At 42.0% G+C, this 144,179-nt stretch overlaps 8 protein-coding genes and 1 pseudogene across 10 annotated transcripts in view; 1 reads left to right on the forward strand and 8 right to left on the reverse strand.

Annotated features, from left to right (window-relative positions):
• The first annotated feature begins 16,129 nt into the window (after window positions 1-16,129).
• LOC129824221 (peroxiredoxin-1-like) lies at window positions 16,130-23,859 on the forward strand (annotated as a pseudogene).
• A 2,519-nt stretch (window positions 23,860-26,378) lies between these two features.
• On the reverse strand, window positions 26,379-32,026 carry LOC129824220 (zinc finger protein 263-like). The gene is made up of 2 exons (XM_055883695.1): window positions 31,588-32,026; window positions 26,379-27,798 (listed from the first exon to the last, which is right to left on the reverse strand). Exons 1-2 carry the CDS (start codon window positions 31,862-31,864, stop codon window positions 26,750-26,752), a joined length of 1,326 nt encoding a protein of 441 aa, XP_055739670.1. The 5' UTR covers window positions 31,865-32,026; the 3' UTR covers window positions 26,379-26,749.
• A 163-nt stretch (window positions 32,027-32,189) lies between these two features.
• LOC129824222 (rho GTPase-activating protein 30-like) lies at window positions 32,190-42,849 on the reverse strand. Of its 2 annotated transcripts, XM_055883697.1 has the most exons (14): window positions 42,190-42,849; window positions 41,280-41,651; window positions 41,059-41,161; window positions 40,789-40,933; window positions 40,234-40,316; window positions 39,365-39,472; window positions 39,141-39,259; window positions 37,212-37,371; window positions 36,902-36,999; window positions 36,704-36,775; window positions 35,823-36,518; window positions 35,430-35,614; window positions 34,631-35,352; window positions 32,190-34,514 (listed from the first exon to the last, which is right to left on the reverse strand). In XM_055883697.1, exons 2-14 carry the CDS (start codon window positions 41,365-41,367, stop codon window positions 32,945-32,947), a joined length of 4,149 nt encoding a protein of 1,382 aa, XP_055739672.1. In that variant the 5' UTR covers window positions 41,368-41,651; window positions 42,190-42,849; the 3' UTR covers window positions 32,190-32,944. The 2 variants fall into 2 exon arrangements, with proteins under 2 accessions (XP_055739672.1, XP_055739671.1); XM_055883696.1 differs by having other exon boundaries at window positions 41,280-42,849.
• A 1,769-nt stretch (window positions 42,850-44,618) lies between these two features.
• LOC129824225 (zinc finger protein 263-like) lies at window positions 44,619-49,306 on the reverse strand. Its single transcript, XM_055883701.1, has 4 exons — window positions 48,887-49,306; window positions 48,701-48,801; window positions 48,428-48,542; window positions 44,619-45,948 (listed from the first exon to the last, which is right to left on the reverse strand). The coding sequence occupies exons 1-4, from the start codon at window positions 49,092-49,094 to the stop codon at window positions 44,816-44,818; spliced, it is 1,557 nt and encodes a 518-aa protein (XP_055739676.1). The 5' UTR covers window positions 49,095-49,306; the 3' UTR covers window positions 44,619-44,815.
• Window positions 49,307-59,171: 9,865 nt separating this feature from the next.
• Window positions 59,172-73,840, reverse strand: LOC129824229 (zinc finger protein 629-like). The gene is made up of 4 exons (XM_055883706.1): window positions 73,471-73,840; window positions 62,354-62,475; window positions 62,081-62,195; window positions 59,172-61,879 (listed from the first exon to the last, which is right to left on the reverse strand). The coding sequence occupies exons 1-4, from the start codon at window positions 73,664-73,666 to the stop codon at window positions 60,825-60,827; spliced, it is 1,488 nt and encodes a 495-aa protein (XP_055739681.1). The 5' UTR covers window positions 73,667-73,840; the 3' UTR covers window positions 59,172-60,824.
• Window positions 73,841-74,647: 807 nt separating this feature from the next.
• Window positions 74,648-92,131, reverse strand: LOC129824227 (zinc finger protein 271-like). The gene is made up of 5 exons (XM_055883703.1): window positions 91,840-92,131; window positions 90,168-91,709; window positions 89,964-90,064; window positions 85,219-85,333; window positions 74,648-81,847 (listed from the first exon to the last, which is right to left on the reverse strand). Exons 2-5 carry the CDS (start codon window positions 90,373-90,375, stop codon window positions 80,718-80,720), a joined length of 1,554 nt encoding a protein of 517 aa, XP_055739678.1. The 5' UTR covers window positions 90,376-91,709; window positions 91,840-92,131; the 3' UTR covers window positions 74,648-80,717.
• A 15,257-nt stretch (window positions 92,132-107,388) lies between these two features.
• On the reverse strand, window positions 107,389-112,669 carry LOC129824228 (histone-lysine N-methyltransferase PRDM9-like). 2 transcript variants are annotated; one of them, XM_055883704.1, is made up of 4 exons: window positions 112,329-112,669; window positions 112,108-112,229; window positions 109,359-109,473; window positions 107,389-109,145 (listed from the first exon to the last, which is right to left on the reverse strand). In XM_055883704.1, the coding sequence occupies exons 1-4, from the start codon at window positions 112,540-112,542 to the stop codon at window positions 108,100-108,102; spliced, it is 1,497 nt and encodes a 498-aa protein (XP_055739679.1). In that variant the 5' UTR covers window positions 112,543-112,669; the 3' UTR covers window positions 107,389-108,099. The 2 variants fall into 2 exon arrangements, with proteins under 2 accessions (XP_055739679.1, XP_055739680.1); XM_055883705.1 differs by lacking the exon at window positions 112,329-112,669 and adding an exon at window positions 111,362-111,532 and having other exon boundaries at window positions 112,108-112,195.
• Window positions 112,670-128,909: 16,240 nt separating this feature from the next.
• Window positions 128,910-132,590, reverse strand: LOC129824230 (zinc finger protein 263-like). The gene is made up of 4 exons (XM_055883707.1): window positions 130,844-132,590; window positions 130,648-130,754; window positions 130,376-130,490; window positions 128,910-130,192 (listed from the first exon to the last, which is right to left on the reverse strand). Exons 1-4 carry the CDS (start codon window positions 131,049-131,051, stop codon window positions 129,135-129,137), a joined length of 1,488 nt encoding a protein of 495 aa, XP_055739682.1. The 5' UTR covers window positions 131,052-132,590; the 3' UTR covers window positions 128,910-129,134.
• An 11,079-nt stretch (window positions 132,591-143,669) lies between these two features.
• LOC129824226 (zinc finger protein with KRAB and SCAN domains 1-like) overlaps window positions 143,670-144,179 on the reverse strand; it is a 10,937-nt gene continuing 10,427 nt past the window's right edge. Inside the window, exon 4 of the mRNA XM_055883702.1 lies at window positions 143,670-144,179. This exon is cut by the window's right edge and continues 1,102 nt beyond it. Within this exon, the coding sequence (XP_055739677.1) occupies window positions 144,155-144,179 (25 nt within the window). The 3' untranslated portion in view covers window positions 143,670-144,154.

Here is a 144,179-nt window from a genome sequence, read left to right on the forward strand (position 1 = left end):
GTTGTCACCATTACACCATGAGTTGTTAATCATGAAACATACACCCCTGCCCTTCTTCTTACCGGAGAGATGTTTATTCCTGTCTGCGCGATGTACTGAAAATCCCGGCTGTATGGCTGTATGGACTCCGACAGCATGTCCCCAGCTAGCCATGTTTCTGTGAAACAGAGTATGGATATCTCTTTGGAAAGCAACTCTTGCCCAGATTTCGTTGGCATTGTTAACTAGGGACTGGATATTAGCGAGTAATATACTCGGGAGCGGTGGGTGGTGTGCGCGCATCCGAAGCCTCAATAGAAGACCGCTCCGGCACCCTCTCCTCTGACGGTGTTGTTTTGGAATCAGTTCAAATGCCCTGGGAGGTGCAGACAAAGGATCCGCTTTGGGAAAGTCATATTCCTGGTCGTAGTGCTGGTTGTGCTGGTAAGTTGATGTCTCTCTGATATCCAATAGTTCTTCCCAGTTGTATGTAATAACACTTACGGTTTTCTGAGCTAACAATGTAATAAATAATACATAAAAAAAACAAATACTGCACAGTTTCCTAAGGACTTGAAGCGAAACTGCTATCTCTATTGGCGCCATCTTGTTATCACGGTCGATCAGTGGCTAAACCTGTTTTTAATTCTAATTTTCTTTATGGGCGCGTATTTGTTAACGATACCAAGCTAAGGATGTTGATATAAGTCATGATATTAAGAAAAGTGTTTATTTCCATCAAGTGTATTTGATAGGTTTAGTTTATGTAGCTAGCTTGGCTGGATAGCCACTTTGGAAACTACTGGCTGGCTAGCTAGCTGAAACTGAAGAGATGAGAGAACGTTTTTCTGATTGAAGCACACATCTGACGGTGACAGTGCCCCCCTGTGGACTGAATTGGAACTTTACTACAACATTAACCTATGACTGTGATGGTAATTGAATAACCATGTAATTGAAGATTATGCATGAAAACCGCTATGAAAATAGTGTAACGACCCTGGGTTTATAAGCGGGATATCGACTCTGCTGCTTGAGCATGCTTTTGGGGCACAGTCGATAACGCGCTGGACTTCGGGCTAGAAGGTCGAGGGTTCGAGGCCTGCTCCCTGCTGTTTCATTATTATTATTATTGTATTTCTGAGACATAAACCTAAATTGTTAAGAAAAAAACGTTTTGCATCTTAATGAAAACAAACATCCATTACATTATTAATAATTATTGAAAAATAGGGGTAGGGTGAGGGTTGTAGAGAATCGAAGGACCATGATAGCGACCACATTAGATTGTCTGGTCAGATCAAGGATGAGGCAGATGTCCAGGTTAATGGGAGTTTAATGGAAGAAGATGTCCACATTTACACACAAATCACACACACACACCTGACCACTCAGAATCATGTCCAGTGAGAACTGACATTGACTATGTGGTCCTGAAAGGAAAGCGGGGAAAGATAACTTAGGCTATAGCACTGCTATAATATGAATGACTTGGCTGTATAAGCTAACACAGGTCAGTATATAACAGCAAGGGTTATACACTACAGCAGGCATAAGGCCTAGTCACATGGCAATATACTAAACAGCCTATTGGACTTCTACACATGAAACTCAGGCAAATGTGCTCAAATAAACATGAAAATAATGTTGAAATGTATACATAATATAATTACAACGAGCATGAGTGATATATATAGACTAGAAAATATCCTAGCAACTCTAACTCTAACAAACCGCTAATCGCCATGCTAAAATACTCATGCATTCCAATGCAAAATGCTAACGGTAGTGCTAACACTGGAGGGAGTTTGAGGTCGCTAACAAGCTCAACACATTGTAATTGTACACAATAAACCACAAAACTTAGCTCCACATAACATGACACAGATCTCAATGCACTTAGGTTTAGATGCACTCACATTCAAACACAGACATTCAGTCCACAGGAGGGAAAGTTCAGCAGTAGGGAAAATTGTGGAAGTGCTCATCAAGATGGGGAAAGCATATTTCTGACCACACAGCATGCTTGGTTCATAGACCAACTGAAACTGAAGTCCCTGGAATCAAGGCTGGTGATAGGCTGAACGAGATGTGGTGATAAGTAATTGGCGTGACCTTGACCAATAAGCCACTAACAAAAGTGGGGGTCCTCTGAATAGGAGACTAAGCTGCCCGACTAAAACTCAACAAAGGGCAGCAAGGGCTAACAGTCACTGAGAGGAATGACGTGAATACGTGTGGTCATCCAGAGAGGCAGAAATGTAGACCAGATGGGTGGTTGGTCCAACAGAAGGCCTGTCTTTAAGTGCACCTGGCCACCCCATCACAAAGGTGCTTGAGGGCACCAGACTGTGGGGGGCAGTGCAGGTTGTGAAGCAGTTCTGGAATAGGAAAGCCAACAAGATGCGGTGGTGAATCAGATGGCGGCTGCCCCAATCGGCCCAGAAACAGGCAACAGGAGTACCTCAATGGTGAGGGCTTGTAAGACCCCCAGGGGAGGAGCAGGAGTCTTATTGACCCCTGGCAGGGTGTCAGCTGAGAACATCAGGATTGGAGACCGCAGGGCGACAGCGGCAGAGCTCGAAGAGAATCTCAGGACTGGAGATCGCAGGGCTGCAGCAGCAGAGATTGACCCTGGGACCTGAACCTAGGACCTGATACTTAGGCTGCAGGAGCCACAAGCAGCAACGGGCAGTGGCAATCGGACAGGCTGGACCCAGTCAGAGGTGGAGTGCTGCAGAGATGGATGTCCTTCTGGAAGGTTCTCCCAGAGGAACTCTGTAGCTCTGTCAGAGTGACCATTGGGTTCTTGGTCACCTCCCTGACCAAGGCCCTTCTCCCTCGATTGCTCAGTTTGGCTGGGCGGCCAGCTCTAGGAAGAGTCTTTCATAGTTTTGATATCTTTACTATTATTCTACTCTGTAAAAAAATGTAAAAATAAAGAAAAACTCTTGAATGAGTAGCTGGTATTGTATGTAAATATGATTTTCAGTTTTTAATTCTTAATAAATTAGTAACATTTGTTTTTTTACTTTTCGCTTTGTCATTATGGGGTAGTGTGTAGATTGATGAGGGGAAAAATCTATTTCATCCATTTTAGAATAAGGCTGCAACATAACAAAATGTGGAAAAAGTCAAGCGGTCTGAATACTTTCCGAATGCACTTTCCGAATGGGATCATCAGATCATGATATTTTGCTCTTTCACACCTAGGCTTTGTGATTATCGAGGCAGAGAGTGTTGGAAAGTTCTTCAGCATTTGAAAAATCTATCATTCGCAATGGATTTTTTTTAAACTTTGTTGACTTGTGTGTACGTGGTGTTGTGGTGTACGTAGTGAGTTAAGACAATCAGAAATAAGACATTGCCATATGGCACTTTCCTACATATACATGCATTTTGGACATGTGCCATATCTCACCACACAGCCCTACCTTTCTTATTGATGCAACATTGGAAATTATACTCAATACATATTATCTTCAAGAGCAGCAGTAAATAACAATAGCGGGGCTATATACAGGAATACCGGTACAGAGTCAATGTGCGTGGGCACCAGTGTCGAGGTAATTATGGTAATATGTACATGTAGGTAGAGTTATTAAAGTGACTATGCATAGATAATAACAGAGAGCAGCAGCAGCGTAGATGATTTTCACTGACAGCCGCAACTCAATCAGTTAGACCTATTGCCATGCATGCGCACTACCCAAATTGTGGGCTTCCCAAACACACTTGCGATTTGAAACAATCCACAGCAAAAAAAATTAAAGAAGCCAATCATTCTCTGTGGCTAAGTAATGCCCTCTGGTGAAGTATTTTGAATGATTGTATTTAGACAGGAGTAATTATATCATTTTGACGAAACATCAATTTACTTTAGGGCAATAAAGCATCCTAACAGCGCACTGTCACACCCGCCAAATTTCCTTTCCAATTCGCAAGAGGCAGACACCAGAGATCTTTATATAATGACGAGATGCTCATGTTTCCGCCCTAACAATTGGAGTCTTTGTCCCAAAGGTAGACAAGTTTATGTCTGCATATTATTCCCATAGAAACGCATTGGATTTATACTGGACAGATTTAGGCGAAAGTGACCCATCTCGCTTCCCCTTTTCCTCTCTGCTGAAACTATATCACCGGAGAAAGCATCGAGGGAGGGAAACAGCGCCCCTCTATATGTAGCCCATGTATCTGATGCTGTCTGGACAGGAATAGCATGACATGCCATACTCTTTTGATCCAGACAGCGTCAAATACATGGTCTACACATACTGAGACAGAGGGACGCTGCTTCGCTTGCTTGGATGCTTTAACTGAGGTTGATGTGTATTTCTATCGGCGCTCGTCTAGGTCAAATAAATTATACATATTTCAATATTTTATTTAGACGGGTAAGGAAGTACGGTAAGGCGGGCAGGCAGGCCGCGCCCATAACACCGCCCCTCAAGTGTTCCATAGAGTATAGGGTGTTCCAGAGTAGAGAGACCCACAGTAGCAACTGTAATTGAGTACTGGCTGTGTCTGCTGTGACAGGTGGGAAGGTGCAAATTACCTGAAAAATATATAATCTCTCAATGTTAATCTCAAAGTGCACCAAATTCATTCATTTAACTGTTAAAATTACTTAATTTTTTGCTGAGAGAGAATGCCCACGGACACCTCTACTGGCTTTGCATACGCACGATGCCAAGGGGTGGAATATGGAAACTGCTTGTCAAGCATAGAATGTGGAAAATATACACTATGTTTCAAATGTGTAAAATTGAGAGAGTAATAGTGTAATAATTGTTCGATTTCATTGCATTTCCATTGATAATTCATGCAGCATATCTTGACAGGCTATGTCATGTAATTTGACCACATCAGTGCATTTATTACGATAATAATCCATATAAAGTATAGTAATTTGTTAAATTAGAGGCATGTGTGAAAGGGAAACCATTGCTGAAACACTATAAAAGACAGATAATGGGAAATTGAATAAGCGATGGCTGACCTTGCTCTGTTGGAAATTTGGCACACGCTGCATTTTGCATGGCGCGTTTTTAGAGACAGGTGGGACTTTTTTGCAGAAAGTACAGAATTGTTTTCGGAAACGATATCTGATGAGCCAATCTTGTAGGATTTTTGCGAGGTTTTAGAACCTACTTTAGAAAGGCAAACATGCCATTCCGGTGCACATCCACGTGCTATCCATGCACCATCAGGTTTTTGGCAACGGCGCTTTTCAGCGGGAGCTTGAGGATTGGCATCTCACAGCCCTCGATGAGCAAATGTTTTGGTTGCAATCATCAAAACGAACAGTAACATACGATTTCCATACACCATCACACAGCAGGTTGAAGTCAAGAGGGGTTTCTTTGCCATTAATGGGTTCCCCACATTGCCATAAAAGCACCATCCCAAAACGAGTTCAACTATGTGAACAGAAAAGGCTTCCACTCTTAATGCGCAGGTGATAGGTTGTAAATGCTCAAAAGACGCTACTGAATGTATTGGCTAAGTGGAACGCACGACTTGTTCCTTCTGCAGAACAGCAATGTTGGCCTATACTCCTACAGAAGGGCGCTGTTGAGGATGGATGGCTTATTGGTGAGTGTTGCCTACTTATTTGAAGTATATTTGCCTTAATTTGGGAGGACGGGCTCGTGGTAATGGCTGGAGCTGAATCAGTGATTTAATGCCACTCCATCCCGCGCTGTTCCAGCAGCCTCCACTGATTTCATAGTACAGCATTATATATTCCTCACAGGATTTAAAGTAATGATTTTAAAAACATGGTTAATTAGGGGTGTTTCGAAATGCAAATAGCCAAGGTCATGCACAAGCACTGATAACAATTGGTATTTATCAATGTTATCTCCTACCAGTGTGCTTATGACTCTCACAGGGTTGTTTAATAAATCACACTTATTCTATGTGAACAAACATTCAAAATTCTGTCCGTAAGTAGTATTTTAGAATAGTTACTAAGCAATATTGATAAATGAAGCCCCTGGTTGTTGCGGAAAATATCTCACTACTACTGTTTACTTCGTGCATTTCGCTGAGTTTACATTTAAACCTAACCTAAGCTATGACTTGACCTATCACCTTATGCATTACTGCCCCAGTGGCAAGAAGTGACATCCCCAAAAACTGTACAACACATAGAGATGAAGTTGGAGTCATTAAAACTCGTCTTTCAACCACTCTACAAATTTCTTGTTAACAAACTATAGTTTTGGCAGTTGGTTAGGACATCTACTTTGTGCATGACACAAGTACTTTTTCCAACAATTGTTTACGGACAGATTATTTGACTTATAATACACTGGTGTCACAATTCCAGTGGGTCAGAAGTTTACATACACTAAGTTGACTGTGCCTTCAAACAGCTTGGAAAATTCCAGAAAATGATGTCATGGCGTTAGAAGCTTCTGATAGGCAAATTTACATAATAATAGTCAAATGGAGGTATACCAAAGCCTACCTTCATACTCATACTTCATTCTTTGCTTGACATCATGGGAAAATCAAAAGAAATCAACCAAGACCTCAGAAAAAAATTGTAGACCTCCACAAGTCTGGTTCATTCATGGGAACAAATTCCAAACACCTGAAGGTACCACGTTCATGTGTACAAACAATAGTACACAAGTATAAACACCATGGGACCACGCAGCCGTCATACCGCTCAGGAAGGAGACGCGTTCTGTCTCCTAGAGATGAACGTACTTTGGTGCGAAAAGTGCAAATCAATCCCAGAACAACCGCAAAGGACCTTGTGAAGATGCTGGAGGAAACGGGTACAAAAGTATCTATATCCACAGTAAAACGAGTCCTATATCGACATAACCTGAAAGGCCACTCAGCATGAAGAAGCCACTACTCCAAAACCGCCATAAAAAAGCCAGACTACGGTTTGCAACTGCACATGGGGACAAATATTGAACTTTTTGGAGAAATGTCCTCTGGTCTGATGACCAGAGGATAGAACTTTGGCCATAATGACCATTGTTATGTTTGGAGGAAAAAGCGGGAGGCTTGCAAGCCCAAGAACACCATCCCAACCGTGAAGCACGGGGGTGGCAGCATCATGTTGTGGGGGTGCTTTGCTGCAGGAGGGACTGGTGCACTTCACAAAGTAGATGGCATCATGAGGAAGGAATATTATGTGGATATATTGAAGAAACATCTCAAGACATCAGTCAGGAAGTTAAAGCTTGGTCGCAAATGGGTCTTCCAAATGGACAATGACCCCAAGCATACATCCAAAGCTGTGGCAAAATGGCTTAAGGACAACAAAGTCAAGGTATTGGAATGGCCATCACAAAGCCCTGACCTCATTCCTAGAGAAAAGTTGTGGGCAGAACTGAAAATCATGTGCGAGCAAGGAGGCCTACAAACCTGACTCAGTTACACCAGCTCTGTCAGGAGGAATGGCCCCAAAATTCACCCAACTTATTAACTCTGAGCTCATCCCTGGTCTTCTCTGTGATAAATTGAGATGCGTGTAAGAATCAAAAGATGGGTAAATGTGACTACTACATTTAAGTTATTTTGCAGATGCTCTTGTCCAGAGCAAGTAGGGTTAAGTGCCTTGATCAAGGGCACATCAACAGATTTTTCACATAGTCTGCTCAGGGATTTGACCCAGTTACTGGCACAAAGCTTTTAACCGCTAGGCGACCTGCTGCCCTATAAACAGCATTATCTGATCTACGGCATTATATGATCTACAGCATTATCTTCATTATCAGAGAGATCAGCACAACCACTAGGCCAAATTTTATAATTAGGCAAGCGTCAACTACTTGTGAGGTTTAACAATTTAGAATGCTTACCGTCAACATTGTCTGCTCTTTTGATGTTGGAGTCTATCGGCTTCTCTTTCCCTCCTCCTCCTCATCTTCTTCAGGAACCCTCATCAGAGCATTCCCTAAGATGCCGTTCTCCATCCTGGCTCACAAAGACAAAATGACATATTCATTTTGTTAGCTACAACTGTAATGGAGGTGGTTTGGTGAGACCCGAAGATGTAATTTATAATAATAATAATAATTTATATCACTTAAAATAGTGCGAAAGACAATGAAAACCTACCTGGCCAGCTCCAGGAAAGGTTTACCACACATGAAGAAAGCCTCTCCTCACTGATCTGCTGCTGTAACCATACTTTTTGGCTTTGGAAAGATAAATAGGGCAAAGTTATTGATTAGGACATTAATTAGAAATTGGAAATTATTTTACAGACAGATTGCTTCAAGTGTGTGTGTGTGTGTGTGTGTGTGTGTGTGTGTGTGTGTGTGTGTGTGTGTGTGTGTGTGTGTGTGTGTGTGTGTGTGTGTGTGTGTGTGTGTGTGTCTTCCAGCCCTACTCACAGCATCCCTCAGGCTTCTTGGAGGACGTTGACTGCTGACACCACATCCCCCATGATGAGATGTCTTTTCTCTGTGCCAATGAGTTTATTTGCCTCCTCCATGAGCATTGTGTAGAACTGAGAAAAAACATTGATAAACAAATCATTTTTGCTGTCTGTTTATTGCCACTAACAAGGTGTCTAGTTAGCCAACTAACTTTAGCTAGCTAGTTTACGTTAAACATTGGCAAACAATATTCAGCGTTCAAAAGTAACATGAAATCCATTGACAATAGTTTATTCACTATGCGGTGCAACACTGCTAGCTTCTCAATCTCAGTAGTGCATTTCTGTGAGCGCTGTTCAGTTATCTTGACCATCACAAATTAAACTAAATTAATGGTAAACATTTTTATACAGTGAATGTGCGTATAATAGTTGATCAGAGACAGGCACATCACTCTTGCCAATCTTGCAGATAATTTCCGGTCAACTTCAGCTTGGGGAAACAGCAGGAGAAAAATGAAAGGTGGTGTGACACATTTTTACATCTGTCGAATGATGGCAAATAATGATGCCATATTCATATTTTCTTGACAATATCACAACAAATAATGGAGAAATAGCTCAACAAAGATTGTGGTCAGATGATTAGCAACATGTAAAATAGCACTTATTTTAAAACTTAAATCGGGAGAAAGTGTGGCAACAAGAGTAGTAGCACAGGAAAATAGTTAGGGTGGCAGGTAGCCTAGTGGTTAGAGTGCTGGGCCACTAACCAACAGGTTGCTGGATTGAATCCCTGAGCTCACATGGTCAAAATCTGTTGCTCTGAACAAGGCAGTTTAACCCACTGTTCCCCGGTAGGCTGTCATTGTAAATAATAATTTGTTCTTAACTGACTTGCCTAAATACATATAACATTAGTGCAATAAGGAAATCTGCACTACTTTGCCTACAGGTGGGGCTTTAGAAATCTATCCAGCTCACATCAGTCCCTATCAAAAGAACACTCATTGAGACTGAGCTCTTTGAGCCCTTCACTATGGCACCTGCCATGCAATCATTTGATTGAACTCCAGTATACATGAGATGCGAGCCTTTAGTCTACAGGTAAGCTATCTATCGGGAAGGAGACATCAGAGAGGATGAGAGTTGAAAACAACTCAGAGGGCTTCTGTTACCACACACCACACATTTCTCTCAAGAGGCTTTTTGTCAGGCCTGCCGGTAATACTAATTTGCCTAAGCCCTAAGGGAACCAATAACATTAAATTGAATTAAATCAGAGACATTAGCTCTGTCGGACCTGTATGCTGCTAGCCAAGATCCATCCAGAGAGAACAGAAAGACATGTGCAAAGGAGGAACCTGTTGCTCTTGCTCTGTCCAGGGAGCTGAGAGAGCGAGCAGCCCTGCTGTCAGTGCCTTCTGTGAGGGGTGCTCTAAGCACCAACCCTCCCCTGAAGAACCCCCGCTGGCTCCCCTGTTTACAGCCCTGTCAGGGCAGGCCTGGACCTGACAACCCATCACAGGGCAGGCCTGGACATGACAGACCCAATCAGGCTCACACTGAGACCCTTCACACCAATTTGGTCTATATGTCTTCACCAACACAGTACTTCTATTCTAACACCCTGTGTTCTATGAATTGTATAATGCCAATGTGTATTGTGAATTGTAAAGGTAATTTAAATGTGAATTGTGTGTGTAATATGTAAAATAGGTCTTAGAATGCTGACGATTTCACTCTATTGTGGTGAATGGTAAAAAGGCATCATAACCATCTTCATTCACTAGAGGGGCTGTCGTTGTGAGGGAAATGGTCAGCTGATGGCCTCAATTATATAGGTCTGGATGGCATAGCGCGTAATATCCTGTCTACATGTACACAGTCAGTTTATAAGGAGCTTCGTTCTTTCCATAATATAATATACAGTGCCTTTAGAAAGTATTCAGACCTCTTCCCTTTTTCCAAATTTTGTTATGTTCCAGCCTTATTCTAAAATGTATTAAATCATTTTTCCCCTCATCAATCTACACACAATACCCCATAATGACAAAGCGAAAACAGGTTTTTAGAAAATGTTCGCAAATGTATTAAAAATAAAAAACTGAAAAAACATATTTACATAAGTATTCAGCTCCTTTGCTATAAGACTCGAAATTGAGCTCAGGTGTCTCCTGTTTCCATTGATCATCCTTGAGATGTTTCTACAACTTGATTGGAGTCCATCTGTGGTAAATTCAATTGATTGGACATGATTTGAAAAGGCACACACTTGTCTATACAAGGTCCCACAGTTGACAGTGCATGTCAGAGCAAAAACCAAGCCATGAAGTCGAAGGAATTGTCTGTAGATGTCCGAGACAGGATTGTGTCGAAGCACAGATCTGGGGAAGGTTACCAAAACATTTCTGCAGCACTGAAGGTCCCCAAAAACACAGAGGCCTCCATCATTCTTAAAGGGAAGAAGTTTGGAACCATCAAGACTCTTCCTAGAGCTGGCCGGACCAACCAGAGCAATCGTTGGAGTAGGGCCTTGGTAAGAAAGGTGACCAAGAAACCGATGGTCATTCTGACTGAGCTCTAGAGTTCCTCTGTGGAGATGGGAGAACCTTCCAGAAGGACAACCATCTCTGCAGCACTCCACCAATCAGGCCTTTATGGTAGAGTTGCCAGACAGAAGCCACTCCTCAGTAAAATGTTTGCCAAAAGGCACCTAAAGACTCTCAGACCATGAGAAATAAGATTATCTTGTCTGATGAAACCAAGATTGAACTCTTTGGCCTGAATGCCAAGCATCACGTCTGGAGGAAACCTGGCACCATCCCTATGGTGAAGCATGGTGGTGGCATCATCATGCTGTTTTTCAGCCGCAGGGACTGAGAGACTAGTCAGGATCGAGGGAAAGATGAATGGAGCAAAGTACAGAGAGATCCTTGATGAAACCCTGCTCCAGGGCACTCAGGACCTCAGACTGAGGCAAAGGTTCACCTTCCAACAGGACAACGACCCTAAGCACACCACCAAGACAACGCAGGAGTGGTTTGGGACAAGTCTCTGAATGTCCTTGAGTGGCCCAGCCAGATCCCGGACTTGGACCCGATCTAAAATCTCTGGAGAAACCTGAAAATAGTTGTGCAGCGACACTCCCCATCCAACTTGACAGAGCTTGAGAAGATCTGCAGAGAAGAATTGGAGAAACTTCCCAAATACAGGTGTGTCAAGATTGTAGCGTCATACCCAAGAAGAGTAACGGGTCTGAATACTTACAGTTGAAGTCGGAAGTTTACATACACCTTAGCCAAATACATTAAACTCAGTATTTCACAATTCCTGACATTTAATCCTAGTAAAAATTACCTGTCAGTTAGGATCACCACTTTATTTTAAGAATGTGAAATGTCCGAATAATAGTAGAGAGAATGATTTATGTCAGCTTTTATTTGTTCCATCACATTCCCAGTGGGTCAGAAGTTTACATACACTCAATTTGTCACGATCGTCAACGGGACTGAGAGAGGACCAAGGCGCAGCGCGTGGAAAGTACATCTTCTTTTATTTTAAAGAAGGAAAAAACAAAACAACAAACGACCGTGAAGCTATACAAACATCAGTGCTGACACAAAACACTTCGACATAGACAATTCCCCACAAACAGCTAAAGCCTATGGTTGCCTTAAATATGGCTCCCAATCAGAGACAACAATAACCAGCTGTCTCTAATTGAGACCCAATTCAGGCAACCATAGACTTTCCTAGAAGCTACACTCAACCATAGACACAGCTAGACACATTCACTCAACACAAACCCATACACTACACCCAACACCCCCTTTACCATATAATCACCCTAGACACTACAAAAAACACATACATTCCCCATGTCACACCCTGACCTAACTAAAAATAATTAAGAAAACAAAGAATACTAAGGCCAGGGCGTGACACAGTTAGTATTTGGTAGCATTGCCTTTAAATTGTTTAACTTGGGTCAAACATTTCGGGGTAGCCTTCCACAAGCTTCCCACAATACGTTGGGTGAATTGTAAATAAGGTATTTCTTTAAAAAAAAAAAATGTGTATACTTGTAAGTCCATTTTAGAATAAGGCTGTAACGCAACAAAATGTGGAGAAAGGCAAGGGGTCTGAATACTTTCTGAAATACCATATGTCATATATTGTCATAAAGAAAGTAATTATAATGATAATATTCACCTGGTGAAGGCCAATGTACTGGAAATTAACGAATTCGACAACCATGTCTCTGCCACTAACAAAAACAGTCATGGGTGGTAACTCTACAATTCACTCGAAAAGGCAAGGCACACTGGGAAATTATATTGGAGGCATCGTGGAGGAGTCACTTAAAATGTTCAAGATGATACTAATCAAACAGTGTCACAGTGACTATCGGTTTGAATAATGACTACGAAATCACTTTAAGTAACGGTGCTCAGAGTTAGGAAGTGCAACGGATTTCCTCAAAAGTTTTGAGTAATGACAGCACATTGGGGATTACAGTGCACAGTGGTCATGTAGCCTGGTCCCAGATATGCTTGTGCTGCCAGCTCCTAAGGCCATTGTCATGCCAATGGGTCCAGGCGAGTCATTTTCTGCCCTCAGATGAAAAGATGCTACAGAGATTGTTGGGTGCACACTGAAGGGCCCAGTGCCTCTCCTCATCTCTCCTCCACCTCATCCTGCTGCTGCTGTAACTGGGGTGATGTCTTTGCATGTTGTTGCCATGGACACCACATGAAGGGCCAGATAAGAGGGGACCAACACAATAAGCCCTTATTAAACTCGCAGGCAGCGTGCGGTGGGATACAGATCAAACAGAGGCCTACAGCCCAATGTTCAGCTTTCAAAAACACAATAATATGGACATAAATAATACCTGAATAATCACAAAAACACTAATTACATCGTAGTTTGTTGTTTGCAGAGCACTAGACCTTCCTCTCTGTTTTCATATACCGACTGGAAATGCAAATGTATTCCTTCTCCTGTTTCTAAGGACCTACAGTGCATTTGGAAAGTATTCAGATCCCTTGACTTTTTCCACATTTTGTTACGTTACAGCCTCATTCTAAAAATGATTAAATCGTTTCCCCCCTCATCAATCTACACACAATACCCCATAATGACAAAGCTAAAACAGGTTCTTAGAAATGTTTGCAAATATTTATATAAAAATAAATGAATTAAATATCACATTTAAATACAATTGAAGTCAGAAGATTACATACACTTAGGTTGGAGTCATAAAAACTATTTTTTCAACCACTCCACAAATTTCTTGTTAACAAACTATAGTTTTGACAAGTCGGTTAGGACATCTACTTTGTGCATGATACAAGTAATTGTTCCAACAATTGTTTACAGACAGATTATTTCACTTATAGTTCACTGTATCACAATTCCAGTGGATCAGAAGTTAACATACACTAAGTTGACTGTGCCTTTAAACAGCTTGGAAAATTCCAGAAGATTATGTCGTGGCTTTAGACGCTTCTGATAGGCTACTTGCCATCATTTGAGTCAATTGGAGGTGTACCTGTGGATGTATTTGAAGGCCTACCTTCAAACTCAGTGCCTCTTTGCTTGACATCATGGGAAAATCAAAAGAAATCAGCCAAGACCTCAGAGAAAAAATTGTAGACATCCACAAGTCTGGTTCATCCTTTTTCAAATGCCTGAAGGTACCACGTTCATCTGTACAAACAATAGTACGCAAGTATAAACACCATGGGACCACGCAGCCGTCATACCGCTCAGGAAGGAGACGCGTTCTGTTTCCTAGAGATGAACGTACTTTGGTGCAAAAAGTGCAAATCAATCCCAGAACAACAGCAAAGGACCTTGTGAAGATGCTGGGGGAAACGGGTACAAAAGTATCTACTGTATATCCACAGTAAAACGAGTCCTATATCGACATAACCTGAAAGGTCGCTCAGCAAGGAAGAAGCTCAAAAACCGGCATAAAAAAAGCCAGACTGCGGTTTGCAACTGCACATGGAGACAAAGATTGTACTTTTTGGAGAAATGTCCTCTGGTCTGATGAAACAAAAATAGAACTGTTTGGCCATAATGACCATCGTTATGTTTGGAGGAAAAAATGCTTGCAAGCTGAAGAACACCATCCTAACCGTGAAGCACGGGGGTGGCAGCATCATGTTGTGGGGGTGCTTTGCTGCAGGAGGGACTGGTGTACTTCACAAAATAGATGGCATCACGAGGAGGGAAAATTATGTGGATATATTAACACAACATCTCAAGACATCAGTCAGGAATTTAAAGCTTGGTCGCAAATGGATCTTCCAAATGGAAAATGACCCCCAAGCATACATCCAAAGTTGTGGCAAAATGGTTTAAGGACATCAAAGTCAAGGTATTGTAGTGGCCATCATAAAGCCCTGACCTCATTCCTATAGAAAATGCGTGGGCAGAACTGAAAAAGCTTTTGCGAGCAAGGAGGTCTACAAACCTGACTCAGTTACACCAGCTCTGTCAGGAGGAAAGGGCCAAAATTCACCCAACTTATTGTGGAAAGCTTGTGGAAGGCTACCCGAAACGTTTGACCCAAATTTAACAGTTTAAAGGCAACGCTACCAAATACTAATTGAGTGTATGTAAACTTCTGACCCACTGGGAATGTGATGAAAGAAATAAAAGCTCAAATAAATCATTCACTCTACTATTATTCTGATATTTCACATTCTTAAAATAAAGTGGTGACCCTAACTGATCTTAAACAGGGAATTTTGAAAAACTGAGTTTAAATGTATTTGGCTTAGGTGTATGTAAACTTCTGACTTCAACTGTAAATGCAGAGGTTTTTTTACTTAGTTATAAGGATTTCTTATCACTTTACATGTCCCTGTAACACCTAAAGAGTTTGAAATAGGTTTAGATGCCATTCCCTCAGGTGTTGCTTTATTATTCAGGAACATGTCAAGACCTGACCCTCAGAGTCTACCTTCCATTAACCCTGTTGACTCAACAGTAGGAAAGATTTGTTTCTCTTTTGGTCCATTCAACAACAGAGCGATACGAACCTTGTTTCAGCAAAATATTGTATGCCTTATTGGAATGGATTTATTGATAATATCTGTTGAAAAAAGTTTGGATGTTGCCACACTCATACCTACTTGTTCACAAAATTAAGGAAGTTTCCTTTAAAATGATTCATAAATATTATCCTGCCAACCAGTATATGAAGAAGTTTAAGAAAAACATAAACTCAAATTGTACCTTTTGTAATGACCACCCAGAAACAGGTTTGTATCTTTTTTGGCATTGTATTCATGTAAGGAAACTGTGGCAAGACATCAGTAGATTTATGATTGAACACATTTATGAAGATTTTACGCTATTGTGGAGAGACGTACTGCTTGGATATTTTACCTACAATAGAAATAAATTGAAACAATTTCATGTAATTAATTTCATTATTCTTTTGGCCAAATTTCATATTCACAAATGCAAATTTACAAACAAAACACCACATTTTCGTTCCTTACAAAAATACATTTAACTATATTTTAAGACCATTAAATCCTCTGCTAACAAAAAAGCTGTTACACATAATTCTATGCATGTCCCTTTTAAGGTCCTTGTGTAATGTGATATTGTAACCCCTAGCCCAATTGTCCTTTGTATATTATGTATATATACTTGTGTTCCCCCATGTACTTTCAGTATTGAATTGTTGTTAAAGAAAATAATAATACAAATAAATAAATAAAGAATGGGCTGTGGCCACTGGCAGTGTTCTAACATCGCGAGAGTTGAGCTGCTGTATATAGTTCCATGCGATTAATCTCGTTCTTCGCACTACTCATCTCAAGCGGCTGCTGTAGGACCAAGGCAGAGGTATGTGTTTTGTAGGGCTACACTTTCAATCTATCATGAAATATATAGGCTAAAGCATGTTTTCGGTTATTCCAAAAAAAGAAAGTGAAAACTTAGCCATACTATGACTAATAGTTTTTGACTTTTATTTCCTTATCATTTCATTTGTGTGCAATCTTACCAGCATTAAACTTGTAGCCTACATTTCCATTGACGGCAGAATACATGCGTTTGTTTAGCTTTACAATAGTTTTGGGGGGGGATTATGTCCAAGTGGCCTACATCAATTATTTGTTCAATGGAATATTGGAATAAAAAAATCAGGTGAGGGGAAAAATAAATGTCGAGAAAAAAACGAATGCAGGTTTACGAAATAGGACTGACTGCGTGTGCAATATAGTAAAAGGTTTTGCCACTTGCCAGGCAAGAACAGCCTGTTGAACTATGTGATTAATGCTTAAAATAAAGCCATAAATGGCCATTTAGGAAACACCTGTGGTTTAGGTGTTGCTCATGAAAGAAGTGAAATCTTCCATAGAATCAATTTCCTATTCCTGCCTGTATTGTTTTCAGTTCTTTTCACATTATAGCTTCAATGCCGAAAATGTATAGAAAGAGGATGGAGAGAGTATCCCAGTTCATCTTTCATGTCCAGTTATCTTAGTGTTTTTTGTGTACTACCATGAGTGGTTATTGCTGTATAACGTATATTGACAGCATACATAAAACAGTTAAGGCCTATTTGTTCAATTTATCTTCCTCCACCTCCAGTGAAACTGAAGATGGCTGCAGGTAAAGCGCGCATCGGGCATCTGGCCCCTGACTTCAAGGCCACAGCAGTCATGCCAGATGGACAGTTTAAAGACCTCAGCATTTCCAACTACAGAGGTAGACCTACTACTACGTTTCATAGTATTCTGCACTGTCCTTTGTTGATTGATTTTAAAGTTTGATAATACAGTAATGACCTATAAGCCTGTTGGATAAGATTTTAGTTACATTGAATGTGTGCTTCCAGGCTCCGCAACTTGATAGGTTTGTCTAATGGTGTGTCTTGTGCTGCTTACCTGCAGGGAAGTATGTGGTGTTCTTCTTCTACCCACTGGACTTCACCTTTGTGTGCCCTACTGAGATCATCGCCTTCAGTGACGCTGCCGAGGAGTTCAGGAAGATCGACTGCGAGGTCATTGGTGCCTCTGTTGACTCCCACTTCTGCCATCTTGCCTGGTACGAGTCTTTTGCACAATTATTTTGCCTTATGAAGATTTCATCCTAGGTGACGCAGGATAAGTTACAGTGCAGCGATCTTTTTATTACATTTTTCATATATATTTGTATTCAAGTTTTACAAAATGTACATCAATGTAAGTACAAAGATTTTACCATATCCCAACCAACCTTCCTTCCTTCCTCCACATAACACATTCATTGGAAACCCTAAGAGAATACTTAATGTTCTCAAGCTTTAGGAAGAACATTACATCGTTGAGCCATTGAGAAATAAGTGGGGGTTGAGCAGACTTCCACTGGAAAATAATTCCACGTCGAGCTAATAAGGATGTAAAAGCAACAACATCGGCATGTTTGGGGTCCAAGGAGAACGCGTATTCTGGAATACCAAAAACAGCTATCAAGGGACATGGCTGCAGGTTCATTTCAAGCACCTCAGATCATTTTTTTAAAGAGAATCCCAGTAATTTTTGTAGTTTAGAGCATTGACTGAACAGAAACATGACATCTATCACACTCATCATTTACATTTGGATATATTTCAGACAATCTGGATTTGGAAAAATGCACTCTTTGAAAAACCTTAAATTGTATGTGACCAAGATGAGCACAAGATGTAGTGGAGCGTACTCTATCAATCGCCTCCTCCCACCACTCCTGTGTGAATTCAACACCCATTTCCCGTTCCCAAGCAGATGTAGTTTTGTTGGTGGAATGGGAATAAGTGAATCTTATCAATAGGACCCATAGTAGAATTTAAAATGCACTCGAAACTGGTACCAAATCTTAAGTGTGGAAGGAACTACAGGATTGCCAGTATAGCAATAGGGGGATGCTGGGAGAGAAGAGCGGAGTAGAGCAGGAAGAGAAGCAGAAATACAAGAATGTGCCTCTAGGTAGCATCATGGGGTATCTGGAGCATGTAACCAGAATAGCAATTACTGAAAGTTGGCTGCCCAGTAATAGTATACAAAGTTGGATAGTGTATGGCCTCCACTAAACTTGCATCTCTGAAGTAGAGATCTACTGACTCTGGGTACCTTTCCTCGCCAGATCAATGTGGTAACAGCCTGATTGATTGACAAAAACAAAAGAAAGTTGGTAAAAACAATGGGATAGATTGAAATGGATAGTTATTTGGGTAAACTGTTCATTTTTACAGCATTAATCCTTCCTATAAGTGATAGTGGTAAGCTACCCCATCTCTGAAAATCAGATTTCATTTGCGTAAGGAGGGGAGCAAAGTTTGCAGAAAAAAGAGCATGTAATGAACAAGTAACGTTCACTTCAAGGTATTTGAAACCAGAGCGGCTAAGCTGAAAAGGCAAGTCTGTCTGCTGGAACTGTAGCGCTGCTGGATTGAGTGGGAAGTACTCACTTCTCTGGAGTTTCAGCTTGTAACCGGAGAAGGAGCCAAAGTTCTCCAGAATAGAAAGGATAGAAGGTAAACAGGTTACAGGGTTATTTACATAGAGTAACAAATCATCTGCATATAATGATAACCTATGTTCAACTCCTTCCTGTGTTACACCTTGGAAAGAGGAGGATGCCCGTAAAGCTACTGAAAGAGGCTCAATGGCGACGGCAAATAGTAAAGGGGACATTGGGCAGCCTGTCCCACGTTCCAGGGCAAAATAGTCAGAACGGTTGACATTGGTACAGACACTGGCCTGGGGAGATGTATACAAGAGACGGTTCTTTGAGCTAAATTTGTCCCCAAGTCAAAAAAAATGTAAGAACAGCAAATAGGTACTCCCATTCAATTCTGTCAAATGCCTTCTCTGCATCTAGGGAGATTACCACCTCAGGGGAGTTGGAGAATTGTTTAGAATAAATCATGTTAAACCGCATCTGAATATAAAAAGAAAATCTGTCCTTTTATAAAGCCGGTTTGTTCCTGTGATACGAGTCCTGGTAAGACTACTTCCAGACACCTTGCTATCACCTTCGCCAGCATCTTTACATCCACATTAAGGAGACTTAGGGCCCTAAATGAAGAACAGGAAGTGGGGTCTTTCCCCTTCTTAAGGTGAAGCGCTATTGAAGCCTGTGTTAGGGTAGGTGGCAGCGAGCCACGTTCAAGTGATTAATTATACATAGGTAAAAGTAAAGGGGCTAACTTGGTATGGAGTTTCTTAAAGAACTCAGTTGGAAACCCATCAGGCCCTGGAGGTTTGCTGCTCTGCATTGACTTGATAGACTGAATACCTTCTTCAAGGCTGAGAGGAGATCATCTACAGTTTCAGCCTCAACTGTGGGAGTCTCCAGTTCACCCAAAAATGTTGTCATATTGGCAGTATCTGATGGAAATTCAGACGTATACAGGGAGGAATTGAACGATTTGAAGGTGTCATTGATCCCCGTAGGGTCAGAAATCAAGCTATGAGAGGAATCTTTCATTTGGGGAATCAGACGGGTAGCAGCACTGCGTTTTAATTGGTGTGCGAGCAGACGACTTGCCCTGTCGCCATGTTCATAGTAGGTCCACGTGAATGCAATAGTAACCGTTCTGCATCTGTAGTGGACAAGAGATTGAATTCAGATTGTAAGTTCAAGCGTTGCTTATATAGCTCTGGAGATGGCGTCAAGGCATATTGGTGGTCAAGGATGGCTTTAGTGAGTTCTTCTAGTTTAACTTTCCGAGTTTTGTTAATATGAGAAAAATAAGAAAGGCCTGAAGTGATTCCCATAAGAGAGAATGAGAGGTTGAGCTTGTCTGATTTGAAAAATATATATTATCAATAGAAGTGGAGATAATGTTACAGAAGTCTGAATCAGACAGGAGAAAAGAATTGAATCTCCAACAGAGAGGAGTACGAGTTTGTCCTGATAGGACTATGTCGAGGGCTAAAGGTCCATGGTCAGAAATGACAGTGGGTAAATATTCAGAAGAGGTGACATTTGGAAGTAACTTGTGATCAATAAAGAAATAGTCAATACAAGAAAAAGAATGGTGTACATGTGAAAAAAAGAACACTGCCTGGGGATTCTGAAATCTCCAGGGATCTGTACACCCATTCTGAATCATAAAATCTGAGAAGGACTGACATAGCAGAAGGAGACTTAGTTCTGGGGTTGGAGTGGTCTAAAGCCGGGCTAATAAAACAATTCAGATCCACGCCAAATATCAAAAGATGGGTGTTCAGAGAAGGGATTTTCCCCAGCAACCAATTTGGCAAATTCAACATCAAAATTGGGAGCATATACATTGACCAATACTACAGGTGTGTGCCAGTTATGATTAAAAATGTCTCGTTACTGTCTGAAATAATATTAGTAGTAGAGAAATGTATTTTTTTACTAACCAAAATTGCAACCCCTCTGGCTTTGGAGTTAAAGTCAGAATGTGAAAACCTGACTGAGCCTGGAGTTTTGTAGCCATTGATTGATCTTTAATGCGTAAATCTGCTTTTAGCTTTTCAAATGGGAGAAGATCTTAGACCTCTTGACAGGATTAATCATTGTTTTAGTATTCCAAGATAAAACTTTATAGGATTAAGCCTACATATTACAATTATTCGTTTTGTTAGCCATCTAAAATATTGAAAGGAAAAAGGTGTGAAAACAGACATTTGCAAAGACAGAACTGATGAAAAAAGCAAGGAAAAATAAATACATTTGAACAAAAAAGGTCACCCCTCCTCTCCCACCCAAACCCAAAGTCTCCTTCCCCAGCAAATGGAGACAGCAGGTTGACGTTAGCGCAGCTTCGGTGCATATAAACCAAGAACCTTTCTATCCTAACGCGGAGAGGCTCCATCGCACGAGTAGTGAAATCCATTTGAAAAGGCATTCACAAAATAGTAAAGTAAGTCAACAAATACCGCACGTTTGCACAGTCCAAATTATAATTTGGTGTATCATTTTACTGCAGTACTATTATATTAGGCTACATGTGAGTGTTATAGGCCTACAGTCAGTGTACATATTTCAGTTACTAGAGTAGGCTAAAACTTCAGTGTCCAAATATATTTTTTTAATTATTCAGAGGACCGGCACACAGAAACCTGTTTACTACTATCCGTGTCCGTCTGTATACCACAGCTGTCAGGGACGCTTGGTCTCAGACACACAAAAAAGACTAAATTCAGTCTCGTTGTGTGTTCTTACAGGACCAACACACCTCGTAAGCAGGGCGGTCTGGGTCCAATGAAGATCCCTCTGGTAGCCGACACACTGCGTTCCATCTCCACGGACTACGGGGTGCTGAAGGAGGACGAGGGCATCGCCTACAGGTGGGTTCACAACAGACAAGTTCAAGGGTCAAAGTTCAATGTTTCTATGACCGACTGGGTCAAAACCTGGGTAATGTGCCCAACAAGACTAACACAAACCTAAATGACTCAATCTATACCATATTTGTTTTTTCAGGGGCCTATTCATTATTGACGCCAAGGGCCTCTTGAGGCAGATCACCATCAACGACCTTCCAGTGGGACGGTCCATCGACGAGACCCTGCGTCTGGTGCAGGCCTTTCAGTTCACTGACAAACACGGAGAAGGCACATAACTAACCCTGCTTTCTTTTTGTTTTCTAAAAGACGATGCCTCCTTATCCTACACAGAATCAGGCTAACCTTTTGCAGTGCCATATTTGACCATGTACCGTCAGAAGACACATACACTATGTCAGGGGTCATCAACTAGATTCAGCCGCGGGACCATTTCTTTTCTTGATGGTCGGGGGACTGGGACAGATGGTCGGGGGACTGGAACATAATTATAAATCATTTGTACGAAAGAAGCCCAAACAGATAATGTATTTGACAAAAACATAATTTCAAACCTTGATTACATTGGTACACAATCACATGTCTCTCTATTTATGAGTGGAAATACTTAGTTACAGATTTCCTAAATTAAAATCATTTTGAGGTGAATTCCTATTGATTTTAGTGTTACATGTCCAAAAATATTTTTGGGGCTCAAAACTTTGGGGGGGGCCAAGGGCCGCCAGTTGACGATACCTGCACTATGTGAACAGCATTTAGAGCACTATTACCACTCTCTCTTTTAAGGTAACATTCCATGTTTGTAACAGCTGAGAATGTTAGGCTGATAGTAGATGTCAGAATGTATAAAAATGACAAGCTCCAGTTCAAAGTGTTTTGTTTATCATACTGCACTGTCCTGACACACACACTTCTTCTCTGGTGTTTCCTCAGTCTGTCCCGCCGGCTGGAAACCAGGAAGTGACACCATCAAGCCCGACACCCAGAAGAGCAAAGACTTCTTCTCCAAGCAGCACTAAGATGATGAGTGTCTGCAGCCTGCTGTAGGACAACTACAGTTACAGTACATTTCAATAGAACAATAGGCTACTGCTCTTCACCATCTATGTGCCTGGGAACTGTAGAACAATGTCATCAGCATTCCATTATCTGTCATGTGTTTAGATAGAAATGATGACCAAAGAATCAAGATTAGATTGTGTTGGAGGTGTTTTAGTGTCATTAACCAGGTTCCATCCAACCTTTTTATGCGAGTAAAGTACATGTCGGATGAAAAATGTCACGACAGATCTGATGGAAACAGTGAATTTGCCGGTAAACTTTCCAAATGACAACAAAACAAAATACGCTAGACAAGGTGGGATCGTTTTGTCTGTAAAATGTATTATGAGAGAAATGGCAGTGGAAAGGCTTTTATGCGCAAATATTGATATAATATATTTTTAAATTATTGTCACCATCCTATCAAAGTAAACTTGGGAGTCATGTGATGACATGTGTGCACTACGACTCGGGAAAGCATGCAGTTTATTAGGCTACAGATGAAATAAGTTATGATGAACTTCACAGGGTGGTGAATGTACCAGTTGATGAGCTTGATACTCCTTTCCAATAAATATCGAGGGTCTTATTCTGGTGACATGATGATTGATGTTTGGCTGCCATTTGACAAATTCAAATAATCTTGCTCTTTTGTCCATAATAACCTCATGTGTAGGCTATACCTGCACTGTATCTGCAAGCTGTTGGCTAGAGCACACATTCGCTATATAAGGCAACATTCTTTGTTACAAAACCATCAGTAGAGTTGGAAATGCGATGGAAACACATTTAACTTATTTTTTATTTGGTACATGGTAATTTAACTTCTAAAGTAAATGTTATGTGCACTACGTCATCATGCACAGATTTTTATCCGCTACAAGTCAATTTGATGGAAACACAACTCTGGTGAGAAAAGGTGCAGATTTTAGAATATTCACATGAAACTGTCGCCAGTTAGATGGAAGCCTAGCTAATGATGGTTCGGGATTTTGTTTTCTGTTGTATCATTTTGGTAACATAGTTTTTGTCTTTAGGCCACAGTCTGTGAAATGAGGAAAAGCAGCTTTACTGGGGGGAAAAAGTGAGAAGAAAACTTAGTTTTTTTACAGTGAAAAACAAACTACTCAACTGTCCTTTCATCTTCTAAATAAAAACTTTTACAAAGCAGTTATTTTTTTCCCTTGACAGATTATCAGAAAAACAAACTTAACATGTTTGTTAGTTACTTTTTGTATGACTTACGATGAAATTGAAATCTGGGTTAATTTAACAGTTTAGTTTGCAATTCTGTTTTGTTTTTTGGTGAATTTAGCTACAATGTAGCTAGACGTGATACACTACATTACCAAAAGTATGTGGACACCTGCTCGTCGATCATCTCATTCCAAAATCATGGGCATTAATATGTAGTTGGTCCTCCCTTTGCTGCTATAACAGCCTCCACTCTTCTGGGAAGGGTTTCCACTAGATGTTGGAATATTGCTGCGGGGACTTGCTGCCATTCAGCCACGAGCATTAGTGAAGTTGGGCGATTAGGCCTGGCTCACAGTCAGCGTTCCAATTCATCCCAAAGGTGTTTGATGGGGTTGAGGTCAGGTCTCTATGCAGGCCAGTCAAGTTCTTCCACACCAATCTCGACAAACCATTTCTGTATGGACCTCGCTTTGTGCACGAGGGCATTGTCATGCTGAAAAAGGCAAGGGCCTTCCCCAAACTGTTGCCACAGTTGGAAGCACAGAATCTTCTAGAATGCCATTGCATGCTGTAGCGTTAAAGACTTCCCTTCACTGGAACTAAGGGGCCTATCCCGAACCATAAATATCAGCCCAAGACCATTATTCCTCCTCCTCCTCCAAACTTTACAGCTGGCACTATGCATTCGGGCAGGTAGCGTTCTTCTGGCATCCGCCAAACCCAGTTTTGTTCATTGGACTGCCAGATAGTGAAGCTCGATTCATCACTCCAAGAGAATTTGTTCCAGAGTCCAATGGCGGCGAGCTTTACACCACTCCAGCCGACACTTGGCATTGCGCATGGTGATCTTATGCTTGTGTGCGGCGGCTCGGCCATGGAAACCCATTTCATGACGCTCTCGACGAACAGTTCTTCTGCTGACATTGCTTCCAGAGGCAGTCTGGAACTCGGTAGTGAGTGTTGCAACCAAGGACAGACAATTTTTACACTCTTCAGCACTCATCGGTCACGTTCTGTGAGCTTGTTTGGCCTACCACTTTGCGGCTGAGGCGTTGCTGCTCCTAGACATTTCCGCTTCACAATAATAGCACTTACAGTTGACCGGGGCAGCTCTAGCAGGGCAGAAATTTGATACACTGACTTGTTGGAAAGGTGGCATCCTATGACGGTGCCATGTTGAAAGTCACTGAGCTCTTCAGTAAGGCCATTCTACTGCCAATGTTTGTCTGTGGAGACACATTTTCATTTTTATACACGCAGCAATGGGTGTGGCTGAAATAGACAAATCCACTAATTTGAAGAGGTGTCCACATACTTTTGTATATACAGTATATGTAGCTAGGACTTAAAAAACTGGATCATTGAGTGAAGCTGGACTATCAATCCAAATAGGGTTGAACAATAGAGTAACATCATCTTAGGCTCCCTCTTAAACCAGCTTAAATGAAATGAATGCCAAAACTTTGCAACTGCAAAAAAAGGCAGCCAAGCAAAGGACAAGGTAACATAACTAAAAATTGCAGGCAAAGATGGAAGCATTTCATCGCAATCACGCGATCATTGAAAACATGTTTCACAAAAGAAAATTGGGGGGCATTCATATATATATTTTTTGCATTCATTTACAATTAATTTGTTCTTGCCTTTCAATATTATTTATGTTGCTCTCAATAGTATTGGGTTAATGTTTTGCTTTCAAAAACATAATTTTTTGTGTAATACTAAGAATTTTGTTCTCGAATTCAAAAGGGTTGCTTGAAATTAAAGGCACAAAAGTCATTCCAAAGAACCCTCTCGCTTCGCCTCTTCCTCTCTGTTTTTTGCAACAAAATCAATTGATGTGCATTTCTTATGGCCTGCAGAGTACCGCCAGCTACTGTTCAATTGTTGATTAATGAGCGAGGTTAATTGACTGCAGATGGTTGTAGAATTTTTACTCAACTTAATTTTTTATGTAGTGAGAATATGGTTGTTATCATATAGTCTACCCCACAAGAGGTTGGTGGTACCTTAATTGGGAGGAAGGGCTTGTGGTAATGGCTGGAGCGGAATCAGTGGAACGGTGTCAAATAAATCAAAAACATGGTTTAACGCCATTCCATTTGCTCCGTTCCAGCCATTATTATGAGCCTCCACTGGTCTACCCATATTGGATGCGAAGTCAATATATTCCTTGCAGAAGAGACCAAGTGCTACTGATCTAATTCCACGCACACGTCTGTTTATGTCGCTGGTGTAGCAGGTAAAGTCACAGCGCTGACGTCCTTATCACGGTTTGCGCATGTGTAATCCTGGTGCAGCTCCTCTGTAATTGTCAGCAAAATGATTGACTGAATTAACAAGAGAACAATCTGCTGGTGCACAAGCACATTTCTAAATAGCACCTGGTGTATTTTACTATTCTACTATTCTTACTCTCAATAGTAACTAAGTTGAGACCCCCCCCCCCCCCCCAGGGGCCCTGATTGCACTATATACAACCTGAAAATCCATTCAATTCAATGTCATTTAATATTCATGGTATGACACACAAAATGACAATTATTTGTTCAAATTTGACATCCTCATTTAACAATGCTTACCTTCCTATAAAGCCCTTGAAGCATATCAAGTCATTTATGTCATATTGTTGAGATTAGTAAAAATGCTAGGCAAATTGCAATCTAATATGGCATTCCCTTTTTTGAGCTCAGTCATTTCCTAAAAAACATCAAGATGAAAAAAACGAAACAATTGGAATTTCTTTTTTGAGTTGTAAGTAGTAGGGTTTTAAAGCTGAAATAATTGTTAAACGTGTTTTTCAAGAAGACACAGTTAGGGTTAACTGTACAACACTGAGGAAAACACTGAACAACATGCAATCTTACATTCTGACATTGGCAAATTTACATTGATGTTTTTGATGTATTTTGAGGTTACCGAGAACCGTGAAACTTTTACCACACTGCACACAACTAAATGGCTTTTGTCCACTGTGAAATCGCTCATGTCTTTGGCAGTTGTCCTGCCTTGCAAACATCTTGCCACAGAGTCTGCAACTGAAAGGTCTCTCACCCGTGTGAACACTCTGATGGGACTTAAGTCTGGTTTTCTGCGTAAAACATTTCCCACACTCAAGACATCTGTATGGTTTGACTCCAGCGTGAGAGTGCTGGTGTGCTTCAAGTTGACAATGGCGGTGGAAGCTCTTTCCACACAATGAGCATATAAACACTTTTTGGTTTGGTACAGCTCTCCAAACATTGACCATTCTTTTTGTTTTCAATCTGTTCTTATTAAGAATATGCTCATTGCTGTGTGAGTTTGACTCAGATGTGTTCCCAGTTGCTCTCATGAGCCCTTGTGAAGAAGGTCCTGGCTGCTGCAGTCTAGGCTGTAAAATCAAGCCCTCCATCACAACAGGGTGCATATTATCTCTGTACTGCCCCTGGTCAGCTTGAAAGGACTCAGACATGGCATCGCCATGATAAAGAGGATGCCACTCGGGCTCCACTTTCACTGGGACAGTGCTGAAAATGTCATTAAGTGGTTTCTCTGCAGAAGACAAAGAGTTGCAGGAAGCAGGATGGGATGGGATGGGAGTGGGATATTGATCTGCCTGAGAGGAAAACATCTGTAAGCATCTCTCTGTAGTGTAAGACCCATCTGGGTGAGTGGAATCATTCCCACTTAGTCCTTGTGTAACAGAGAACCACAGCTGACTATCTCTCTCATCCATTCTAAAGTCCAAACTGCCTGTGATTCCTGGGTCTTGTACAGTTCCCTGGGCTACATGTTTTTCCACCTGCTCTGCTTTCACCAACAACTCCAGTCCACCCCTCGCCTCCACAAGGTGTCCTGAGCTCTGCAGCTCATTGAACTTCTCCGGGTCCTCTACAGGCGTGGCTTGGGATTTCTGGTCCTCTTCATTACCTGGAAGTAGAGTAGACAGTTTATGTAATTGTTAGAAATATGTCAAATAAGCGATAAAGCAAAACCCTGTACAGTGCAAATAACCTGACTTGATGGCAGGGCCGTAACTACATATGAGGACACCGGGGTCTGGACTTCGGTAACTTTTTCTAATTTGAAAAATAACAAAAGTATATAAACTCAGCAAAAAAAAGAAACGTCCTCTCACTGTCAACTGTTTATTTTCAGCAAACTTAACATGTGTAAATATTTGTATGAACATAAGGTTCAACAACAGACATAAACTGAACAAGTTCCACAGACATGTGACTAACAGGCTTACCACACCACTCGCGTCGCGTGCACGTTGCAAAAAACATTTTGAAATCTATGTTATTCAATTATTGCACCCACACTGCTCGCTCGCTCGCCAACAAGCATCTGCGTTGCCAAGGGCTAAAACAGAAGTCATTCCTATTTCTGACGCAGATCGCGCTGCAAGTCGTGCCTCTCCCATCACCTCATTGGTTTATAGAAGCAGATACCCAAGTGCCATCTCCTCATTGGTTATACCTACGTGGGTGGGTGACTGAAAGACGAACGAGGTCAGTGGCAGTAATGCACCTAATTTATGAAGGTTGCCAATCGCAAAATAAAGTCAAGAGAAGAAAAAGCCTGGAAGGAAGAGAGCTGGACTAGAAACGATTCGGTTGACCGTTTTATGTGTGGATTAATTGGCGGAGTAGAGGACCTTGTGCATTTCAGGTAAAATAACTCAATGTTTATATCCCAGGACAAATTAGCTAGCAACAGCAAGCTAGCTAAATAGGACAAATTAGCTAGCAAGTGCAAGCTAACTAGCTAAATTGCCATAAATGTTTAATGCTTTTCGACCTCTCCCCAAATTAATATAATTGGTTCAGAGTTTGTTTTGATATTTTCACCTGTGTGTCGTGATCGCGTTTGATGTGGGGGGACAAAATACATGTATGCACGATGGCCGGTTTGGGTTCTGTGTAAACAGAAATGGAATAATGTGTCCCTGAACAAAGAGGGGGTCAAAATCAAAAGTATTAAGTAGTGCAGTGCACCAGATTTGCCAGTTCTTGCTGTGAGATGTTACCCCACTCTTCCACCAAGGCACCTGCAAGTTCCTGGAAATTTCTGGGGGGAATGGCCCTAGCCCTCCGATCCAACAGGTGACCAGACGTGCTCAATGGGATTGAGATCCGGGCTCTTCGCTGGCCATGGCAGAACACTGACATTCCTGTCTTCCAGGAAATCACGCACAGAACGAACAGTATGGCTGGTGACATTGTCATGCTGGATGGTCATGTCAGGATGAGCCTGCAGGAAGGGTACCACATGAGGGAGGAGGATGTCTTCCCTGTAACACACAGCGTTGAGATTGCCTACAATGACAACAAGCTCAGTCTGATGATGCTGTGAAACACCGTCCCAGACAATTACGGATCCTCCACCTCCAAATCGATCCCGCTCCAGAGTACAGGCCTCGGTGTAACGCTCATTCCTTCGACGATAAACGCGAATCCGACAACCACCCCTGGTGAGACAAAAAATGTGACTCATCAGTGAAGAGCACTTTTTGCCAGTCCTGTCTGGTCCAGCGACGATGGGTTTGTGCCCATTGGCGACGTTGTTGCCGGTGATGTCTGGTGAGGACCTGCCTTACAACAGGCCTACAAGCCCTCAGTTCAGCCTCTCTCAGCCTATTGCGGAGTCTGAGCACTGATGGAGGGATTGTGCGTTCCTGGTGTAACTCGGGCAGTTGTTGTTGCCATCCTGTACCTGTTCCGCAGGTGTGATGTTCGGACGTACCGATCCTGTGTAGGTGTTGTTACACGTGGTCTGCCACTGCGAGGACGATCAGCTGTCCGTCCTGTCTCCCTGTAGCGCTGTCTTAGGCGTCTCACAGTACAGACATTGCAATTTATTTCCCTGGCCACATCTGCAGTCCTCATGCCTCTTTGCAGCATGTCTAAGGCACGTTCACGCTGATGAGCAGGGACCCTAGGCATCTTTCTTTTAGTGTTTTCAGAGTCAGTAGAAAGGCCTCTTTAGTGTCCTAAGTTTTCATAACTGTGACCTTAATTGCCTACCGTCTCTAAGCTGTTAGTGTCTTAACGACCATTCCACAGGTGCATGTTCATTAAACGTTTATGGATCATTGAACAAGCATGGGAAAGTGTTAAACCCTTTACAATGAAGATCTGTGAAGTTATTTTGATTTTTTGAATTATCTTTGAAAGACAGCGTCCTGAAAAAGGGATGTTTATTTTTTTGCTTAGTTTATTTTGAACACAACAAAGTAAATCAATTATGGGTCAACATCTAAATATTGCTCCCAGCGTTGATCAAAGCTCCGTGCGCTTATATTCTTGATCTGATTGAGTTCTAATCGCTCCAGCCTCTTTGCGAACGAACAGTGAACAGTGGTTTGTTTATGCCTTTTTAGCAGCAACCACTCTCTCAAAGGGCTAACCCCGCTGTCTCGCGGCACGGGCCTGAGACGTAAAACGTTATGGCAGGAGTCACTTTTACTTTCTTCTCCAACACTTTTTTTGCATTATTTAAACCAAATTGAACATGTTTCATTATTTATTTGAGACTAAATTGATTTTATTTATGTATTATATTAAGTTAAAATAAAAGTGTTCATTCAGTATTGTTGTAATTGTCAGTATTACAAATATATATATTTAAAATCGGCATCGGCTTTTTTTGGTCCCGCAATAATTGGTATCGGCGTTGAAAAATCATAATCGGTCAACCTCTAGTTGTTAGTCCCGTCTCGATAGCCCACTGGAGTCTATAGTTTACCCATTACCAACCTTTTTCTTACCCCTACATCACTGATATTAATACAGAACCGTAAGTAATATTCAAATAATTAATGTGAATGTGATAGTACAATCATCTGTCTGCTCCAATGATGTCTGTTTATGCGGAGCTTGACTGTTAGTCGTTCCAGATAAAAGTGTCTGCTAAATGGCATATATTAGCAGGGGGAAAGTAAGGTGGTACGGTGTTCCGGCCCAAAAATTGTAGGAGTATGCTTTACCGATAAAACATTAGCCTATCACAATAATTAAAACAAATGACTGGTTGTGTTTATGCCACAATCAAAGGTAATACATTTTAAAAGTTAAATTACAAATCTTAATGGCTAGGCCCACAGAGATCCTATTGAATTAATAGGGATTCTGTATGTAGTTCTATGATTAGGCCCATAAAACATTTGAGCTCCTGCACCATGAATAAATAAATTCTACTTTCACTCCTGTATGTTAGTAATGCCTAGGACTACAAATGCAAAAACTATGTAATTTGAGAAAAGAGATATCCATGTAAATAAATGATGATTTTATGCAATTCATCATTACAACTGACTGAACAATAACGTTACCTGATGCTACGTGTTAGCGTGAATCAGTTCTCATATTTCCTCCCTTTTATGGGTATAACATTACAATTGTATAGCTAATAGTCTGTTTGCAGATGACTGAGGTGAATTAACCTACAGCAGCAACGGTGATAATGACTGGGGTAATTTTTGCTGTTCTCCAAATAGCATTTTAATAGCGGTCGCGCGCCTTCCGGTCCTCATTACAACTCAAATCCTGGTTACACAACTGAGGTACATTGCCCGATGTATAAGAAGCTAAGTTAATCGTTAAAACTATAGGTATATGGTACGATAGGATCCTATGGGTCTAACGATGAACGTAGCCTTAAGATGCTTTAAACCGCGCTCTGCTTGACAGCACTAAACTAAGGGTGAGCTCTCACCTTTTTGTGAGGTCCCACTCCCAAGCTGAATTCCCTCAGCACGTTGCCTGTCATTTGTTCCTCGTGCTGCTGCTTCCCTTTGAGCTTTCCTCAGTTCTCTTTCCATCAGCTGTAAACTATTTTTAAGGCCTTCTATCTCATTTTCTTTCCGACACATTTCCAGCCGTAGCACGACAGTACCCTCGTCTACAAATTTGGTTATTTCTGCAACAGCTGCCTTTGCTAGCACATCCATGATTGCACCTATTTGTGTACTAAAAGAAACAGTGTTAGACATTGCTCATCAAATAAAATCACCGTTGTTACACAGAAACAAATATGCAGTGCGAGTGCCTCTGTAAAATGTTTATAACATAATCGTTTCTTCTATTGTACAGCTTCTCGAAGCTAGCAAACAGCAACGTTTGTGGAAGGGGGGAACTTCTTCCGGAAAGATGGATAACGGAAATGACGACAGAAAGTACCAAACACTTTCAAATAAATGCACTTATATGGGGATATTTATTTGAAATCAGTAATAAACGCATAGCTACCTGGTTTTATTGTCTGCTAGCTACTAGTGAAATTATTTTTGAAAATACAAATACGACGACCACTTTTCTTTGCAGAAGAAGTTTATTTACAAAAACAAATAAAACAGAAAATGCATTGTTTTATGGAATTGACACAAATGATGACACATTGCCCTTAAAAACATCTCTAGACAATCATTAAGCAATCATTAACTCCTAAGAAGTTATTACATTTGCCTTCTCACCATTTGCTTGCTCACTCTTAACAACACCCATTGTGCTTATGCATGAGATGTGATACCTGAGATTTCCATACTTGGTGTACATTGACAACTCTTTGCAGACTGATTAAAACCAAGCAGTTAAAATGGTAAGTTACATTAATAGGTTAAAAGCAGCAACAAAAAGGGGGACATTTACAGAGGGAGAGAGAGAGAGTGCGGAGGATCAGTTTTCTGAGTTGCCCTGAATCTGAGTGGGCCGGTTCTAGACCCAGGCTGAATTATAGTATAATAAAAATTAAATGTTTAATGTATTTATATATTGTATATAAATGATCAGTTGTATACTAACCGTCCAGACAGAGTCGATGACTAGAACATTTACTGGCGTCTTTGTCCACATCTTTCTCTTTATTGTACTTTATATCCTCAATCTTTCTGTTTCTCCCTCTCACTGCTGCCCTCTTCCTCGCTCCCTCTCTTGATTTCCATTTCAACAGCTTCATCAAAACACATACTTATTTGACTGTTCTTTATCATGTCTCTCACATCTCTCATCCTCTCCCCTCCCCACTGTGCCTGCCACTCCCTTTTGCCTCTGTCCTCATCTTCCCCTTTCTCATTTCACTGTTGTTCTGTCTCGCAGACTTTGTCATGCTCTGGCTTCCCTTCCATCTTTCTCTCTTTGTCCTTATCTTGCTGTCCCAAAGCCCTGTGTACCTTTCCCTCCCCCCTGGCTCTGTCTGCCTCTCTCCTCTCCCTCTGCTGCTCTTGTCTGAGGTTCAGTGAAGTTATTCGGCAGTGATGTGGCTTGGGTGGTACCATTGGCACTGATCTTGATTGACACACTTTAGGGGGTGTTTGTTGTTTAGACCTGACCAGCACTCTCCCCACCCCTTTTTCAGAACCCACTTTACTACCTCTCCCTTCCTTCTGTCCCTTATTAAATTCTTTGATGTAAATCTGGACCTCTTTCAGTTCTTCCTCACTTTCCTCTATTATTGTTGGTATCTGTAGTTGGTCTTTTGTCTCTCCTTCATTCTCCCTCTCGTGGTTCTCCTTATCTGGCCCTGTTGATTCATGTTCCTCTGTCTCCTGTTGGACCACATGTATACTATCTCCTTCTTCGTCCCTGATTACACCTCCCACTTCCATCTCTTTATCTCCCTCCTCATCTCCCTCTCCCGCAACATCCTTCATCAGATCTATAGCTTTTTCTCCTCTCTCTAAAACATGCTGTGCCTCTAGGTCCTGTTTATGCTCCTCATTATCAATCAACATATTTTCCATCCCCTCTTCAGCTGCCTCTTCCTCAGTCTCTCCCATGGTATCCACTCCTTCCACCTCTCGCTTCGTCTCTTCTTTTGCACTCATCTCTTCACTTGTCTTACCCTCTCCTCCCTTATCTATCTCTTTCTGCTGTACTCTAATACTCTCTCCCTCTTTGGTTTCTATCACCTCCTCCATAACTTTACTTTCCTCAGTCTCCCCTTCCCTATCCTTCCTCTCTCCACTTTCCATCATGTCATCCCTGGCTAATATGCTCTTTATCTCATAAATGTCTTCTTCTCCTACTTCCCCTTCCTCACCTGCAATCCTTTCCTCTTCTTCAATCATTCCTCTTTGCTCCCTCGCCCCAAAGTCCTCCCCTTCTGTTTCTTCCAACTCCTTTAATACCTCTCTCTTCTCAGTCTCAGTTCTTGTTACCTCTCCTTCTTGTTTGTTAAATTCTCCCTTATTTCTATCTTCTCTTTCCTCCATCTCTTCCTCTACATCTTCCTCCTTTCCCTCGCTATCCCTCACAGCACTATTTTCAGGCTGCTCCATTGCGCCCCCAGCTGAAACTACCTCCGATCGCTCATTGAGTATGTTCTTTGGCTCTTCAGCACAGGAAACTATATGACAGGCAGTGAGTAAATGCTCTTGTGAATCTGCTTTCTCGGCTTCGCTCACGCTATCGCCATTGTAATCCTCTGAAATCACACCTTCACCACAGTGACTCTTCAGGTCCTCCTCGTCTCTGAGCTGCAGGTGAACTCCAGTGTCCTCTTCCTCTGCAGTGGTCTGCAGTGAGGCCTCCTCACAGTCAGTTGATGAGGATGCTGAAGCGAGGCCCCTCTCAATGTCACCTGGTGTTTCCTCTTCCTTCGTTATGCTCGTTTCAACCGAGTGACAACATTCTTGTATCTCAGTGCTGTAAAGTGAAGAGTAAGACATCAGCTCTATGATGACAGGTAACATTTATCATGTACATTTATCCTGATATACTGTTCTTCACTTTGAGTCACTTCCTAACCCACCTTGGCTTACCTTTCTGTGCATGTATTCGTCAGTGTGTCTGCCTGGTCTTTCTCCTGGTTGTCTGGATCCTGCACTGCATCCTCCCCCCCCAACAGGTCTATCGCTTCCAGTCTATTCTCTTCTTCAGCCTTGCTATGCCTCAAGACCTCTTCTGATGGGTTACAGCAATCAGGGGAATCAATGTCCAAGTGCTCAGGAGGCATTCTGGCCTCAGAACTCTGTGATAGACCAATTCCTATGGAGCTGTCATCAGAAGCACTGTCCAATTGTTGTGAGGGCTTAGCAGGGAGGGACAAAGCGCTCTCCACGTCAGTCTGAGGCCCACTCCATGTCAGTCTGTTGAACACCAAACTAGATGGTAGACTTTTACAGAACATGTCATCATCATCCTCATCTTCTCTGTCGTAATCAGCATCTTTGTCGTCATTATCCTCTTCTTCAGAGGAAGAGCACCGAGCAGGCAGGAAGGGCCTGGACATGTAAGGTAGACTCATTGACTTGTCGGCTCGTACATATTGATCAAAGCTTAGAGGTCTGTGTGTGGGCGTTTGTGTCTGCCTCAGTGTGTGTGTCTCTGTTTGGCAGCCTGTCTGTATTTGTGTCTGTGTGTCTACAGGTGGCTGTGTGACAGAGTCTGGTTTGTCATGTGAGAGTTCAGGGGATCTCTGCTCCACCTCGTCCTCATACTCATCTTCCCCATGATGAGGCTCCACTGAGAACGCCTGGAACATCTGGGAGGAGAGAGGATGGAGAAGAGAGGTTAGGATCATGACTAAATTATGAAACACATGTGCACACGCACACACACCTTGGTGGAGGCACTGCTGTCCATGAGGTCCAGGAATCCAAAAGTATCCTGAAAGTCTAGTGGACAGTCCTGGACTTGTGCATCGTCCTCCTCCATCGTCGTAGGGTACGGCACATCTGTGGCAACTGCGTCATTTCTGACACCATTTGGAGAATCCAGGGCAGTCTGTGCAGAGCCTTTGATTTCTGACAATTAAATGTAGATTTTACAGATTAACACAAAAGGCCTATCCAACTTAGATTGTATATTACCAATTGTCAATAATTCCATTTTCAAAAAAGTCTAGAAAACTCACTACAAACAGGATCAATAATCCTACTACAATCACGGTTTCATTTCCCTTATTGCGCAAATGTGTTATGATCGTTAAAATATATGAATGATCAGACATACCCATGTGTTCTCCCTCTTCATCCTCCTCTTCATCGTTTTCATGGTTTACTGTATCCGCTCCTCCACCCTCACTCTCTTCACCCTTCTCCTCTGATGGCTTAGATACAAAGTCCCCATTCAGTTCCTCCTCGTTTCTTCTGTCTTCTTTTCCTTCAACTTTATCATCCTCTGCCTCATCTCTCCTCTCCTCCGATACCTCTTGATCTCTTCTCTTGACTCCGTCAGTCTCGTCCTCCACCACAACTTCCACTCGGATGTGCCTTTCCCCTTCCTCCTGTCTCTCACCCTCCCCCTTATCTCCGCTATGATTGCCCCTTTCTGCTCCACCCCCCTGCAGCACCCCAAAGGCCAGGCCTGATGTGATGTGAAGGGGGACGGTGACTGAGAAAGGTCCGGAGATGTGTATCCCTGCCCGCCGGTCCGCTTTGCTGGAGAGTCCTGGGGATCTGGATGGGGGTTGCAGAGCCTCAGTGCTGTTGCCCCCACTACAGTGACTGTTCACTCGACTGTATTTGCCCTTTGTTCCCCCGCTCACTACACTCACACTAGCCCCCTGACCCCTCCGGAAGGTCACAGCATATCCGCTGCCCACATCACTACCATTAGTGGATGCCCCTCTATCAGCACCACCTTGGGGACAGGGAGAGGGCTGAGCCAGGGGGGACATGACAGTGGAAGGGGCTCGTTGTCTGGAACCTGTGAGGTATGGTAAACAGTCACATTAGTCTACAGATGAAACTGTCATAAGTGTAAGCCTATAGTACTACTGAACACAGAAATGTACGTATGCTTTAGCAGCATGCTTGGATTACTCTACAAACATGTTCACCAATATCTATACATTATAGATAAGGAGTCGGTAAACAAGGAAGGATGTGTACCTTCATGCAAATAGGGCATTGAGCTCAGGGAATCCATGCTCTTGGCTGGCCTTAAGACAGTTCTCTCTTTTTCTACAGAGAAATGGAGAGATGATTATACAACTCAAAATAATCATTATTACCATTGCAAAGCTATGCATTGTATTGAAAGATAACAACATCAGTGTGGCACTGATTCTTATGGGAGAGGGTGCATACCTTTGGTTGAGTTCTTGTTCCTTCGTCTCGGGTCTTGGAGTCTGCCTCCTAAATTGAAGATGGACTTCCACTTCCTGCTCTTGAGAGATCCCTTCCTCCTGTAGAGAATGTTACTACTGTTACTGGGGCCCGGAGTTTTTCTTCACCACGTGAACTGTTCATGGAAGAAGAACTATACCCTCTAGTACTAGTCTACCTTTTACGATTGCGACCACTAAATCTCTACCTATCTCAACCACTATACTGTTACTCCCTACTACTACATTGTCATAAATTGGAAATGTTTTGGTTCTTTGGTTAATTTGCTTACTTGTCTGTGCCGTTGATGATGGCGTGATATGAGCGCATGGCCGGGGGGCCGTCCCCTGGGCTGATATTGCCTAACTGGAATGGAATGGCCCGGAATAAAGGTTTCTCTGGATTGTGTATAGAGGGAGATGGGAATGACTTAAGACACTCCAGACCAATACCTTTATAAGGAGATGAACAAGAAAGAGAGGAGATATGAGAGATTATGAGTGAGTGTACAGTGCATTCGGAAAGTGTTCAGTGACCCATTGACTTTTTCCACATTTTGTTACGTTACAGCCTTATTCTAAAATGGATAAAACTGTTTTTTTCGCTCATCAATCTACACATCCCATAATGACAAAACAAAAACACGTTTTTTGATTATTTTACAAAATTATAAAAAATAAGAAACTTAAATATCATATTTACGTAAGTATTCAGAGCCTTTACTCAGTACTTTGTTGAAGCAGCTTTGGCAGCGATTACAGCCTCAAGCTTTATTGGGTATGATGGTACAAGCTTGGTACACTTGTATTTGGGGAGTTTCTCCCATTCTTCTCTGCAGATCCTCTCAAGCTCTGTCAGGTTGGATGGGGAGTGTAGCCGCACGGCTATTTTCAGGTCTCTCCAGAGATGTTTGATCGGGTTCAAGTCTGGGCTCTGGCTGGGCCACTCAAGGGCAATCAGAGACTTGTCCTGAAGCCACTCCTGAGTTGTCTTGGCTGTGTGCTTAGGGTCATTGTCCTGTTTGAAGGCAAACCTTTGCCCCAGTTTAAGGTTCTGAGCGCTCTGGAGCAGATTTACATCAAAGATCTCTCTGTACTTTGCTCCGTTTATCATTTATCATTGCTCCAAATCATGTCCAATCAATTGAATTTACCACAGCTGGACTCCAATCAAGTTGTAGAAACATCTCAAGGTTGATCAATGGAAACAGGATGCACCTGAGCTCCATTTCTAATCTCATAGCAAAGGGTACTGAATACTTATGTAAATAAGGTATGGAATTATTTATTTATATACATTTGCAAAGTTTTTGCTTTGTCATTATGGGGTATTGTGTGTAGATCGATGAGGAATAATTTTTATTTCATCCATTTTAGCATAAGGCTGTAATGTAATAAAATGTGGAAAAAGTACACTGTATATTCTCAGAGAGAGAGCACAATTAGACCCAACCAAATCATGAGAAAACAAAAAGATAATTACTTGACACATTGGAAAGAATTAACAAAAAAACAGAGCAAACTAGAATGCTATTTGGCCCTAAACAGAGAATACACAGTGGCAGAATACCTGACCACTGTGACTGACCCAAACTTAAGGAAAGCTTTGACTATGTACAGACTCAGTGAGCATAGCCTTGCTATTGAGAAAGGCCGCCGAAGGCAGACATGGCTCTCAAGAGAAGACAGGCTATGTGCACACTGCCCACAAAATGAGGTGGAAACCGAGCTGCACTTCCTAACCTCCTGCCCAATGTATGATCATATTAGAGACACATATTTCCCTCAGATCACACAGATCCACAAAGAATTCGAAAACAAATCCAATTTTGATAAACTCCCATATCTACTGGGTGAAATTCCACAGTGTGCCATCACAGCAGCAAGATTTGTGACCTGTTGCCACAAGAAAAGGGCAACCAGTGAAGAACAAACACCATTGTAAATACAACCCATATTTATGCTTACTTATTTTAACTTGTGTGCTTTAACCATTTGTACATTGTTACAACACTGTATATATTTAATATGACACTTGTAATGTCTTTATTGTTTTGAAACTTCTGTATGTGTAATGTTTACTGTTAATTAGTTTTGTTTGTTTCACTTTTGTGTATTGTCTACCTCACTTGCTTTGGCAATGTTAACACATGTTTCCCATGCCAATAAAGCCCCTTGAATTGAATTGAATTGAGAGCGAGAGCGAGAAAGAGGTGATGTACCTGAATCAGGAAACAGCTGGGGCACGTGGGTGAGGATGAATTCCACTACGATGGACTGGATCCTCACCTCCATGAAAGCTGCAGTACCGTTAAACCCTGACGCCTCAATGTCTTTTGACCTGCAAACACCCTCAGAGGGTTAAACAACATAGAACAATGCAAACACACTGTTTAAACTATCTCTATCTAGTTCATGTCTTTCTCTCTCATGTAGATACACACACCTGAGAAGGTTTGGAGCCCAAACAATGGCGAGGTTCCGGGCATGCATGTTGGTGTGTGAGGAATAAGAAGCCATCTTTACAAGGTGACGCATCAGGAACTCTAGAGTTCTGAGAAACCAGGGGGCGGGAGAAGGGATAAAAAGAGAGGCAAGGGGTTTAATTCTGTAGTTAGTTTGAAAACAGTTGAAACTATTGAAGAAAAACTACACATGGCAAAATGTACAGTCCCCCTAGTTACAAACAGATGGTTCCAGCAATGTTACACATATGTAACAGTATTCCTTCCGTCCCTCTCCTTGCCCCAACTTGGGCTCGAACCAGGGACCCTCTGAACAGATTAACAACTGCCTCCCACAAAGCATCATTACCTAATGCTTCCTCAAAAGTCACGGCTCTTGCAGGGCAAGGGAAATAAGTACTTCAAGGTCTCAGAGCGAGTGGCATCACTGATTGAAATGCTACTATCGCGCACCGCTAACTAGCTAGCCATTTCACACCAGTTACTCTCACCCCCCCTTTTGACCTCCTCCTCCTCTGCAGCAACCCCATCAGCTGGGCAAAGCTCAACTGAGTGATCTGGGTCACGGCACCAATGCAACAGTGCTTCTTCCGTCCCTCTCCTTGCCCCAATCTGGGCTCGAACCAGGTACCCTCTGAACACATCAACAACTGCCTCCCACGAAGCATCGTTACCTATCGCTCCACAAAAGCCACGGCCCTTACAGAGCAAGGGAAACAACTACTTCAAGGTGACATCTTCGATTGAAACGCTACTAGGGTGCACGGCTAACTAGCCATTTCACGCCGGTTACACATAGCAAACATTTACTCTTTCTCTATGAAAAACGGCTGAATAGGTAGAGGTTTACCTGTAATGGGGAGTGGGTAATTCCTTCAGCACGTCCTTGATCTTCACCAGCCTCTCGTCCTCCAGCTGAATTGCCACAGCTTCCTGGGGTTAAGTGGTGTGTGAGGTTGATACATAAAGCCATATGCCATCTTAAAGATGCGTTATAAAGGTTTTGTATAATGTCAGCCAGTAGTTTTAAAATTAGCGCTCAAAAGCCAAACACAGGTCCCAAAAATGTTTTAACAGTTGTGTACAACATCATACATTTCGTACGATATATTACGTCCTGCAATTTAAAAAAAATAAGAACTTTTATCCCTCCTGCAATTCGTATGACACGAATTCCAATTCGTACAATATGGTACGAATTTGTAAGTGAATCCCGTTCAATCTCTTTAATGCTGGGTACCGTTCAGCGGGTATGAAATGAGAGAAAACATTTTGAACATTCCTGAACATGTCCAATAGAAACACTTCCTTTTCCGTGTCAGAATGCTGTCTCCTTTTCGCTCCAACTGAATGCAACCCTGGTGTCCATGTATCTGAATTACTATCAAGTAAGACAGGTACTCACAGCATATTTGTCATAGAGCTGGTATGTGAGGAGAGGATTGGGCAACTCTCTGAAGTAGGCCTTGCAGAGAGAGCTGACACAGTGAATGTCCTGCAGGTACACATCCTTATTGAGATCTGGGGTTCCCTCACTGTCAAACTCACCCCTGTTTGGAGACAAACACATTACATTTCACTGCTGTACTTGACCACATAGAAACGCACGGACTCACGCAAGCACGCAGGAGCGTGCACACACACACATACGAGGCACAAACACACACACGCTTACCTTAGTTTCTGTGTGTTGGATGACACCCCAGATAGCCTGTAGATCCCATCTACAACCCCATGCTTCTCAATGAATTCACTGCAGCTTCGCAGCACCTGAGGAACTGAGAGTCAGACAAGATGATAATACTATGGAACTGACAGGGATGAACACCAGGATGCTAATATTTAACTTATTCAGATACAACATATTCTAACAGACTGAGGGAACTTGGGACTTACTCTCCTGACAGGTTATAGCCAGGTGGTCCAACAGGTGACAGCCAAACACCTTCTCATTGTTCCCTCCTTTTCTCCGGAGTCTCCGCATCTCTTATTTTCTCCTTCCTCAACTTCTCACATTCAGCCCTGTTGTCAACTAGGTGTGTGCATGCGTGTCTAATATATGTTTTCTGTATGAATTGGTCAATGGTAACGTGGATTTCATATATATTTACAATGTGCTGTTCATATTACAGGCGGTGTTGTTTTCTTCATTGGATTTTATTGTGCTTTATGTTTAACTCTGTGAAGTGCATTACTTTACTGTGCTATACTGAGCTGTGTTAAGCTATTCTGCTGGGTCATGCGGTATGTTGTTGTGTTTGCGGCACTCTGTAAAGTAAGAAACCAGCAAAATCATATGTATACACCAACACAACACTTAATGTGGTCACTTAAAATCAAACTGTGCATCGCTCACAATCTACAGCATACATAACTCTTCACTTTCCACCAATATATTTTTTTCACATAATGAACAAGCCACACCCTTCACCCCAATACTCCCAGTCGCCCTCTCAGTGCTGTGATCTGGGGACACTTCAAATTCAATCTAGCCTCTCTATGTTGATGGGACACCCTGACACCCCAAACCAAGTCTCTGGCTGTTCTGTGACCCTCTCTTCTCTGTCTCTCGTGGCAATTGGGGCCCTCTCACTACAGCTGAAGTCCATTTAACTGTACAATGTGACTGCAGGCCTGTCGTAGAACATAAAGCCTCTGAGCCTGACCCCACCTCTCCATCCCCCTGACCCCTACCATCCCACATCGGAGGATGTGTTGGTGTCACTGCTACTCTTGTCCCATGTCGGGGTGACTTACAGGTAAAAACAAGAATAAGAAAGAGTAAGAGAGTTAAGACTGTTCCTACCTTCACTCTGCACAGGCACAACCAAGCAGCAGCAAGCAATGACACAAGAAACCACTAAACTTCCCCTGTTGACTTCCTGAGTCTCTCCTTTTCTCACATTCTCTTTCTGTATATCTCCGCCTCTGTTGACTGGCAAATCAATGAACAAGTAAATCATTCAAACTAACAAGCATATCAATTTCTATAATCATTTAGATATCTACAGTATCTAATGACCTTTGATTCAGATTACCAGCTTTATACAGTACTGGTGTAGTGTCAGATTAGACAATGTACACAGTAAAAGTATAGTTTCCAGATGTAAAATGTGAAGCTTATTGAACATGTATAGTCAATTATACTTAAATATTTTATTGACTAGTTTTGAGTTGACATATAACTTAAAGCTGCAATATGTAACTCTTTGGGCGACCCGACAAAACGCACATAGAAATGTGAGTTATAGATATGTCTTTCTCATTGAACGCAAGTCTAAGAAGCGGTAGATCTGTTCTATATGCGCTACTTCTATGATTATCGTTCTTAAGTTTCATTTTTGTGTCTTTTACTTTCGATTTTGTACACCAGCTTCAAAACTGCTGAAAATACACGATTTTTGGTTATGGAAAAGATATTTCACAGCCACTTAGATTGTACAGTCGTGGCCAAAAGTTTTGAGAATGACGCAAATATTAATTTACACACGTTTGCTGCTTCAGTGTCTTTAGATATTTTTGTCAGATGTTACTATTGAATACTGAAGTATAATTACAAGCATTTCATAAGTGGCAAAGGCTTTTATTGACAATTACATGAAGTTGAGTCAATATTTGCAGTGTTGACCCTTCTTTTTCAAGACCTCAGCAATCTGCCCTGGCATGCTGTCAATTAACTTATGGGCCATATCCTCCATTCTTGCATAATCAATGCTTGGAGTTTGTCAGAATTTGTGGGTTTTTGTTTGTCCACCCGCCTCTTGAGGATTGACCACAAGTTCTCAATGGGATTAAGGTCTGGGGAGTTTCCTGGCCCTGGACCCAAAATATCGATGTTTTGTTCCCCGAGCCACTTAGTTATCACTTTGCCTTATGGCAAGGTGCTCCATCATGCTGGAAAAGACATTGTTCGTCACCACACTGTTCCTGGATGGTTGGGAGAAGTTACTCTCGGAGGACATGTTGGTACCATTCTTTATTCATGGCTGTGTTCTTAGGCAAAATTGTGAGTGGCTCACTTGGCTGAGAAGCAACCCAACACATGAATGGTCTCAGGATGCTTTACTGTTGGCATGACACAGGACTGATGGTAGCGCTCACCTTGTCTTCTCCGGACAAGCTTTTTTCCAGATGCCCCAAACAATTGGAAGGGGGATTCATCACAGAAAATGACTTCACCCCAGTCCTCAGCAGTCCAATCCCTGTACCTTTTGCAGAATATCAGTCTGTCCCTGATGTTTTTCCTGGATAGAAGTGGCTTCTTTGCTGCCCTTCTTGACACCAGGCCATCCTCCAAAAGTCTTCGCCTCACTGTGCGTGCAGATGCACTCACACCCGCCTGCTGCCATTCCTGAGCAAGCTCTGTACTGGTGGTGCCCCGATCCCACAGCTGAATCAACTTTGAGACGGTACTGGCGCTTGCTGGACTTTCTTGGGCTCCCTGAAGCCTTCTTCACAACAATTGAACCGCTCTCCTTGAAGTTCATGATGATCCGATAAATGGTTGATATAGGTGCAATCTTACTGGCAGCAATATCCTTGCCTGTGAAGCCCTTTTTGTGCAAAGCAATGATGATGGCACGTGTTTCCTTGCAGGTAACCATAGTTGACAGAGGAAAAACAATGATTCCAAGCACCACCCTCCTTTTGAAGCTTCCAGTCTGTTATTCAAACTCAATCAGCATGACAGAGTGATCTCCAGCCTTGTCCTCGTCAACACGCGCACCTGTGTTAACGAGAGAATCACTGACATGATGACAGCTGGTCCTTTTGTGGCAGGGCTGAAATGCAGTGGAAATGTTTTCTGGGGATTCAGTTCATTTGCATGGCAAAGAGGGACTTTGCAATTAATTGCAGTTCATCTGATCACTCTTCATAACATTCTGGAGTATATGCAAATTGCCATCATACAAACTCAGGCAGCAGACTTTGTGAAAATTAATATTTGTGTCATTCTCAAAACTTTTGGCCACGACTGTACAATGATTCTCTACACTATACTTGCTTGTTTTGTCACCAACTGAAATTAGGCACACTATTATAATTTTCGCAGCCAGGAAATGGCGGAGCGATTTCTGCATAGTGCACCTTTAACATTTTAAGGCAGCAGCAGAGTAAGGTGAAAATATAACTTGAGAAATCAAGTTGAGTTGATTTATTAACCTGACCTGATATGAGACTGTCCCCTTGTGGCAAGTGACATCCCAGAAAGACAAACACGAACTAGACAATACATCCTAAATGACTCTTTTTTATGATATTGTGGTACAAATACACAATGTTAGCAGTTGTAAATAGGTTGTGAAAATGAAAGTGAGGTGCAGTCAACAGTCAAAAAAATCTAGAGGAAAAGCTTGTCAGAATGTCTCAAAATAACTTCTGCCTACATTTTCACATTGAAAATGTTACCAAAGAATTATACAATTATGTTACTATTTGTTCCATCTGGTCTGAGACAACATCAAACTTGTGTGTGGATCCCCAGGGTATGCGGGTACCACATTTTGAGACACTGGACTCTCTCCTATGTGAGTTCTCTGATGTGACTTCATACTGGAGCGCCGGGTGAAGCATTTCCCACACTGTGTGCACTCGTAGGGCTTCTCCCCGCTGTGGACCACAGCATGTCTGATCAGGTTGCACTGCTTGGTGAAACTCCTGCCACACTGTTCGCAGGTGTACGGTTTCTCTCCGGTGTGACTTCGGAGGTGTTCTTTGAGCTGGCTGAAACGCTGGAAGCTCTTCCCACAGAAGGTGCAGCTGAAACGCCTCTCAGTGGTGCCGCCCGACCTCCACTGAGTCCTCATTCTCTTCACCATGTTAAAACTACTGCGACTCAGGCTGTATCCAGAGAAGGTGGAGGTGGTGGCCATGTTTGACCCTGTCATGCACTCACTCATTCTCACTGTTGCTTCTGAAGCCCTGTAATGATGCTGCCTTGGCTGTAGATCTAAACTATTTCCGTCATTATTTGAATTCAGCGTCTCGCTGCTCTGTCCTTCTGGCATCTGTTGTCTAGTCTCATCAGCCAATGTCCTGACATGTCTTTTCATGTGTGCTGCACTGAACATGTTAGCATGTGATTTCCCCCTAGAAGAGTGAACCGATGGCCCTACACCATCTATCATAGTAGGAAGGGATGGTAGCCCACTGTGAGATGGGAAAATAGAGATATTCTGAGAGTACTCTTCTACGCCATGAAAGGAGAAATCTGGGTGGCCATCAGGGTCAGTGTCTCTGCCTGGATCCACAGAGGTCCACAGCTGCCCATCAGTCTCATCCATGACAAACTGGTCAGGTCCTGCCAGGGCCGTGGTCTGATCCAGCTCCTCCTCTTTCTCCTCCTTCACCATCACTAGCTCTAGTGAGTCCTCATCTGGTCCGTGCTGCTCTGTGCTGAACACGTCTGTAGATGTGAGCCGGGGTGTGGCTGGTTCCTCTGGACCATCAGAATTGGGGTAATGTTCCACGGAGTCTTCAGGAGATATGTTGGGTTGTGTGATGAAGTCCTCGTCACAGCGCCGTTGCTCAAAGGATGGTGGTTGTCCAGCCTTGGAACCAGACTCTAAAGATTTGTGATAAACATAAAATAAACATTACAAAAGACCCTTAACGGTTGCAAAATATGACTACTTTAGAATTGACTGCATGTGTACGTGCACTCCATATGCCAGAACATAAAACACAACACCAATGTAGCAATTTGGAACGTGCACAGGGGCGTCAGTTGGGTATGGCAGTCACTATGTCCTAGGTCAAGACTAAAATTGTAAAAGTAGGCTACCAAAAAGTTGACTAAATCATTCCAATCCCGATTAAAATGTAACAGCTGTTTAGCACATAGATTGGCTGGCTTTCGGACCATACGAAGCTTCGCTCGGAGAGAAGCTGCCAGCCTGCCCATCATCCTCTCAGACAGCACACAGTGCCAGACAGTTTTTTTTGCCGGTCAGCCAATTAGGCAGTGCGCCGTTGCTTTGAATTTGATGTTGGCAATTCAAGTCGGCTTTGTGGCTAGCTGTTTTATGCAACGGTTACTTTCACATTGTTGTCAGCCTACAATAGGCTAGGGATAAACTTCCCCAACACAAAATTGAATTTGCCAAAATGACCTATACAATTACTCGTGCCTATACAGAAATAAATACAATCATTCAAAATACTTCACCAGAGGGCATGATTTGGCCACAGAGGATCATTAGCTTCTTTTTAAAAATTAACTGTGGCTTGTTATAAGCGCACAGTTTTGTCAGCGTGTGCAGCAAATAGCCAACCAAATAGCTGATCGTTATGTTGCAGCAGTCAGTGAAAAGCAGTTTAATAGAAATATGCCTATCACAATATTTCAAAATACAAATCGTAGGAAAAACATAGTTTAGAAAGCAAATGGCTACTGCTGAAAAGAGAAGACAAAGAAAAGAGACTAATCTGTCTCTAGTTATCAAAATTCTCAACTCCCAATTGAGCGAACAGTCTCCTATCTTATTGGCACCAGCAGAGGGTATCGGCCATATCCCTGCTGAGTGAGCATATTCACTGTCTTTATCATTGGATCAGTACCACAAAAGTTTTTTTGGGGTGAAAAATATTATCCTCCTACAGGCTAGATGGATGTCATATTGTACAGTTTGTGTCTCCCACTTTCTTCGGCCTAGATTAGATGGTTGCATTCAAGACAAGGTCATTTTTACTGATCCGTTTGTCAGTCAGCAGATTAGGCTATTTTTACTGTATTTTGTATTTATTTAACTAGGCAAGTCAGTCAAGAATAAATTATTATTTACAATGACTACTAATGTGTCATATTAAAAATATGTTGCTTATGTCTCCAGTAATATAAAGTGTAGTAGAATTGCATGAAATTAGTTTATAAAAGACCACATTTTTCCTCTGCAAAGAAAGGAGAAGAAACATCTCTGATTAGGCCTACTCTATGTCACTACGTGCTCAGGCATACATTATTCAGAACTGTCTGATTTGCAAACAGTGATTGAGTTACATAAAATTATGACTATGCAATCAACTCATCACATTAGGAATAGTAGCCTATCTTACATTAGTCTGAACATGCAATGATAGATGCATGCAATCCTTTATTATAAAAGGTGCAATTTTATGCTGACAAGATAGCTTTCCTTAACTTGAAACTCATGCGTCACCTATGGATGTCGGCATTTGAAGTCGCTGTCTGCATTATGCATCTATTTCATGTTGCACTGTATGCGCCGTTCCACAAGTAAATTAGTCAATTAATGATGAGGTTGAGTAGTGGTTGATATTGTACAGTATATGCCATTTCACAGACCTTTAAACCTAATATTGAGGTGATAATTAATGGCTAGGGTCATTTGTGTTTGTTTTTGCTGCCCTTCAAGTAGCATTTTAGAGTTTTAAAATTGTGTAGAAATGCAGTAAATGAGCTTAGACTTCCCAAAAAATCCTTGGAATTCCAACTCGGTAACTCGGGCCTCTTTCTAGAGCTACTACTATCCGACCTGAATATCCCTGACGTCATGATTTGACCTTTTTCAGAGTTCCCAGTTGTCTTGAAAGCACTCATGGTACCCTTCGCTAGCTCATATCTGTGTGAAGCTGGATTCAGCACTCTCGTCCAGGTTGGATGTGACAGCAGAGACGAGTTGCGCACTGTCGACCACGCCCCCTGACTTTGAGAAGCTCTGACGCGACATGCATCAAGAACACCCAACTCATTAGTGGTGGTGAGATAAGATACAATAATTTGCAATTGACTGTCATAGCCCCACATTAAACATATGTGATGATGAGTTAAGAAGACAATCAGAAATATTGTTAGAATGTTTTTCAATTGACTCCTATAGCCCCCCCCCCCCAAAAAAAAGTAAACATTGGCTGTTAATTACATATTTTTTTTCACATGGTTGGGGTCACGAGAGTTTTCAGCAATCAAAATGTTTGTGAACCCCTGCCCTAGGTTTAGCTGAACTGACACCAGTGAACACACATACCACCACACCCACACAGTCTTTCATAGACAGAGCAGTACCCCTTATGGTCACACCCACCCTCTCCAGTGATCCTGAGCTCTTCCTGAGGGTCCGTTTTCCACAAATCCTCTGCTGTCTCCTCATCTTTGATCAGTATGGGTTCAGTCTCTGCTCTCTGCTCCACATCTGTAGGCTGTAACAGGGGACTGGGGTTATTACTCTGGACACAGCATATCTAACCCTTTTCATAACCATGAATCACACAAAAGCTGTAAATTCTCCTGAAAATCCAATAACAGAATTGATCCAAGAGGTCAGATCTCTGTAATTGTAAAAGGTAATGTATCACACCTGGGATTGAGAGTCCTCTTCAACAGCCATCTCTCCATCTCTCCACTGTGATTTACTCCTTTGCTTGTTCAAAACAATCTTGACTGGATATGAAGATCTCTCTGATGCCATGGGTAAAAATAAATAAAAAAATTGTATTCAGTCAGATATTCACACACAATTTTTCATGAATAACACATCTACTACCTTTTCTCCTGACTCGTGTCTTCTTCAGCTCGCTTTCCATCATTTGACACTTCCTTTTCAGAACATCAATATCTTGCTGGCTTTGGGTCATTTCCAAACGTATAACTGCACAGCTATCATCAACACGTTTGTTTATTTCTGCTACAGCTGCTTTAGCTAATACCTCCATAATGGATAACAACTGCGACTGAAAATTGCAGCTGGCCATCTTGTCTAGTCCAAATTACAGATTTCTATTCTCTGTGTGGAGTAAATAGTCTACAATTTACAAGCTAATGTGCAATATCAATACGTAATGTTGATAAATGGCAACAATGGGAGAATCTCAATTTTATACTCCTCGCGTCCTCTCTTCTGGTCTCCTTCTCAAAACCCATTGAACGAAAAAGCCAGAGGTCCCGCCCCTCTGACATTCTGATCCAATGGGTTTTGAGAAGGAGACGAGGAGAGGTTACCAGAGAAAAAATGCAATTGAGATATTCCTAATGTTTAATGCGGAAGATCCGTACGCAATAGCAAACTCACTTCGGCTCAACTCGTGACGTAAGTATTTATTACCGTAAGTATGAGACTGCAACAGCCCTTTGAAATTGGTAGAATTAGCATTGGCAAGGCATGTACTAGGGTCTGTCTAGTCTGCATGTAGGGTACCCATATATTGACAACAAAAAAAGAAGACGTTTACGTTTTTATTTTATTTTTAGTAGGAGAAGGTGGAGTGGAATGCAGTGCAATTGCTTACATGGTTATTAACATGGATATCATATTATATTACTATAGCGGGCTATTTCACTAGCTCTAAAATAGCAGCCATTTTGGTCTGGGAGAAATCCAAACCAGCCTAATTGGAATGAATGGCAGTAGAGGCATAATTTACTTATGCAGGAAAATAAAAAGTAAGGGATGTAATATACGTTATATCAGAAATTGTGTAATAGAAGTATTGTCAACCTAAACTATTGTCATATAATTAGAAATACAGTTTACACTGGTTTTATCCCAATTTGCTGTATAAATAGCCCCTAAAATATATGTAAACAGACCAATGTCTAAATTCTTGTTTTCTTGAGAAAGCTGTGAGTGCTTCTTAAGCAATAAGGCCCGAGGAGGTGTGGTATATAGCCAATATACCATGGCTATGGGCTGTTCTTATGCACGACGCAACCACAAACCGCTGAGGTGCCTTATTGCTATTATAAACTGGTTACCAATGTAATTAGAACAGTGAGAACAGTAAAAAAAAATCTTTTTTTTCATGCCAATGGTATAGGTCAGATATACCACAGCTTTCAGCCAATCAGCATTCAGGGCTCAAACCACCCAGTTTATAATATCCTGTCATGAACTGATTTCAGCCAGTGTATGGCTGTGGAGTGACTGCATTGTTTGAATGGAAAGTTCGCATAATTTCAAATTTATTACTTTACACAATATCTTATCACAGCACTGTCAAACCATAGTCCCAGTCGGTATTCACATAATAAAAAGGAATTCCCCTCGACCACGCTTACAAATTGGGGGAAACTAACATTCTTTCTTATTGACCCCCATTGTAAGAGGCAACTTCGTCGTAGATTTTTTGTTACACAGAAATAACAAATCATGCCGAAAAGCTGCTTTGTTGTTCAATGTACATGTTGCCAGGTCAAAAATCCTGACCTGCGGTTTGCAATGCTACATAGGGACATAGAGCCGGTGACAAGAGCCCTATGGCTTCAAGCTATTAGGTGTGGGAAAGTGGGAAACTTGTTTAGTACAGACCATTTGTAACTCCATTCACTACATGTAACTGTATAGTCCGTTTGTTTGTTTGTGTTGTTGGTCTTGGCTAGCTTCATGTTCCGGTCGGTAGCTAGCTAGCACTCACTCAAGTGGCTGCTAGCATCATTATGAAAAGGGGCATGAGGAAAGCCTTACAATATAACGTTTTTCTAAGTAGTGAGAATGCTAGGGAGCAGACAATGTTGAAAAGTATTCTTTAGACATGTTGTACTTTTCTTAAATGTAGTTTTGTAATTGACTAAAACAAGCAGACAAGAAAATAGCGGTTGAAAAAGGTTACGTTTTTGCTGTGAGCCAATGGGGTAACCTAGGTAACCACAGTCCCCCCCCCCCCCCCCCCCCCCCCCCCCACAGGCAGGGTCTCGACATTCTGTCTAATACCACTAGGTCTATGATTGACCAACTCCTTGACCAAAATGGCTGATCTTAAATGTCCATTCTAATATTCTCATTCCTAATTCTACGTGGTTATTAATACATAAAAGGCTATAGATGCATAATGCACGACGCACTGTAGTAAAATGTAAAATACAAAACACTTTCTTCAACCATTCTTAACTCATGGTTTATGATCAAATATCGTCTTGAATATTGTAATCTCCATTCTCATCGACACAACCAAATGAAACCATTCTGAAAATGTGGTATGGTATTTATTAAAAGATAGAAAAAGGTATATAACTTGTTTGACACACAGCTGTGGAGCAAAGACGATAAACTAGTTTCATGTAAACTTCAAATAAACATAATTTCATTATATATTTCAAGTACGGGAGACGGGGGCAATTTTAACAGGGGGCAATTGTAACACCTTCAATTTCTACAAACATAAACAAGCTAGAGTGATGAAAATAACACAGTACATGCCCATTTAGATTATTTCCCTGCTTGAAAAGTTACAGCTAAATATCTCACTATTTTTTTTTTTACCACTGGCTGAATTTTTCATATACTGCCCTGAGGATTAATGTCCAATAGTTCAAACTAGCATAATTTTCATCAGCCATGCAAGCTCCATTGTGCCTTCAGAAAGAATTCACACCCCTTGACTTTTTCCACATTCACCCTGAATTTCATATTGATTAAATATAATTTTTTTGACACAGGCCTACACATAATACCGCATAATGTCTAAGTGGAATTATGTTTTTTGAAATTTTTACAAATGAATTCAAACTGAAAAGCTGAAATGTCTTGAATCAATAAGTATTCAACCCCTTTATCTGTAAGGTCCCTCAGTTGAGCAGGGAATTTCAAACAAAAATTCAACCACAAAGACCACAAAAGTGTTCCAATGCCTCGCAAAGAAAGGCACCTATAAATAGATGGGAAAAAACATTTGGATTTTGGAATCGCCCTTTGAGCATGGTGAAGTTATTAATTACTATTTGGATGATGTACAGTATATATATATTCAAAAGAATGTGGACACCCCTTCAGATTAGTGGATTCGGCTATTTCAGCCACACCCATTGCTGACAGGTGTATAAAATCAAGCACACAGCCATGCAGGCTCCATAGACAAACATTGACAGTAGTATGGCCTTATTGAAGAGCTCAGTGACTTTCAACGTGGCACCGTCATAGGATGCCACCTTTCCAACAAGTCAGTTTGTCAAATTTCTGCCCTTCTAGATCTGCACCGATCAACTGTAAGTGCTGTTATTGTTTAGTGGAAATGTCTAGGAGCAACAACAGCTCAGCCGTGAAGTGGTAGGCCACACAAGCTCACAGAACGGGACCACTGAGTGCTGATGGGCGTCTGTCCTCATTTGCAGCACTCACTCCCGATTTCCAAACTGCCTCTGGAAGCAACGTCAGCACAAGAACTGTTCGTAGGGAGCTTCATGAAATGGGTTTCCATGGCCGAGCAGCCAGTCACAAGCCTAAGAACACCATGCACAATGCCAAGTGTCGGCTGGAGTGGTGTAAAGCTCGTTGCCATTGGACTCTGGAGCAGTGGAAACTCGTTCTCTGGAGTGATGAATCATGCTTCACCATCTGGCAGTCCGGCGGATGAATCTGGGTTTGGCGGATGCCAGGAGAATGCTACCTGCCCCAATGCATAGTGCCAACTGTAAAGTTTGGTGGAGGAGGAATAATAGTCTGGGGCTGTTTTATATGGTTTGTGCTAGGCCCCTTAGTTCCAGTGAAGGGAAATCTTAACGCTACAGCATACAATGACATTCTAGACTATTCTGTGCTTCCAAATTTGTGGCAACAGTTTGGTAAAGGCCCTTTCCTGTTTCAGCATAACAATGCCCCTGTGAAGAAAGCGAGGTCCGTTACAGAAATGGTTTCTCGATATTGCTGTGGAAGATTTGATTTGATGTGGAAGAACTTGACTGGCCTGCACAGAGCCCTGACCTCAGCCCCATCAAACATGTGGGATGAATTGTAACGCCGACTATGAACCAGGCCTAATCACCCAACATTAGTGCCAACCTCACGAATTCTCGTGGTTGAATAGAAGCAAGTCCATGCAGAAATGTTTCAACATCAAGAGGAAAGCTTTCCCAGAAGAGTGGAGGCTGTTAATGCAGCAAAGGGGGTACCAACTCCATATTGATGTCCATGACTTTGGAATGAGATGTTCGACGAGCAGGTGTCCACTGTTCACATACTTTGGTCATGTAGTGTATCAAACCACCCAGACACTACAAAGATACAGGCATCCTTCCTAACTCAGTTGCCGGAGAGGAAGGAACCCGCTCAGGGATTTCACCATGAGGCCAATGGTAACTTTAAAATAATTACAGAGTTTAATTGATGTGATAGGAGAAAACTGAGGATGGATCAACAACATTGTAGTTACTCCACAATATTAACCTAATTGACAGAGTGAAAAGAAGGAAGGATGTATAGAATAAAAATATCCAAAACATGCATTCTGTTTGCATCAATGCACTAAATTAATACTGCAAAAAAATGTGGCAAAGTGTAACGGATGTGAAATGGCTAGCTAGTTAGCGGGTACGCGCTAGTAGCATTTCAATCAGTTACGTCACTTGCTCTGAGACATTAAGTAGGGTTGCCCCTTGCTCTGCAAGGGCCGCGGCCTTTGTGGAGCGATGGGTAACAACCGTGCTTCGTGGGCGACCGTTGTTGATGTGTGCAGAGGGTCCCAGGTTCGCGCCGTGTCGGGGCGAGGGGACGACGTAAAGTTATACTGTTACAAAAGCAAATGGGTCAGTCTGCTTTCTACCAGACACTGGGAGATGAATTCACATTTCAGCAGGACAACAACCTAAAACACAAGGCCAAATCTACACTGGAGTTGCTAACCAAGAAGACAGTGAATGTTCCTCAGAGATCAAGTTACAGTTTTGGCTTAAATCTACTTGAAAATCTATGGCAAGACCTGAAAACGGTTGTCTAGCAATGATCAACAACCAATTTCAAGCTTGAAGAAATGTGAAAATAACAAATGTTGCACAATCCAGGTGTGGAAAGCTCTTAGATACTTACCCATAAATACGTACAGCTGTAATCACTGCCAAAAGTGCGTCTACAAAATATTGACTCAGGGGTATGAATACTTAGATGAGATATTTCTGTATTTCAATAAAGTATTAAAACATTTCTAAAAATATGTTTTCTCTTTGTTGTTATGGGGAATTGTGTATAAGTCGATGGGTGAGGAAAAAACATTGACATGAATGACGTGTCACTTGTCTCTTACTAGGCACATGAGGTTTTGTCATGACTGCTGGATTGGGTGCAATGGTAATGCAGTGTTAAAATGACCCTGAGCCAAGCAGCCAAATGAAACAAGTGATTTTAACTTTAAGAGTGTATGAATTATACATGACTTATACAAATTCTAACTTGAAATAGCCTTGGGGTCCTGTAGAGTGCTAAATAAGTTGTAAACAGATATGATCTGGGCACCATAAGACTATTCTGGGCCCGGTTTCCCAAAAGCATTTTAAGGCTAAGTTCATATTTCTAACGATGAACTTATTAGCCTTAAGATACTTTTGGTAAACCAGGCACAGATGATGTCGAGAGGAACCGAACGGTCATGCACAAACATGGGTGTTACCGTAATTTTTGGTTACGTACATCAAAATATTAATATTGTCTATCATTATATAATTCAGTTAAGTAGATTTATTTTTTTAGGTGTTACGTTTGACTCCAGCTACTGTTACAATTGCCTCTGGCACAGGGGCAAATGTAACGTCTGGACTTTCCTGATTAAAATCAATATTGTGATCCGACCATCTTATGTACAGTACAGACATATAAATGGTACAAATGATTAGGAGACCGATGTAAGTTAATAAATAAAAAAATCACTGGCTTAGTTAAAGTGATCGCTGAGCAATAGATTAAAAGACAAAACTGTAACAATTGCCCCGTCTCCCCTAACTATTGCATAGTACATGCATTATAGCTGATTTACACACAGGTGGCAAAATATCTCTATTTTCATCATACCAAAGCACCGGTTCCAATCCAAATGCCAATGCCATTTAGCAAACTCCAGGAGTTTACATTTGTTGGATGACATGCAAATAGAATACACAAGCAGAAAATAAAACCACTGTAAAATATGGTGATGAATCTTTGAAGTTATGGAGCTATTTTGCTTCCACTGGTCCTGAGGCCCTTGTTAAGGTGCACGGCATCATAAACTTTACCCAGTAAAGGTTGTGAGGACTCTGGAGGAAAGAATAAAATACAATTAATAATCAAAGAACAAGCATGGAAATTGGAAGATTGCATTATCAAAGAAAATACAGTATACAGAGACACACTCACCAGACTGTTTGGACCTAAAACACAGCCAGTTATCCAGTGTCTATGACAGTGTGGCAGACGTAGATAAATGCACACACCTGAGAAGGTTTAGAGCCCAAACAATTTATTTATTTGTATTTATTTAACTAGGCAAGTCAGTTAAGCACAAATTCTTATTTACAATGACGGACTAGGAACAGTGGGTTAACTGCCTTGTTCAGGGGCAGAACAACAGATTTTTCCCTTGTCAGCTCGGGGATTCGATCTAGCAACCTTTCAGTTACTGGCCCAACGCTCTAACCACTAGGCTACCTGTCGCGAGGTTCCAGGAATGCATATTGATGTTTGAGGAATAAGAAGCTATCTTGTCAAGGCAATGCTTCAGGAATTCTAGAGTTCTGAGAAACCATTGGGAGGGAAAAGGGACAGAAAGAGAGGGAAGTAGGTTTTATTCTGTAGAGAGTGTTTGAAAACAGTTGAAACTATTGGAGAAAAACTATAAAATGGCAAAATGTACAGCCCCAAGGCAACAGTAAACATGTCTTCCCCTACGAATGATGCAGGCAAGACGCATCATTTTTTGTCAAAATTCTTTTTTTCAAAATCGAGCCAGTGCTTTCTGATATCACGTGACACTAATTTACGGACGCAGAGTCACAGTCCCCTCCCTGATTTTATTGTGGGGGACAACAATAGGCTGGGCAGCACCACCTATGGGATATTTTTGGTTGAGATGGAGACGTGAATCCAACATATCAAATATTAATTTGTAGACAACCTGGAATTAAAGCCAGACTAGGTCTGGCAACTATGTGTGTGTTCTCTATACCTGTTCGCTCCTCTCCTTATAGGCGTTACAGATGCTCCCCACCACTTGGCTGCAACCCTTTTGGGCTCCAGAGTGGCACAGCAGTCTAAGGCACTGCATCTCAGTGATAGAGGCGTCACTACAGACCCTGGTTCGATCCCAGGCTGTATCACAACCGCCCATAATCGGGAGTCCCATAGGGCGGCGCACAATTGGCACAGCGTCATCCGGGTTAAAGGAGGGTTTGGCTGGGGTAGGCCGTCATTGTAAAATAAGAGTTTGTTCATAACCAACTTGCCTAATTGAATAAATAAATTAAAAGGTATCATTTAGTGTACCCTGTACGCACAACCCATGTGGAATTACTGGTCCCTGGCAGCGTTACTGCCGATCTGTGGTCAAGAATGTCAAGTTCATCTCAGCCTATGCTGCCTTTCAGTCCCGTGACTTTTGGCCCTGATAGAGAACGAATCACGCCAGAGAACACTGCTATTCCAGCTGCTCTCTCATCTGACTACGCTTTCTCTCATAATTCGAGAGCATATGGTCGTCGCAGGGGTGGAACAGGGCTACTCTTTTCACCTCTTTCCTCTCACACTCACCTGTCCATCTCCTCATTTGAATTCCATGCTGTCACTGTCATTTGTCCACTCAAGCTTAACATTGTTGTCCTCTATCGCTCCTCACGTGCCCTTAGAGAGTTCCTCAATGAGCTCGACACCTTGATAAGCTCCTTTTCCTGATGACGTTTCCTGATAACGGCTCACCGCTCTCCGTACTTGGCGACTTTAACCTCCCGATGTCTGCCTTCAATTTCTTTCTTTCCAACTCTCTCTTTCCCCTCCTTGCCTCTTTGGACCTCACCCTTTCCCAGTCCACTCCCATGGCAGGCAATACACTTGACCTCATCTTTACTAGAGGCTTTTCGCCTACTTATCTCACTACAACCCCCTCCAGGTCTCTGATCGCTACTTTATTTCCTTTTGTGTCTCCCTCTCCTCCAACACTAGCAACTCAGCCCCTACCTAGATGGTCATGCACTGTCGCAATCGTCGCTCTCTCTCCCACTAGTCTCTCCTCTTCTACCCTATCATCTCTCCCTTTTGCTAAATCCTTCTCCCTCCTGTCTCTTTGACCCTACTCTCCTCCCTTTCCGCATCTTTTGACTCGCAATGTCCCCTTTCCTCCCGGCTGGCTCGGCCATTCACTCCTGCTCCGTGGCTGAGTGACTCATTGCGACCTTACAGAACAGGGCTGCAGGCAGCTGAGCGAAAACGAAGGAAAACTAAACTTCCAGAGAACCTTTCATCCTTTCACTCCATCCTCTCTACCTATGCATCCGCTTCCAAAGCTACTTTCTATCACTCTACATTTCAAGCCTCTAACCCTAGGAAACTATTTTGAATCTTCTCCTCCCTCAATCCTCCACCACATTCCTCCTCCCTCTCTGTGGATGACTTTGTCAACCACTTTGAAAAGAAGGTTGACGACATCCGCTCCTCATTCACTCAGCCAATTGAGTCAGCTAGTCTCACTCATACAGAACTACCCTACGCCTTGAACTCTTTCTCCCTTCTCTCTCCAGCTGAAATACTGTGACTAGTGAGGTCTGGCCGCCCAACAACCTGCCAACTTGATCCCATCCCCTTTTCCAGACCTTCTCCCATTCCTCACTACCCTCATCCCTGATCATTGGTTGCTTCCCCTCTGACTTCAAAATGGCCCGAGGCACTCCGCTCATCAAGAAACTAACACTTGACTCCTCTGATGTCAAAAACTACAGACCGGTATCCCTTCTTTCCAAAACACTTGAGCATTCTGTCTCTGACCAACTCTCTCGCTATCTCTCTCAGGACGATCTTCTTGACCCTAAACAGTCAGGCTTCAAGACAGGTCACTCAACCAAAACTGCTCTTCTCCACACTCCCAAAGCTGACTCTCTCGCCTCCTGTATTTGGGTGTGTTGACAACCAAACACAATATCACTTTTGAAATACAATAAATAGCCTATTAACTTGATAAGTCAACCAATTATATGTTGGATTCACATCTCCAACTCAAACAAAAATAAAAGTTACAGAATGGAGTTAAGCCAGTGGCTCAGATGGAACTATCCAAGCAGGTATAGTACATATCCTTTAAATGTTTCTATTTGGTTGCCTTGTCAATCAAACACAATTCAAATGTTGCTTTTGTAGTACAGTAAATAGCTTAAAGTTAAGGCCATCTTACAAACTAATGTAACACTTAACCTTAAAACTTAGAATGTCTCAAAAGCAAGGAAATGTTGTGTAAAATTACATAATTAGTCATGCTATCCCAAGTTTTACTGTTTAAAGAATGTATCTTGTTATATGCTGCTGTGTTTTCTAACCTGATACAAACTTGTCTTTGTGGGACTTAAAACTGGGCATATAGCTAAGGTCCCTTTGGGAGCGACCGCAGCATGTGACATCCCGTGGGTTTACTATCTACAGAAAGTCACATGTATGGAAACTTGCAGAAAGGAGCACATTATAGTGTTTGCTGTTGTGAATGCAGTTTGATGGTTGAGCCCTCGGGCTATCAACCTCATGCCATCTTAAATCTGTAAACACAACTAATTGCCTTTTACACACTATCTGCCGACTGCCACATATACAAAAAGGATGTGCTACTCTATAAAGCTGAGAATCGACACTGTTCATTGAGCTTTCAACTATGCACTGTTGATTCTCAATTTTTGCAAATCTTATAAAAAGTGTTGTTTAAAAGAATCTGCAGTTTCTCTTCCTATAGAATTGCTACCACAACATCCATGGCCACATTTTAAGGTTATTGTAACTATACATTTATTCTAATGTAATCACAAAGTATGCATGTTCAAGATAGCATGCATACGTCATAGTAGGTCTGTGGAGAACTTCAACATTGCTGTAATAATCTGTGCAGAATCTCAAACAGCATTGATCACTTGCATCATGTACTTTTAATGTAATCCAGGTCATTTAGTTCTGCTATTAATGAAGCACCATGATAACACATTACTCTGTTGTATAAATAAACAATATCTGACGTTGTGTTCCAATTTCAACTTTGCTGTGCTTTTAAAATGGTTGAAAGCGCATTGATAGACATTTGGGTAACTAAACCAAAAATCAGACATAGTTTTTCCATTGGAATTTGGATGTGCTTTTAGATGGTTGAAAGCATAGTGATAACACAACACTTTGAGTGGGTAGGTTATAGGTTGTAATCTCATTGATCAATGTCTCTATCCACACCTGGATTCTGCACATTACAGGATTTTGAAAATAATAAACTGTCAGATTGGTTGTTGATCATTGCTAGACAACCATTTTCAGGTCTTGGTATTGATTTTCATGTACATTTAAGTCAAAACTATAACTCGGCCACTCAGGAACATTCACTGGCTTCTTGGTAAGCACTTACTTTAGTGCCTTGTTACAAACAGGATGCATGTTTTGGAACATTGTTTATCTGTACAGGCTTCCTTTTTATCCCACTGTCAATTAGGTTAGTATTGTGGAATAACTACAATGTTGTTGATCCATCTTCAGTTCTCTCTTATCACAGCCATTTTAAAGTCACCATTGGCCTCATGGTGAAATGGTGAAATCCCTGAGCGGTTTCCTTCCTCTGCGGCAACTAAGTCAGGAAGGACGCCTGTATCTTTGTTGTGACTCGGGTGTATTGGTACACCATCCAAAGTGGAATTAATACCAGGCTCAAAATAATATTCAATGTCTGCTTTGTTTTACCCATCTACCAATAGGTGCCCTTCTCTGCAAGGCATTAGAAAACCTCCCTGGTCTGTTGTTTAATCTGTTTTTGAAATTCACTGCTCGACTGTACCCCACACAAAACTGTATCTCTGGGGTACAGAGATGAGGTAGTCATTAAAAAAAATAATGTTAAACACTTATTGCACACAGTCCATGCAACTTAAGAAAATGTTTACTCCTGAACTTATTTAGGCTTGCCCTAACAAAGGGGTTGAATACTTACTGACTCAAGACATTTCAGCTTTTCATTTTTAATTAATTTGTATACATTTCTAAATATAAAATGTCACTTTGACATTAAGGGGTATTATGTGAAAAGCAAGTGACAACAAATATTAATTTAATCAATTTTAAATTCAAGCTGTAAAAAGTCAAGGGGTATGAATACTTTCTGAAGGCACTGTACATGTAACATGTACGCTGTTAAACTGAAACATTTTATCACCTTGCAATAACGTTCAAAAAATATAATTCAAGAAATAAAGTTTAGTTATTAACCTGACTTGATACGAGACTGTCCCTTGTAGCAAGAAATTGTTCCAGATAGACAAACACAAACTAGACAACACATACTAAATGGCTACTATATGTTTTCTTTATCTAAATGCGCAGGATCGACTATTTCTAGAAATACATTTGTTAAATAACATTTGACTGATTAAGTTGTAAATAGGCTGTTCAAATGAAACTGTGGAGCTGTCAGTCAAACATGAAAACCATTTCACAAATCAATTAGGAGGAAAAGCGTGTCAAAGTGTCTCAAAACACCTGCTGTACCACATTTTCACAGAAAGTGTTAGACAAGCTATGCTATGTTTTATTTGTTCCATCTCGTCTGAGACAACATTAAACTTGTGTGTGGATCCCCAGGGTATGCGGGTACCCCATATTGAGACACCGGACGCTCTCCTATGTGAGTTCTCTGATGTGACGTCATACTGGAGCGCTGGGTGAAGCATTTCCCACACTGTGTGCACTTGTAGGGCTTCTCCCCGCTGTGGACCACAGCATGTCTGATCAGGTTGTACTGCTTGGGGAAACTCCTGCCACACTGTTCGCAGGTGTACGGTTTCTCTCCGGTGGTGCCGCCCGACCTCCACTGAGTCCTCATTCTCTTCACCATGTTAAAACTACTGCGACTCAGGCTGTATCCAGAGAAGGTGGAGGTGGTGGCCATGTTTGACCCTGTCATGCACTCACTCATTCTCACTGTTGATTCTGAAGCCCTGTGCTGATGCTGCCTTGGCTGTAGATCTAAACTATTTCCGTCATTATTTGAGCTCAGTGTCTCGCTGCTCTGTCCTTCTGGCATCTGTTGTCTAGTCTCATCAGCCAATGTCCTGACATGTCTTTTCATGTGTGCTGCTGCACTGAGCATGTCAGCATGTGGTTTCCCTATAGAGTGAAGTGATGGCCCTCCATCATCTGTCATAGTAGGAAGGGATGGAAGCCCACTATGAGATGGAAAAATTGAGATATTCTGAGAGTACTCCTCTATGGCATGAAAGGAGAAATCTGGGTGGCTATCAGGGTCAGTGTCTCTGCCTGGATCCACAGAGGTCCACAGCTGCCCATCAGTCTCATCCATGACAAACTGGTCAGGTCCTGCCAGGGCTGTGGTCTGATCCAGCTCCTCCTTTTTCTCATCCTTCACCATCACTAGCTCTTGTGAGTCCTCATCCTCGGCTGGCTGGTGCTGCTCTGTGCTACACACCTCTGTAGACGCGAGCCGGGGTGTGTCTGGTTCCTCTGGACCATCAGAATTGGGGGAATGTTCCACCGAGTCTTCAGGAGATATGTTGGGTTGTGGGATGAAGTCCTCAAAGTGCCGTTGCTCAAAGGATGGTGGTTGCCCAGGCTTGGAACCAGACTCTAAAGATTTGGGATAAACATGAAAGAAACATTACAAAAGACCCTTAACAGTTGCAAAACATGGGTGCTTTAGAATTGACTGTGTTTGTACGTGTACTCCATATGCCAGAACATAAAACACCAATGAAGCAACTTGGAACGTGCATACCACCACACCCACACTTTCACAGACAGAGCAGTATCACTTATGGTCGCACCCACCCTCTCCAGTGATCCTGAGCTCATCCTGAGGGTCAGTCTTCCATACATCCTCTGCTGTCTCCTCATCTTTGATCAGTATGGGTTCAGTCTCTGCTCTCTGCTCCACATCTGTAGGCTGTAACAGGGGACTGAGGTTATCACTCTGGGACACACCATATTTAACACTTCTCATATCCATGAATCACACAAAACTCTAAATTCTCCTGATATTCCAATAACAGAATTGATCCAAGAGGTCAGGTCTTTGTAATTGTAAAAGGTGATGTATCACACCTGGGGTTGAGAGTCCTCTTCAACAGCCATCTCTCCATCTCTCCACTGTGATTTACTCTTCTGCTTGTTCAAAACAATCTTGACTGGATATGAAGATCTCTCTGATGCCATGGGGTAAAGAACTGCAAAATAATTGTATTCAGTCAAATATTATGGCTATTCACACACACTTGGGTTTCGCATGTGCAATGAATTTATCATTAATAATTGCCAGAAGATTCCGACCCTACGTTACGCTCGTTTACACCGAGCTGCACTGGGGTCAGACAGCATGACTGTGTAGATCAAGACACTGCGGTGCCAGTATGAGATATGGCTCAGAAAACGTACCTCAATCCAGGAATGAGAAATGAGTTTAGGGCTGACCCCATTTATTAAACTGGTTGATTGTTTGGTCGACAGGCTGCTGTTCGACTGAGCCTTCTTTAGTCGAACGGTAGCCAAAAAATAAAATAATCATTGTTTACAAGACACCGGTCTGATTTGTGCCTGTCTGAGTGGACTGATCCATTGTGGAGGCCGCTTTCTCCCACGTTGGAGAGGTCCCTGTCCGCGGTTCTGAATCAGTGCGCTGTTTAATTGCAGCCTTTTCCTGGACCATGTTGCTATAGCAAAGTTAGCCAGCATATTGGTGTTGAGAACAATGTGGCGGAGGCAGCAGTGGAGTTAGGAGATGAGAAAACAGCCCTCACCTCAATTGTCTAAGAAAAGTGAGGAGAGAGGAAACCAACTTAAATTTATGGCTTGGCGATATGGCCAAAATATCATAACACAGCATTTTATTTTTTATTAGGCCAAAGTATCATATCATTATTTTTTTTATTTTTTTTACAGAATGATGGTATATTTTTGAAAAATAAAAGTAAAAAATTTGCTTCATGAGTAGTGTGTGACCGACCCTAGGTTTGAAACACATACATTCTAAGTGATTTCAATAGTTTTCTCTTTTCTGATTAATTTATGCGGTTCAAATCAGCTTCAACCAAAAATAATTTTTCTGCATTTTCATACATTTCTGTATTCCTGCACTCATGAGATCATTTCCGCACTGCCACCTAGGGCTGCATGATATGGGCAAACAATCTAGGCCATATTTTTAACCAAATGTTGCAATTGCGATTTAGAGCAAAACACTTGGGTGAACTGTTGGAATCATGGAAATATAATGATAATTAAAATTCTATAGCTAGAATAGAATAGTGGGCAATCTGGAATACAGTGTTTGACATGACAACAAATAAATGCCAGGGAGGAGTTATTGTGGAGTGCTAAAAAGTATTTCGTAGGGGACCCTATAATCTTTGGCTACATTGAATGTTCTCTTAGCTACTTCTTGTAGCTAACATTATTGCTTCGCGTATTCCTGTTTGATTTAGAAGATACTGTTGCACAAAGAAAAAAAAAACGGGGAAAAAAAACATGCAGATGTACAGTGTTTCATAATTTTTTACATTGTAGAATAATAGTGAAGACATCAAAATTATGAAATAACACATGAAAAAAAGTGTTAAATTAAAATATATTTCATATGAGATTGTTCAAAGTAGCCACTCTTTGCCTTGACAGCTTTGCACACTCTTGGAATTCTCTCAACTTCCTTCATGGAATGCTTTTCCAACAGTCTTGAAGGAGTTCCCATATGCTGAGCACTTGTTCGCTGCTTTCCCTTCACTCTGCGGTACAACTCATCTCTATTCGGTTGAGGTCGGGTGAATGTGAAGGCCAGGTCATCTGATGCAGCACTCCATCCCTCTCCTTCTTGGTCAAATAGCCCTTACACAGCCTGGAGGTGTGTTGGTTCACTGTCCTGTTTGCGCATAGTGGGACTGGCGTATCGCTGCAGAATGCTGTGGTAGCCATGCTGGTTAAGTGTGCCTTGAATTCTAAATAAATCACTGATATTGTCACCAGCAAAGCACCCCCACACCTCCTCCATGCTTCACGAAGGGAACCACACATGCAGAGATCAGCCGTTCACCTACTCTGTGTCTCAAAGACACAGCGGTTGGAACCAAAAATCTCAAATTTGGACTCATCAGACCAAAAGACAGATTTCCACAGGGTCTAACGTCCATTGCTCATGTTTCTTGGCCCAAGCAAGTCTCTTCTTATTGGTGTCCTCTCAATATTTGATGTTGAGATGTTACTTGAACTCTGAGGCATTTATTTGGCCTGCAATCTGAGGTGCAGATAATTGCCCATTTCTGAGGCTGGTAACTCAGATGAACTTATTATCTGCAGCAGATGTAACTATGGGTCTTCCATTTATGTGGTGGTCCTCGTGAGAGCCAGTTTCATCATAGTGCTTGATGGTTTTTGCAATTGCACTTGAAGTAACTTTCAAAGTTCTTGACATTTTTCACATTGACTGACCCTCATGTCTTAACCTCTTTGGGCTGCAGGGGCAGTATTGAGTAGCCTGGATAAAAGGTGCCCATTCAAACGGTCTCGTACTCAAGTCTTGTTCGTACAATATGCATATTATTAATACTATTGGATAGAAAACACTCTCTAGTTTCTAAAATCGTTTGAATTATATCTATGAGTAAAACAGAACTCATTTTGCAGCAAACTTCCTGACAGGAAGTGGAAAATCTGAAATTGATGCTCTGTTCTAGGGCCTGCCTATAAATGTCCTTGATATTCATTAGTATACATGCACTTCATACGTCTTCCACTAGATGTCGACAGGCAGTGAGAGAAGAAATGGAGTGTATAACTTGATCTGGGGTCGAATAAAAGCTCTTTGTATGACGTGTCACCAGTTTCCTGTTTTCTGGAGCGCGCGAGAAGGGACCTGGTATTGCCTTCTGAAAAGCTGTCGTTATAGACGACTAATATCTCCGGCTTTGATTTTATTTGATACATGTGACAATATCATCATAAAGTATGTTTTTTCAATATAGTTTTATTAGATTATTGAAATTTTTTCGGGACGTTTGGCGTGTTGCTTTGTCTGCGTTTGTTCACGAAGGAGAGCTTCGCACCACTTTGCTAGCTTTCCGTGCTAATTGACTGGAGAAGAGGACATTCTAAATCCAAACAACGATTGTTCCCAACAAAGGACCCCTTGTACAACATTCTGATGGAAGATCATCAAAAGTAGGACCCATTTTATGATGCTATTTCATATCTGTCGAACATGTTGTACTAGTCGTTTGCGCCCAGATTTTGGGCACTCTCTCGCTATTACTAAGCTGGATGTCGTAATGAAGTTATTTTTAGAATTCTAACACGGCGATTGCATTAAGAACTATTGTATCTATCATTTCCTATACAACATGTATTTTTTAGTAACGTTTATGTATAGTTATTTGGTCAGAATAGTTGAGTGTCATAAAAATATCCGCACATTCTGGGAAAAAGATGCTACAATAGCACAATGTATAACCACTGATTTCAGCTCTAAATATGCACATTTTCGAACAAAACATAAGTGTATGTATAACCTGATGTTATAGGACTCATCTGATGAAGCTTATCAAGGTTAGTCAAATGATATATCTTTTGCTGGTTTGTTACGATCGCTAACTTTTGCTGCTGGTAAATGGCTTGTGTTTCTGGCTATTGTGGTAAGCTAATATAATGCTATATTGTGTTTTCGCTGTAAAACACTTAAGAAATCGGAAATATTGGCTGGAATCACAAGATGCCTGTCTTTCATTTGCTGTACACCATGTATTTTTCAGAAATGTTTTATGATGAGTATTTAGGTATTTGACGTTGGTGTCTGTAATTACTCTGGCTACTTCGGTGCTATTTCTGACGGTAGCTGTGATGGTAGCTGCAATGTAAAACTGATTTATAGCTCAAATATGCAAATTTTTCGAACAAAACATAGATTTATTGAATAACATGTTATAAGACTGTCATCTGATGAAGTTGTTTCTTGGTTAGTTAGGTTGGTTTTGTGCATGCTACCTGTGCTGTGAAAAATGTCTGTCCTTTTTTGTATTTGGTGGTGAGCTAACATAAATATATGTGGTGTTTTCGCTGTAAAACATTTAAAAAAATCAGACATGTTGGCTGGATTCACAAGATGTTTATCTTTCATATGCTGTATTGGACTTGTTAATGTGTGAAAGTTAAATATATTTTGAATTTCGCACCCTGCACTTGAAGTGGCTGTTGTCATATTGTGCCCGGCTTCGGGCTTGCAGCCCAAAGAAGTTAAAGTAGTGATGGACTGTCGTTTCTCTTTGCTTATTTGAGCTTTTCCTGACATAATATGGACTTGGTCTTTTACCAAATAGGGCTATCTTCTGTATACCCCCTCCCACCAGGTCACAACAGAACTGATTGGCTTTTAACAAGGCACACCTGTTAATTGAAATGCATTCCAGGTGACTACCTCATGAAGCTGGTTAAGAGAATGCCAAATGTGTGCAAAGCTGTCATCAAGGCAAAGGGTGGCTACTTTGAAGAATCTCAAATATATTTTGATTTATTTAACACTTTTTTGGTTACTACATGATTCCATTTGTGGTATTTCATAGTTTTGATGTCTTTACTATTATTGTACAATGTAGAAAATAGTAAAAATGAAAGAAAAAAAAAAACTCTGGAATGAGTAAGTGTCCAAACTTTTGACTAGTACTGTAAGTCTACACCATCACTGGTATTATCAGGCTGTATAGCTAGTTACGTTTGCTCTGACTCAGTACATTTATTAGCTAGCTAGCGATTAGCATTAGCTTTAGGCCCAACTTTCTAAGAAAAGTCAAATTAGCTGTTTGCAGATGTAAGAAACACAAACTAATAGTGCAATTATAGAACGTTGGTGGATTTATATTAAGAAGCAAAGTGAAAACAGCATTGTCATCACGTGCTGCAGAGACTGAACACATGTGTCTGGTGGTAGAGAAACAAATGCGCTCCTTGAGTGACAGGGGGCGGGGCTACGTCTGTGTGAAAAGCGGCATGGCGAGAGATTACTCAAGTAGCAAAGTAAACTATAAAAATGGACGTTACACACGGTGTACCACATTTAACAAACACCGTTATAGAAGGTAAAGCAAAAACCTAAAATCGGTCCTTGCATCAATACTGGTATATCATAAAATACGGTATACCGTCCAGCCCTAACTTAATTAGGTCTATAATCAACAGCCCAACTGTTAAATGTGCATGGCTTAATAAATCCTCACTTTACAGTGCCTTTGGAAAGTATTTTTGCCCCTTTACATTTTCCACAATTTGTTACGTTATAGCCTTAATCTAAAATTGATTAAATTAATGTTTTTCCACTCCCGAGTGGCGCAGCGGTCTAAGGCACTGCATCTCAGTGCAAGAGGCGTCACTAAATTCCCTGGTTCGAATCCAGGCTGTATCACATCCGACCGTGATTGGGTGTCCCATAGAGCGGCGCACAATTGGCTCAGCATCGTCCGGGTTTGGCCAGGATAGGCCGTCATTGTAAATAATATTTTTCTCTTAACCGACTTACCTAGTTAAATAAAAAGGTTAAATAATACATCTTCACACAATACTCCATAATGACAAAACAATAACAGGTTTAGGCATTTTCACAAATGTATTTAAAATTAAAAACAGATGCCTTATTGACATAGCATAGGGTCTGAATACCTATGAGACTCAAAACTGAGCTCAGGTACATCCTGTTTCCATTGATCATCGTTGACTTGGAGTCCACCTGTGGTAAATTCAATTGATTGGACATGATTTGGAAAGGCACACCTGTCTATATAAAAGGTCCCATAGGTTACAGTGCATGTCAAAGTAAAATACAAGCCGTGAGGTCAAAAGATTTGTCCGTAGAACTTCGAGACAGATGTGTTGACGGTCCCCAAGAAGTGGCCCCTCCATCATTCTTAAATGGAAGAAGTTTGGAACCACCAAGACTTCCTAGAGCTGGCCGCCTGGTCAAACTGAGCAATCGGGGGACATGGGCATTGGTCAGAGAGGTGACCAAGAACCCGATGGTCATTCAGCCAGCTCCAGAGTTATTCTTGGAAATGGGAGAACGTTCCAGAAGGACAACCATATTTGCAGCGCTCCACCAATCAAGCCTTTACGGTAGTGGTCAGACGGAAGCCATTCTTCAGTTAGAGGCATGACCGCCTGCTTGGAGTTTCCCAAAAGGCACCTAAAGACTCTCAGACCATGAGAAACTGCATTATCTGGTTTGATGAAACCAAGATTGAACTCCTTCGCCTGAATGCCAAGCGTCACGTTTGGAGGACACCTGGCACCATCTCTACAGTGAAGCATGGTGGTGACAGCATCTTTCTGTGGGGATGTTTTTCAGTGGCAGGGACTGAGGGAAAGCTGAACGGAGGAAAGTAGAGGGATCCTTGACAAAAACCTGCTCCAGGGCGCTCAGGACCTCAGACTGGGGCAACGGTTCACCTTCCAACAGGACAAGAACCTTAAGCGGACAAGTCTCAATGTCCTTCAGTGACCCAGCCAGAGACCAGACTCGAACCCAATCGAAAATCTCCGGAGAGACATTAAAATAGCTGTGCAGCAACGCTCCCCATCCAACCTGACAGCGCTTGAAAGGATCTGCAGAGAAATGCGAGAAACGACCCAAATACAGGTGTGCCAAGCTTGTAGCGTCATACCCAAGACTCGAGGCTGTAATCGCTTCAAGGTACTGAGTAAAGGGTCTGAATACATATGTAAATGTATTATAAATAAATAAATCACATTAGCAAAATTCCGAAACCTGTTTTTGCTTTGTCATTATGGGGTAGTGTGTAGATTGAGGGGAAGAAAACTATTTAATTCATTTTAGAATAAGGCTAATATCTACAGAAATAAGACTGCGCCTGCTTGTGTTGTTGCCTGTGAGTTTGTTTAATAGCCTACTGATTCCGTGAGCACCAAGCCTCACTACCAGATGTCAGATAAACAGTTTCACAAATTCGGCTGTTTTTAATATTTGCTATGCTGTAAAGGCTTTAGAATTTGTCATTAGAACATTAGCCGGTATTACTTACTTAGTGTTTACACTGTTCCAAATGGTCAGAAATGTGTATTTATAATAAACCCTCTTTCTTTATCTCATTGTTTATTACTACTATCATTAAGTAGTGCCATTAGTAGGCTTAGTATATAAGCCTTGTATAACCACCAAGCTGTAGGCCTAAGAGTGCATCCTGTTAAGTCCTAATACTAATTTAGGCCTATATCAATACTTACATAGGCTACTGTATCAATCAATTTGTCCATGTCATCACACAGATTTACAAGTCATTCATTAGTTGACATTTTTGTTTTAAAATAAATCGACCCTTGAATAATAAACCGTTCCATGTCTACAATTGCATGTGACTGTTTTTAGTCTTTGTTACAGCAAAGGGCCAACAATGGTTACTCTGGTACGCTTAATTTATTTAGTATTGTTCCAAATGGTCAATTATATTTTAATCTAACAGCACCCGTTTGGCACAAAATATGCACGCAGAGCTTGCTCCTTACCTTTTTCTTGATCTCCAGTATTTTCCACTAGTCATTTATTTCACAAATGACTTAGCTACACTTTACCTCCTGAGCAACCAAACATTCCCCAATTGAGTTTCACACCATCTGCATCCATTTTTCTGTTAAGTATCAGTGTCGGAGTTTTATAACCAATTTACTGATATAATTATGATATGCTGTTGGTCAGGCCCTATTGGTCAAGTGCATGTGATGCATACCTGTGTCACGTAAAGAGAACAAGGGTTGAGGGAATAGGGGTTGTTTCTCCTAAACAAATGCCAGATTTTTTTTAACACAGCACCTGGCATAATTAAATCAATTAGGCAGACCCCATCTAGTCGTTTGTCTTAAATATTTCGTCAAACAGCGCGCTTAAAGCATCAAGTTCAGTGCATTTACAGTTGAAGTCAGAAGTTTACATACACCTTAGCCAAATACATTTAAACTCAGTATTTCACAATTCCTGACATTTAATCCTAGTAAAAATTAGGATCATCACTTTATTTTAAGAATGTGAAATGTTAGAATAATAGTAGAGGGAATGATTTATTTATTTCATCACATTCCCAGTGGGTCAGAAGTTTACATACACTCAATTAGTATTTGGTAGCATAGCCTTTAAATTGTTTAACTTGGGTCAAACATTTCAGGTAGCCTTCCACAAGCTTCCCACAATCAGTTAGGTGAATTTTGGCCCATTCCTCCTGACAGAGCTGGTGTAACTGAGTCAGGTTTGTAGGCCTCCTTGCTCGCACACGCCTTTTCAGTTCTGCCCACAAATGTTCTATGGGATCGAGGTCAGGGCTTTGTGATGGCCACTCCAATGCCTTGAATTATGTCCTTAAGCCATTTTGCAACACATTTGGAAGTATGCTTGGGGTAATTGTCCATTTGGAAGACCCATTTGCAACCAAGCTTTAACTTCCTGACTGATGTCTTGAGATGTTGCTTCAATATATCCACATCATTTTCCTTCCTCATGAGGCCATTTACTTTGAAGTGCACCAGTCTCTCCTGCAGCAAAGCACCCCCACAACATGATGCTGCCACCCTGTGCTTCACGGTTGGGATGCTGTTCTTCGGCTTGCAAGCCTCCCCCTTTTTCCTCCAAACATAACGATGGTCATTATGGCCAATCAGTTCTAGTTTTATTTCATCAGACCAAAGGACATTTCACCAAAATGTACGATCTTTGTGCAGTTGCAAACCGTAGTCTGCCTTTTTTTAATGGCAGTTTTGGAGCAGTGGCTTCTTCCTTGCTTTCAGGTTATGTCGATATAGGACTCGTTTTACTGTCGATATAGATACTTTTGTGCCCGTTTCCTCCAGCATCTTCACAAGGTTCTTTGCTGTTCTGGGATTTATTTTCACACCAAAATACCTTCATCTCTAGGAGACGGAACGCGTCTCCTTCCTGAGCGGTATGACGGCTGCGTGGTCCCATGGTGTTTATACTTGCGTATTATTGTTTGTACAGATGAACGTGTTACCTTCAGGCATTTGGAAATTGCTCCCAAGGATGAACCAGACTTGTTCTGATTTCTTTTGATTTTCCCATGATGTCAAGCAAAGAGTTAAGGTTGGTCTTGAAATACATCCACAGCTACACCTCCAATTGACATCATTTATCAGAAGCTTCTAAAGGCATGACAATTTTCTGGAATTTTCCAAGCTATTTAAAGGCATGTTAACTTCTGACCCACTGGAATTGTGATACAGTGAAATAAATAATCTGTCTGTAAACAATTGTTGGAAAAATTACTTGTTTCATAATTTGTGCGTATGTCCTAACCGACTTGCCAAAACTATAGTTTGTTAACAAGAAATTTGTGGAGTGGTTGAAAAACGAGTTAATTACTCCAACCTAAGTGTAAGTAAACTTCTGACTTCAACTGTAGTTTACTTTACTAAAACACTGGATGTCTAAATATGGCAAAATACACATTTAAAATGACCAATTAATTATTGTACTTCAGAGAAGCATCTAGTTTTGGGATTGTTTGATTAAGTGATAATGCACCAGAAGCTGGTCTTTGGAGGAGAAATTGGTATGGGTGTTAGGCCAGAGATGAAGTCTATGGCCACCAATAATCTTCCAAACACAAACACCATTTGGAGTACAACGCATTTCTCATCCATGGATTTACATGTTTTCCGAGCACTGGCGCCAAAGTGTCTTGCTCTACACAGACATGCTGTCCAACCCCAGTGCAGCACAGTGTAAACAAGGGTAATGGTAGGGTTGCAATCTTCTGTCAACACGAATATAGGCATGCTTCCCAACAAACAGTTCGGTAGAGTTCGTACATCTTATGACATTGACTTTGTTCGTTTTGCACTTCGATCAAGTTTTTTTTCGGCTGTTCGGGCGCACATTTTTTTCCGGAAGCAAGCCGAAGTTCGGAGGCGAAGTCTACGCCCCTTCGTCGTTGATTAGTCAACTGTAGGGATTCGTCAAAGTATGTCATTCAACGACAGACGACTCGATTTCATGTCTTTTCAGGGTCTTTTACTTAAGGAATTCTTATCACTTTACAAGATCCCTGTAACACAAAGATTTTGCACTTTTTTTTTTAGATGCCATTCCCTCAGGTGTTGCTTTATTATTCAGGAACGTGTCAAGACCTGACCCTCAGAGTCTACCTTCCATTAACCCTGTTGACTCATCAGTAGGAAAGATTTGTTTCTCTTTTGGTCCATTCAACAACAGAGCGATACGAACCTTGTTTCAGCAAAATGTTGTATCTATACCTTATGTCATGCCTTATTGGAATGGATTTATTGATATCTGTTGAAAACAGTTTGGATGTTGCCACACACATACCTACTTAACAAAATTAAGGAAGTTTCCTTTAGAATGATTCATAAATATTATCCCGCCAACCACTATATGAAGAAGATTAAGAAAAACAAACTCAAATTTTGTAATGACCACCCAGAAACGGTGTTACATCTTTTTCGCCAATGTATTCATGTAAGAAAACTGTGGCAAGACATCAGTAGATTTAATTGAACACATTTATGAAAATTTTACACTATTGTGGAGAGATGTACTGCTTGGATATTTTACCTACAAGAGAAATAAGTTGAAACAATTTTATGTAACTCATTTCATTCTTTTGGCCAAATGTTATATTCACAAATGCAAATTTACAAACATCTTCTTACCTTACAAAACGAAATAGAACTGTATTAAGACCATTAAATACTCTGCTAACAAAAAAAGCTGTTACACATAATTCTATGCATGTCCCTTAAGGTCCTTGTGTAATGTGATATTGTAACCCCTAGCCCAATTGTCCTTTGTATATTATTTATATATACACTTGTGTTCCAACATGTACTTCCTGTATTGATTTGATGTTAATCAAATAACTCGATTTCATGTACATTTTTTTCATCGAAAAATACTGCAAACCTCTTAGATGTAAAATTAAGCGACTGAGAACTTGGGCAAAAACGTCAATATTAATGACATTTCTTGAGTTCTTAGATTCATTCTGACTATTTTGAGGAAGTGTATACTGGCTACGGCGTACAAAATGGACAAACAGTACTATAGCCACTTCTTGTTTTTCAAGCGAAGGTCTTAAGGGAATACGCGATTACACTCGTTCGGTTCGACTAGACGAGTTTTCGAACTGAAGCATAAATTTATCATACACATCTACCTTTTTTCCTGAATTGTCCTCGTGTCTTCTTCAGCTCGCTCTCCATCATTTGACATTTCCTTTTCAGTACATCAATATCTCGCTGGCTTTGGGTAATTTCCAAACGTATAACTGCACAGCTATCATCAACCCGTTTGTTAATTTCTGCTACAGCTGCTTTAGCCAAAACCTCCATAATGGATACCAACTGCGCCATGTTGTCCAGCCCAAATTACAGTTTTGTATTCTGTGTGAAGAAAAGTATAGAATTTCGAAGCGAATGTGCACTAAACAATCCGTAGATATTTATAACTGGCAACAACGTAAGTGGCAACGTTATATGCGTCCGCAATTGCACTTCCTTTCAACGCCTGACGTATTTCTTCGATGGGGTTTAACGGTGGTTGGCATTCAATGTTAATGTTGCATTACCGCCACCAGCTGGACGGGGTATTGAATAAGATACTAAAAAAACATTGCGGTGAAGGTGGAAAACGACATACAAATGAACTAGTTCATACAGATTCTAGATATTTAACGCTAAATTACCAAACCCAGGGCATACCTGGCTAGCACATTTAAAATAATTGTAATTCACCACTTATGAGGATCAATTAGACGGTCTCACAGACACTTTTCAGAATGAGGTCCTTCTTCCAATAGGGTTTCACCAGGTACCGTGCTTCACACAGAACCTACAGTCACCCTGGCCCCTCACCCCTGCAGACCGCACCAATCCCCACTGTGATCAATTCAGTGTCAGGACAGCTCTAGGTCACCCGCAACCAACCAATGATATGTGTCTTTGAGTCGACTAACTCTCAGATCATCCTCCACTGACTTGGCCCTGTTTACGCCTCCAAGGTGCCACCCTCACACAGGAATACACACCCAGAGCCTACGTAACAGAGGCTTTTCAAAAAACTTGACTTTGCGTGTTTCGCTCACCTCTTTATTTAAAAAAAACTAAGTTAGAGATGTGGTATCCACTCGGTTCGCTGCCTCTCAGATCAAAGGTGGGTCCATCTGCTTCATTCCCGAAGTGAGGTCTCCCTGAGATCCCAAGTTTGAGGGATCCCTCGTGCACGATTTACCCAGGTTATCAGGAGCGGTCACCAAGTGAAGATCCACATCACCATCCCCAAATGTGGTGGTTAATTTATCAAATGAGGAGAGACAAACTTATCACAAGTCAGAGTTATACTTAATAAACTAAATCTTTAATCACTATTAAGGGAGCAGAATACAATGCACACATATAAAGTGAATCGATTGAGTGCTCTATGATAATGATGGCTGGTCGACAAATCACGCGCAGATGATTCGTTGAGACCCCAGAGACAAAAGTACAAAGGTATTTTATAGCCAAGATTCACCCCTTTCAACCTATATGACGAACAGATGTATAGGATGGGTCACAAGGTTAAGATTTGTATGAAAGATACTTATAAATCACAGCAGACAGTATCTGCTGTGTCAACAGTTATCTTTCATTGTACAGACCAGGGTCTGGCCCTGGGGTCATCTCTCCCTGGTACTATATAGAACAGAAACATTAACTCATGATCTGGAAGGTGACCTCTTTAGGTTTTATCACCCAAAAGACAGCATGAATCTCCTGTCAGTGTTCTCACAGAGGCCCATCCTCATTAGAACAAACACAGATGAGCGTTCTAACAACCCTTTATTCTGTTGAATAAAACAACCATTTGATGCAATAATAGCATTATAACATAATCTTGCAATTTTACACCATAGGATATTATTTAATGAAGCTGCCAGTTGAGGACTTGTGAGGCGTCTGTTTCTCAAACTAGAGACTCTAATGTAACCTGAACACCATTGAACACCTTTGGGATGAATTAGAACGCCAACTGCGAGCCAGGCCTAATCACCCATTATCATTGCCCGACCTCACTAATGCTCTTAAGGCTGAATGGAAGCAAGTCCCCGCAGCAACGCTCCAACATCTTCCCGGAAGAGTGGAGGCTGTTATATCAGCAAAGGGGGGACCAACTCCATATTAATGCCCATGATTTTGGAATGAGATGTTCGACGAGCAGGTGTCCACATACACCACCAAAAGTATCTCAGAACTTCTTTTTCTCTGTGACCCAAAGCGCAGCCTTAGATCCTCAGACAAAGCACTGATGACCATTCCAAAGTCTAGGTTAAAAACTAAAGGAGGCTTAGGGCCCCTAGACTTTGTAATGGCATGCCAGAGGAGATAAGGCTTACAGAATCAGTGACTCCTGAAAACGCACTTCTATAGAATTGCTTTAAATGCTTTATTTTCTGCTTTGCCTATGTACCTTTGTAACGTGTGTTGTCATGTCTCTGTATTATTGTAATTTGCTTTTAAAAATTCGATTTTTTGTTGTTGCTGTAAATCACATAAATTTATTATTATTATTACATTGAAAACATTTTGCCTTGCTCAGTCAGAAGTCTCTGCTGAGAGGGCCATGCAGAAGAAAGAATGGCTGAAGAACAATGTTTGACCCCTCAATCAAGTCGCAGAGTACAGTGGCAAGAAAAAGTATGTGAACCCTTTGGAATTACCTGCATAAGTCATTTAGAGCACGGAGCACCATTAAATAAAAAAAATTAAATGGAAAGAATATGGCATCACAACAAACCTGCCAAGAGAGGGCTGCACACCAAAACTCACAGACCAGGCAAGGAGGGCATTGATCAGAGGGGCATCAAAGAGACCAAAGATAATCCTGAAGGAGCTGCAAATCTCCACAGCAGAGATTGGAGTATCTGTCCAGTGGACCACTTTAAGCTGTACACTCCACAGAGCTGGGCTTTACAGAAGAGTGGGCAGAAAAAAAGCCATTGCATAAAGAAAAAAACAAGCAAACATGTTTGGTGTTCACCAAAAGGCATGTGGGAGACTCCCCAAAAATATGGAAGAAGGTACTCTGGTCAGATGAGACAAAAATGTAGCTTTTTGGCCATCAAGGGAATGCTATGCCTGGCACAAACCCAACACCGCTCATCACCCCAAGAACACCATCCCCACAGTGAAGCATGGTGGTGGCAGCATCATGGAGGGGGAATGTTTTTCCACCGGCAGGGACTGGGAAACTGGTCAGAATTGAAGAAATTATGGATGGTGCTAAATACAGGGAAATTGAGGGAAACCTGTTTCAGTCTTCCAGAGATTTGAGACTGGGACGGAGGTTCACCTTCCAGCGGGACAATGACACTAAGCATTCTGCTAAAGCAACACTCGTGTGGTTTAAGGGGAAACATTGAAATGTCTTGGAATGGCCTAGTCAAAGCCCAGACCTCAATTCAATTGAGAATCTAGGGTATGATTTAAAGATTGCTGTACACCAGCAGAACCCATCCAACTTGAAGGAGCTGGAGCAGTTTTGCCTTGAAGAATGGGCAAAAATCCCAGTGGCTAGATGTGCCAAATTTATAGAGACATACCCCAAGAGACTTGCAGCTGTAATTGCTGCAAAGGGTGGCTCGACAAAGTATTTACTTTAGGGGGTGAATAGTTATGCATGCTCAAGTTCTGTTTTTTTGTCTTATTTCTTGTTTGCTTTACAATAAAAAATATTTTGCATCTTCAAAGTGGTATGCATATTTTGTAAATGAAATGATACAAACCCCCCAAAAATCTATTTTAATTCCAGGTTGTAAGGCAACAAAATAGTAAAAATGCCAAGGGGGGTGAATACTTTCATAGGTCTGAATCACTTACCATACATTTATATGGATACATGATAAATCCGTTTTTAATGTCTATGGATACAGCCAATGTGCTAATGATGTGCAATTTCACCTGGCATTGAAAATGCGTTCTCTCGTTGGGACACTGCTCAGAGGAGCTAGCCAACTATACAGCTAACACAATCACTTAAACGGAAGCTGGAAAGACAGCAAACTAGATGCATTTCGTTTGACCTGTTTATCTATTGATCTATTATCTATTTCTTTGTATATAATCCTTAAAAATGATGCCGATTGTCTGAGAAATATATTGCCACGTTCAGAACAACTGGGAACTCTGGAAAAAACGAGCTTCGACTGTTTTTTTTTCTTGTTGAACGGTCATCCAACTCGGAATTATAGGCATCTTTCTAGAGCGCTGACTTTCCAACAAAGACCACCGAAGTCATGATTTGACCCAGTTGTCGTGAAAGCGCCATATCTCGTCCTGACGCGTTAATCCTTAATAGGACATTGTTTTAATTAAACAAAATCGCTCAATGTTGCAAAGGTCAGAGAGATGGACAGCAAGGTTTATACAAATCTCCGCCATTGAAAACCAAATGCTAGTCTAAAAGAAAAAGGGAGAAAAATGATTGCTAAAATTTTTACAGTGAGGATCAAGTTTATAAATTGCCTGGTTGTGCGGATGAGACAGTGTATTGCAGTGAGATGGAACAGTAAATAGGCATTTCAACGTCGTAGTCGGTGGGTAATTTGTGAATTATACAATGGGTGTGTCTAATCCTAAATGCCGATTGGTTAAAACCGCATTCCAGCCTGTGTCTATTCCACAAGTTACCACCGGCTAAATCTATGACGTTAAAATGCCTATTTACTCTGTTCCATCTGACTGCGCAACCCAGTCGAAATCATGAATCAGCATCCTTTTTAAGGATATATTCAAAGAACTATCAATAGATGACAAGCAAGGGATAAGAATTTTCCCAGCCAGTATGGCAATGGAACATTTACAATGACTGTCTATAGACACAGAACAAAAAGACTGAACAACTGGGTCGAGTCTCTGGTAACCAAACCAATAGAACGAACGACCAGCTTGCTTGGGTAGCATCCCTAGATTTGTGTCGGGACTATATCTTGTGGAAGGATGAAATAGTATGAATAAATTAATCAAAATAACATTTAATTAAAAAATGTCAATCATTATTTGAATATGTTGCTAACTTGTTGTATTAAAGTGATAATGCCAGAGAAGCCTGTGTTGGAGGATATATTGGCACGGTTTCAAACACTGGCTTCTTGGGCATTATCACTTAAATAGATACCGGCTGGAAAGCGGTTTTAACCAATCAGCATCCAGGATTGGAACTGGCGTATGTATAACTCTGTACATCTCCCCTATTATCTCCTCCTCTGTTTATTGGCAAATCAATGAACCAGTACATTATTCAAACTACTAATCATATCAATCCATTTCTTATCTACAGTATCTAATGATCTTTGATTCAGATGACCAGTTTTATACAGTTCCAGTGTAGTGTCAGTTTAGACAGATTACACAGGAAAAGTGTAGTTGCCCAAATGTCAAATGTAAAGTTCTATGAACATACAGTACCAGTCAAAAGTGTGGACACACCTACTCATTCAAGGGTTGTTATATTGTAGAATAATAGTGAAGACATCAAATCTATGAAATAACACATATGGAATCCTGTAGTAACCAAAATATATATTTTAGATTCTTCAAAGTAGCCACCCTTTCCCTAGATGACAGCTTTGGACATTCTCTCAACCAGCTTCATGAGGTAGTCACCTGAAATGCTTTTCAATTAACAGGTGTGCCTTGTTTAAAAGTTAATTTGTGGAATTGCTTTCCTTCTTAATGCGTTTGAGACAATCAGTTGTGTTGTGACAAGGTATGGGTGGTATACAGAAGACAGCCCTATTTGGTAAAAGACCAAGTCCATTTCTCTTTGCTCAAATAAGCAAAGAGAAATGACAGTCAATCATTACTTTAAAGACATGAAGGTCAGTGAATACGGAAAATTAAGAACTTTGAAAGTTTCTTCAAGTGCAGTTACAAAATCCATCAAGCGCTATGATGAAACTAGCTCTCATGAGGACCACCACAAAGGAAGAAAGGAAGACCCAGAGTTACCTCTGATGCAGAGGATAAGTTCATTAGTTACCAGCCTCAGAAATTGCAGCCCAAATAAATGCTTCAGAGTTCAAGTAACAGACACATCTCAACATCAACTGTTCAGAGGAGACTGCGTGAGTCAGGCCTTCATGGTCGAATTGCTGCAAAGAAACCACTACTAAAGGACACCAATAAGAAGTCTTGCTTGGGCCAAGAAACACGAGCAATGAACATTAGACCGGTGGAAATCTGTCCTTTGGTCTGATGAGTCCAAATTTGAGATTTTTGGTTCCAACCGCCGTGTCTTTGTGAGAGGCAGAGTAGGTGAACGGATGATCTCCACATGTGTGGTTCCCACCATGAATGAAGCATGGGGGAGGTGAGATGTTGCTTTGCTGGTGTCACTGTCGGTGATTTATTTAGAATTCAAGGAACACTTAACCAGCATGGCTACCACAACATTCTGCAGCGATACGCCATCCCATATTTTGCGCTTAGTGGAACTATCATTTGTTTTTCAACAGGACATTGACCCAAAACTCACCTCCAGGCTGTGTAAGGGCTACTTTACCCAGAAGGAGAGTGATGGCGTGCTGCATCAGATGACCTGGCCTCCACAACCACCCAACCTCAACCCAATAGAGATGGTTAGTGATGAGTTGGACCGCAGAGTGAAGGAAAAGCAGCGAACAAGTGCTCTGCATGTGGGAACTCCTTCAAGACTGTTGGAAAAGCATTCCAGGTGAAGCTGGTTGAGAGAATGCCAAGAGTGTGCAAAGCTGTCAAGGCAAAATATATTTGGATTCAACACTGTTTTGGTTACTGCATGATCTCATATGTGTAATTTCATAGATTTGATGTCTTCACTATTATTCTACAATGTAGTAAAAGTAAATAAAAACCCTTGAAATGAGCAGGTGTCCAAAATATTGACTAGTACTGTACATGTAAGACATAAGCTATTACACTGAAACATATTTGATTGCCTAGCTGAGTTGATATAACGTAAGATTTTAAGGCAGCAGAGTAACTTAAAACAATAACTCAGGAAATCAGGTTAAGGTATTAACCTGACTTGATATGAGACTGTCCCATGTGGCAAGAAATTACATCCCGGATAGACAAACACTAACAAGACAACACATACGAAAATGGCTCCTATATACAGTATGTTATTTATCTAAAAGAGCAGATTGACTGTCTTTAAATACATTCCATATAACATGTTTATGATATATTTGAATGGTTTTTATGATTGATGTTACCAGTAGTAAATCAATTGTTTGTTAAAATGAAAGTGACGAGCCGTCAACAGTCAAACATGAAAACCAGTTCACAAATCAATTGGGAGGAAAAGCTTGTCAAAATGTCTCAAAATAACTTCTGCCCACATTATCACATAGAAAATGTTACCGAAAAACGATACAATTATGCTCTATTTGTTCCATTTCGTCTGAGACAACATTAAACTTGTGTGTGGATCCCCAGGGTATGCAGGTACCACATTTTGAGACACTGGACTCTCTCCTATGTGAGTTCTCTGATGTGACTTCATACTGGAGCGCTGGGTGAAGCATTTCCCACACTGTGTGCACTTGTAGGGCTTCTCCCCACTGTGGACCACAGCATGTCTGATCAGGTTGCACTGCTTGGTGAAACTCCTGCCACACTGTTCGCAGGTGTACGGTTTCTCTCCGGTGTGACTCCGGAGGTGTACTTTGAGCTGGCTGAAACGCTGGAAGCTCTTCCCACAGAAGGTGCAGCTGAAACGCCTCTCAGTGGTGCCGCCCGACCTCCACTGAGTCCTCATTCTCTTCACCATGTTAAAACTACTGCGACTCAGGCTGTATCCAGAGAAGGTGGAGGTGGTGGCCATGTTTGACCCTGTCATGCACTCACTCATTCTCACTGTTGCTTCTGAAGCCCTGTGCTGATGCTGCCTTGGCTGTAGAGCTAAACTATTTCCATCATTATTTGAGTTCAGCATCTCACTGCTCTGTCCTTCTGGCATCTGTTGTCTAGTCTCATCAGCCAATGTCCTGACATGTCTTTTCATGTGTGCTGCTGCACTGAGCATGTCAGCATGTGGTTTCCCTATAGAAGAGGGAAGCGATGGCCATACATCATCTGTCATAGTAGGAACAGATGGCAGCCCACTATGAGATGGGAAAATGGAAATATTCTGAGAGTACTCCTCTGTGGCATGAAAGGAGAAATCTGGGTGGCCATCAGTGTGTCTGCCTGGATCCACAGAGGTCCACAGCTGCCCATCAGTCTCATCCATGACAAACTGGTCAAGTCCTGCCAGGGCTGTGGTCTGATCCAGCTCCTCCTTTTTCTCATCCTTCACCATCACTAGCTCTAGTGAGTCCTCATCTGACCCGTGCTGCTCTGTGCTGAACACGTCTGTAGATGCAGGCCGGGGAATGCCTGGTTCCTCTGGACCATCAGAATTGGGGTAATGTTCCACGGAGTCTTCAGGAGATATGTTGGGTTGTGTGATGAAGTCCTCGTCACAGCGCCGTTGCTCAAAGGATGGTGGTTGTCCAGCCTTGGAACCAGACTCTAAATATTTGGGATAAACAAAAGAAACATTACAGTTCCACTCAGCCCCTATACGGGTTGAAAATGGCAGATTCTGTCATTGATAAGCAACTAAATTGGAATGCAGTGGCTGTAGAGTAACATGCTATACATGACGTCAGAGTTCAGATTCTCCACTTCACAGCGCTGTATGGGTTTTGACCAGGGGTTGGAACCAAAATGATTTTCCAATCTTTTCGTTCTGAACGGAACCATTCTTTTTTTCGTTCCGTTTCACTATTCCAACCTGCAAAATAAAGTTCTGAACCGGTTCTAACTCCCAAAAAGTACCGGTTTATATCATTCCTTTCTAAAACATCTGAAATCTATTTATTTTTTTACATTAGCTCAACATTAAATTACTTCACCAATCAGAGCAGCAAGAGTCACTTGCTATGGAGTGGGCAAGTTATTGTTTACATGTGCAATGGACAGACAAGTGTAGAGCATGAGATGCGACTGAAATTATGCAGATAGGAAGTGCGCAAGAGAGGTTGGAGGCGGCTTGGCTTGAAGCGCTGGGCCTAATTGGAGTAAACTAATGTACAATAATTAGGCTTCTACATACAAAGATGATCTAATGTAAAATGTTTGTTTTTAGTCCCATCCTTCAGCTACCCTCCCATCTATCTCTGAACACCATCCAGTTTTGACCTCTAATTGCCATATATCTTTCAACTGTGCTGTGATGTTTCACAAAAGTTCTGAACCTTTGTTATCATAGTTTCTACAGATTGTACATTTAAAAAAAAAAGTTGCCATGAGTATTATATTCATTTTCAATTGACTACGACTTTTCAAATCACCTAGAAGTGCTATTTGCCGAGTTAGCCCCAGGTAAATGTTGCAATTTCTCAGCCATTCCTGAACCTGCGACCAAAAACAAGCTACATATGTGCAATACCAAAATAAGTGAGCTAATGAAAAATCCGCAGAGCTGGGACGGTCAAGGGGTCTGAATACTTTCGGAAGGCACTGTGTGCATGTCAAAAGTTTGGACATCTACTCATTCAAGGGTTTATTTATTTTTACTATTTTCTACATTGTAGAATAATAGTGAAGACATCAAAACTATGAAATAACACATATGGAATCATGTAGTAACCAAAAAAGTGTTAAACAAATCAAAATATATTTTATATTTGAGATTCTTTAAAGTAGCCAATCTTTGTGCAAAGCTGTCATCAATGCACTCTTGGCATTCTCTCAACCAGCCTCACGAGGTAGTCACCTGGAATGCTTTTCCAACAGTCTTGCCTCGTTAAAAGTTAATTTGGGGAATTTATTTTTCTTAATGTGTTTGAGCCAATCAGTTGTGTTGTGACAAGGTAGGGGTGGTATACAGAAGATAGCCCTATTTGGTAAAAGACAGAGTCCATATTATGACAAGAACAGCTCAAATAAGCAAAGAGATACGACAGTCCATCATTACTTTAAGACATGAAGGTCAGTCAATGCGGAAAACTAAGAACTTTCAAAGTTTCTTCAAGTGCAGAAACCATCAAGCGCCGTGATGAAACTAAGGTTTTCATGAGGACTGCCACAAGAAAGGAAGACCCAGTGTTACCTCTGCTGCAGAGGATAAGTTCATTTGTTACCAGCCTCAGAAATGGGCAATTAACTGCACCTCAGATTGCAGGCCAAATAAATGCCTCAGAGTTCAAGTAACATACACATCAACTGTTCAGAGTAGACTGCGTGAATCAGGACTTCATGGTCGAATTGCTGCAAATAAAACTCTACTAAAGGACACCATTAAGAAGAAGAGATTGCTTGGGCCAAGAAACACTAGCAATGGACATTAGACCGGTGGAAATCTGTCCTTTGGTCTGACGAGTCCAAATTTTAGATTTTTTGTTCCAACCGCCATGTCTTTGTGAGACGCAGAGTAGGTGAACGGATGATCTCTGCATGTGTGGTTACCACCATGAAGCATGGAGGAGGAGGTGTGATGGTGCTTTTCTGGTGACACTGTCAGCGATCCATTTAGAATTCAAGGCACACTTAACCAGCATGGATACCACAGCAATCTGCAGCGAGATGCCATCCCATTTGGTTTGCCCTTAGTGGGACAATCATTTGTTTTTAACAGGACAATGACCCAAAACACACCTCCAGGCTGTGTAAGGGCTATTTGACCAAGAGGGATGGAGTGCTGCGTCAGATGACCTGGCCTTCACAATCAACCCACCTCAACCCAATTGAGATGGTGTGGGATGAGTTGGACCGCAGAGTGAAGGAAAAGTGGCCAACAAGTGCTCAGCATTTGTGGGAATTCCTTCAAGACTGTTGGAAAAGCATTCCAGGTGACTACCTCATGAAGCTGGTTGAGAGAATGCCAAGAGTGTGCAAAGCTGTCAAGGCAAGGGGTGGCTACTTTGAAGAATCTGAAATAAAAAATATATTTTGATTTGTTTAACACTTTTCTGGTTACTACAGTATTCCATGTGTTATTTCATAGTTTTGATGTCTTCACTATGATTCTACAATGTAGAAAATAGTAAAGTAAATGAGCCCGTTTGTTGTATTGTGAAGAACATTAGCCGCGGAACACGCACTTGAATGCACTCATGACTCCATTCTATGCACACCAAAATTACAATCTGTCTGAAGTGCCTTTTGAAAGCCTAACATTAAGATCGTATTTTATAACATAGCTCGCCATTTTGGCAATAGATTAAGCTTTCAAATGATGTCACCTGACCCAGATTGCGATTTATAAAAAACTACAAGTGTGCTTGCTTCAGTTCCTCGATGGCAAAGCCAGGAAATCTCAAAAAAGCACCTTATTAAAGTGCATTGAAATTACTTAGGAACTTTGCACAGTTTGGAGAGGTGTGGCCACTTAAGACCTCTCACGCAAACCCTTGTAATTATTTTGTCTTATCTTGTACCTTCTCTAAAATGTCAATGAATTTTCATATTACGTTACTGAATGTACCCTGAGTATTTTCAGATTTCGTTATTGACAAATGCTGTGAAAAGTACAGTAAATGTAAAATGCACATGAAGTCAGAGTAATCTTCGGATTCAGTCTTGAGTCAGGTGAACTGTTGTGTCCTCAACGTTAGTCTGATCATTTCCCCATGATCTGCAAAGTGTTCTCTTTCAATTGCTACCATGGTCATGCATGCTTTTTTATAGTTATTCTGTTCGAAACATTTACATTTGGCCCTATCCATATAGGCCATTTTCCATAAAGGCTGAGTGCAAGTTAACAGTTGCAAAACGTGACTGTTTCAGAACTGACTATGTGTGTATATAAAACACTCAACACCAATGTAGCAATTTGGAACGTGCATACAACCACAGTCTTTCATAGACAGAGCAGTACCCCTTATGGTCACACCCACCTGCTCCAGTGATCCTGAGCTCTTCCTGAGGGTCAGTCTTCCACACATCCTCTGCTGTCTCCTCATCTTTGATCAGTATGGGTTCAGTCTCTGCTCTCTGCTCCACATCTGTAGGCTGTAACAGGGGACTGAGGTTATTACTCTGGAGACACCATATCTAACACTTTTCATACTCATGAAATCACACAAAAGCAGTAAATTCTCCTGATATTCCAATAACCATAGTCCCTGTGCCCAAGAACGCCAAGGTAACCTGTCTAAATGACTATCGCCCTGTAGCACTCACATCTGTTGCCATGAAATGCTTTGAAAGGCTGGTCATGGGTCACATCAACACCATCTAAGACACCCTGGACCCACTCCAATTAGCATACCGCCCCAACAGATCCCTAGATGATGCAATCTCTATTGTACTCCACGCTGCGTTTTCCCACTTGGACAAAAGGAAATCTATGTGAGAATGCTGTTCAATTAACTACAGCTCAGCGTTCAACATCATAGTGCACTCCAAGCTCATCAGTAAGCTAAGGACCCTGGGACTGAACACCTTGTATCCCTTTGCAACTGGATCCTGGACTTCCTGACGGACACCCCCAAGTGGTGAGGGTAGGCAACACCACATCTGCCACGCTGACCCTCAACAATGGGGCCCCTCAGGGGTGCGTGCTTAGTCCCCCTCCTGTACTCTGTTCACCCATAAATGCATGGCTGTGCACAACTCCAACATTAAGTTTGCCCGACGACACGATGGTGGTAGGCCTGATCACGATGACGAGAGCCTATAGGGACGAGGTCAGAAACCTGGCAGTGTGGTGCCAGGACAACAATCTATTCCTCAGGGTCAGCAAGACAAAGGAGCTGATTGTGGACTACAGGAAAATGGGGATGAGCACTCCCCTACTCAGATCGATGGGGCTGCAGTGGAGCAGATCGAGAGCTTCAAGTTCCGCGGTGCCCACATCACTAAGGATCTATCATGATCCAAACACACCAACAGTCGTGAAGAGGGCACGACAACGCCTCTTCGCCATCAAATCCTAATAAAACAAACATTGAGAGCATCTTGACTGGCTGCATCACCACTTGGTATAGAAACGGCTTGGCAACGGGCTACAGAGTAAATCACTGGGGCCGAGCTTCCTGCCATCCAGGACCTCTATGCCAGGCGGTGTCAGAGGAAGGCCCTAAAATTTGTCCAAGACTCCAGCCACCCTAGTCATAGACTGTTCTCTCTGCTACCGCACGGCAAGCGGTACCGGTACACCAAGTCTAGGTCCAAGAGGCTTCAGGTCCAAGAGGCTTCTACCCCCAAACCATAAGACTCCTGAACATCTAGTTAAAGGGCTACCCAGACTATTTGCATTGCCCCTCCACACCACTGCCACTCTGTTGTCATCTATGCATAGTCACTTTAATAAGGATCGTCGTTCCGTCAACGGGACAGTTGTAAATCATGCAGCGCGTTATACAGTTGAAGTCAAAAGTTTACCTACACTTAGGTTGGAGTCTTTAAAACTCATTTTTCAACCACTCCACAAATTTCTTGTTAAGCTATAGTTTTGGCAAGTCGGTTAGGACATCTACTTTGTGCATGACAAGTACTTTTTCCAACAATTGTTTACAGACAGATTATTTCACTATCACAATTCCAGTGGGTCAGAAGTTTACATACACTAAGTTGTCTGTGCCTTTAAACAGCTTGGAAATTTTCAGAAAATTATGTAATGGCTTTAGAAGCTTCTGATAGGCTAATTGACATAATTTGAGTCAATTGGAGGTGTACCTGTGGATGCATTTCAAAATCTACCTTCAAACTCAGTGCTTGACATTATGGGAAAATCAAAAGAAATCAGCCAAAACCTCAGAAAAAATTGTAGACCTCCACAAGTCTGGGTCATCCTTGGGAGCAATCTTCAAATGCCTGAAGGTACCACTTTCAGCTGTACAAACAATAGTACACAAGTATAAAGCCCATGGGACCACGCAGCCGTCATACCGCTCAGGAAGGAGACGCGTTCTGTCTCCTAGAGATGAACGTACTTTGGTGCGAAAAGTGCAAATCAATCCCAGAACAACAGCAAAGGACCTTGTGAAGATGCTGAAGAAAACAGGTGCAAAAGTATCTATATCCATAGTAAAATGAGTCCTATATCGACATAACCTGAAAGGCCACTCAGCAAGGTACAAGTCACTGCTCCAAAACCACCATAAAAAAGCCAGACTATGGTTTGCAACTGCACATGGGGACAAAGATCGCAGTTTAGAGAAATGTCCTCTGGTATGATTAAAGAAAAATAGAACTGATTGGCCATAATGATCATCGTTATGTTTGGAGGAAAAAGGGGGAGGCTTGCAAACCGAAGAACACCATCCCAACCGTGAAGCACGGGGGTGGCAGCATCATGTTGTGGGGGTGCTTTGCTGCAGGAGGGACTGGTGCACTTCACAAAAGAGATGGCATCATGAAGGAAAATTATGTGGATATATTGAAACAACATCTCAAGACATCAGTCTGGAAGTTAAAGCTTGGTCACAAATAAGTCTTACAACTGGACAATGACCCCAAGCATACTTCCAAAGTTGTGGCAATGGCTTAAGGATGACAAAGTCAAGAAATTGGAGTGGCCATCACAAAGCCCTGACCTCAATCCCAAAGAAAATTTGTGGGCAGAACTGAGAAAGGATATGCGAGCAAGGAGGCCTACAAACCTGACTCAGTTACACCAGCTCTGTCAGGAGGAATGGGCCAAAATTCACCCAACTTATTGTGGGAAGCTTGTGGTAGGCTATCCGAAACGTTTGACCCAAGTTAAACAATTTAAAGGCAATACACTGAATTAGTATTTGGAAGCATGGAAACTTCTGACCCACTGGGAATGTGATGAAAGAAATAAAAGCTGAAATAAATCATTCTCTCTACTATTATTCTGGCATTTCACATTCTTAAAATAAAGTGGTGATCCTAACTAACCTAAGACAGGGAATTTTTACTAGGATTAAATGTCAGGAATGGTGAAAAGCTGAGGTTAAATGTATTTGGCTAAGGCGTATGTAAACGTCTGACTTCAACTGTATCAAGATCGACGATTTTAGAGTAACAACAAATGTCGGTACATAGAAGTGTCTTATATCGGCTGAAAGCTTCAATTTTTGTTAATATAACTACACTGTCCAATTTACAGTAGCTATTACTGCGAACAAATTTCATGCTATTGTTTGAGGAGAGCTCCTAACAACAAAACACTTCAACGCGATAGGTTTGATAAATTCAACTCTGTAGGTGAAATGTGTATTTACATTCTGAAATATTGCTCTGATTTATCATCCAAAGGGTCCCAGAGATAACATGAAGTGTCGTTTTGTTAGATAAAATCCTTTTTCATTTCCTAAAAAGGTCCACATAGCACATGCAATCGATTTTCTATTTCCACTTGTTCAATTTGCAAAGAAAGGAATCTGTGAAAATCTCACCCTAAACGATGTTTGAACGAGTCAAATCACTTTTGTATGCATTCCTCAGAGATCCTAGAAGGTAACAAGACTTCACTATTTCATTAGGGGTGTAGTATATCCGATAGGACATCATATTTGGTCAGAGAGCGACACCTTCATGGCACACCGAGGATGCGGGCTGCCATCACTTGAAGGACTGTATCTTTGTCAAATAAGCACCAATCGGGGTCAGACAAAGCTAGCTAGACAGCCAATGAGCTGGGCTTTACGGGAGTCTCCGGAAACTCAGTCTCGGTCGCAAAATGTAGGGGCTAACCTTTTGCAACAGCATGCCTTTTCCTTTTGGACACAACGTATAAGAATATTCAGAGTTATGAAAACTGGTTGTTTTACAAATGTTGTACTTATAATATAGCTACTAATACTTGGAAAGCTAAATCAAAGTCCAAGTATACAGATATGACGATATTCTAGCAGAAAAATGAAATATGAATATAAATGTCTCATTTATGATTTGCTCAAATGTACCTGGGGACTTGACACGAAAAGTATTGTTTTTCACTCATTCTTCAAGTTATTCATCTGAAACTTTGCACATACACTGCTGCCATCTTGTGGACACTATTGAAATTACAACCAGAGTGATGGGTATAACTATGATCTTTCTCTTGCATTTCAAAATGGTGGTAGAAAAAGACGGTTGGTTTTTTCTTTGTGTTTTCCTTCTACCAGATATGTGCTATATTCCCCTACATTTAATTCACATTTCCACAAACTTCAAAGTGTTTACTTTCAAATGGTACCAAGAATATGCATATCCTTGATTTGGGTATGTCGTTTAGGCAAAAAAAAAAAGGGGGGCTATCCCTAAGTTAATAACTCTACCTACATGTACATACTACCTCAACTACCCAGTGCCCTCACACATTGACTCTGTACCGGCACCCCCCTGTATATATTGTATTTTTTACTGCTGCTCTTTAATTACTTGTTACTTTTATCTGTCTTTTTTTGAAACTGCACTGTTGGTTAGGGGGTCCTAAGTAAGCCTTTCACTGTATGGTCTACCTACACCTGTTGTATGTGACTAATAACATTTGATTCATTGTTACTATCGTTACTCATTGTATATCTATTATTACATGTTTTTAAAAAAAATGTATTATTTCTATATATTCTTTACCTTTCAGTGTTAGTCCACGCCTATTTACAAAGCATGACGAATAAAATTTGATTTGAACATAACTGATCCCGAGAAGCCAGGTCTAATTGTGAAAGGTGATGTATCTCACCTGGGGTTGAGAGTCCTCTTCAACAGCAATCTCTTCGTCGCTCCACTGGGAGTTACTCCTCTGCTTTTTCAAAACAATCTTGACTGGATATGAAGATCTCTCTGATGCCATGGGGTAAAAAAAACGTCCATTCTGTCAAATTTTATGGCTATTCACACATTTGGGTTTTGTATATGCAATCAATTTACATTAATAAAACATTACCTTTTCTCCTGACTCGTGTCTTCTTCAGCTCGCCCTCCATCATTTGACACTTCCTTTTCAGTCCATCAATATCTCGCTGGCTTTGGGTCATTTCCAAACGTATAACTGCACAGCTATCATCAACCCGTTTGTTTATTTCTGCTACAGCTGCTTTAGCTAATACCTCCATAATGGATACCAACTGCGCCTGAAAATTGCAGCTTGCCATCTTGTCAGATTTGTATTCTCTGTGTGAAACAAAAAGTCTACAATCTCCCAACTAACGTGCATGAAACAATCCGTAGATATTGATAAATGGTAACAAATTTCAAGTGGGAGATGCGTGCGCAACTGCAGTCGCACTTCCGTTCAACTCGTGACGCAAGTATTTATTACCGTAGAGACAGAATGCAACAGCCCTTCAAGAATGGTAGAAATAGTATGTACTGTAGTCTGCATGTAGGCTAGCCATATCTATTGGCAGAAAAAACGACGTTTTTAAACGTATTCTCCATTGCAATGCATGAGAGTGCATTGCAATGGAGTGGCTCACATGGTTATCAATCCATAAAAGGCATGAAGCACTTTAGTAAAACGTAAATTAAACCATTCTTAAAAACTCATGGTTTATATATGATCAAATGTTGTCATTAATATTGTTATCTCCATTCTCATCAACACAACCTAATAAACCATTCTGAAAATGTGGTATAGTATTTATTATGTGTTTGACATGAGAACAAAGACTATAAATATTTCTAGTAACTTGCATACTAGGCTACATGCATTATACCTGATTTACATTGAGGTTCTTCACTTAGGGTTTTTAAGGCACATACATAGGCCAGTGGAGGCTGGTGGGAGGAGCTATAGGAGGACGGGCTCATTGTAATGGCTGGAATGCAATACATGGAACTGAGTCAAACATGTGGTTACCATATGTTTGACACCATTCCATTTATTCCATCCAGCCATTACAATGCGCCAGTCCTCCTATATCCACTGACAAAGCTACATAAGTAGAGGTATTATATAACGTTTATCCATATCAGATAGTGTGTAGAAGATATTGAGTAGTGTTGATTGAGCTACATGACATAATATACATGAACGTACAGTAGTACTAATATACTGTATCTGTGGGAGAGTACGTTAATTATGATTGCATGCATGTGTATATGTAACAGTATAACTTTAAACCGTCCCCTCGTCCCGACACGGGCGCGAACCAGGGACCCTCTGCACACATCAACAACAGTCGCCCACGAAGCATCGTTACCCATCGCGTCACAAAGGCCGCGGCCCTTGCAGAGCAAGGGGAAACCCTACTTCAGGTCTCAGAGCAAGTGACGTAACCGATTGAAATGCTATTAGCGCGTACCCGCTAACTAGCTAGCCATTTCACATCCGTTACATATACAATGACTGTGTACACTGAGCCGGTTATTCTCACCAGGAGAGGAAGTAGATCTGGCCCAGTTCATCGCCACACACCAGTTCACTGGAGCAGTGCGGGTTGACCTTCAAGACTAGAACAGGACCCACACACGCAAACACACCCACCTGTAGAGAGATCGAGAGATAGCGTGTAAGCATAAATACATACACAAACAGTGCATTGCTGTGACTACTCATCTATTATTGATAAAATGATTTGAGTGTGTGGAAACTGAAGAGTTAGAATTACATGCACCTGTTTCTTGGTGTTTGTCCCACATTTTGACAGTTCTGTCATGGGACGCCGAGACGATCGTGCTGTTAGTGAGTCGCAGTACACTGATCCTGTCACTGCGTGCCTAAAGAATATCCATCAAAATCATCATTGTTGAAAAAAAGACATCCGTTTCAAAAGGGAGACATCTTACAGGTTTCCCTGCTGCTCCAGGAGTTGACATTTGGTGGCTGGTAGAACCACATTTTCCCCTTGGAATCTCCCACACCGCCAACTCTAGAGACAGGACACAGAATAACAGTCCAGTTAATAAATTATTCATATAACAACTTGTTATGTGAGTGTCATTGTACTGCAGTGCAGCTACCGTACCTCTCTCCACAGTCACTGCAGTTATCCAGCCACCTCTTCCACCACTAGACTAGTCCATTTCTAGCTCAATGTCACCACATTTTTTAAATGTAACCTTTATTTAACTAGGCAAGTCAGTTAAGAACAAATTCTTATTTACATTGACGGCCTACCCAGGCCAAACCCAGAAGACGCTGGGCCAATTGTGCGTCGCCCTATGGGACTCCAAATCACAGCCGGATGTGATACAGCCTGGATTCAAACCAAGGACTGCAGTGACACCTCTTGCACTGAGATGCTCCACTCTGGAGCCCTGGCCCATGACATACTAAAGAAGGCAGATAGGACCATATTATCATCCACCAATATAACTTCTATCAAAACAATAATCCAAACAGCAGCAGTGAGATCATTGAAAATTATGAATGTGTCGGTGATGGTGGTAAACTCACCAAGACGCCAAGCACAACCTGTCCTTTCTTCTCGTCTACCAACCAAGTGCTTTTTTCATCGTTGGCCACATTCCAAGAATTCACGTGTCATCCTTCCAACTGCAATTTAATTAGTTATGTACATTTCAAGTCAGTATTTATCAGGCTAGATCTGGTTCACCACGTAATGTTTGTGTGTGTGTGTGTGTGTGTCTGCACATGCTTTACTTGATCAAGGTTCTCTCATCTCCACACAGGAACTCTGGAGCTCTGTCAGAGTGACCATCGTGTTCTTGGTAACCTCCCTGACCAAGGCCCTTCTCCCCCGATTGCTCAGTTTGGCTGGACAGCCAGCTCTTGGAAGAGTCTTGGTGGTTCCAAATGTCTTCCATTTAATAATGATGGAGGCCACTGTGTTCTTGGGGACCTTCAATGCTGCAGGCATTTTTTGGTGCCCTTCCCCAGATCTGTATCTCAACACAATCTTGTCTCGGAGCTCTACGGACAATTCCTATGTCTTGTTTTGTTCTCTGACATATACTGTCAACTGTAGGACTTTATATAGACAGGTGCGTGCCTTTCCAAATCATGTCCAATCAATTGAATTTACCACAGGTTGACTCCAATCAAGTTGTATAAACATCTCAAGGATGATCAATGGAAACAGGATACACCTGAGCTCAATTACGAGTCTCATAGCAAAAGGTCTGAATACTTATGTAAATAAAGTATTTGTGTTTTTTATTTTAAATAAATTTGCCCACATTTCTAAAAACCTGTTTTCGCTTCTTCATTATGGGGTATTGTGTGTAGATTGATGAGGATTTTTTTTTTTTTAAGTTTAGAATAAGGCTATAACGTAACAAAATGTAGAACATGTAAAGGGTCTGAATACACTGTATATACTACTAAACATTTCCACATTTTCAACCAGCAAATGTAATCAATTTCTTACAAATGCCAAATTGTGCCAATACCAAGAGCTGACCTTGCAGCATTGTGCTGAGGATTCCACTCCAACCTCCTGCAGACCACAGCTAACTAACCATCAGGCATGGAGCATATCACTTTTACACTACTGTCAGACACCTGAGAGACACAAGCAAATCACAGATAAACCAACTTTGTTTTATTTGTCACAATGTGGCTCAGTTGGTAGAGCTTGGTGCTTGCAAATCCAGGGTTGTGGGTTTGATTCCAATGGGGGACCAGTATGAAAATGTATGCACTGACTACTGTAAGTCGCTCTGGATAAGCGAGTCTGCTAAATTACAAAAATGTAAAATGTGATAAACACACCAACAAAACAAGGTCCTGAACAGACATTAATGTATGGAGATACCTTTTTGTGGCCAACTAAAGTGTTGTGTTTCCATATATCCACTCTGCCAGACTCATAGCCAGATAGCAGCAGATCGCCACTCTGGGAGCAGCACAGAGCAGTAACAGTGCCCCTCTGGTTGGGAGGTAAAGATGGGAAATAAAAAATAAAAAAATCAGCAAAAAAACACCAAGCATGGAAATTGGACGATTAATTTAGGTTGATAAATGTGTTACCCATTGCCATAGCAATGCTCCAAGACCTCAGCGACCGATCTTCAGACACAGTGAGGAATGCCTGGACTCCTTTCTGCTTTGACACTGCTCCAATCAAATCCTAAATCCTGATCAAATTGCATTCATCGCACCTGGAAGGGGTGCCACAGCTTCACAGTGCCATCAGATGCCGGAGCACCCACCATGTGCTCCTGCTTAGTCTCCTTGGTCTTGTCTGAATATAAAATATATAGAAACGATATACAACATCACAAAATGGTATGCGAATATAGTATTTTTGAAAAGGGAATTCATATTACTAGTAAAGATCCACTACCGGAGCACAGAGCAGTGGTGTATGTGTGGCTTGTGAGCTAAAATCCTGCTGATTTCCATCCCGAATCCCATTTCCTACACCTTCCGCTCCACACAGCCTGCTGTCACAAACTCCCCCTGCAGACAACATAAACATCAGAAATTACTGTCATGCTGTATATAACATGAAGAGATCACAAAGTCACCCTGAAGGCAAATGTCCCCCCCCCCCCCCCTTAACACTTACAATTTCACACTATCCATCTGGTTAGTACTGTTAGAGCTCACACTGCCTCCCGCTGTTAGACTAATCAAGCAGCGGACTGCACTCAGGGAGGATCTCCCCAGCATCTCACACTGACTATTCTGCAGGTCCAAAACAAAGATCTTGCAGTCACTGGAACAGCTCACCTGAGAGACAGAAGCACAGTAAGTTACTCTGGTTTAATTTAGTAAAGTCTTACTGGTTGAAATTGGAATTATCATCAGATAAAAACAGGCAACAAAAGGACAGTCATAGAAACAAAGAAAATACAGTCTACTGACACACTCACGCCATTGTTTGGGCCTCATACACAGCCAGTTATCCAGTATCCATGACAGTGTGGCAGATGTAGATAAACACACACACACACACCTGAGAAGGTTTGGAGCCAAAACAACGGCGAGGTTCCAGGCATGCTTGTTGATGTTTGAGGAATAAGAAGCTATCTTGTCAAGGTGAGCATCAGGAATTCTAGAGTTCTGAGAAACCATATCGAGGGAAAAGGGACAGAAAGAGAGGGAAGTAGGTTTTATTCTGTAGAGAGTGTTTGAAAACAGTTGGAACTATTGGAGAAAAACTGCAAATGGCTAAATGTATAGTTCCCCTAGTTACAAAGATATGGTTCCAGCCATGTACAATGCCTTCAGAAAGTATTCACACCACTTGACTTTTTCTGCATTTTGTTGTATTACAGCCTGAATTTAAAATGGATTAAATTGAGATTTTCTTCTCACTGGCCTAGTCACAATACCACATAATGTGAAAGTAGAATTATGTTCATATAAATTTGTCCAAATTGATAAAAAATGAAAACCTGAAATGTATTGATTCAATAAGTATTCTACCCCTTTGTTATGGCAAACCTAAATAAGTTCAAGAGTAAAAATGCTTAACAAGTCACATAATAAGTTGCATGGACTCACTGTGTGCAATAGTGCTTAACATGATTTTTTAATGACTAACTCATCTCTGTACCCCACACAGAATAGTTTTTTTTGCAGTGAATTTCCAACACAGATTCAACCACAAAGAGCAGGGAGGTTTTCCAATGCATCAAAGGGCACATATCATATTGGTAGACGGGTAAAAATAAAAAAGCAGGCATTTAATATCCCTTGGAGCATATTATTTACACTTTGGATGGTGTATCAATACACGCAGTCACTACAAAGATACATGCGTCCTTCCTAACTCAGTTGCCGGAGAGGAAGGAAACCCCTCAGGGATTTCACCATGAGGCCAATGGTGACTTTAAAAAAGTTAGAGTTTAATGGCTGTGTAGGGGAAAACTGAGGATGGATCAACATTGTAGTTACTCCACAATACTAATCTAATTGACAGAGTGAAAAGGAGGAAGCATGTACATTATTAAAGTATTCCAAAACATGCATCCTTTTTGCAACAAGGCACTAAAGCAATACCGCAAAAAATGTTGCAAAGCAATTAACTTTTTGAGTTGAATACAAAGTGTTATGTTTGGGCAAATCCAATACAACACTTTACTGAGTACCACTCTCCATATTTTCAAGCATAGTGGTGGCTGCATCATGTTATGAGTATGCTTGTAATCATTAAGAGCTGGGGAGTTTTTCCAGGAGCTAAGCACAGGCACACAAAATCCTAGAAGAAAACCTGGTTCAGTCTGCTTTCCACCAGACACTGGGAGATTAATTCACTTTTCAGCAGGACAATAACCGAACACAAGGCCAAATCTACACTGGAGTTGCTTACCAAGAAGACGGTGAATGTTCACGAGTGAACGAGTTACAGTTGACTTAAATCTGCTTGAAAATCTATGGAAAGACTTGGAAAGGATTGTCTAGCAATGATCAACAACCAATTTGACAGAGCTTGAAGAATTTTGAAACAAATAATGAGCAAATGTTGTACAATCCAAAGCTCTTAGACACTTACCCAGAAAGACTCACAGCTGTATGTCACGACTTCCGCCGAAGTCATTGTTCCATTTTTACATTTTTTTTTTTTACATTTAAGTCATTTAGCAGACGCTCTTATCCAGAGCGACTTACAAGTACATACATTCATACTTTTTTTTTTTTTTTTTTTGTACTTGTTTTGTCTTGTTTCCCCGCACACCTGGTTTACATTTCCTAATCACACTACATATATATTCTCTTTGTTTCCCACATGTCTTTGTTTGGAATTGTTTTGTTACATGTTTCGTGTTACGCTCCAGGCTGGTTTTTCCCCGGGTACCGTGTTGAACACGAGTGTGTTTATTGTTTAACTTATGCATTATTGTGACTGTTGTCGCGCTTTGCACTTTTGCCATTTGGCTGGAGGTTTTGACGCAGTTGCGTCCGTCTGTTGTTACTTCTGCCTATTAAAGTGTGCGCCTGATCACAACTCTCCGCTCTCCTGCACCTGACTTCTTACCAGTAGCGCACAACCTGACACTAATTTCTGCTAAAGGTGATTCTAACATATGAGTCAGGGGTGTGAATACTTATGTAAATGAGATATTTCTGTATTTAATTTGCAAAACATTCTAAAAACATATTTTCACTTTGTCATCATGGGTTATTCTGAGAAGATCGTTGATAAAAAAAATATTTAATCCATTTTGAATTCAGGCTGTAACACAAAATGTGGAATAAGTCAAGGCGTATAAATGGTGTCACCATAGTCTCGCACTGGCAGGAAGTTGACTTAATAATCTGCTTTCTGCTGTTCAGGGGCATGATCTATTTCTAAAGAAGCCCATTTTTATTCTCAACTCCATGACTAACTCAACAGTATGCTTTTAAAAGATAACTTTTCATAAATCCGTATGCCCAGATATTTATAAGCGGGGACGTGATCAATGTGGGCACAATATGCATAAATCTTCAGATCCATTTTTAAGTGAATTAGAAAACATTATGTTCTTGGTTTTACCTGCGTTAAGTACCAATTTCCATGCTCCTCAATGAATTCACTGTTGCTTCACAGCACCTGGGGAACTGAGATGGAGACAAGAAGATAATACTACAGAACTGACAGGGATGAACACCAGGATGCTAATATTTAACTTATTCAGATACAACATATTCTAACAGACTGAGGGAACCTGGGACTTACTCTCCTGACAGGTTATAGCCAGGTGGTCCAACAGGTGACAGCCAAACACCTTCTCATTGTTCCCTCCTTTTCTCCGGAGTCTCCGCATCTCTTATTTTCTCCTGTCTCAACCTCTCACCATCAGCCATGTTGTCAACTAGGTGTGTGTGTGAGTGCCTAATATACAGTGAGTGTTTAAAACATTAGAAGCACCTGCTCTTTCCATGACAGACTGGCCGGGTGAATCCAGGTGAAAGCTATGATCCCCTATTGATGTCACCTGTTAAATCCACTTCAATCAGTATAAAGGAAGGGAGGGAGACAACTTAACAATCCTTTGTTAACCTTTCAGAGGGTGAATGGGCAAGACAAGATATTCAAGTGCCTTTGAACGGGTTATTGTAGTAGGTGCCAGGCACACCGGTTTGTGTCAAGAACTGTGACACTGTTTTTCACGCTCAACAGTTTCCTGTGTGTATCAAGAATGGTCCACCACCCAAAGGACCTCCAGCCAACGACAGGCCAGTGGTCAGAAACGTGTCACTGTTGAAAGAGGACAAAGGAGGTTGAAACGAATTGTGCACAGCAACAGACAGACTACAGTTAGTCAACTTATAGTCTAGTAAAACATTAGTGCCCAAAGATAAAAGATTGCACAAATCATTGTACCTTGACATGAATGGGCAGGGGCACAACTTTCACTAGGGGCGGGGGTCATGACCCCCCTCCCCCTGAAACTGCATTTATGTCACAACCCAGGTTCATCATTGCACTGTGATACCAAAAACGGCATCGGTGTGCTTTAGGACCATACAGACACCTTAGAGCAGTCGGGTAGGCTGTTTGGAGGTTTCAGCTGGCTAGATTTAGGACCGCAGAGACACCACAGAGCGTGTGAAAGCAACGCTTCTGAAAGGCTGGCGCATAGGACCAACACGGGAGAGATGAACAGAAGCAGCTGCTGTCAGTGTGTATGTGTTGCGCTCTTTCTCAGAGTTGTAAAAGCAAGCAGAACAAAAACTGGCTACTCTTTAGTTGGCTGATGTAGATTTCAAGGTAATTGCTGTTTAACTAACAGAAGAAAAAAAAGTTTCATTTCCAGTGCTAAGCTAGTAGTGTTACTGACATGTAACGTTAGCTTACAAATGTTTCATCTCTTGACTGAGGTGAATGAATTAGCTTGCTAGTAGCTACCACAGTCAGTTCAGCTCTAGTCTGTAGCTATCTGTCAAATAGTGATATTAGGTGGCTATTATTACTATCTAACAGCTGTTGTTTGTATGGAAATGTTTTGTAGCCTTCAACAGAAATACATGAACTTAGCTACCTTTCGCCAGTTGAAGTACCGTTAGAGAGCTTGCCAGAATTAGGTAATGTTATTATCTTTACCTCATTCATACTAGACCTGAATCAAACAATGAAACCAGCGTGTAACGGTCCTGACCTGTTTTCTGTTGTTTTTGTATGTGTTTATGGTCAGGGCGTGTGTTTTGGGTGGGCAGTCTATGTTATCTGTTTCTATGTTGGTTTTGGTTGCCTGGTATGGCTCTTAATTAGAGGCAGGTGTTTTACGTTCTCCTCTAATTAAGAGTCATATTTAGGTAGGGTGTTCTCACTGTTTGTTTGTGGGTGATTGTCTCCTGTGTCGTCGAATGTATGTACCATACGGGACTGTTTGGCTGTTCGTTTATTTTGATGTCGTCTGTTTCCTGTCCGTGAGTTTACGTTTAGTTATGTAAGTTTATGTTCAGGTTTCGTCAACGTCGTTTTGTATATTTGAAAGTGTTTTGTTTCGTATTGCCATCGTCGTGTTAAATAAAGAGATGGCCTATTTCCCTACTGCTGCATTTTGGTCTGATGATCCTTCTCTCCTCTCCTCGTCCGAGGATGAGGAGAGCGACAGCCCTTACAGAATCACCCACCACGCTAAGACCAAGCGGCAAGGGAATGCTCAACAGAGCAACAAGGACTCCTGGACTTGGGAGGAGATCCTGGACGGTAGAGGACCTTGGGCTCAGCCAGGGGAATATCGCCGTCCCAAGGAGGAGTTGGAAGCAGCGAAGGCTGAGAGGCGCTGGTATGAGGAGGCAGCGCGACGACGCGGTTGGGAGCCCGTGAGTCAGACCCAAAAATTTATTGGGGGGGGGTACACGAGGAGTGTGGCAAAGCCGGGTAGGATACCCGAGCCAACTCCCCGTGCTTACCGTGGAGGTAGAAGGCGTCGTACTGGTAAGACACCGTGTTATGCAGTAAAGCGCACGGTGTCCCCAGTACGCGTGCTTAGCCCAGTGCGGGCTATTCCACCTTGCCGCACTGGGAGGGCTAGGTTGGGCATCGAGCCGGATGTCATGAAGCCGGCCCAACGTATCTGGCCTCCAGTACGTCTCCTCGGGCCGGCGTACATGGCACCAGCCTTACAGGTGGTGTCCCCGGTTCGCCTGCATAGCCCAGTGCGGGCTATTCCACCTCGCCGCACTGGCAGGGCTACGGGGGATCATTCAACCTGGTAGGGTTGGGGAGGCTCGGTGCTCAAGAGCACGTGTCCTCCTTCACGGTCCGGTAGACCCGGTGCCACCTCCATGTACCAGTCCTCCGGTGGCAGCCCCCCGTACCAGGCTGTCTCTCCGGGTTCTCTCTCCTGCTGTTTCCTCCTCTCCAGCGCAGCCAGTGCCTAAACCACGCACCAGGCTGTCTCTCCTTCTCCTCCCTACAGAGCCGTCCTGCCATGACCAGCCAGAGCCGTCCTGCCATGACCAGCCAGAGCCGTCCTGCCATGACCAGCCAGAGCCGTCCTGCCATGACCAGCCAGAGCCGTCCTGCCATGACCTGCCAGAGCCGTCCATTCAGGACCTGCCAGAGCCGTCCAGCCAGGACCTGCCAGAGCCGTCCAGCCAGGACCTGCCAGAGCCGTCCAGCCAGGGCCTGCCAGAGCCGTCCAGCCAGGGCCTGCCAGAGCCGTCCAGCCAGGGCCTGCCAGAGTCCGTCCAGCCAGGGCCTGCCAGAGTCCGTCCAGCCAGGATCTGCCAGAGTCCGTCCAGCCAGGGCCTGCCAGAGTCCGTCCAGCCAGGATCTGCCAGAGTCCGTCCAGCCAGGATCTGCCAGAGTCCGTCCAGCCAGGATCTGCCAGAGTCCGTCCAGCCAGGATCTGCCAGAGTCCGTCCAGCCAGGATCTGCCAGAGTCCGTCCAGCCAGGATCTGCCAGAGTCCCTCAGCCAGGATCTGCTAGAGTCCCTCAGCCAGGATCTGCCAGAGTCCCTCAGCCAGGATCTGCCAGAGTCCCTCAGCCAGGATCTGCCAGAGTCCCTCAGCCAGGATCTGCCAGAGTCCCTCAGCCAGGATCTGCCAGAGTCCCTCAGCCAGGATCTGCCAGAGTCCCTCAGCCAGGATCTGCCAGAGTCCCTCAGCCAGGATCTGCCAGAGTATATCAGCCGGGACCTGCCCCTTGTCCCGGTGTTGCCCCTTGTCCCGGTGCTGCCCCTTGTCCCGGTGCTGCCCCTTGTTCCGGTGCTGCCCCTTGTTCCGGTGCTGCCCCTTGTCCCGGTGCTGCCCCTTGTCCCGGTGCTGGTCTTTATCCCGGTGCTGGTCTTTATCCCGGTGCTGGTCTTTATCCCGGTGCTGCCCCTTATCCCGGTGCTGCCCCTTGTCCCGGTGCTGTCCCGGTGCTGCCCCTTGTCCCGGTGCTGCCCCTTGTCCCGGTGCTGCCCCTTGTCCCGGTGCTGCCCCTTGTCCCGGTGCTGCCCCTTGTCCCGGTGCTGCCCCTTGTCCCGGTGCTGCCCCTTGTCCCGGTGCTGGCCATTCATTTAGGGGAGGTTAGTTTTAGGGTGGTCATTGGGAGGGGAAGACAGAAGCGGGGAGTGACTATGGTGGTGTGGGGACAGCGTCCAGAGCCTGAGCCACCACCGTGGTCAACTGCCCACCCAGACCCTCCCCTGGACTTTGTGCTGGTGCGCCCGGCGTTCGCACCTTGAGGGGGGGGTTCTGTAACGGTCCTGACCTGTTTTCTGTTGTTTTTGTATGCGTTTATGGTCAGGGCGTGTGTTTTGGGTGGGCAGTCTATGTTATCTGTTTCTATGTTGGTTCTGGTTGCCTGGTATGGCTCTTAATTAAGAGGCAGGTGTTTTGCGTTCTCCTCTAATTAAGAGTCATATTTAGGTAGGGTGTTCTCACTGTTTGTTTGTGGGTGATTGTCTCCTGTGTCGTCGAATGTATGTACCATACGGGACTGTTTGGCTGTTCGTTTATTTTGATGTCGTCTGTTTCCTGTCCGTGAGTTTACGTTTAGTTATGTAAGTTTATGTTCAGGTTTCGTCAACGTCGTTTTCTTGTTTTGTATATTTGAAAGTGTTTTGTTTCGTGTTGCCATCGTCGTGTTAAATAAAGAGATGGCCTATTTCCCTACTGCTGCATTTTGGTCTGATGATCCTTCTCTCCTCTCCTCGTCCGAGGATGAGGAGAGCGACAGCCCTTACACAGCGGCCAAAATCAATGTTATTGATTTGTCAGTTTCCCTAGCTAATTCCCTTCTTTTCATACTGACACAGAAATAAACAGCTCTACGGGCTTCACTGTCATGGTGCACCGTCAGTACACAACACTATAATCGTCCTGTCTTAGCAGGATCAGATGGTGACCGGTGTCCCAGCAGGGTCAGACAGTCAGGGAAGACCAGCCTACGGAGCTCAGGTGAATTTTGCAGTTTATTAACAATATCAGTGAGTAATACAAAGTTTCAACTTGAGATGATGGGTAGACCTACAGTAGCTACAGGATGGCGGCTTAAAGCTACAGTCTGGGATCTGGGAATAATGGTCATTTCAATTATTGAACCATTGATTCTATTCTTGGATAATATCATGTATAAATGTACATTTACATTTACATTTAAGTCATTTAGCAGACGCTCTTATCCAGAGCGACTTACAAATTGGTGCATTCACCTAATGACATCCAGTGGAACAGCCACTTTACAATAGTGCATCTACATCTTTTAAGGGGGGGGGGGGGGGGCAGAAGGATTGCTTTATCCTATCCTAGGTATTCCTTGAAGAGGTGGGGTTTCAGGTGTCTCCGGAAGGTGGTGATTGACTCCGCTGTCCTGGCGTCGTGAGGGAGTTTGTTCCACCATTGGGGTGCCAGAGCAGCGAACAGTTTTGATTGGGCTGAGCGGGAACTGTACTTCCTCAGTGGTAGGGAGGCGAGCAGGCCAGAGGTGGATGAACGCAGTGCCCTTGTTTGGGTGTAGGGCCTGATCAGAGCCTGAAGGTACTGAGGTGCCGTTCCCCTCACAGCTCCGTAGGCAAGCACCATGGTCTTGTAGCGGATGCGAGCTTCAACTGGAAGCCAGTGGAGAGAGCGGAGGAGCGGGGTGACGTGAGAGAACTTGGGAAGGTTGAACACCAGACGGGCTGCGGCGTTCTGGATGAGTTGTAGGGGTTTGATGGCACAGGCAGGGAGCCCAGCCAACAGCGAGTTGCAGTAATCCAGACGGGAGATGACAAGTGCCTGGATTAGGACCTGCGCCGCTTCCTGTGTGAGGCAGGGTCGTACTCTGCGGATGTTGTAGAGCATGAACCTACAGGAACGGGCCACCGCCTTGATGTTAGTTGAGAACGACAGGGTGTTGTCCAGGATCACGCCAAGGTTCTTAGCGCTCTGGGAGGAGGACACAATGGAGTTGTCAACCGTGATGGCGAGATCATGGAACGGGCAGTCCTTCCCCGGGAGGAAGAGCAGCTCCGTCTTGCCGAGGTTCAGCTTGAGGTGGTGATCCGTCATCCACACTGATATGTCTGCCAGACATGCAGAGATGCGATTCGCCACCTGGTCATCAGAAGGGGGAAAGGAGAAGATGTACACCAATGTAATTATTTATCATGCTTCATCTTAGGAGGATCAGATGGTGACAGGACTCAGCGGGGTCAGGCAGCCAAGAAAGACCCGTCTGTGGTGGAGCTGAGGGTAATTTTTGCAGATACGACACTTTATTATCTCTGTGCAGCAAACACTGGACAAGCCAGATGCTTCAAAGATTGAGACTATTTTAAGGCAGTGTGACAAACCTGCAAAGTTGATTTCCAAACTGTATCAAGGGTTGAAGCTTTTCCTGATGACACAAAGCATGCAAAACAAAGATGTGAGGAAGACCTGGTAGAAGCTATAGATGATGATGAATAGATACAGATGTGTTTGAATGCCCAGTTATGTTCATATAATCTCAGACATAAATTACTGCAGTTTAAGGGAGATACCTAGTCAGTTGTACAACTGAATGCCTTCAACTGAAATGTGTCTTCCGCATTTAACCCAACCCCTCTAATCGACATCCATGTCTTTGGCGCTCAGGGAACAGTGGGTTAACTGCCTTGCTCAGGGGCAGAATGACAGATTTCTACTTTGTCAGCTCGGGGATTCGATCCCGCAACCTTTCGGTTAGACCATCCATAGAACATACTATATGCCAGTGTAACTGAATAACATGTTATTCCTCTGCTGGAGTTGTAAAACGGGACATATTTGGATATGTTATGGTTTTGTGAAATCTGGCTGAATTTCAGAAGTATGACTTTTATCTCAGCATGTCTACAGATTATCCCTCCTTGTTTTTGCTTGCTTCTAAATGTTGATACAAGAGACTGTTACTGAACAAAACTGTGTAACCAAGCATCTAAATGCATTGCCATTCTTTGGAAGGTTGGTTTTCCTCCCACAATGTCACAATGGATGGCAGAAATCCCAAGTTATGTATCACTAGATTTGATTTATTACCAGATTAAAGGGTATACTGGGCAACTTTCATAAGCTCTGGATGCCTGATATGTAATAAAGTACGAGAAAAGGAGTCTGAAAACATGCCAACATCAGGAGAGATACTTATTTAGGCAATCCTTAGCTGCTTGGCTGCTCAGTCGTGGCCCTAGGAGTTTGCCATCCTGAGGGGTTGTCACTCTGGCCTTAGCATAATGAACATTTCACTAAGATCCTAAAGCTGAGTGAGGTGTGTTGGGGCGCTGCAGGGCGGATGGGGTGACCCAGCTATATTGTGGGCAAGTAAAAATAACTATACAATACTATTAGGCATATGAGATAAATTATATGGAGGATGTGCTGTTTGTGTGTTAATGTATATGTAGGTGTTTTTGTTTCCAAACCTTTCCCTTGGGAATAATTCAATTTTAAAAAGTGGGGAAAAGATTGTGTTGGGAGAGAGTTGAGGTATTGACTAGACTGATGGGGGTCGGGCATGCAGGCGGCTCAGGCTGGCTGGGAAGTCTGGCTGAAATTTGATATAGAGTATGTCTTAAAAGACAATCAAAAGTCTTTGTACTTGAGTTAAAGGTGCACCACAATATTGATTATTGAATTAGCTTTGATCTAGTTCTGTCTTATCAATCACTTAAATTTAGCAATGATCTCTTACCTAGCTTGATGACTGGGGGTATGCTTACTTTTTGTTGTTCTAAATAGAGACGGTGTCACGTTCGTCGGAATAATCGGACCAAGGCACAGCATGCGTAGAGCTCCACATCTTTTAATAACGAGAAACTCACCAAACAATCCGCTACTGGTGTGCACACAGGCAACTATCTGTAGACAAGATCCCACAAAACACAAAGGGGAAATGGCTGCCTAAATATGATCCCCAATCAGAGACAACGATAAACAGCTGTCTCTGATTGGAAACCATACCAGGCCAACATAAACCATTAAACACCTAGATAATCCACCCTAGTCACTATCACGCCCCAACCAACAGAGAATAAATAGCTCTCTATGGTCAGGGCGTGACAGACGGCCACTTCTAAAACCAAAGTTGCGCCCCCTGCGAATGGTGTATGGCAGCCGACGACCTTGCAAAATTACACTTCATTCAGCAAAAACCAAGAAACTCCGGTTAAGGAACGAAAACGCTGGATACTTTAGAATTGGAAAAACATTGCCTGTCTGATTAATCCCAGTTCCTGCTGTTTCACGCTGATGGGAGGACTAGAGTATGGGGGGAAAAAACACTTGGGTACATGCATCCATAATGCTGCGTTTCATTGCAGGCTGGTGGTGTGGGGTGTGTTTTCATGGCACACATTAGGCCCATTGATAAAAGTGGAGCAACGTTCGAATGCCACAGGATATCTAAAAATCATTGCCAATCAAGTGTATCCCTTCAAGGCAGCAGTGTATCCATCTGTGAATGGATTTTTCAGCAGGATAATGCCCAAACCACAAGGCTAGGATTGTCCAGGAATGGTTCCACAAACATGACAGTGAATTCAGCTTAGTGCAGTGGCCTGCCCAGTCACCAGATCTCATTCCAATTGAGCGTCTGTGGGAGGAGATGGAACAAGCTATTTGGAGTAGAGATCAACTACCAGCCAATTTGACACAACTGTGGGAAGCATTGGAGTCAACATGGGCCAGCATCCGTGTGGAATGCTTTTAACACCTTGTAGAGTCCATGCCCCAGAAAACTGAGGCTGTTTAGGGAAAAAGGGGGTGCAACTCAATATTAGGAAGGTGTTCTTAATGTTTTGTACACTCATTGTATTTTCTGTAGGAATTGGTCAATGGTAACATGATCATGAGAATTTCATATACAATTACAATGTGCTGTTAACATCCTACACTTATTTTCTTCAATGCAATGTGTGGTTTATTGATTCACTCCGTGAAGTGCTTTGCTTTACTGTGCGAGACTGAGCTGTGTTTTGAGCCATTCTGCTGCGTCATTCTGTCTTGTGTTGTGTTTGTGGCACTCTGTAAATAAAAAGAAAACAGAAAAATGATCTTCTCAATATGTATACACCAACACAAAACTTAATGTGATCACTTCAAATCAAACTGTGCATCGCTCACAATCTACAGCAATCATTACTCTCTTCTCTTCCCCCTATCTTTTTTCACAAAATAAACAGGCCACACCCTTCACCTCAACACTCCCAGTCTCCCTCTGTGCCATGGTCTGGGGACACTTCAAATTCAATCACACCTAGTCTTCCTATGTTGATGGACACCCTGACACCCCAAACCCTGGCTCTGGCTGTTCTCTGTGATCGATAGATGCCCTCTCCTCCCTGCCTCTCCTGGCCATTGTGGCCCTCTCACTGCAGCGGAAGTCAATTTAACTGTACGTTGTGACTGCAGGCCTGTCATAGAAGATGAAACCTCTGCGCCTGACCCCACCTTTCCATCCCCCTGACCACTACTATCCCACCCCTACCTAACACACTGTCACTAGTATTCCTCTTGAGTTTCGGGCTTACTTACAGGTATAAACAAGAATACGAAAAAGTAAGAAAAAGAGTTGCGATTGTTCCTACCTTCACTCTGCACCGGCACAACCAAGCATCAGCAAGTGATGACGCAAGAAATCACTAAACTTCCCATGTTGACTTCCTGAGTCCCTCCTTTTCTCTCTTTGTATATCTCCACTGTTATCTCTGCCTCTGTTGACTGGCAAATCAATGAACCAGTAAATCTTTCAAACTACATATTTATTTATCTTATCGATTTAGCCATCTACGGTATATGATCTTTGATTCAGATGACCAGTTTTACACAGTGCCAGTGGTGTCAGTTTAGACAATGTACAGTAAAAGTTTAATTTCCAGATGTCAAATGTAAAGTATGAACCTTCATTTATTTATTTAATTTCACCTTTATTTAACCAGGTAGGCAAATTGAGAACACGTTCTCATTTACAATTGCGACCTGGCCAATACATGTAAGCTAATACACTGAAACACATATTTGATTGCCTAGTTGAGTTAAAATGACATAACAGTTTAAGGCAGCAGAGTATAACTTCAAAATATAACTCAGGAAATCAAGTTGAGTTATTAACCTGATTTGATACTGTCCTTTGTGGCAAGAAGTGACATCCCAAATAGACAAACACTACCTAGACAACACATACTAAATGGTTCCTATATACACAGTGTATAAAATATTAAGAATACCTGCTCTTCCATTACATAGACTGAACAGGTGAAAGCTATGATACATGATTAATGTCACTTATTTAATCAACTTCAGTCAGTGTAGATGTGGGAGTTGGGTGCAACTAAATTTTAGGAAGGGGGGGGGGTACAACTCAATTCTAGGAAGGTGTTACTCACTGTTTTCTTTTTCTAAAAGTGCAGATAGGTTTTCATGATTATTTTTTTTACCAGTTGTAAATAAAAGGCTGGTAAAATTTGTGAGGAGCTGTCAACAGTCAAACATGAAAGCCATTTCACAAATCAATTAGGAAGAAAAGCTTGTCAAATCTCAAAATACCGTTTGTACCACATTTTCACAGACAGTGGTACAGAAAAACTATACAATTATGTTTTATTTGTTCCATCTGGCCTGAGACAACATTAAACTTGTGTGTGGATCCCCAGGGTATGCAGGTACCACATGTTGAGACACTGGACTCTCTCCTATGTGAGTTCTCTGATGTGACTTCATACTGGAGCGCTGGGTGAAGCATTTCCCACACTGTGTGCACTCGTAGGGCTTCTCCCCGCTGTGGACCACAGCATGTCTGATCAGGTTGTACTGCTTGGTGAAATTCCTGCCACACTGTTCGCAGGTGTACGGTTTCTCTCCGGAGGTGCCGCCCGACCTCCACTGAGTCCTCATTCTCTTCACCATGTTAAAACTACTGCGACTCAGGCTGTATCCAGAGAAGGTGGAGGTGGTGGCCATGTTTGACCCTGTCATGCACTCACTCATTCTCACTGTTGCTTCTGAAGCCCTGTGCTGATGCTGCCTTGGCTGTAGATCTAAACTATTTCCGTCATTATTTGAGTTCAGCCTCTCGCCCCTCTGTCCTTCTGGCATCTGTTGTCTAGTCTCATCAGCCAATGTCCTGATATGTCTTTTCATGTGTGCTGCTGTACTGAACATGTTAGCATGTGGTTTCCCTTTAGAGTGAAGTGATGGCCCTACGGATGGCAGCCCACTATGAGATGGGAAAATTGAGATATTCTGAGAGTACTCTTCTGTGGCATGAAAGGAGAAATCTGGGTGGCCAACAGTGTCAGTGTCTCTGCCTGGATCCACAGAGGTCCACAGCTGCCCATCAGTCTCATCCATGACAAACTGGTCAGGTCCTGCCAGGGCCGTGGTCTGATCCAGCTCCTCCTTTTTCTCATCCTTCACCATCACTACGTCTTGTGAGTCCTCATCCTCGGCTGGCTGGTGCTGCTCTGTGCTAAACACCTTTGATTTCTCTGCAGACGTGAGCCGGGATGTGCCTGGTTCCTCTGGACCATCAGAATTGGGGTAATGTTCCACTGAGTCTTCAGGAGATATGTTGGGTTGTGTGATGAAGTCCTCATCAAAGTTCCGTTGCTCAAAGGATGGTGGTTGCCCAGGCTTGGAACCAGACTCTACAAGATTTGGGATAAACATAAAAGAAACATTACAAAAGATCCTTAACAGTTGCAAAACATGACTACTTTCAAATTGACTATGTGTATGCGCACTCTATATGCCAACCCAGAACAAAAAACACCCAACACCAACTAGCAATTTGCAACGTGTATACCACCACACCCACAGTCTTTCATAGAAAGAGCAGTACCCCTTATGGTCACACCCACCTGCTCCAGTGATCCTGAGCTCTTCCTGAGGGTCAGTCTTCCAAACATCCTCTGCTGTCTCCTCATCTTTGATCAGTATGGGTTCAGTCTCCGCTCTCTGCTCCACATCTGTAGGCTGTAACAGGGGACTGAGGTTATCACTCTGGACACACCATATCTAACCCTTTTCATACTGCAGTGACCTTGGTTGGTAAACGGGCTCTTTTCATGTCCAGAAAGTAAGTTGGATAGCTACCTGTTATTCTTATCTGATTTATTTGGCATAGGGTACAGCCAGAAAGTAGCTTGTATAATTTCTGGGTCAATAAACCATTCAATTTGAGAACAGTTGTGAACATTCTCTCATTTATAATCTATCAAGGTCATTGCATTGGTGTAAATTACACCATGACAATCGGGGGTCTCTTGAGTGTAAAAGAAAAATGGCACTAATAATAACGACATCATTTAAACTGTAAATATGGGCCTCCCGAGTGGTGCAGCAGTCTAAGACACTGCATCGCAGTGCTTGAGGCATCACTCTAGACCCGGGTTCGATCGCAGGCTGTGTCACAGACGGCCGGGAGAACCATGAGGCAGAGCATAATTGGCCCAGCGTCGTCTGGGTTAGGGGAAGGTTAGCGATTCCTTGTGGCAGGCCGGGCGCCTGCAAGCTGACTTTGGTCGCCAGTTGGACGGCGTTTCCTCCGACACATTGGTGCGGCTGGCTTCTGGGTTAAGCGAGCAGGGTGTCAAGAGGCAGTGCGGCTTGGCAGGGTCGTGTTTCGGAGGATGCATGGCTCTCGACCGTCGCCGAGATGGCTCTCGACCGTGATTGTCAAACAAATCACTTAAAAAAAGTAGTCTACCTGTGCATGTTCATCCACTCCAAAATAATTCCAGCATCTAAACATCATGTATACGTGCGCCATTTGATGAATGGAAATAGATATGTTACAAAACACCAAAACGTGTTCCTAATGTATTATATTGAATGTAGACTACTGTACCTGTTCTGCATGTGTTCATGTGCGTAAAATTGCCTTGGCTGAGAGGGTAGGCTACCGGCAGTGGTGCAGGCCTAGTGGAGGGTAGTGGCAAGTAAAGGCCGTGTACCCACCTTTTTCAGAAAAATACTTTGAAAGTATAGGGAGCATTACTAAAATCTTTTACCACAACCAACAATCAGCGTGTACCCACCAATTATTTTGCCACTACCGGTAAGCTTATTTGAGGTTCATGGTAATACACATTGTAGCCTAAGTAAGTTGACCGTGTGTGTTTTGAGTAAAGGACTTCAAGCTGCTTGCTCACAAACTGGCGCGAATTCGGGACCTCTGCCTCACAAACACACGACTGTCCTCCCTCAAACGTCTTTGACGATCGCGCCACCTCAAAAGCTAGCTAATGAGGCGACGCAAGCGGGACACTTCAGGCTGAGGAATAAGTTTCACACATCCCCATGTGCTACATGAGCGTGACCAACATTTTTTCCCCGTGACAGTTTCAGCCTAATTTCAGCTGTGTCATGACTTTTCAGGCTACAAAAAAAGTTACATTTGTCAGCAGGACGCATCAATTAATGTAGGCCTAATCAATACCAATCATGCAATGAGTTGAATCAAACATGTTTTACACCCTAGTTCATGAGTTGTCCATAATTTACGCTTGGAGTCTTCACAGATCGTGTGACAAAACACTACATTTCATTCCTTACATTAATGACATTTATGACAATGTTAATTGTCATTATTAAGCATTTAGGCTAACAATTGAAATAGAATATTGAACTTAAACCCTGTACCTATCATGGATCTTGGAGATCTGGGAAAATGCTCTGTAAGTGTAACTATGCCAATGTAACATTTCATTATGTTTCACCATGAAAACAGTTCCCAATGGGGACACAAATCCCAAATAATGTAGGCCTATGCCATTGGAAAATGTAACGCTTCTAACCAAACGTTAACCTCTTCAAACCAAAAGTCACCTTATAGGCCTACTGTCATTAACATATAGCCTACTTTTTGGATGGATTTGATGCACATTGGCGTGTAGCTGTAGGCCAGTTGTCTAGTGCTATAGTCGACCATCATCAGCTCATCCAGGAAAAAAAAAATATTGATAGAAAATAAAGCTAAACAAATGGTCTACTACTTCGGGCCACGGATGGCACGGAGAACACCCACGCACACCTGAAAAACAAAACAATGTGCGCTCTAAATAGCTGACTATCAAAAGCAAACAATGACAAATCAACCGATAAATCTAAAGCATTGGAATAAAGGCTATCTATCAAGGACACATGGCAAACAAATGTCGAAAATGAGTAAGTACAAAGGAAAATCTATAGATAAAAGGAGCTCATATTTACCACTGGGAAACATATTTACCACTACATTTTAAACAAATAGGAGAATGGTTAAATTAGCATTATTTAGAGACCCTCACAAAGTTTGACTTTTGTTGCATTTATGGGAGCCAACATCTTATTCAGGGGAGCTGAGCAGTCCCTGGCTCCCCCCTAATTCGCACCTTGGTAGTTACCCTGGTTTATGAAAGCGGATCCCAACTCTGCCACTGGAGCATACTTTTGTGGCACAGTCAATTGGTTCGCAGGGATTCTGGCCAGAAGGTTGAGGGTTCGAGCTATACTCCCTGCCTGTTTCATTGCAATACTAATGAATCACACAAAAACTTTAAATATTCCAATAACAGAATTGATCCAAGAGGTCAGGTCTTTGTAATTGTAAAAGGTGATGCATCACACCTGGGGTTGAGAGTCCTCTCCAACAGCCATCTCTCCATCTCTCCACTGTGAGCTATTCCTCTGCTTGTTCAAAACAATCTTGACTGGATATGAAGATTTCTCAGATGCCATGGGGTAAAAAGCTGGAAAATAATTGTATTCAGTCAAATATTAGGGCTATTCACATATAAAGGGTTTGAATATGCAATCAATTTATCATTAATAACAAACACATCTACTACCTTTTCTCCTGACTCGTCCTCGCGTCTTCTTCAGCTCGCCCTCCATCATTTGACACTTCCTTTTCAGTCCATCAATATCTCGCTGGCTTTGGGTAATTTCCAAACGTATAACTGCACAGCTATCATCAACACGTTTGTTTATTTCTGCTACAGCTGCTTTAGCTAATACCTCCATAATGGATACCAACTGCGCCTGAAAATTGCAGCTTGCCATCTCGTCCAGCCAAATTACAGATTTGTATTCTCTGTGTGAAGTAAAACGTGCAATAAACAATTCGTAGATTATGATAAATGGCAACGTTTCAAGTGGGAGATGCGTGCGCAATTGCAATCGTACTTCCGTTCAACTCGTGACGTAGGTATCTATTACCGTAAATATGAGAACGCAACAGCCCTAAATCATTTGGTAGAATTAGCACCTTCAAGGCAAATACCAGTGTCTATTCTCCAGGATCTATTCTAGTCTGCCTGTAGTGTAGCCATGTCTATTGACAAAAAAACACGTTTTACGATCTGAATAAAGTCTCTTTTTAGTCAATAGATATGGCTACATGTATGGGAGGAAGAGTGCAGTGCAATGCAGTGGCTCACATGGTTATTATGCATAAAAGGATATAGATGCCTTTTATGACTCACTGTGGTAAAATGTAAAATACAAAAACACTTTCTTCAACCATTCACAAACACTTATGATTTATATATGATCAAATATTGTCATGTCCTTTCTCATCGACACAACCTAATAAAACCATTCTGAAAATGTGATATGGTATTTATTAAATATCTCTCTCATCATCACTCAATGCCTAGGTTTACCTCTAATGTACTTACATCCTACCATACCTTTGTCTGTACATCGTGCCCAGAAACCTGCTCCTTTTACTCTCTGTTCCAAACGTACTAGATGACCAGTTCTAATAGCCTTCAGCCGTACCCTTATACTACTCCTCCTCTGTTTCTCTGGTGATGTAGAGGTTAATCCAGGACCTGCAGTGCCTAGCTCCACTCCTATTTCCCAGGTGCTCTCATTTGTTGACTTCTGTAACCGTAAAAGCCTTGGTTTCATGCATGTTAACATTAGAAGCCTCCTCCCTAAGTTTGTTTTATTCACTGCTTTAGCACACTCTGCCAACACGGATGTCTTAGCCAGGTCTGAATCCTGGCTTAGGAAGACCACCAAAACCCCAGAAATTTCCATCCCTAACTATAACATTTTCCGACAAGATAGAACTGCCAAAGGGGGCGGAGTTGCAATCTACTGCAGAGATAGAATGCAGAGTTCTGTCTTACTATCCAGGTCTGTACCCAAACAATTCGAGCTACTACTTTTAAAAGTCCAACCGTTGCCGCTTGCTATAGACCACCCTCTGCCCCCAGCTGTGCCCTGGACTCCATGTATGAATTGATTGCCCTCCATCTATCTTCAGAGCTTGTGCTGCTAGGTGACCTAAACTGGGACATGCTTAACACCCCGGCCATCCTACAATCTAAGCTTGATGCCCTCAATCTCACACAAATTATCAATGAACCTACCAGGTACAACCCCAAATCCGTGAACACGGGCACCCTCATAGATATCATCCTAACCAACTTGCCCTCCAAATAAACCTCTGCTGTTTTCAACCAAGATCTCAGCGATCACTGCTTCATTGCCTGCATCCGTAATGGGTCTGCGGTCAAACGACCACCACTCATCACTGTCAAACTCTTCCTAAAACACTTCAGCGAGCAGGCCTTTCTAATCGACCTGGCCCAGGTATTCTGGAAGGATATTGACCTCATCCCATCAGTAGAGGATGCCTGGTTACTCTTTAAAAGTGCCTTCCTCACAATCTTAAATAAGCATGCCCCATTCAAAAAATGTAGAACCAGGAACAGATTTAGCCCTTAGTTCACTCCAGACCTGACTGCCCTTGACCAGCACAAAAACATCCTATGGCGTACTGCATTAGCATCGAATAGCCCCCGTGATATGCAACTTTTCAGGGAAATTAGGAACCAATATACACAGGCAGTTAGGAAAGCTAAGGCTAGCTTTTTCAAACAGAAATTTGCATCCTGTAGCACAAACTCAATAAAGTTCTGAGACACTGTAAAGTCCATGGAGAATAAGAGCACGATCTAGAATCGGCTTCCTATTTTGCAACAAAGCATCCTTCACTCATGCTGCTAAACATACCCTCGTAAAACTGACCATCCTGCCGATCCTCGACTTCGGCGACGTCATTTACAAAATAGCCTCCAACACTCTACTCAACAAATTGGATGCAGTCTATCACAGTGCCATCCGTTTTGTCACCAAAGACCTGTACGCTCTCGTTGGCTGGCCCTCGCTTCATACTCGTCGCCAGACCCACTGGCTTCAGGTCATCTACAAGTCTTTGCTAGGTAAAGCCCCGCCTTATCTCAGCTCACTGGTCACCATAGCAGCACCCACCCGTAGCACGCACTCCAGCAGGTATATCTCACGGGTCACCCCCAAAGCCAATTCTTCCTTTGGTCGCCTTTCCTTCCAGTTCTCTGCTGCCAATGACTGGAACGAATCTCAAAAATCACTGAAGCTGGAGACTCATATCTCCCTCACTAGCTTTAAACACCAGCTGTCAGAGCAGCTCACAGATCACTGCACCTGTACATAGACCATCTGTAAATATCCCATCCAACTACCTCATCCCCTTACTGTATTTATTTATTTATCTTGCTTCTTTGCATCCCTGTATCTCTACTTGCACATTCATCCTCTGAACATCAATCACTCCAGTGTTTAATTGGTATATTGTAATTATTTCGCCACCATGGCCTATTTATTGACTTACCTCCCTTATCTTAACTCATTTGCACACACTGTATATAGACTTTTTCTACTGTATTATTGACTGTATGTTTGTTAATTCCATGTGTAATTCTGCGTTGTAGTAGTATGTGTCGAACTGCTTTGCTTTATCTTGGCCAGGTCGCAGTTGTAAATGAGAACTTGTTCTCAACTAGCCTACCTGGTTATATAAAGGTGAAATAAAATAAATAAAAAATAAAGGATAGATGAAGCAATATAACTTATTTGACACACAGTTAGGGAACAAAGACAATAAACTAGTTTCATGTAAACATAATTTCATCATATATTTAAAGGAACTATTGCATGCTACATGCTCCAAATTTTTTACCTGGACTCGAACGGACCTGATCATTAAAAAAGGGGGGTACCCGGACGGACCCGAGAACAATCAAACCCAATCCTGAACGGACCAGACGACAACCAACCTGTCCTAGACCAGACTCGATTGGACTTAAGTGAAAAAATATATATGTTTATCAGACAAGTTGCTCTTCTGGTTACTGAATATGTCTTTATATGTTGTCTAAGTCAATAAATTAACCTTATTAGTGTAAAGTAAATATGCTATGCAGAGCCATGGTCGTGTCCATTCGGGTCAACCTTCCTGTAGTTACATAGAACGGGTCTCGGATATACGGGATGACTCGTGAAGACCTGCATTATAGCTGATTTACATTCAGAGGTTCATCTCCTAGGGCTTTTAAGGCACACACATATATAAGTAGAGTTGTTAGGTATAAAGTGTATCCATATCAGATAGTGTGTAGAACATAATGAGTGGTGTTGATTGGCCTACATGAAAGAATATGCATAAAAGTACAGTAGTACTGATATATCTGTGTGAGAGTAAGTGAATTATGATTCACTTACTCCCTATTACAGGGGCTGAGTCACTGGCTTACTGGTGCTCTTTCATGCCGTCCCTAGGAGGGGTGCGTCACTTGAGTGGGTTGAGTCACTGACGTGATCTTCCTGTCTGGGTTGGCGCCCCCCCTTGGGTTGTGCCGTGGCGGAGATCTTTGTGGGCTATACTCGGCCTTGTCTCAGGATGGTAAATTGGTGGTTGAAGATATCCCTCTAGTGGTGTGGGGGCTGTGCTTTGGCAAAGTGGGTGGGGTTATATCCTTCGTGTTTAGCCCTGTCCGGGGGCATCATCGGATGGAGCCACAGTGTCTCCTGACCCCTCCTGTCTCAGCCTCCAGTATTTATGCTGCAGTAGTTTATGTGTCGGGGGGCTAGGGTCAGTCTGTTATATCTGGAGCACTTCTCCTGTCTTATCCGGTGTCCTGTGTGAATTTAAGTATGCTCTCTCTAATTCTCTCTTTCTCTCTTTCTTTCTCTCTCTCGGAAGACCATGCCTCAGGACTACCTGGCATGATGACTCCTTGCTGTCCCAGACCTGCTGTTTTCAACTCTCTAGAGACTGCAGGAGTGGTAGAGGATCGGCTATGAAAAGCCAACTGACATTTACTCCTGAGGTGCTGACTTGCTGCACCCTCGACAACTACTGTGATTATTATTTGACCATGCTGGTAATTTCTGAACATTTGAACATCTTGGCCATGTTCTGTTATAATCTCCACCAAGCACAGCCAGAAGAGGATTGGCCACCCCTCATAGCCTGGTTCCTCTCTAGCTTTCTTCCTAGGTTTTGGCCTTTCTAGGGAATTTTTCCTAGCCACCGTGCTTCTACACCTGCATTGCTTGCTGTTTGGGGTTTTAGGCTGGGTTTCTGTACAGCACTTTGAGATATCAGCTGATGTAAGAAGGGCTATATAAATACATTTGATTTGATTGCATGTGTTATGGAGCAGTGTGTATACAACGACTGTGTGTACACTGGGTGGTATTTCTATCCAGGAGAGGAAGTAGAGCTGGCTCAGTTCATCGCCACACACCAGTTCACTGGAGCAGTGCAGGTTCACCTCCAAGACTACTGCAGTACCCACACACACAAACACATGTAGAGAGATAGAGAGAGAGATACTGTAAGCATACATTCAGACATACATACAGTGGGGAGAACAAGTATTTGATACACTGCCGATTTTGCAGGTTTTCCTACTTACAAAGCATGTAGAGGTCTGTAATTTTTATCATAGGTACACTTCAACTGTCCAGAGAATCAAAAATCCAGAAAATCACATTGTATGATTTTTAAGTAATTAATTTGCATTTTATTGCATGACATAAGTATTTGATACATCAGAAAAGCAGAACTTAATATTTGGCACAATATTAATATTTTGTTTGCAATTACAGAGATCATACGTTTCCTGTAGTTCTTGACCAGGTTTGTACACACTGCAGCAGGGATTTTGGCCCACTTCTCCATACAGACCTTCTCCAGATCCTTCAGGTTACGGGGCTGTCGCTGGACAATACGGACTTTCAGCTCCTTCCAAAGATTTTATATTGGGTTCAGGTCTGGAGACTGGCTAGGCCACTCCAGGACCTTGAGATGCTTCTTACGGAGCCACTCCTTAGTTGCCCTGGCTGTGTGTTTCGGGTCGTTGTCATGCTGGAAGACCCAGCCACGACCCATCTTCAATGCTCTTACTGAGGGAAGGAGGTTGTTGGCTAAGATCTCGCGATACATGGCCCCATCCTCCCCTCAATACGGTGCAGTCGTCCTGTCCCCTTTGCAGAAAAGCATCCCCAAAGAATGGCGTTTCCACCTCCATGCTTCACGGTTGGGATGGTGTTCTTGGGGTTGTACTCATCCTTCTTCTTCCTCCAAACACGTCGAGTGGAGTTTAGACCAAAAAGTACCTATGATAAAAATTACAGACCTCTACTTGCTTTGTAAGTAGGAAAACCTGCAAAATCAGCAGTGTTTCAAATACTTGTTCTCCCCACTGTACATACACAAACAGTGCATTGCTGTGACTACTCATCCATTCTTGATAAAAATTAGTTGAGTGTGTGGAAACTGAAGAGTTAGAATTTCATGCACCTGTTTCTTGATGTTTGTGTCCCAAATTTGGACAGTTCTCTCAAGGAACGCCAAGATGATCGTGCTGTTGGCGAATCACAGTACACTAATCCTGTCATTGTGTGTCTAGGGAATATCCATCAAAATCATCATCATCAGGCCTCCCGAGTGGTGCAGTGGTCTAAGACACTGCATCGCAGTGCTAGCTGTGCCACTAGAGATCCTGGTTCGAGTCCAGGCTCTGTCACAGCCGGCCGCGACCGGGAGACACATGGGGTGCCGTGCAATTGGCCCAGCGTCGTCGGGTTTAGGGAAGGATATGGACGGCCGGGATGTCCTCGTCCCATTGCACTCTAGCAACTCCTGTGGCGGGCCGGGCGCCTGCACGCTGACACGTTTGCCAGGTGTAGTGTTTCCTCTGACACATTGGTGCGGCTTGGTTCCGGGTTAAGTGGGCATTGTGTCAAGAAGCAGTGCGGCTTGGCTGGGTCGTGTTTCGGAGGATGCATGGCTCTCGACCTTCAACTCTCCCGAGTCCATATGGGAGTTACAGCGATGGGACAAGACTAACTACCAATTGGGGATAAAAAGGGGTAAAACTCTCATTTAAAAAATTCATCATATGTTCCTGCTGCTCCAGGATGTTTGGTGGCTGGTTGAACCACATGTTTCTCCCACACCACCAACTCTAGAGACAGGACACAGAATAACAGTCCAGTTAATAAATTATTCATATAACAACTTGTTATGTGAGTGTCATTGTACTGCAGTGCAGTTATCCAGCCACCTTTTCCCCCACTAGACTGGTCCATTTCTAGCTCAATGATGAAGACAGATCAGTATTTGGGCCCATGACATACTAGGGAAGTGACCATAAGTGACATACTAATATGACCATATTATCATTCACATTGTCATTCACATATTTCTGCTACAGTGTGCACTAATGAACATGAACCTTGTCTTTCGCAAACATAGACTAGGGAGGAAAATACCATGCATCTGAATACGGAAACAGCTGGGGCACGTGGGTGAGGATGAATTCCACCATGATGGACTGGACCCTCACCTCCATAAAGACTCCTGTACTGTTAAACCCTGACGCCTCAATGTCTTTTAATCTGCAAACAGCCTCAGAGGGTTAAATCATCTTCAATCAGTGTAGATGAAGGGGAGGAGACAGGTTAAATAATGATTTTTAAGCCTTGAGACAATTGAACCATAGATTGTGTACCATTTAGAGGGTGAATGGGCAAGACAAAATATTTAACTGCCTTTGAACGGGGTATTGTAGTAGGTGCCAGGTGCACCTGTTTGAGTGTGTCAAGAACTGCAACACTGCTGGGTTTTTCACGGTCAACAGTTTCCCGTGTGTATACACCACCCAAAGGCATTCCAGCCAACTTGACAAACCCTGTGGAATTTGTCCCTGTGGAACACTTTCGACACCTTGTAGTTCATGCCCCGATGAGTTGAGGCTGTCCTGAGGGCAAAAGGAGATGCAACTCAATAATAGGTAGGTGCTCCTGATGTTTTGTACACTCACTGTATATTTCTGGATGTTATGTATCCCTGGAAATAATCAAAAGCTTGTCCAAAAAAAGTGGTCTCCTGGCCAACTTACTTATGGGGTAAATTGAGTTGCGGGACAAGGTAAGTTAAGCCGCCTTCAAATGTCTTTACTGAGTTAGATATTACCACTACCTTTATAAAACCATGTCTATATTTATTTCCCAAACACAATTCAACACAATCACAATAGCTTTTTTGACTTTTAATCATTTTAAGCATCTATTGACACAGACTTAACACTTTTTTTTACACTTTTAACATAGGCTAGGTTCTAGGTTAAGAAGAAAACACTTTGCTCAACTTGCCATTGGCTCTACCATTGGCTCAACTTACCCCAAGGCAAACATTTTGACTATATTAGCCCACACAGCTACAAGGATGCACTTTTGTGCTAGGTTTAGGACCTTATATTGAAGCTTAGAGAGAGCTCAACTGATGTATAGAACACAATAATGATCTGCTTTGATTTAGATACAAGCATCATGAAACCTAACACAATACATTCATTTGACTTGGTAGAAATCTGTTTTTTGGGCCTAACTTGATATACTACTTTTTCCATGTGGTTTCTTCCTTTACAGACCATGAAATGATAACCTCTTCCAAAATATTTGATCAGATGATACATTTTTTTCCTAGAAACAAAGGTGGCTCAACTTACCCCACACTCCTCTACCTGTCTTAGTACATTTCTTGATAGTAATTCAGATACTGTAATTCCATTCAGTAGGAGCGAAAAGGAGACATGGAAAACGAGAAGTGGTGTTTCTATTGGACGAGTTCAGGTAGTAGAGGTTCAAAATGTCAATATTTTCTCCCATTTCATACCTACTGAACGGGACCCAGCATAAATATGGCATATTGCTTTTTGTATCAACCTCTTTTCCACTAGGAAGCTGTGGTGATTCAGCTGCAGGACGAGAGGCTAGTGAAGATCAAGGATGTGCTGAAGGAGTTACCAGCTCCCCATTACAGGTAAACCTCCACCTATTCAGTAATTTCTCCTACTTTTATATAGAAAGAGTAAATGTTTGCAATGTTTCCATATATTACATGGATGGAACCATCTGTTTGTAAATTGGGATAAAAAAATTGTGCCATGTGTCGTTTTTCTCCAATAGTTTCAACTGTTTTCAAGCTACATCTACAAAATTAAACCCATTTTCCTCTCCCTTTGCCCCTTCTCCCTCACCCTGGTTTCTTTGGACTCTGCAGTTCCTGATGTGTCACCTTATCAAGATGGCTTCTTATTCCTCGCCATTGTTTGGGCTCCAAACCTTCTCAAGTGTATTTATCTACATGAGAGAGAAAGACATGAACGAGGTAGAGATAGTTAAAACAGTGTGTTTGCATTGTTCAACGTTATTTAACAGGTGACATCAGTAAGGGATCATAGCTTTAACCTGGTCAGTCTATGTCATGGGAAAAGCAGATGTTCATAATGTTTTGTACACCCAGTGCATGTAGATATCTTTGTTAGAAAGAATACTATATTTCCCTTGATGTAGTGATGCTGAATGTAAAAAATTGCTCAACTTACTTATCTGGGGTCCACTTACTGTCAAACTCACCCGTTTGGAAACAAACACATTACACTGCTATACTTGACCACACATACACAGGTACAAGACACAAACACACACACACGCTTACCTTACTTTCTGTGTGTTGGATGACACCCCAGATAGCCTGTAGATCCCATCTACAACCCCATGCTTCTAATGAATTCACTGCAGCTTCGCAGCACCTGAGGAACTGAGAGACAGACAAGATGATAATACTATGGAACTGACAGGGATGAACACCAGGATGCTAATATTTAACTTATTCAGATACAACATATTCTAACAGACTGAGGGAACCTGGGACTTACTCTCCTGACAGGTTATAGCCAGGTGGTCCAACAGGTGACAGCCAAACACCTTCTCATTGTTCCCTCCTTTTCTCCGGAGTCTCCGCATCTCTTATTTTCTCCTGCCTCAACTTCTCACATCCAGCCCTGTTGTCAACTATGTGTGTATTTAATATTAGTATTTTCTGTATGAATTGGTCAATTGTAACCAGTTGCGATTTTAACATGTAAATCTTGGTGGCGCAAAAAAAATAAAAAATTGGGGGAACACATGCCAGCAAAGCAAATACACAACACAACACTAAACAATACATTAATTACAGTATAAGGGTGAATCCTTACCACTGCTACACAAGACACCGGCTATCTGGTAGCGAAACAGTTAATTCAGCCTCATTTACTGCCTTTAAAAAAAAATGGCTGACTTGCTTAAAACCTCTCTAGGACAGGGGTGCCGCTAGCGGCACTCCTCCCACACTCCATTGAAAAGGCAGAGCGGCAAATTCAAAAAATACATTTTTTTTAAATATTTAACTTTCACACATTAACAAGTCCAATACAGCATATGAAAGGCAGACATCTTGTGAATCTAGCCAACATGTCCGATTTTTAAAATGTTTTACAGGGAAGACAAAATATGTAAATCTATTAGCTAACCACCTTAGCAAAAGACACCACTTTCTAACACCAATCAGTTTTTACGTCCATCACCAGCTATCACTAATTCGACAAAATGAAGATATATATAGCCACTAACCAAGAAACAACTTCCTAAGATGACAGTCTGATAACATATTTATTGTATAGCATATGTTTTTTTTGAAAAATGTGCATATTTATGGTATAAATCATAAATTACATTTCAGCTACACTCAAAAATTGCACCGAAAGCAGCCATAACATTTACAGACACCAACATCAAATACCTAATTACTCCTCATAAAACATTTCTGAGAAATACATACTGTGCAGCAAATGAAAAACAGGATTCTTGTGATTCCAGACAATATTTCCGATTTATGAAATGTTTTACATTGAAAACTAAATGTAGCGCTAAATTAGCATAGCCACGCCAGACAGACACACTTGGGCGCGCGCGACCAGTTGACATGCACGACAGATATATGAAATAACATTATAAATTTGGTCTTACTTTGGCTGATCTTTCATCAGAATGTTGATCAAGTTGTCCTTAGTCCAGAAGAGTCGTTCAATCCATTCAGAATGGCAACTTTCCATCTTCATTTAGCAGGGGTACTAGTCGAGTGGCACGGATCTCTCCAACGTAAACAAAGGAAACATTACGGAACACGGCAAAACTCCCGAAAAAATTCAAATAATCTGATTAAACTATATTGAAAAAACATACATTACGATGACATGGTCTCATTTATCAAATCAAATCCGAGCTGGAGATAGTTCACGTCAGAAACGGCAGCAAAACAAAACATGATATCTCTCCCAAGTCGACTTCCTGAAATTGACGGTCTCGCCAAAGAAATAGGTCTTATTTCACGTCAGAACAAGATAAACGCAAGATTTCTCTTCTGACGTCCTCTTGACACCCAGAGGAAGGCGTACGAGGTGTGTTTCGGGTCATAGGTGGCATGACCATGTATAGGCAGAGCGTTGAAGCGAGCATAAACATCTTGGATTTTACTTCCTGGTCGGGGAAAGTGCTGCCAAAGGACTTGTGTTCCACTCAGAGAAAAAATTAAAACGGTTTTAGAAACTATAGACTCTTTTCTATCCAATAGTATTAACATTATGCATATTGTAAGAGCAAAAATATATTAAGAGGCCGTTTGAAAATTTGCACATATTTTCCAGTTTTTCCAAAACGCCCCCTATAGCCCCTAACAGGTTTAAACAAATGTGGTTTCTACATTACTATGGCATAAGGAGAATACAAGCGGATAAGAGGCAATCCGTAATTTCGATTAAGACAATGAGCGAGCTAGGACGGACGTAGTCAATATAACTATTTATTCAGCACTTTTGAAATGTACAGCAACAGAATTCAGAACATGGGCCTTTCTTACAGTATTCTCCCTGTACACCAAGTCAGAACCATAGGATAAATAAAGGGGGCATGAAAGTGCTTTCAATATTTGATTATGACATTTCTCTAAAACAGGCTATATGCTACATGTGCACCACCAAGTCAGAACAGTAGGCTAAGTTATAAGGGGGAAAGGGACCACATTATTAGGGTGAGGCACATGGGCTAATAACAGCGTACCACAATGTACACTTAGTATACATTTCTTAGCTACAGTATACATATCTCTGAGGGGTCTTTGGCCTGGTTTGCTAACTACTTCTCTCAAAGAGTGCAGTGTATAAAGTCAAAGCATCTGCTGTCTCAGCCACTGCCTGTCACTAAGGGTGTACCCCAAGGCTCGATCCTAGGCCCCATACTCTTCTCAATTTACATCAACAACATAGCTCAGGCAGTAGGAAGCTCTCCCATCCATTTATATGCAGATGAGACAGTCTTGTACTCAGCTGGCCCCTCCCCGGATTTTGTGCTAAACGCTCTACAACAAAGCTTTCTTCATTTCCAACAAGCTTTCTTTGCCCTTAACCTTGTTCTGAACACCTCCAAAACAAATGTGATATGGTTTGGTAAGAAGAGTGCCCATCTCCCCACAGGTGTGATTACTATCTCTGAGGGTTTAGAGCTTGAGGTGGTCACCTCATACAAGTACCTGGGAGTATGGCTAGATGGTACACTGTCCTTCTCTCAGCACATATCAAAGCTGCAGGCTAAAGTTAAATCTAGACTTGGTTTCCTCTATCGTAATCACTCCTCTTTCACCTAAGCTGCCAAACTAACCCTGATTCAGATGACCATCCTACCCATGCTAGATTACGGATACGTAATTTATAGATCGGCAGGTAAGGGTGCTCTCGAGCGACTAGATGTTCTTTACCATTCGGCCATCAGATTTGCCACCAATGCTCCTTATAGGACACATCACTGCACTCTATATTCCTATGTAAACTGTTCATCTCTGTATACCCGTCGCAAGACCCAATGGTTGATACTTATTTATAAAATCCTCTTAGGCCTCACTCCCACCTATCTGAGATATCTACTGCAGCCCTCATCCTCCACATTCAACACCCATTCTGCCAGTCACATTCTGTTGAAGGTCCCCAAAGCACACACAACCCTGGGTCGTTTGTCTTTTCAGTTCACTGCAGCTAGCGACTGGAACGAGCTACAACAAACACTCAAACTGGACAGTTTTATCTCAGTCTCTTCATTCCAAGACTCAATCATGGACACTCTTACTAACAGTTGTGGCTGCTTCGCATGATGTAATGTTGTCTCTACCTTCTTGCATTTGTGCTGTTGTCTCTGCCCAGTAATGTTTGTACCATGTTTTGTGCTGCTACCATGTTGTGCTGCTGCCATGTTGTGTTGCTAGCATGTTGTTGTCATGTTGTGTTGCTGCCATGCTATGTTGTTGTCTTAGGTCTCTCTTTATGTAGTGTTGTGTTGTCTCTCTTTTCGTGATGTGTGTTTTGTCCTATATTTTTATTTTTAATCCCAGCCCTCGTCCCCGCAGGAGGGCTTTGCCTTTTGGTAGGCCGTCCTTGTAAATAAGAATTTGTTCTTAACTGACTTGCCTAGTTAAATAAAGGTCAAATTAAAAAATTCAATAAATCTCCCTGGCATATTACATAATTTATGCAGCAGTCTAGCATTTTCTCGATTTATGGTTCTTTCAAGACAAAAACAAGGTTGAATCATGACGTCCGTGATCTTCAGGTCAGAGCTCTAGAAAGAGGCCTGATTTGGAATTATGAGTTGGATGACCGTTCAAAACCTATTTTCCCAGTCGGAGCTCGTTCTTTACCAGAGTTCCCAGGTGTCTTGAACTCACTGAAGTACGAGGTTTCCCAGTTCCGAGTTTTCAGTTATTTTGAACACGGCAGAAGTAATGCTGGATTGACAGCGTGGCCATGGTATTCAACCTTTTCTGGCCCATTTTGTTGAATGTTTATCCTTTTACGCTTGGAAAAGAGACCCTTAAACACAGACTTGGACCACACACCCACTCCACTGAAATACAGGCTAGTAATTGCTTTGCAACGCTTGCAGTTAGCCACTGATTCCTTCCAAACCACTCATTATTGAATTTGTGATTCCCAATTTGTTGTGTAATGTTTATGTCCAATGGCCGATGAGCACCAATACGTTTTATCTATAATTGCTCTTCATCATTTTTCTTCATACGACAAGGATCGAAAAGGATTTGCCAGTAGATTGTCGACTTGATTCATGATGATGACTGCTAGCTTGCAAGCTAAGATTTTTAAAGAATGATGTTGACATAAGTCCAATCAAAGCTATGGTAGATACATGATTTGATGTCATTTTGTGGGAAAATCAAAAGAAATTGGCCAAGACCTCCACAAATCTGGTTCATCATTGGGAGCAATTTCCAAACACCTGAAGGTACCATGTTCATCTGTACAAACAATAGTACACAAGTATTAACACCATGGGACCACGCAGCCGTCATACCGCTCAGGAAGGAGATGCGTTCTGTCTCCTAGAGATGAATGTACTTTGGTGTGAAAAGTGCAAATCAATCCCAGAACAACAGCAAAGGACCTTGTGAAGATGCTGGAGGAAACAGGTACGAAAGTGTCTATATCCACAGTAAAACAAGTCCTATATCGACATAACCTGAAAGGCCACTCAGCAAGGAAGAAGCCTCTGCTCCAAAACCGCCATAAAAAAGCCAGACTACGGTTTGCAACTGCACATGGGGAGAAAGATCGTACTTTTTGGAGAAATGTCCTCTGGTCTGATGAAACAAAAATCTAACTGTTTGGTCATAATGACCATCGTTATGTTTGGAGGAAAAAGGGGGAAGCTTGCAAGCCGGAGAACACCATCCCAACTGTGAAGCACGGGGGTGGCAGGATCATGTTGTGGGGGTGCTTTGCTGCAGGAGGGACTGGTGCACTTCACAAAATAGATGGCATCATGAGGGAGGAAAATTATGTGGATATTTTGAAGCAGCATCTCAAGTCAGGAAGTTAAAGCTTGGTCACAAATGGGTCTTCCAAATGGACAATGACCCCAAGCATACTTCCAAAGTTGTGGCAAAATGGCTTAAGGACAACAAAGTCAAGGTATTGGAGTGGCCATCACAAAGCCCTGACCTCAATCTTATCGAAAATGTGTGGGGAGAACTGAAAAAGCGTGTGCGAGCAAGGAGGCCTAAAAACCTGACTCACACCAGCTCTGTCAGGAGGAAAGGGCCAAAATTCACCCAACTTATTGTGGGAAGCTTGTGGAAGGCTACTCGAAACATTTGACCCAAGTTAAACAATTTAAATGCAAAGCTACCAAATACTAATTGAGTGTATGTAAACTTCTGACTCACTGGGAATGTGATTAAAGAAATAAAAGCTGAAAAAAATAATTCTCTACTATTATTCTGACATTTCACATTCTTAAAATAAAGTGGTGATCCTAACTGACCTAGGACAGGGACTTTTTACTCTGATTAAATGTCAGAAATTGTGAAAAACTGAGTTTAAATGTATTTGGCTAAGGTGTATGTAAACTTCCAACTCTATATATTTTCTTTGCATTTTTGCAAACTGATATTTGACACGTATTAATGACAAAATAAAATGCTAAACAGGCAACAACAACGGTAACGTGACATAAGGATTTCATAAACATTTACAAAGCCCCATTAATATTCTATGCTGTTTTGTTTTCTTCATTGCATTTAATTGTGCTTTATTGTTTCACTCTGAAGTGCATTGCTTTACTGTGTTATACTGAGCTGTGTTTTGAGCCTTCTGCTGGATCATGCTGTTTTGTGTTGTGTTTGTGGCACTCTGTAAAGTAAGAAAACAGCCAAATCATCTTCTCAATATTTGTACACCAATACAACACTTAATGCGAACACTTAAAATCTAAATGTGCATCCCTCACATTGTACAGCATACATCTCTCTTCACTTCCCCTAATGTATTTTTTCCCACAAAATAAACAGGCCACCCCTTTCACCCGAACACTCCTAGTCTCCCTCTCAGTGCCGTGGTCTGAGGACACGTTTTTTTTTTTTTTTTTGGGGGGGGGGGGGGGGGGGGGGGTTGGATAAACGCCGAAAATAAGATCTGTGGTAACACAGGCTTAGGAGCTCTTATACTTTTTGTGCTGAGAAAATCTTCATTAGCTAACGCCAGTTTTTGTGAATTTTGAAGCATTTACAGAATGTCATCAAAACACATGAAACACATAAAGGCTTCATAATACATAAAAGGTCATGTTAACTGACTGACATTATTTAATAAAAAATATAAGCCTGTGTTTTTGGCGTTTATTCAAATTCCCCATAGGCTTTGACCAACGAGCCATGGCTAACTCATTTCAGTTTTTTAATACTACAAGCTGGCGAGCTCTACTGTGGCGCTCTCACTGCAGCGGAAGTCAATTGAACCACACGTTGTGACTGCAGGCTGGTTGTAGAACATGAAGCCTCCGAACCTGACTCAACCTCTCCATTCCCGACCCTTACCTTCCAACCCCTATCACACTGTCACAGTTGCTCCTCTCGAGTTTCAGGGTGACTTAAGAGGTAAAAACAAGAATAAGAAAGAGTAAGAGAGGTAAGACTGTTCCTACCTTCACTGCACCGGCACATCCAAGAAGCAGCAACCTACCGACTCTGTTGATTGGCAAATCAGTGAAACAGTAAATCACTCAAACTAATCATATCAATCTATTTAACTGATCTATTTAGCTATCTACAGCAGGGATGGGCAACTGGCGGCTAACCTTTTGTAGGCCCACAGATCAATTTCCAAAAACTGAAAAAATATATGCACGTAAGGCCCCAAAAAGGCTAGGGCTGGCACTGATTGCACGTGTGGGTATGGATGTGGGTAAGTAGACACTGCTCACTGCGTGATTGCACGTGCGGCCCCTCATGATAAATTCACATTTTTAGTGGCCCCCATCAAACTTGCCCATACTTGATCTATACTATCTAATGTTCTTTGATTCAGATTACCAGTTTTATCCTGTACCGGTGCAGTGTCAGTTTAGACAACGTACATAGTAAAGCATAGTTTGCAGATGTAAAATGTAAAGCTGTATGAGCATGTATAGCCTATGACACTGAAACAAATATTAAAACTGCCTAGTTTTGAGTTGACATAACTAAACATTTTAAGGCAGCAGAGTAACGTGAAAATACAACTTGGGAAATCAAGTTAAGTTATTAACTAGACCTAATATGAGACTGTCCCTTTGGAAAGAAGTGACATCCCAGCTAGTGTTGGTCTAACTATACAAAACACATACTAAAAGGATCCTATAAATGATTTATCTAAAAGCAGATGGACTCTTCCATGACATAATTTTTAATTAATATAAGATGTTTATGATTTTGTTGCCAAAAACACATTAACAGTTGTAAATAGGTTGTTAAAATGAAAGTGAAGAGCCATCAACAGACAAAGCATTTCACAAATCAATTGGGAGAAAAATATTGTAAAATGTCTCTGTACCTTCTAAATACCTTCTGTACAACATTTTCAAAAAGAAAGTATGCAATTATGTCCCTATTAGTTCCACCTGGTCTGAGACAACATAACACTTGTGTGTGGATCCAAGGGGTATCGGGGTACAACATTTTGAGACACTGGACTCTCTCCTATGTGAGTTCTCTGATGTGACTTCATACTGGAGCGCCGGGTGAAGCATTTCCCACACTGTGTGCACTCGTATGGCTTCTCCCCACTGTGGACCACAGCATGTCTGATGAGGTTCCACTGCTTGGTGAAACTCCTGCCACACTGTTCGCAGGTGTGCGGTTTCTCTCTGAACCGCTTCTCAGTGGTGCCGCCCGACCTCCACCGAGTCCTCATTCTCTTCACCATGTTAAAACTACTGCGACTCAGGCTGTATCCAGAGAAGGTGGAGGTGGTGGCCATGTTTGACCCTGTCATGCACTCACTCATTCTCACTGTTGATTCTGAAGCCCTGTACTGATGCTGCCTTGGCTGTAGAGCTAAACTATTTCCATCATTATTTGAGTTTAGCATCTCACTGCTCTGTCCTTCTGGCATCTGTTGTCTAGTCTCATCAGCCAATGTCCTGATATGTCTTTTCATCTGTGCTGCTGTACTGAACATGTTAGCATGTGGTTTCCCTTTAGAGTGAAGTGATGGCCATACATCATCTGTCATAGTAGGAAGGGATGGAAGCCCACTGTGAGATGGGAAAATTGAGATATTCTGAGAGTACTCTTCTGACGCATGAAAGGAGAAAATTGGGTGGCCATCAGGGTCAGTGTCTCTGCCTGGATCCACAGAGGTCCACAGCTGCCCATCAGTCTCATCCATGACAAACTGGTCAGGTCCTGCCAGGGCCGTGGTCTGATCAAGATCCTCCTCTTTCTCATCCTTCACCATCACTAGCTCTAGTGAGTCCTCATCTGGCCCGTGCTGCTCTGTGCTGAACACGTCTGTAGATGTGAGCCGGGGTGTGTCTGGTTCCTCTGGACCATCAGAATTGGGGTAATGTTCCACTGAGTCTTCAGGAGATATGTTGGGTTGTGGGATGAAGTCCTCAAAGTGCCGTTGCTCAAAGGATGGTGGTTGCCCAGGCTTGGAACCAGACTCTAAAGATTTAGGATAAAATACACATTACAAAAGACCCTTAAGTTGGAAGACATGACTGCTTTAGAACTGACTGTGAGTGTACGCGCCCTAGGTTTAGCTGAATTGAAGCCAATGAACACGCATACCACCACACCCACACAGTCTTTCATAGACAGAGCAGTACCCCTTATGGTCGCACCCACCCTCTCCAGTGATCCTGAGCTCTTCCTGAGGGTCAGTCTTCCACACATCCTCTGCTGTCTCCTCATCTTTGATCAGTATGGGTTCAGTCTCTACTCTCTGCTCCACATCTGTAGGCTGTAACAGTGGACTGGGGTTATTACTCTGGACACACCATATTTAACACTTTCATTCTCATGAATCACACAAAAGCAGTAAATTCTCCTGAAAATCCAATAACAGAATTGATCCAAGAGGTCAGATCTCTGTAATTGTAAAAGGTGATGTATCACACCTGGGGTTGAGAGTCCTCTCCATCTCTCCACTGTGAGTTACTCCTCTGCTTGTTCAAAACAATCTTGACTGGATATGAAGATCTTGCTGATGCCATGGGGTAAAAAACTGGAAAATAATTGTATTGAGTCATATTAGGGCTAGTCAGACATTTGGGTTTTGTATATGCAATCAATTTATCATGAATAACACATTACCTTTTCTCCTGACTCGCGTCTTCTTCAACTCGCCCTCCATCATTTGACACTTCCTTTTCAGTGCATCAATATCTCGCTGGCTTTGGGTCATTTCCAAACGTATAACTGCACAGCTATCATCAACCCGTTTGTTAATTTCTGCTACAGCTGCTTTAGCTAATACCTCCATAATGGATACCAACTGCGACTGAAAATTGCAGCTGGCCATCTTGTCCAGTCCAAATTACAGAATTTGTATTCTCTGTGTGAAATAAAGTCTCCAATTTCCAAGCTAATGCGCAACAAACAATCCGTAGATGTTTACAAATTGCAACAATATTGCTTGTGGGAGATGCAGGCGAAATTGCAATCGCGCTTTCCTTCAACACGTGACATAAATATGTACTACCGTAAATATAAGACTGCAACAGCCCTTCAAAATTGATATAATTATCACTAGCCTGGCCTGGCCAGGTAAAAACGAGGTTCTGTTCTAGTCTGCATGTAGAGAGTGCAACTAGATTCATGTAAACTTAAAATAAACGTAATTGAATTATATATTTCAAGTAACTATTGCATACTACATTAACTATAGCTGATTAACATTAAGAGGTTATTCTCTTAGGGTTTTTAAGGCACATACATATCCACTGAGTGCACAAAACATTAGGATGCCTGCTCTTTCCATGTAATAGCTTTCATCTGGATAGTCTAAGACCCCTTATTGATGCCATCTGTTTATTCCACTTCATTCAGTGTAGATGAAGGGGAGAAGACAAGTTAAAGAAGGATTTTTAAGCCTTGAGACATGGATTATGTATGTGTGCCATTCAGAGGGTGAATGGGCAAGACAAAATATTTAAGTGCCTTTGAACAAGGTATGGTAGTAGGTGCCAGGTGCACTGGTTTCGAGTGTGTAAAGAACTGCAAAGCAGCTGGGTCTTTCACGCTCAATCGTTTCCCGTGTGTATCAAGAATGAGCCACCGCCCTAAGGATATCCAGCCAACTTGACACAACTGTGGCAATAAATCAAATCAAATGGGCCAGCATCCCTTTGAAATGCTTTTGACACCTTGTAGAGTCCATGACCTGACGAATTGAGGCTGTTCTGGGGGCAAAAGGGGGGGGGGGTGCAACTCAATATTAGGAAGGTGTTCCTAATGTTTTGTACACTCAATGTAGTGGTATTAGATATAAAGTGTATGCATATCAGATAGTGTATAAGATAGCGAGTAGTTGATTGAGCAACATGAGAGAATATGCATAAAAGTACAGTAGTACTGATATATCTGTGAGAGTAAGTGAATTATGATTGTATGTGTGTGTATGGAGCAGAGTGCATGCAATGACTGTGTGTACACTGACTGGGTGGTTATTCTCTACAGGAGAGGAAGTAGAGCTGACTTCATCACCCACACCAGTTCACTGGAGCATTGCAGGTTCCCCTCCAAGACTAGAACAGGACCCACACAAACACACCTGTAGAGCGAGATGCAGAGAGATCAAGTGTAAGCATACATGCATTGTTGTGACTACTCATCCATTCTTGATTAAATGATTTGTTTATGTGGAAGTTGAAGAGTTAGAATGACATGCACCTTTGTATTTGTCCCACATTGACAGTTCTGTCATGGGACGCCAAGATGATTGTGCTGTTTGTGAATTGCAGTACACTGATCATGTCACTGTGTCCAGAGGGAGAATCCATCCAAATCATCATCATCATCATTGAAAAAATAAATCAGTTTCATCAGAGGAAAAGAGAGACATGCTCCAGGAGATGACATTTGGTGGCTGGTTGAATCACATGTTTCAGTGCAGCTACCTCCCTCCACAGTCAATGCAGTTATCCAGCCACCTTTTCCCTCACTAGTCTCATCCATTTCTAGCTCAATGTCACCACATGATGACAGGTCAGTCTTTGGACCCATGGCATTCTAGGGAAGGCAGATATTATCATCCATCAATATAACTTATATCAAAACAATAATCCAAACACCAGCAGTGTGGTCATTGAGAATGACTGTGATGATGATGTTGATGATGCTTGAGTTGGTGATAATGGTGGTGGTAAACAGGTGCGGACTGGCCGAAATGCCAGAGGGGCTGGTCCATTTTTTGTGCAGTGGGCCTGTCTAACTAGTTTTTTTTGTGTGCAAAATGATCATGATCTCCATAATAATTGGGACCTCAATAAAAAAATAATGCATGTGTGGGGGCCTCTGGGAAAATAATTGTCTGGTATGTTGCTGGTAAACTCACCAAGAACCCACCCAGCACAACCTGTCCTTTCTTCTCACCCAGCAGTCAAGTGCTTTTTTCATCATTGGCCAACATCCCAAGAATTTGTGTGTCATCCTTCAAACTGCAATTTAATCAGTTATGTACATTTCAAGTCAGTATTTATTAGTCTAGATCTGGTGTACCAAGTAATAATGTGTGTGTACCATGTGTTTGTCCAGGGCCGGCCTGCCTATTAGGCAGGATTAGGCAATGCTGCGGCGCTCCACCAACGTTCCGTCAAAAAAAAAAAATCTAACATAAATACTGTAGCAGATATAGCTTAAAGAGTATGTGAACTTTTATGTAACCTCCAGGCTGGAGAGAAAATTAATGACAATGTAATGAGACGGACACTTTTTACATCATGCACGTTTCACAGATCAAATAGCCTAACCTAAATGGAGCCCAATCAAATAAAAAATGCACTGACATGTTAAAACCTCTTTGGGATCGGTGTCCTTCCACGGGACAGTTGAGCTAACGCAGTAAGTAACAAGAATATTTCCCAGGACATAGATATATCTGATATTGGCAGAAAGCTTAAATTCTTGTTAATGTAACTGCACTGTCCAATTCACAGTAGCTATTACAGTGAAATAATACCATGCTATTGTTTGAGGAGAGTGCACAATTTTTCAACATGAAAAGTTATTAATAAACAAATTAGGCACATTTGAGCAGTCTTGATACAAAATTTTGAACAGAAATGCAATGGTTCATTGGATCAGTCTAAAACGGTGCACATACATTGCTGCCATCTGTTGGCCAAAATCTAAATTGCACCTGGGCTGGAATAATACATTATGGCCTTTCTCTTGCATTTCAAAATGATGGTACAAAAAAATACAAAAGCCCGTTTTTTTTCTTTGCATTATCTTTTACCAGATCTATTGTGTTATATTCTCTTACATTCCTTTCACATTTCCACACACTTCAGTGTTTCCTTTCAACTGGTGCCAAGAATATGCATATCCTTGCTTCAGGAGCAACAGGCAGTTGGATTTGGGTATGTCATTTTAGGGGAAAATTGAAAAATAGTGGCGGATCCTTAAGAGGATTTATTAACAAACACCTGCCTGTTTTATAAATGGTAGGCGTACCACATGGATGGGCATTCATAAAAATCCATTGCAGGCCTTACACTGTAAGCTACACCCCAGTAAGACGTCTATATTTGGTTCCAATTTGGTCCGGTCTGGACCAGACTTGATTTGGTACAAACATACACTATATATACAAAAGTATGTGGACGCCCCTTAAAATTAGTGGATTTGGCTATTTCAGCCATACCCATTGCTGACAGGTGTATAAAATCTAGCACACCGCAATCCAGTCTCCATAAACAAACATTGGCAGTAGAATGGCCTTACTGAAGAGATCAGTGACTTTCAATGTGGCACTGTCATAGAATGCCACCTTTCCAAAAAGTCAGTTTGTCACATTTCTGCCCCGCTAGAGCTGCCCCAGTAAACTGAAATGTTTGTCAGGAGCTTCATGAAATGGGTTTCCATGGTCGAGCAGCCAGTCACAAACCTAAGAACACCATCCACAATGCCAAGCGTCGGCTGGAGTGGTGTGAAGCTCGCTGCCATTGGACTCTGAAGCAATGGAAACACGTTCTCTGAAATTATGAATCAGGCTTTCAGAGACAAATCTTGGTTTGGCGGATGCTAGGAGAACGCTACCTGCCCCAATGCATAGTGCCAAATGTAAAGTTTAGTGGAGAATAAATAATGGTCTGGTGCTGTTTTTCATGGTTCGGCTATGCCCCTTAGTTCCAGTGAAAGGAATTCTTAAAGCTACAGCATACAATGACATTAGATGATTCTGTGCTTCAAACTTTTTGTAAGGCCCTTTCCTGTTTCAGCATGACAATGTCCCCGTGCACAAAACGAGGTCAATACAGAAATGGTTTGTTGAGATCGGTGTGGAAGAACTTGACTGGCATGCACAGAGCCTCAACCCCATGGAACACCTTTGGGATGAATTGGAAAGCCGACTGCAAGCCAGACCTAACTGCCCAACATAAGTGCCCGACCTCAGTAATGCTCGTGGCTGAATGGAGGCAAGTCCCTGCAGCAATGTTCCAGCTTCTAGTGGAAAGACTTCCCAGAAGAGTGGAGGCTGTTATAGCAGCAAAGGGGTATTAATGCCCATGATTTTGGATTGAGATGTTCGACAAGCAGGTGTCCACATCATTTTGATCATGTAGTGTAGATGTCTATAAATGACGTCTTTTCAACTTTAATTCAGAACAGAAAATAAACCAGATTTCAACATTTGGAAAATACATCTTATCAATGTCTGGAAAATATGTATTTTCTACGTCCGGAAAATGTATTTGACCTTTCATTCAGAACCTAAAATGAACCTAACTTCAATGTCTGGAAAATACATATTTAAAATGTAAAAAATTCTACCTTATTTTGCTTACTGGGACTATTCTAGTTTTGCAGGGGTATAGTAGGGCGAAACATTTTTTTGTCTCACCTAAGACCAGGCCTTTGTGTGTCTGCTTGTGCTTTTTTCATCGATGGCCACCAATCCAATCATTCTTATGTCAACCTTCCAACTGCAATTGAATCAGTTATGTAAATTTCAAGTCAGTATTTATCAGTCTAGATCTGGTGTACCACATAATAATGTGTGTGCGCGCCTGCTTGTGCTTTCCTTGTTAATTTCCCTATCAGCGTCAACAAGGACACAGATTACATTTCTATCCTCACAGGGTCCCAGCAGGATAGAGTGGTCGTACACGTGCATCACTGGGGAAGGCACTGAGTATGTAGACACCTTCAACAGACTAGGGACAAAAGCATCACAGTCTTCATTAGCAGGCATTGCAGGCGTACTAGAACACATGATGACTAAAATGTAATCTATGTACCAATGTTGAAGTACTCGAGACCGGTCTCGGTCCACAGACCAGATATTGAGTGTCTCAGTGTCGGATACATTTGTACTCTGACTCGTAATTTCTTCCGGAGCCCAACAGAGTAAAAAACTCATAATTATCAGCTTCAATTCAGTCAGCGCATAAAACTGCTTCGCCGGGCCAAATATATACACTCCTTTCTTGAAACATTTATATCTTAACAGTCTTTATATCTATTTTAGACATGTTTTCACAGTGGTGAACCTATAGGCCTTCAGTGTGTGACAGGTTAGTACAGTGGCGAACCTATCGGTCTTCAGTGTGTGACAGGTTAGTACAGTGGTGAACCTATAGGCCTTCAGTGTGTGACAGGTTAGTACAGTGGCGAACCTATCGGTCTTCAGTGTGTGACATGTTTGTGATTCTGAAAGGACAGCAACCATAATACCAATATCATCTGCAGGCAGCAAGAGAGTGCAGCTCTCAGCTGATTTTGGCATGTAGCAACTCACAGAAGAATGACATCGGTAGCCGGTAGGGTTGGAAAGACGTTTCAACTCAGTTAACATTGACTAGTAAATATCCTAAGGCAACAATGGGTATGCAAAAAAATGTTGTACAAAATGTTAGTTAGCAGGCTATTTGTGATGTGCAATTGTTATCATGCACTGTTTGCATCAGGGGTGTATGCATGAATGGGCCTGGGTGGACACAGATCCACCCACTGGGGAGCCAGGCCCACCCAATCAGATTGATGTGGTTTAAGAATTGTTGTGGACTTAGATCATCAAATGTGTTTTTTTCTATTCAAAAAAGTGTGATTTTGAGAGTGAAAAGGTGAAAAATATTTAGGAAAGCGTATCAAAAACCACAGGGAAACATAGGATTTTTCACACATGGTGTCTTTACTTCGCTGGGCAGGCCATTTGGGTAATATGACAAAATTAGACTACACCACTGCATAGGGCCGATGGAAAGACAGCAGTCACACACAGCATGATGTTAAGGATAAGCAGTCCATAAACTCAGACATAATAAGCCAGTAGGTCCCAAACAGAAGAATATAAAATCACAACCATTAAGCATTTCCCAATCGAGAAGTCAATTACTTCCCATTGCAAACAAATTCCCGTTAGGCACACAAAGTAACCGGTGATCTTAAGTTTAAAGTGGAACTGACAGCATTTTAACTACTTTGCAGATATGAAACAAACAGACAATCATAATATCAGTCGAAAATATCAAATTCACAGTTTATGCTAGAAAACCAACTTCATAAGAGGTTTTAAAAATAGGTTATATTTGACTCAGTGTTTCATGACGTATAATAGGCATTGTTGGCAGAATAGATGGATGCAGTTCAATGCATGAGTAATATAATTCACCAATACATTTCTTGGTAGTCCAAAAAATATTGCTATCAGGTTGTAAATTACAGCTGGCCTGGTACATTGTTTGTTGCCTCCATTCGGGGTGCACGCTTTCAGTTTAAACGACTCAATATTCGGATTTTTATTGTTAACTAAGGCTGGGAATGTCAATACTGTAATGACCCGGCTGGGTCATTAAAGAGGAAAGAGACGGACTCTAGGTGTACAGGTTAGAACACAGGTTTATTCCTAAACTGGGCTATTGTTCAGGCCACAGCCCACGCCGCTAAATGCCGAACATACACAATTATACATGTCGAGTTAAGGTCACTCTCATAGGAACAGATCAAGGCCCGAACAGAAGAGAGAGATATGAGACACTCATCCCTCTTTATGCATTTCCAAATCCCGCGGGATTACCCATCATACCCCCCCAACCTTTCCATCTGTCCTGACATATTTAACCCCTGCTAGTAGCCATGAGAACCATAACACACCCACAAACACAGAACACAATACCGGGTCGTTACAATACAATCAAACTAGCAAGGGATATGAGCACAAGTCAGTCATAACGTAGCTAACAATCTAGCATATTTATTTATGTTGCAATCTAAAAACACAGCGCCTAATGTTAGCTAGATAGCTTGCGAGCTAGCAGCTAGGAGGAGTGGGTGAGTGACGGACTTTTCCTCCGCATGTAGGTTTTTTGGTGTACACAGCTAAAGATGCAGGTGTCATTTGGTTAGCTAACAAGAACTGGAACGACTGTTATTCAGCTAGCATATCTCTTGCATTCGCAAATTCACTCTGGCTATCTACTCCGATGTCAGAGCACTCATCTGAGTGTGCCAGAGCGAAGAACTGATTAATTTACAAACGCGCAACACCTGCTGAATGTGACCAGTGTCAGTAAACGTATGCAAAAAAAGAAATAGTTAAAAATAGTCCATCGTTTATTAATGCAATTCTGAGGGCCAACTAGCTGCAAAAGTTTGAGAGGGTTTATCTAATGTTCCTTCATTAGATTTTAGCACATCTTGCTTTGCGTTAGCATTAGTTGATGATCTTGTTGATGGGCATAACTGATGTAGAGAGAGCCTACCTTTTCATGGTTGTTTGATAAATAGGACTATAACGTTTCCAAATGTAAGAGGACTCCCGTGGTGTTTACATCTTTCCAGAAATCCTTTCAGGTGTATTTTGTAGCTTTTGGTGAATGCATTCTAATTATCTGAAGTCACGCTGTTGCGACTGCCTGTAAACATACAGTCCAGTTCAAAGTGAATGATGGCAGGCCGTGTTGCAAATGGTTTGTTTGTATATACTGTATATACTGCCTACTGTAGCTCTGATTGGCTATAGAGCACCGGTCCTGGACAAGAGGTGTTTTTATTCAGTGTTATTTACTGCAGTGTCTATTAATTGTACAAACGCATGGCCGCCTTCCCTCTCTATATTGCTATAGAATTTTCACAAATGCCTTAATACACATAATTCCCAAACATTCTAAGAATGTATAAAAACGTGAAAATTACCATATCTAAGTGTCAGAAAATGTTTTAAAAGTGTGATATTCTTCCTGGGAGTGTATATGAACAGATTCTAATAAGATTTTATGATGCTAAAATGCTGCCAGTTCCACTTTAAATGCAGCAATGTTTCACACACAAGTTATTTTCAAAGAGATGACTAACAACAGAAAGTGCGCTGCAATAAAAAACCCAGTTCCACTCACCAGATGATGAACATTTGAAACTTAACTTCTTGTTTAAAGTTATTCTTGAAAAGGGAGAAGTTAACAAATTAGCAACAACATCCTCTTTGATAACACCAGCTGCAGCCACTGAAAAACTAGCCGACAAGAAAAACTAGCTAGCTAGACCGTAAGAAAACTACTGCTCGCTATTGCACAGCGAGTGACCTGTTTTTTTAAAGAAGCCAGAACTTTCCATAGGTTTTTGTGAAAACGGTTCCACTGATTAAGTCTAAATGGGATTGGTTGATTACACTGTCACTCTAAAATGTTGCCTTAATACAGTTGAATGGCAGATGCCTTTATTATCTACAGTAGCTTCTGATGGCCTAGCCAAAGGCTGACTTAATATAATAATTATTTTGTAAATCCTTAGCCCTTCTCTGAAGGCATATAAGGCCCATTGTTCCCCACTGTGTTTGGGTTAGTAATAATTTGTAGTTCGGCTATATTTTCCCTCAGAATGCATTTTTTCACTTTTCTGAATGTCTAAAGAATCTATATGTTGTTCTGAAATATGAACCCAGAAATACTGGACATTTTGAACTCTTATTATGGTGGTGATTTGACATAATTAGAATCATGGTCTTGAATTGGACTCGCATTCTTCTGGTCTCGGTCATGACTGTCTCGGACGCCTTCTTGTCAGTCTCGTCTTGACTCAGTCTCGCCCCCCTCGGCCTTGGTCTTGAATCGGTCTCACTTTAGGTGGTCTCGAACACAACACTGCCATGTACTATTGAACGTTTCCAAATTTGCAACAAGCAGATATTGCCTTAATCAATCTCTTACAAATACCAAATTGGGCAAAGTGAGAGCTTGAAATATAAGGGCCAAGAGCTTTGTACTAAGGATGTCACTCCAGCCTGGTCTCATAGACTAGACGTAACATAGTAAACATAAATCTGGGACACACAAATTAGTATGATCTGTTACTTTTGGTATGGTTACGTAAGACAGATGATTACTAAAGGCAGGAACGAAAGTAGGGTGGTTGGTCGGGATGGATGGATGGGTGTATGACAAAGTCTAGTAACCCAAGGGTTGCAATTTCAAATCTCTTCAAGGACAACTTTAGCATTTACCTAATTAGCAACTTTTCAACTACTTGCTACTTTGCAACTACACTGAACAAAAATATAAAACGCAACATGCAACAATTTCAAAGATTTTACCGAGGTACAGTTCATATAAGGAAATCAGTAAATTGAAATAAATAAATTAGGCCTTAATCTATGGATTTCACATGACTGGGAATACAGATATGCATCTGTTGGTCACAGATAGCTTTAAAAAAAGGTAGGGCCGTGGATCAGAAAACCAGTCAGTATCTTGTGTGACCAGAATTTGTCTCATGCAGTGCAACACATCTCCTTCACATAGAGTTGATCAGGCTGTTGATTGTGGCCTGTGGAATGTTGTCCCACTCCTCTTCAATGCCTGTGCGAAGTTTTTGGATATTGGCAGGAACTGGAACACACTGTCCTACACGTTAAACCAGGGCATCCCAAAAAAGCTCAAGGAGTGACATGTCTGGTGAGAATGCAGGCCATGGAAGAACTGGGACATTTTCAGCTTCCAGGAACTGTGTACAGATCCTCGCGACATGGGGCAGTGCATTATCATGCTGAAACATGAGGTGATGGCAGTGGATGAATGGCACAACAATGGGCCTCAGTATTTCATCACGGTATCTCTGTGTGTTCAAATTGCCATCAATAAAATGCTATTTTGTTTGTTGTCCGTAGCTTATGCCTGCTCATACCATAACCCCACCATGGGCCACTCTGTTCACAATGTTGACATCAGTAAACCACTCGCCCACACAACGCCATACACGCTGTCTGCCGTCTGCCCAGTACAGTTGAAACCGGGATTCATCTGTAAAGAGGACACTTCTCCAGTTTCATCAGCTGTCCGGGTGGCTAGTCTCAGACGATCCCGCATGTGAAGAAGTTGGATGTAAAGGTCCTGGGCTGGCATGGTTAAACATGGTCTGCGTTTCTGAGGCTGGTTGGACATACTCCCAAATTTTCTAAACAACGTTGGATGCGGCTTATGGTAGAGAAATCAACATGAAATTCTCTGAAACAGCTCGTGGTCATTCCTGCAGTCAGTATGCCAATTGCATACTCCCTCAAAACTTGAGAAATCTTTGGCATTGTGTTGTGTGACAAAGCTGCACATTTTAGAGTGAGCTTTGTTATCCCCAGCACAAAGTGCACATGTGTAATGATCATGCTGCTTTGTCAGCTTTTTGATTTGACACACCTGCCAGGTCTAAGGATTGTCTTGGCAAAGGAAAAATGCTCACTAACAGCGAGGTAGTATATGTTACGGTTCAAAATGTGAAAGCTTTTTGTGCGCATGGAACATTTTCTGGGATCTTTCATTTCATCTAGCTAACATTAGCCACCTAGCTAGAATTCGTAACATATATGTTTTGCAAATTCGAAACTTAACGTAAATTTTTGCAAATTCGTTACATATTCTACGTTTGTGTTCTTAGCTCCAACAGGTTTCATTTGTATGAAAGATACCTATAATACATAGCAGACAGTATCTGCTGGGTCAACAGTTTTCATTGTGTAGAGACCAGTGTCTGGCCCCGTATAGAACAGAAACATTAACTCATGCTCTGGAATGCTCTTTAGGTTTTATCATCCAAAAGACATCAAATTTCCTGTCAGTGTTATCTCCCAGAGGCCCATCCTCAGTAGAACACACACAGACAATAGTTAACAGAATACTCTATTCTGTTGCATAACACAACCATTTGATGCAATAAAAGTGTTATAACATAATCTTGCAATTTTTCCACCATAATACTTTCCAAATGCACTGTAAATAGGTTAGGCCTTGACTAGAATATAGTATATTCAGTACATATGAAGTGAGTAAAACAGTATGTAAACATTATTAAAGTGACCAGTGTTCCATGACTATGTACATAGGTCAGCAGCCTCTAAGGTGCATGGTAGAGTAACTGGGTGGTAGCCGGTTAGTGACAGTGTCTAAAGTTTAGGGTAGGGTATTGGGTGGAGGCCGGCTAATGGTGAATATTTAACAGTCTGATGGCCTTGAGATAGAAGCAGTTTTTCAGCCTCTCGTTCCCAGCTTTGATGTACCTGTACTGACCTCGCCTTCTGGATGGTAGCGTGGTGAACCAAGCAGTGGTTCGGGTGGCTGAGGTCCTTGATGATCTTCTTGCCCTTCCTGTGACACTGGGTGCTGTAGATGTCCTGGGGGGCAGGCAGTGTGCCCCCGGTGATGCGTTGGGCAGACCACACCACCCTCTGGAGAGCCCTGCAGTTGCGGACGGTGCAGTTGCCGTACCAGGCGGTGATACAGCCCGACAGGATGCTTTCAATGGTGCATCTGTAGGGGCCATCTTAGGGGCCAAGTCAAATTTCTTCAGCCTCCTGAGGTTGTAGAGACACTGTTGTGCCTTCTTCACCACACTGTCTGTGTGCGTGAACCATTTCAGATTGTCAGTAATGTGTACGCAGAGGAACTTGAAGCTTTTCACCTTCTCCAATGCGGCCCGTTGATGTGGATGCAGGTCCACATCAAACATACCGGTGTCAAACATACCGGTTTGAAAACAAACAAATTACATTTCACTGCTGTACTCGACTACTTGACCACACACTCACGGATGCACGCAAACACCACAAACTTACCTTCGTTTCTGTGTGTCGGATGACACCTGTCATGGCTCTATCCTGAGGGAGGATCAAAGATGCCAGATCAGCTTGGAAAATGGCTGACAGATTTCCAGATTTACAACCCAAGTATCCATTCTAACAAACACTCCAAGACGAGCTGAGTCTCAAACTTTGAGAAAGTGGTTCAACAGAGACAACGATCAAGAACGGCTGGTCTGCTTGCAACATCGACAGCATCCTGACTGATTGCATCACTGCCTGGTACGGCAATTGCTAAGCCTCCAACCGCATGGCACTACAGAGGGTAGTGCATACGGCTCAGTACATCACTGGGGATAAGCTGCCTGCCATCCAGGACCTTTACACCAGGTGGTGTCAGAGGAAGGCCCTAAAAATTGTCAAAGACCCCAGCCATCCCAGTCATAGACTGTTCTCTCTACTACAGCATGGCAAGCAGTACTGGAGTGCCAAGTCTAGGACAAAAAGGCTTCTCAACAGTTTTTACCCCCAAGCAATATGACTCCTGAACAGGTCATTGATTTGATCTTACATTCAGATTATCAGTTTTATACAGTAGCGGTGTAGAGTCAGGTTAGACAATGTACACAGTAAAAAAGTGTTGTTTCTAGATGTCAAATGTAAAGCTGTATGAGCATGTATAGCCTATTATACTGAAACAAATATTTAATTGCCAAGTTGAGTTGACATAACTTAACATTTTAAGGCAGCAGAGTAACGTGAAAATATAACTTGGGAAATCATGTTGTTATTAACCTGACCCGATATGACACTGTCCCTTGTGGCATGAAGTGACATCCCTGAGAGACAAACACTAACTAAACAATACATACTTAATGGCTCCTATAAATGGTTGATCTAAAAGCGCAGATCAAGTCTTTCATTAAATCAATTTTATTGAATATAGCATGTTTATTTTAATGATTTTGTGGTACAAAACACAATGCTACCAGTTGTAAATAGCTTGTCTTACAGTCAAAAAATACACTATCACATTTTTTTTATTTTTATCTATGCGTTTTGGATCAATCAATTCATTTTCTGACTGATTACAATTTGCATTTGGTGTCCTGAGGTTTCTTATGATCTATTTTAACATAATAAATACAATCATTTACAAATTTATTATGGAACATTTATATAATTGAAATATCAACGATCAGAATGACCGTCATGGCCATTCTAGTAGTTATGGAATTCCGGCACTCTGTGTGTTAAAATGAAAGTGAGGAACCGTCAACAGTTAAACATGAAAACCATTTCACAAATAATTGGGAGGAAAAGCGTGTCAAAATGTCTCAATTTCTTCTGTAACACATTTTCACATAGAAAGTGTTATAGAAACATCATGCAATTATGCTCTATTTGTTCCATTTCGTCTGAGAC

Source organism: Salvelinus fontinalis, chromosome 26, assembly GCF_029448725.1.
Source record: "Salvelinus fontinalis isolate EN_2023a chromosome 26, ASM2944872v1, whole genome shotgun sequence".
NCBI classification, from domain to species: domain Eukaryota; kingdom Metazoa; phylum Chordata; class Actinopteri; order Salmoniformes; family Salmonidae; genus Salvelinus; species Salvelinus fontinalis.

Coding starts and splice junctions, on each gene's coding strand:
- LOC129824229 (XM_055883706.1), bottom strand. CDS start 73,666: ATGGCGCAGTTGGTATCCATTATGGAGGTTTTGGCTAAAGCAGCTGTA. Junction 62,476..73,470: donor AGGACAATTCAGGAAAAAAG/GTAGATGTGTAT, acceptor ATTATTTTGCAG/TTCTTTACCCCATGGCATCA. Junction 61,880..62,080: donor GCTCAGGATCACTGGAGAGG/GTGGGTGCGACC, acceptor CCAAATCTTTAG/AGTCTGGTTCCAAGCCTGGG.
- LOC129824220 (XM_055883695.1), bottom strand. CDS start 31,864: ATGTCTAACACTGTTTCTTTTAGTACACAAATAGGTGCAATCATGGAT. Junction 27,799..31,587: donor GAGTGGGACCTCACAAAAAG/GTGAGAGCTCAC, acceptor CTCTACTTCCAG/GTAATGAAGAGGACCAGAAA.
- LOC129824230 (XM_055883707.1), bottom strand. CDS start 131,051: ATGGCCAGCTGCAATTTTCAGTCGCAGTTGGTATCCATTATGGAGGTA. Junction 130,755..130,843: donor GACGCGAGTCAGGAGAAAAG/GTAATGTGTTAT, acceptor ATTATTTTCCAG/TTTTTTACCCCATGGCATCA. Junction 130,491..130,647: donor GAGAGGACTCTCAACCCCAG/GTGTGATACATC, acceptor CCACTGTTACAG/CCTACAGATGTGGAGCAGAG.
- LOC129824227 (XM_055883703.1), bottom strand. CDS start 90,375: ATGGCAAGCTGCAATTTTCAGGCGCAGTTGGTATCCATTATGGAGGTA. Junction 85,334..89,963: donor AAGAGGACTCTCAACCCCAG/GTGAGATACATC, acceptor CCCCTGTTACAG/CCTACAGATGTGGAGCAGAG. Junction 81,848..85,218: donor GCTCAGGATCACTGGAGCAG/GTGGGTGTGACC, acceptor CCAAATATTTAG/AGTCTGGTTCCAAGGCTGGA.
- LOC129824225 (XM_055883701.1), bottom strand. CDS start 49,094: ATGGCCAGCTGCAATTTTCAGTCGCAGTTGTTATCCATTATGGAGGTA. Junction 48,543..48,700: donor AAGAGGACTCTCAATCCCAG/GTGTGATACATT, acceptor CCCCTGTTACAG/CCTACAGATGTGGAGCAGAG. Junction 45,949..48,427: donor GCTCAGGATCACTGGAGAGG/GTGGGTGTGACC, acceptor ACAAATCTTTAG/AGTCTGGTTCCAAGGCTGGA.
- LOC129824222 (XM_055883697.1), bottom strand. CDS start 41,367: ATGCGGAGACTCCGGAGAAAAGGAGGGAACAATGAGAAGGTGTTTGGC. Junction 35,615..35,822: donor TGAAGAGGGAGAACACATGG/GTATGTCTGATC, acceptor TTTAATTGTCAG/AAATCAAAGGCTCTGCACAG. Junction 34,515..34,630: donor ACGAATACATGCACAGAAAG/GTAAGCCAAGGT, acceptor TTCACTTTACAG/CACTGAGATACAAGAATGTT.
- LOC129824228 (XM_055883704.1), bottom strand. CDS start 112,542: ATGGCAAGCTGCAATTTTCAGGCGCAGTTGGTATCCATTATGGAGGTA. Junction 112,230..112,328: donor AGGACGAGTCAGGAGAAAAG/GTAGTAGATGTG, acceptor ATTATTTTCCAG/CTTTTTACCCCATGGCATCT. Junction 109,146..109,358: donor GCTCAGGATCACTGGAGCAG/GTGGGTGTGACC, acceptor CAAATCTTGTAG/AGTCTGGTTCCAAGCCTGGG.